Below are 144,179 nucleotides of genomic sequence, written 5' to 3'. Positions count from 1 at the left end.
TTTCATCTTGTTGTTTTGATAAACTTCATTTTTAAGTTGTACTCTGTCGAATATTTTCTTAAGACGATCAGATATAGATCTGGACTATTACACTCGAAAGGTATCGCGGTAATTTACGCATTTAATTTTTACTTTATCACAAATACTGCATCTGCACATATCTTAAAGTGCGAAAACCTTGTTGTTCATCTGCCAAACTTCTCATCGCCAAATTATCTGCTTTATTTAGTCTTAAAAAAATTTAGTTCCAAGTTTTAGAGTCGTATATATCCTGAATAAAAAAAATCCTGAATAAATCTCCTGAATAAAATCTCCACTTGTATACTTGTAATGACTTATAACCACATGAGTGTTTGGAATCACCACACCGTGGTGAAAACTCTCATGTAGTCAGACGGAACGTGGTCCCAGAAACTGACGTATGATGCAAGAAAACCAGTCGATTTTCAGAATCGTATAATCATAAACCAATTATAGTGAGAAGAATGTAGAAGAAATTTGAAACATCCAAAAAGTAAACCCTTTTACTTATATGAAGAACGGACGAAATGTGATCATAATAAAAACCCCTTCTATAATGGGTTTCCCCAAACACGAGATGACTGTTTTCACCAACAACTCATCCAAGACAAAATCTCGTTCTTAGTCCTTTATTTCAGTGAAATCTGGATTATCAACAGATATAAAACAATGGAATAAAGCATGTTGAATATCTGGAAGCGGAGTATGTTAACCTCTGAGGGAGTTAAAGGGGGAAACAAATATTGAAAGAGATGAACAAATCAGATCTTTGGATCGAGAAGAGAATATTAGGTTTGTAAGGTTACTAGGACAGTCCAATAAGTACTTAGCCTATGAAAGAAAAACGAAAATTCTGGAAAAGTGGCCATTTATTTCTCAACATAATCTACTTTTAGCCAAATACACTTGACCCAACGATGCTCTAACTTCTTCAGCCTGTCTGAAAAATACGTTTTCTCGAGGTCTGCAATATAGGCTTCCGTGGCGGCGATTACCTTCTGTGTCGACTTAAATATCTGCCCGGCGATTGTCTGTTTTAAGTTTGGAAACGAAAAGAAGTAACACAGGACCAAATATAGAGAATATGATGGATGGGACAACAGTTCATAGCAAAATTCGTCCATTATCTGGTGAAAGATCTCTTTTTTCTTCGCTAAATGGGGTCGTTTTTTCTGCAATTCAGCGTCAAATCAGACCAATAATTCCAGACCAATAACATAGTAGAGCTCTGTGAACGTTATGCCATTCTTCAGGTAGGCTACGTAGATTACCCCTGGTGAATCCCAGAAAATGGTGGCCGTCACCTTTCTGACCGATAGGACAGTCGGGTTTCGGCTGTTTCATGGTCCCTGGTGTGTACCAATGGATTCATGTTTCGTTAATGGTTACGAAGCGATGTAGACACTTCTTCGAATCACGCTTAAATAGCGTCAAAGACTGCTCTTGAAGTAGTCTCATGGTTAAGCTTGATGTTCGGACTTAGCAAACGCGGAAATCGTTGCGCCGACAGGTTTCTCATACCCAAAATTTGACGCAGGATATGACATACTCGGTTTTTTGAGATGCTATCTAAGCTATCTCGCGTATCTTCAGTCGGTGGTCTGCTAACATGAGATCGTGGATTTTTGTCTCGTTATCCTCCGTGGTAGCCGATTACGATTAACAAGGCCCCTCACAATGGAGCTGATAGACTTGATAGAGTTGACGGAATGGCTTTTTTTTGTTCGACCGATACTGAACCACCATATTTTATGCCCTTTTTTACTCCTTGTTTTAGATAACAAAATCACCATAAAATAGGTTAAGTAAAGCTGTCAATTATTTTTCTTTTTTTATTATTAAAGTTTGGGTTGTTCGAATTTGCAGTGTTGCCGGTGCAAATTCTTCTCGTATACGTATAAAATTTCGAAGGACGTTCAAAAATACAGATTCAGATTCGTATAAGAAATTTTTCTTTCGATTTAATTCCTATAAGAAAAAATTCGATTGAATTCGAAAATACGACCCCAGGCCGTGGCTATTAAAAACTGACGTACCACATTGAAACTCGTTAAACCAATTTTTGACGGTTGCCATCGAAAGGGAAGAGTCACCATATATAGCATAGAAGCGCTCTTTGGTTTCGTTATGCGATTTCCCTTGCAAAACAAGAATCGAGTCACCGACCGATATTACTCTTTTTCGATTTTTCTACAATCCGCGGACTCGTCCGCTTTCACACGTGGTCGAAAAAAAACTGCGTGTTCGATTCGGCTTAAATTTTAACATTAACTCTCTTCGAGAATGTATTACACGATAGTAAATTTCTCTTTAAATAGTGATGCCATCGTGCGGTGAGGCTAAGTACTTATCGGACTACCTACGTATTTGGCGAGATTTCAGACATAATGTAAGTTAAGGATTTCTTGGTATAATAATATTCTGGTAGAAGAACATTAATCTTATACTTTTTTCGGTTTTTTAATGAGAAAACTTATTTTTTTATTATTTATAAATTAGTCGTTTAAACAACTTAAAATAACCATATTATTAAAATAACCGACATTTACTACCCTTTTAATAAGAACACTTTTTAATATTTTCACGTAAAATCAAATTGTTAACCACCCCGTTAATTGAATAATTATTTTCTTTCATCTTTAAGATCGCACAGTTGAACTCACTTAAGAGAGGACTGTAGGGACAGACGGTATCTCAAAAGACTTCGCTGCTTTACCCATTGTACCAACATTCTGGTCCAGCGATTAGTTTCAAACAAACTGATAATTTAACTAGGCCTCGGATATTAATCAGATATCCTCTAAACTTGAAGAGATATAAGTTAACAGTTCAATTAGTGACCAGCAGTATTTTGATCCCTAATATTCCCCTCTTATCAAAATGCTGCAACCATCTTAGACTACGATGTATACAAGTGTGTACAAAAAGTAACGTAACTCGCTAATATTTTGATTTTTAATAAGTTTACGGTGAAATTTTTGATAAATGGCTTTCTGATAAATCAAGCTATTTTAATAAGTTAATCAGAAAAAACCATTACTCCAAGTAAATGGTGCATCTGGGATATTTTCCAATTCTTATTTAGTATACTTCTACTAACTCTATCAGAGGAGGGTTCTCGGTTAAAGTATGAAGAATAAAAGAAAGAATATCAGCTACTTTATCCTTTTATTTAAAATGTTTTGTTTATAAATTCATAAACATCATCAGTTCATCTACAAAGTAGTTAAATAAGCAAACATCCATAGAGCCAAACGATTGCATTTGGTTTACCTTACAAAAGATATGCAGCTAAGCAAGCAATTTTTTTCTATTTAGTTCTTCGAAAATTAATTTATATAATTATTTTATATTAAATATAATTTTAATTTTAATTGTTATCATGAGTTTTGTCTATTAAAAAATCTCTTGAATTTGTGACAAATCTAAATATTTTTTCTTTCCAAATTTCTTATTACAATAATAGACCAATAACATCGATACTGGTTATACCTAATGAAGCATTCACTTCTAAATAAGTAAATATCATTACGTTTACGCATCCATCTAGAATTAGTATCACTTCACTATCGGCAGTGCAGTAGCAATTAACATTCAGTTTTTAAAATAAACATCTTCATCAGAAAATATTTACTCCAGTCGTCAGAGACGAAAATACCACTTGAACCTCTAAAAATCATGCGAACACGCTGAATTTTGACAAACATGTCAATTTTATAACGCTAAAAAGATGCAAAAAGCTTACTTTTTTTGTCTAATAAATGTACTAGTGATGCCATGTCTTCTGTGTTATATGAGGTATATCTATCACTAAATAGTAACCTCTCCTCCGCCACCGTTTTCTGCGACTATTCCAAAGCCTTTGACTGCGTAAATCACGACATTCTAATAAAAAAATTAACTTTCTATGGAATTCGGGGTGTGTCTTTGAATTGGTTCAAAACTTACTTGGTAGGTAGGAAACAATTGGTTAGAATAAAAGACACCGACTCTAGTTGTAAAGACATTGAGTGTGGAGTACCGCAAGGTTCAGTATTAGGTCCCATTCTTTTTTTACTTTTCATTAATGACATCACTTACTTGAAAATTAAAGGGAAAATTTTTCTATTTGCTGATAATACCAGTATTACTTGGAGCAGCTCTAATATTTCAACGCTTCATTCAATTATAACCGCTGCGCTGATTTGCTTATAATCAAGGCTTGGTCAGACTCCAACTTACTTAGCTTTAACGTGGATGACAGTAGCATTATCTTATAAAGGAGTTATTTAACCCTTGCTTTTGAATGAGAGCCAAATCAGTATCGTTAATTCCGTGAAATTTCTAGGTATTCTTATCAACAGCGATCTTAAATGGTCCTTGCATACTGACTCCTTAAGGAAGAAACTAGCTGAAAGTAGTAGAAAAAGTAGTAGAAAACTGCACTTTTTTAATTGAACTAATACGTTTTTCAAAAGTACTTAACTTCTACTATAAATTACACCCAAACCGTCTTCTTGGAGGCATTTCCCGTGACGTGCGATCATTTGTAATGCAAAAGTTTAAATTATGCGTTTTCAGTCATATTGTAAATGCCTCATATTTATTGCCAAAAATCCATGTTATAGGCTATAAAATTTTCATGTTATATGTTTTGAAGACTGGTCTCCAATAATGGAAATTTGACTACGACCGATCAATAAAAGTAATAAATTTTATTGACCTCAAGAGAATCGTAAAAAATGGCAAAAAAAAGTTTATATATTGAACAGCTTTATAAAAACTGACTTTATTTGCGGCAAAATACAAAAATTGCATACGAAAGCAGCACTCTTCACCTAAAACTCATTTTGACTTTTGTCGATAGGACACTCTGATCAAAAGATATCGATTTTTTACCGTCGAGTTGATACAAATTTTATTTAACATTGATTTTGCGAGCGGAACTGATTTCAAAATCTCCGGTCACTTCAAGCGTTGTTTCTGAGAGAACGGTTCATTCTACTCAAAAAGTGCTAATAAACATTTTTGTTTAAAATTATCTCATCTACATTTTTTATTTGAAACATTTTTTTCTACGGCGTACGTATTTTTGGTAATTTTTTGCGTTTTTACCCCCTTAAGAGGGGGCTTTTAGGGGGAAGCCAGGTGTAAAAGTGGTTAACTTTTTTGTTTTTTGTTGAGGTCCCAAAATTGATATTCTTGGCAAAATTCAGCTTGTTCGTATGATTTTTAGAGGTCAAATCTCTTCTTATCAACGCGAGCTTATAACTCGCGCTTACTGGGAATTTCTCGTTCATGGGAAACAATTGCAAGCCCCAATCCCTAGCACGAAGGAGGTTCAGCGGGTTACCTAGGCTGCTCGGCTAGGGAGGACACGCTAATTCCTTTAGTGTAGCGCGCGTGCGGCCCAGAACATCTAAGGGCATCACAGACCTGTTATTGCTCAATCTCGTGCGACTAGAAGCCGCCTGTCCCTCTAAGAAGAATTGTGTGTACGCCGACAGTAAAAACCGAGTTCAGCAAGAGCAGGAAACTCCGCCGACGGATCTTTGGGATGTCGAAATATGCCTAGTTAGCCGGCTAGAGTCTCGTTCGATATCGGAATTAACCAGACAAATCGCTCCACCAACTAAGAACGGCCATTCACCACCAACCACCGAATCAAGAAAGAGCTCCCAATCTGTCAATCCTTCCGGTGTCCGGGCCTGGTGAGGTTTCCCGTGAGCACTTATTATCTTATTTGTAAGCTAAAGGTCTTTATTTACTATATGTAAATTTGTATGTTGGAAAATTTCATGTTTTGGGAAAGACATCATCAGATATTTTGCATCAGCATTAATTTATTTGGATGAAAATAACTTTTTTTAAGAATGTTATGAACAAAACTTAGACTAACATGTTACACTCTTTGGTTGTTTTTTGAATTTTTAATTGGGTCCTTCTTCTTAAGTTGCCTTATTCATTTACTGAACATTGGCGACAATTCTGTTATACTCGTTTCGACCTTGTGCGGCTTTGAAAAGTACATTGACTTTGAGATTTGTCTATTCTCTTATATTCTTCATAACGAGCATTTCTTTCTCCCTATTAGTTTAAAAAATCAGTCTCATTAAGAAAGGGCTCCGCAATCGGTTTGTATTAAGGCTAATAAATGTATATTTGCTTAAGTTGGGGCTTCAACTCAGCTGGAATGGTGTATACTTCTTGGTAGGTCTTCCTTAGGTAGGTCTTAACAAGAGGTCTCCATTTTTTCTCCAAGATATTTTCTGAATCTTCTGACGAATAACAGACGTTCCACAGAATTTTGTACAAGCGCAACCTGATTGTGATTGTACGAATACTGATTTGCAGGTGGTAAAGGTTGTGTCCATAGGAATTGTCCTCGGTAGGTTAAGTCTGATTGGAGAATATGGGGTGATGTATTTTGTTGCATTCGAGGTACTTCGCAGGATCACATCGGTAGGATGAACGCTGTTGCTTTGTTCTTGCCTCTTTCTGAGTTTGTTTATTATAACTGCTAATAGTACGATAACACAGGTCTGCGACATAAAAATTGTTTAAAATTGAATAAGTGATTTTTATAGTATTTTCAACGCTAATTTTGGGAAAAATAGTGAAAACATTCCATCACGTACAGTTATTCCACAAACTGCTTGTCTATTTTTAGCTTTTTTTCGATATTTTTATACATAGTTCCGTACTCTAGTGAGTTTGAATTTTTGTTTTTTAAATCTTTATGAACTGTTTATTAAGCCCATAGTACTTTTTAATAAGTATAAAAAATACTTTAAGGTATTTTCAGTTAGTTAGCTGTTTTTTTACTATACAAGTTGTATGTAAAATAAAGAGTTGATTAGGAGAAACCAGCATTATTTTCATGTCGGTACTTGTCCATTGCCTCCCCTCCCTCGCCATCCACTTACTGACTCACTGACCATCTTTTATGTCAGTGCCTGTCTGCCACAGTGCCCATCCCCCTCTCCATCACCAAGCAGTGAGCTTCTGCTACCTGTTCTTCAGTTCACAGTATCTCTTCACTCTGTGCTGTTTACGTGCTGTGGTTACTAGTGATTTGTAGTAGTGATTGTGAGAGTAGTATTAAATGATATCTCGTGACACACGGATAGTTGGCAATAAAGTGTGAATCAAATAACTTTCAGTGATTTTTTATCGAACTACAAAGAACATAAATTCAAGGCATCAGCCTAAACAGATTGTTTTCTTGTGGTGTGAAGTTGTTTTATGAAAAATGACTACCAGAGGATGTATCAACTCACCAGATTGCTTTTGCTACATTTGTGGTAACTATACAGTTAAAAAGCAACAAAGAAACATTTCCGATTTTGTTGAAAAGGTATATTTTGCCTATTTTAGTATAAAGTTGGGCGATCAAGACAAGTCTTGGGCCCCACACAAAGTTTGTTCAGTGTGTGTTGAAGAACTGAGACAATGGTTTCAAGGTAAAAAGCAGTCATTTCGTTTTGGAATACCAATGGTTTGGAGGGAGCCCAAAAACCATAGTGATGACTGCTATTTTTGTTCTTGCAATGTTCAAGGTTTCAATTTGAAAAACAAAAAGGATATTTCTTACCCTAACATCAAATCAGCCATTCGCCCTGTTCCTCATGGACCTGAAGTACCAATACCCTCTCCTCCAGTATCTTTGGATGGTATTTTAGATGACCACGAGCCATTGGCTCAGCTAGGTGAAAGTGAAGAAGACAGTGATGGATACGATCCTGGCACAACCGACCCCGTTCCATTCTCACAATCTGAACTGAATAATTTAGTTAGAGACCTAGGTCTTCCTAGAGACTCGGCAGAACTTTTAGGGTCTAGATTAAAAGATAAAAATATGTTGGCTCCGGGTACGTCCTTTTCTTGGTATCGTTCCAGGGAAAAAAAAGTTTGTATCTTTTTTCTCTCAAGAAGGTGACTTGGTGTTTTGCAGTTATGTTCCTGGACTTATGGCACGTTTCAAAATAGAATATGCTCCTGATGAGTGGAGACTTTTTATAGATTCTTCAAAAAGAAGCCTTAAAGCAGTGCTTCTACACAATGGCAATAAGTATGCTTCTATGCCAGTTGGACATTCTGTTCACTTGAAAGAATGTTATGAAAACCTCGAACTGGTTTTAAACAAACTCTGCTATTCAGACCATAAATGGACACTATGTGGTGATTTGAAAGTGATCTCAATGCTGCTTGGTCAACAAAGTGGTTATACAAAGTTCCCTTGCTTTCTCTGTGAATGGGACAGTAGAGACAGAAAGCAACACTACATTAAAAAAGTTTGGCCCTTGAGAAAAACCTTACAGGTGGGGGTTAAAAATGTTGAGAGGAAAAGCCTTGTGGATCCCAAAAAGGTATTACTACCACCACTCCACATTAAGTTGGGGTTAATGAAACAATTTGTAAAGGCGTTGCCAAAAGAAGGGGAGTGTTTCAAGTATCTTTGTGGACAGTTTCCTGGTTTATCTGAGGCAAAACTAAAGGAGTCTTTGTCGGACCAGATATTAGAAAACTGATGAGAGATCCCAATTTTATGGACAAAATGGAAACAAACGAAAAAGCAGCATGGACATCTTTTAAACTAGTTGTTACCGGTTTCCTAGGAAACAAAAAAGATCCTAACTACAAGACAATCGTCGCAGACATGCTCGACAACTTTAAGAAGCTGGGATGTAAGATGAGCATTAAAGTTCATTTCCTCCATTAACATCTAGACTACTTCCCTGCAAACCTTGGTGATGTAAGTGAAGAGCAGGGTGAAAGATTCCACCAAGATATCAAGGAAATGGAAAGAAGGTATCAAGGAAGATGGAACGTCAACATGATAGCGGACTACTGCTGGATGCTAAAACGAGATGACCCTCAACTAGTACACAGCCGGAAAAGCAATAAAAGAAGCTTCGACGGAAAGCAAAAGCGTTACTATAAGGACTTATGGGCTTAAAGAGAAATGTAAGTGTACTAGATATGTAGTTTATAACATGTATTATACATGAAATAAAATCCTTTAACTTAAGAAAAAAATTGAAAAATTGCTAAAATTTTGTTATTATACCTAAAAGTACCTTTTTTGTGAGAAAACCTTACGTGATAGAAAAAAAATGGATTGCATTTTTGCAATCAGCGCTGAAAAATACATAAAAATCAGTTATGAAATTCCAAACAATTTTAAAAAATATTTTTTTTGTAAACCTGTGTAATTAATCCTACCATAAACACAACACACATACTCCAAAGAATCATATACAGGCTCGCTTAGGGCATCTGTATTTCGCACTTGATCTGATGCATAACGCTCTGATTTTATTTTTTATAGGGTCATAATTCTGCATGTCCTTGAAGTCAATGAACTTTGCATGTTTTGGAACCAGCCTGTTTGTGAGATGTGATAAATCCGATAATTTAGAATCCGTTTCGTTAAGAAAGTTTTTTTATGGAGTTACTACTACTAAACCCATCCGTTTCGGTTGAAATAGCGTATGAATATGGTGTATTAATTGTAGCCAGCTGAGTAAAATATTGGCTGAGCCCTTTGATGAAAAGAAAACCGACGCCGGCGAGCCGAGGCGCAAACGGACGGTATGCCTCTCCGATAAGCTGAAGATGTTTACAGTCCAATGTCTCATTTCCATCTGATGTTTGTTAGCATTGTTAAGGATAAAAATCCGCACCTAAATAAATTTTTTTGAACATAAATACAGATTACCATCTGTTAGCCAGTTTCACAATGAGAGTTTACTGAATAAAAGAAAATAATATACTGTAATCTTTTAGACTAAATTAGTAATTAAAATATATAATTAAACAAGATGATATTATAATACTTTATTTTCCTTTAATCTTCCGTTAAGTATATATTCAATTATAAAAATTGGTAATTGGAATTCCCAAATATGTGACCAAGTTAGGCTGCTTTCCTTCGGTTTACTATTTCCAGCAGTGCTTTTCTTCTTTCTCCTCGACGTAATATTTCAATGTTGGTTATTTGATCCAATCAGGGAATTTCAAGTATTCTCCTGAATATCCACATTTCGAATGCCTTATGGCGATTTATAATATTAGCTTTTATTATCCAAGTCTCCACCCCATACAGCAGAACTCTTAATGCTAAGCAGAGTTCTCTTATGCATAAATGTTGCTCTTGACTGTTTAATTCTGCTAAATATCTCTGTGTCTGTGTCAACGCCCTCAGTTACCCAGCTTCCGAGATATCTGAACTTGGAAACTTGACAAATTTATTACTGTTCACATTTATACTTAAATGTATATTCGGTGTTCTGATAACCACCATTACTTTCGTTGTATCTGTGTTAATATTTAAACCACATTGTTCTCTCCTACATTTAATCTATCGATAAGACGTTGTAGTGCTTCCTGCTTGCCGGCTATTATGACTGCGTTATTGGCATAGCGAAGGTTATTAACGACCTGCCAATTAATCTTTACGCCATACTGAGTATCTCTTAAGACTCTTTTGAAAATTGCTTCAAAGTGAAGAATAAATAGTAGGGGAAACAAGACACAACCCTTTCTTAGGTCTTTCTGCATTGAATGAAGCACAGGAAAACGTCTTTGCGCTGGTCTCTTCTATTTTTGAACTAATACAGTTAAACTAAACAGTGCTTTACGTGTACCAAAGCCTTGCTTGAATCAGATTCAAACTGAGTAGGACCAATATCTATTTCATATCTGTTATATTGTTGTAAATTCTTGTATCCACTGAATTGAAGAAGTTTTAGGACCTAACCTAATATACTGATCATTCGGATTACAATTGCTTGCGTAATGTTTCTTCGGAATATGAATATTTTTTTTTTATCTTAAATTTTAAATTTTAATTCTTCTGCTAATACTTACATATGTATATTACTTTAGCCAATATGGTTAAGTTAATTTTAAGTTTACATTATTATATCTTTTATTGTATTTTTTATACGGATTTCAAACTTTATGTAAAGTGGTCAATAAACGTTCTATCTATCTATCTATGTATAAAGGTGGAGTGGAGCGAGTCCTGCGGTATTTCGTCCATATCATAGATCTTATTGAATATTTCTACTAGTGTATCCACATTCTCGTCATTTGGCAGTTTTATTATTTCTATGTATATTTTATCTGGTCTTGGTGTCTTTTCTTGATTACTTTGTTTTATTGTCTTAAGCATTAATTTCTTATTTAAGTATTTTTGAAGAAAGTTCGTGTTTATATTTGTCTGCTACATTTCGCTGGTTATTCTCTTAATTAGCTCTACATCTTCAAAATGTTTTTTAGTCCTTCAAACTGCAGTTTTATTAATTAGATTACGAGATTAACTACTTCATTAACCTCACATTATCAAAATCTTTATTTATTATTTTTCAGAAACATATTAAAACGTAGTAGAATAATTACTGGAATACCAAATTTTACATCTAAAATAATCCATCAGTCAACAAAAATTTTCACCCAAAGTAAACAATTTTTATAACTGGAACTTAACCATGTTTTTTAAGACATGTTTTCGGACTTATTGTTGCACAGTGATCACGAATCCGTTGTCAAAATTAGTGTGTCTATCGTCATTCGCGAGTTATACCGTTTTTATTCATTTTCTTTAAACCGCAAGTGAGTATTCCCGTTTTGATCATTTTGCCGTAATAATTTTAAGTGCTGAATCGCAATCCGTCGTCAATTTTTCTCTACTTACAGATTTTTCAATCTAACACTGGATAGATGGACGGACAGATTATAATCCGGATAGGAAGAACATCGAATCCTGCAATTTGGTATATAGTTCTTTTATGACATATATACATGTTATGTCAAATTTGGGGACAAAAGTATAAACTCGGTAAAAAAACACGTCCGCTATCTTCATATTGCATCTGATTTATACATCTATAAACAATTGCTTATCTTCTGTAGGTTAAAAAACACTGTTTCACTGACGGATCCTTCGCAACTTCGTTATATCGGTTTATTTTAGAGTATCGGTAGGTACACCCAGTATATTTTCCGTTGACTTGATTTATATAAAAAACTTGTATTAAAAACTTTTTTGTAAATCTTTCAGAAATCAGTATATTGGCGAATTACCATCCTTTTTTTATACATCACTATAAATACATTTATATCTTGTTAATGAAAACGAGTTAATGACAATAGAATATACATTAATCAAACCTTTCCCGCATGATCATCATCAAACCCACCGCGAGGAGTTTGTTGTAAAAGCGACATTGTGTCCTTGGAGAAACGCAACCAATACCTATTTTCATCTATCATATAAATATAATGTCCTGACCCAAATAATACATCACACGAAATTAACATTTATGCTGTCACACAAAACCCCTTGTTGCGGTAGTTTAAAACATATTTATTACATCAGCAGGGTCGTTTCATATCACTATCTTGATTGGTTAAAAAGTTTATCTACTCTAGTGAACAGTATAAAGTACTTCTGATTATAGATCTGATAAATATATATATATATATATATATATATATATATATATATATATATATATATATATATATATATATATATATATATATATATATATATATATAAGAAAAAGTAGTCCAAAGTTTTTTGACTAGTTTGGAAAAAATATATGTAAATACTTTTTTCTTTTTGGGTGTGGTAGTCAATAAAAAATAGAGCTTTGCTAAGGCGTACTATTTATTCTGAATCCAAGCTTTCGGTAGTTTTTTGCCACCTTTATAAAGGTCTACAAAGAAAATTACTATGTTGTAACAATTTGAATGGTGCCAAAAAAAGGCTATAAAAAACTATTTTATTTAAAGGCTAGTCTCTAGAGTGGTTATAGTAAATTCATTTAACAGAAAAGTAGCGGTCAACAAATCCATGCACATAACACGCGAAACCCGATGTTTATATAATTGTACAGGGTTGTATTAAGATTCTAGCAGCCTATACCATCTGAATTTGAAATGAATTAATTTATAATTTTTAGGATTACTGTTAAAATAATAGTAATCAATGATTAATCTTTCAAAGAAGTATACTTAAATAATATTTTTGTAAACTGTCATTCACACATCATTAGTTAATTGTGGTATTAATCAAAAGGCAAAAAATAGAAAGTTGTTTTTATACATTTTACGCTTTAAATCCAATATTTGGAAATAAGTAATAATATTATCATTAATGATATAAAAAGAGACCTCTTCTTGTGTAAAAGTTCGGGAAAATACTTATACATAATTATAGGGTAGATAGACTTATACATTTAACATTACATTAACATTAATAAATAAAATTTATTAAGTCGACGTTTCGATATCGATTTAACATTTATTTGTGTCAGCAGAAACGAATCTATATTTAGAAGAATTGTGACATCACTATTTTTGACTTGCCGGTTATGTCGAAGATGGTTCGAGATATCAAAATGCCGCTGTCAGATTTTGATTCAGGAGACAAAACTATATATGAATCCATCGATAGATCGTCCCCAAAGTATTGCATAGGCGACAACGCACAAACGAACATACTTTGCGGATGTAAAACGAAAGTTTTTCTTTGAAAATGATGAAAAAAACTTTTTACTATTACATATAAGTAATATCGAATTACGAAAAATAAGTACTGGAAAAGTAGATAGGTACAATGAGTAAAATGGGTTACAGTTTTTCATTTTTAAAATATTCCATTTTGTTTATGTAATTTCGAATTATTTCGTATCTTTTATTTATCATTGCTACTCATTTCCACATCAAAAGCTAGATCCACCTTCAACCGGATGGGGGCCTTCTTCAAGAGCCACAACCTCTCTCTTGGTATGTCTTTTCTGTTCTTTTTATGGTGTTGAATCGTGGACCTTGAACGAAGATATGTGCAGAAAATTGGAAGCATTTGAGATGTGGCTATATCGGAGAATACTTAAAATCCCGTGGACTGACCGAGTCACCAATGAGGAGGTCCTCAGAAGAATGAAGAGGAACCAAGAGGTACTGACCACCATCAAATCTCGAAAGTTACAGTACTTTGGACACATTATGCGAAATGAATCCACATCCGGACTGTATATAGTTTAAAAACTTGTGGAAGATGGAAAATCACATATTATGCAGTAGGATGTCCTTTTTTTGTTTTTTGTTGTTTTTGTCACAGGTTCTTACAAGGTTAAGACCTAAAGGTCTTTATTTTGTAAGACCTTTTATTTACATACATATATAATGATCAACATATCACCTCACTACAATGATAGTGTCAAAAGAAAAAGATGAAGACAGACAGTACCCTGGATGTAAGCGGAAAACTTCTTATTGGCGATATCTATATTATTGTTTTTTAACAAAACAAACTCTTTGCTGGGCCTGAGGATAAGGCAAATATTGTAAGCCTCGAAACCGATCGCTTCTGTAAAACTTTGAAAGTAAATATTAGATTGTGAGTATTGACCTTTTTAATATATTTGTTCAATTATGGACTCACACTTGCAACCCTTTTATCATCATAATAATTATTATAATACAGTCAAAATAATATTAAATTTACTTACTTCAGTTGAGAGAAAACAGCAAACACCTTAAAAATGTTCACAGTTCTAAGTTTATTTAAATAACACTATAATTATAAACCAACACTATAAATATACCAACACACATATATAGAGCTATTAAAAGTAAAAATTATATTTATATAATTCAACAGACATAAATATGATTCGTAAGGATTACTGAATCCATATCTGTTAAAACTGCAAATTATGCGTCTTTGTTTCGAGGTGTAGATTGTCGTTACTTGTGAGTTTCTACTTGTTACTTTTGATACGCTTTTGTATATAATCAGTTACAGTATAAGTGATTTTGTAACAAGTAGATACCTCTTCAGCATCTCTAGATACTTGGAATGAATATATCACGCGTTCCTAGTTTGTTTATTCTACTTTTCTGTTAGGCGAATATGGTATAGGAGTTGTTTTATTTTGCTATACAGCTGACGTATGGTTTTGATGTTCTTGTTAGCTATTTTGATATTCTTAAAGTCTTTAAAATCTTAGTGAGTTCAACGGTTAGTTTCGGAATATATGGAAGGGCATAAAAATACACACTTGTTGGAGCAGAATTATTTCGTGCTGAGGGCACTGATTGTGACATAGTAAGTATGTTGTTTCTATTAACAAAGGGAACATTAAAAATTAATTTATTAATCAGTCTTAGAGGATATGAATTTTCAACAAAAATATTACGTAAGAGGTTGAGATCATGTTGGAGATAATCTCCAAACTAACCGTTGAACTCACTAAGATTTTTAAAGACTTTAAGAATATCAAAATAGCTAACAAGAACATCAAAACCATACGTCAGCTGTATAGCAAAATAAAACAACCCCTAACCACTCTAGAGACTACAGATGTTGTTCATTGCATTCAATGTACTGAATGTCCATCCACGTACATTGGTAAAACTGGAAGGAATCTGTCTAGTCGTATCATTTCTCATAAGAGTGATTGTAGATTAAACAAACCTACTTGTTCTTTGGCAGAGCATACTATCGATCTAGACCATAAGATAGATTTCAACAATATAAAAATATTAGCCAGAGAGAAAAATAAATTTAAGAGAACTTTCTTAGAGATGGTACATATCAGCAAGAGTGATAATAACAATCTTAATAAGAGATCTGAGATCCAGAATCTTAGCAAAATTTACAATTTTATATTTACTTTTGACTGAGCTATTTTGCATCTCAGAGTTTTCTTTGTTTCTTTTCTTTTTTTAAAATTTCATTATTAATTGAATATTTGTGATCAAACTTCAGTTACTAATTCAGTTTTGTTTTGTTTGAGTTATTATTTTTTCTAAACCTATTTACTAAATACTATTTTCTTTCGATTGCTTATGTTATAAAGAACATTTTTAATTTCCCGCTTAATTTCAAGTTGGTAATACAGTTGGTAGTACTCAAAATTCATAAACAGTATTTTGTGAGACGTTATTTTCAAAGTTGTTTTTTGTATTTTCTCCAAACTATTTAAACAATAATTGTCCACCCACTTTCTCTTTCTGCTCGTGAAATGTGACTGAAATCAAGCTTTCAACGACGACTGTTTTAACATGTTGTCCTTCATTTTGTTTTTAACTTTTAACGTATTTATTAATTTTTAAAGTGTGTTTTTAACAGTAACATTTTTAAGTTTAGTTGCAACTTCAGTATTATCATGTTATTTGACGTTGTTGTTTATGCCACGAATCTTACATTAGGGTAAGTTTTTTATAGCCTTTTTTTGGCACCATTCAAATTGTTACAACATAGTAATTTTCTTTGTAGACCTTGATAAAGGTGGCAAAAAACCGCCGAAAGCTTGGATTCAGAATAAATAGTACGCCTTAGCAAAGCTCTATTTTTTATTGACTACCACACCCAAAAAGAAAAAAGTATTTACATATATATATATATATATATATATATATATATATATATATATTTTCATATATATATATATATATATATATATATATATATATATATGTATCCATCATATATCTCAATTATATATGAAAGTAGACCATTGCATTTCCTTTCAACTCCACCATTATTCTACACGTGTTTCGAGTTATTTAACTCTGATCAGAAAAACTTGTTGACAAACGTTCAAACTAAAATTAGTTAGGAGACTTGTCTTCGATATCGAATAAGGTGAACCGCAAATCCAAAACTTAGTGGAAGCTACTGGACAATATTGGGAATAACCTTTTATTCCGGTAATATATCTACAGTTCATCCTTGAAAATACTACCTTTTGCACCCTTTACGTAGAGAGAAGACGTTAAAATAAAAGTAGATGATTGCATTTCCTTTTAACTAGAACTTTATCATCTCTACCATTAAATCTCGATAATTCTAGTCTTCTTTAGTACTTCCTCCTGTATTTGTATTACTTCGGACCGATTGTAGTCAACAGGGTGCATCAGTTCCATGAGATGGAGCTAATCTCTCGATAGAACCTACCTTGCGTTTAATTCTAGCTAAAAACTGGATATGGTAGGTCGTTTATTTTCTGCAGGACGGTGTACGGGGCTTTCCAGTTTCATTTAAGTTTCGAGAAAGTCCTTTTTAACGTATGGGATTGTATAACCATACTGGATCATCTTTACAAATATGTACGTTAGACATAAGGGTTCTTCTTCGCAGAAAGGCAATTTTCTAAAGATAATATCTTGAGAAAGCTTTATTTCTCTTCCGGTGATAATCATCGATATAGAATAACCGGTTGCTTTATGTTGGGAACTTCTATAGGCTAACAGGAATAGAGAAATTTAAATATCCCAATTTTTTTGATTTTCAGCGACAAACATTGAAAGGTATTGACAAACAGTTCTATTATGTCTTTCGACAATCCGACTGTTTGCTTATGAAGAGACGTAGTGTGAGTTTTCTTAATATCCAAGACTTTCATTAATTCTTGCCATAATTCTGATTCAATTAGGAAGGGGTGCAATTTCAGGCCATTTTGAAAAATAATCCATTGCGACTAATAACACTTATTTCCAAGAGAATATCCACTGAAAATCGTTTAAGCTCTCTGAATATTGTGCTATTTTAGCACGACTTCTTGTTCTAGGGCCTTTTCTAACGTTACATAAATCTCATTTCTTACACCAATCTTCTACATCTCGTCAACAATTGATCCAGTAAAACCTCTTTTGAACGCGGGCCAGTGTTCTTTTGACACCAAAATGTCCTCCAGAAAAGCTGCTATGAATTTCTTATAACATACTTTTAATGTGTGATTTTGGCAGTACCACTTGTTTAACTCTACGTACTCCATCGGGACTTTCCCACTTCCAATTTAATAGACCATTGGAAATATACAGACATTCCCATTGAGCCCAGTACGCATTTATTTTTACTGTATTTGGTTATTTCCTGCCAAATAGGTCATACTTCATTTTTAAGCCATTCTTGTGTAACTTTCAAGTCATTATCTTTCTTTTAACTCTTTTTAAGGTTTTCCAGGGAAGTCTGATTACTATCTACTTCCTTTTTAAGTGTGGTTACCTGGAGACTTACTTCATCGGTTACAGTTTCTTTTTCTTTCAATGACACTGGCTTTGAACCCGTAATTCGTTCAAAGCATCTTGGAATTCTTGTAATTGTTCATTTAACATATTCTGCGAAATTGACACCTGTTCTCTTAACTTTTCTATTTCATTTTCACTAATCGCTAGTTGTTACTTTAAATAAGCAATACACCTGGGCGGAGATTCAGCTTACAGTGCCCTATTACAAGACCTACTATGGCTTTGACTGTTTTCCTGTCTTTGCTTATTAGGTCTGTCGTAAATTTTGGCGAATGATCTTTATTGAACTTTTTCGCCTGTCTTTGTCCTGGGGAATTCCTCCACCATTCCCGAGATTTATGAGCTACCGACTTCCTTGTTCTTGTTACTGTCTTACGAAGGGTTCCAGTTCAATGGATGGCATTGATAAGCCTTGTTTAGCCATTTCATCTGCTTTTTCATTGCCCTTATGACCTTCGTGAGCCGGTACCCAGGCTGCCGTAACCTTGCTACGGTCTCCTAGTTTATTTAGGGCACACACTCAACCCCATACTAGCTTAGAATTGACCACTACAGAATTGAGTGTCTCAAGCGCTGTTTGACTATCTGTGAAAATGGCAACTGAACGGAACGTTCTTTTCTGCTTTTCTATTTCTTCCACGCAGTGAGGGATTGCCGTTATTTCCGCCTGGAAAACTGTCACATCCTTAAAAAATATCATAGTGGAGTACCATTTCTTTCTTTAAATAATTTGAGATCATTAGTTATATGTGCGCTAATGATGGATATATAATTCTTAACTTATAACAAACTTTTTACATAAGAAAAAAGTGCCGAGCAACTTTAGATTGCAAAATTATTACGCAAAATCTATTAAATGGTATTTAATTAAATTTGCTGGACTGTTTTATTTTATTACTTATAAAGATGTGCAAGTGCAGTATGTGCAATGTTCACAAACTGCACTTGCACATTACTTGCAATGTGTGAAAAACATTAAATATGAACAGGCTTGTTTTCTTTCCCTGTTTTGTATTTATTGCTATTTTGAAGCAAGGTTAATAAATTAAAACATTTTCAATCAGTCGTATCTTTTAGAAAATTCAATTAACGCTATTTAATTTTATTACGACGAAAAAAAAAACAATAATTTTCACCATTTTTAAATATTTAAATTTTTTTGTTAAGATTACCGACCTATTTGAGGAATAGGATAAGATTATTATTATTAAAGTTATAACACATTTTTTTCCGCAAAAATCAGAATTCCACTTTTTACATCCACTTCAAAACATATCGGCCATGGTCTTTATGTTCAAATAAAAATACAAATAAAGAGATTATTATATAGGGGAGGAATAAGATGATGAAATTCAAATAAAACAAAAAAAGATAAAGCGATGAATAAGATGCACAAAACTTTGTAGAAATACGGAAAAAGTAAAAAAAAGTAAATATATTCTTATACAGAATTTTTTGGCGATTCTAGTCCTGTAATAAATACCACGAGCTCAACGCCTAAACGGTACACGGTGCAGGTTTTCTTGGCCGATGATGCCAATTTGGCACGTCTCGCGATGATACATTTTCGCCTTTTCCGATTTTCTTGCGAGAAGACACGACTTCTCTGAAAACTTCGGTGAATTCTTGCAATAATCTTTCTTGAGTCGTCGTTTCTTAGAGCTGGTCGCATGTCTTATTGGTTTCATTATCCAAATCAAGCTGACGGCTCTTTTAAGACAAGCAATACGTCGAAAGATGGACTTTTATTTTAGGGTTGTTGAAGATTTTCGTCGGATTTGAAGCGAAAGGGGTTTTTAATGTGCCGTAGTTGACAGTTGTAATCTGTGCTATATTTAAAATTGAGTTTCTATTTTATTAAAAAATAAGTAATCTTAATGTAAACTGATTAATATGCATTGATGTCAATGCATATCTTTTATTGATAATTATATTATACGAAACTTTGGATTATATAAACTAGACATTAATCGTGTATCGAATATATACAGGGTGTCCAAAAACTCTCCTGACAAACAAAGACTGGAGATTCCTCAAATAATTTTAAGAAAATTTAACCCAATTCGCCTAGTCCGAAAATGCTTCCTAAAGGAGCTAGAGCTCTTTGAAGATGGCGGCTGGTAATAAGTTTTGCTTAAATACCCCCAGATCGCTTCTATTTAAAAAAAAACAAAAACTGGTACGATTATTTATCCTCCAGAGTTAAACGGATTTCATAAATTGGTAGTTTCTAGTATCGTACTGAAAGGTACTCCTACTCTAAGTCGATAAGATACACCGTTGTCCACAAAAATCGATTTGAAATTTTTTTTAGACATGAAAGTTAAATTAATATTTTTTGCACTAGTTGGCTTTGATCTGTCAACAGAAGTATAACCTACGTTTTTCATTGTCAATTGTGGTCATCGAGAACATGCAAAATGAGGAAATCCGAGAAAATTACAAACAAGAAATTAAACAGCATCTAGATGCAGTGGATCAGAGCAATGATGTCGAAAGGTTGTGGCAACAAATGGATAAATCAATTACGGAGTCAGCAAAACTAATAATAGGAAAAAACAGGAAGAGAACAAGGAAATGGTTTGATAAAGAATGTCAAGAAAAACTACACGACAGACAGATAAAGCGGAACATTATGCTTCAACAAAAAACAGCAGAAAGTAAAGAAAACTATGCAACCTCACACCGAGAAACAAGAAAATTAATTAGAGAGAAAAAAAGAAAGTACGAACAACAGAAATATGAAGAAATGGAAAGGAATAGGCAACAGTCAAATAGTCGAGCATTTTACAAATCAGTGTCAAACGAAAAGAAAGGCTTTAGACCTAGATGCGTGTCTGTACTCAGAAAAAATGATGAATTAATAATAAATGAAAAAGAATTGCTCCAAACATGGCAAGAATATTTCAAGACTTTACTAAACATACATCAAGAGGAAGAACATGAAGAAAATATATATTTTGGGGTGAACCTACCGGTAGAGGACCCCAAAATAGACGAAACATTGCAAGCAATTAACAAATTGAAGAACGGGAAAGCTCCAGGCTCTGACAATATACTTGCTGAATTTCGTAAGTACGGAGGAGAAACTCTACATAGACAAATACACAAACTAATAACACTTATATGGAACGAAGGGAAAATACCAACATAATGGCATGAAAGTGTAATAATCCCCATCCATAAAAAGGGAATCAAAATTAAGTGCTCTAATTATAGAGGCATCTCCCTACTTAATATGGCATATAAAATCTTATCAAACATCCTATTAAGTAGGCTGACACCGTTTGTAGAAAATTTTATGGGGGAATACCAAGCCGGTTTCAGAAAACATAGATCGACCATAGATCAGATCTTTACTCTAAGACAGCTGTTTGAAAAAGGATAGAAATTCAATAGAACTATCCATAATCTCTTCATAGATTTCCGGCAAGCATACGACAGCAATAAAAGGGATCAGATGTGGAATGCAATGGCAGAACTTTCAGTTCCAAAAAAACTTATCCAGCTTGTTAAATTATGTGTGAATAGCTGTAGATCCAGAGTACGGATAGGTAACAAACTCTCAGAATCTTTCGAAATAAGCAATGGCCCGAAACAAGGAGATGCGCTCTCACCTCTGCTCTTTAATATCATCCTGGAGAAAGTAGTAAGAGCAGCACACCTTAAAACAGAATTACTGACAGTAAATGGACCAAAATTACTACTAGCATACGCAGATGACATTGACATTGTGGGAAACACTGTCACCAATGTGAACGAGACTTTTAATAAATTGGAGGTAGAGGCAAAGAAAACTGGTTTAAGGGTAAACGAAGAGAAAACTAAATACATGTGCATCAACAGATAAAAGGGACGAGATAGAATAGGGAAAAATTAGACAATAGACCCATATAACTTTGAAAGAGTGGAGAGTTTTAAATATCTCTGAGCAACAATCACTGCAGATAACGATATCGCGGAAGAAATTTAAGGAAGAATTTATGCAGCAAACAGATGTATTTACAGCCTCCACAATACTATTAAATCTAAAAGCCTAACACGAACATCAAAGACATTATCACGACATTAATAGCAACCAATACCGAATGAGAACAAATACTGAGGTCAAGCAGATGTATAGAGCGAGCGATATAGTCCAAGAGATTAAATCCCAACGTTTTAGATGAGCTGGCCATGTCCATAGACTCCCTAATAACCGCCCTGCCAAATTAATATGGGAGGAAGCCCACACAGGAAGAAGACCCTTAGAACGTCCACGAATGCGATGGAGAGACAATATATGGTCAGATCTAAGAACAATGGGGCTGCCCACTGACCCAACTATTATGGACGACCGTTCAAGATGGAAGCAAGTTGTGCAGTCAGCAAAAACCTACCCCGGGTTGTAGTGCTACGAGAAGAAGAAGAAGAAGAAGAAATTGTGGTCAGTTCGCGAAGTTTATCTTTTAGTTTTTTACTTTGTGGCATTCAAATATATCAATTTCAATTAGAAAAATGGTTTTTACTTGTAACGAAAATATATTGCCTACCTCAGGGTAAGAATATGGGGTAGAAAATTGGGGACTGAAACTATGGGGGCGAAGATAGGGCAAGCAAAATAAACGGTACTATGCGAACGGCACTCAGGGGGTTGCTGGAGAGCTGGGGTCGTGGATAAGTTGAAATAAATGGGTCGGATTGGGGTATCTACACAATGAATGAAATAAAAAGGTTACTTACATAAATCTCCTGGACAAATGGGCAAAAAAAGACAAGAAGAAATACCTCTAGCTATTTAAAAGGGACGCCGCTTCGAGAAAACTTCCTGCTGGAGGAAAGAAAGTTTCTTCTTTCCTAAAAAGTAAACATACAAAAAAGTTAGGAGATTTTCTAAAATAAAAACAAAAATGGATCAGAGAAATAAATCAAAACGTTTATTTTTGTCTCATACAAACAGTTATTAACACATAAATGGCATAAAAAATATACTATATAAATAGTTGCCATATACAGAATAAAAAAACTTACATGTGTCCGTTTACAAACTCCGTTTACAAAGGGGTTGGAGATACTACAAAAACTTACAAATATTACCGCATGGAGAATAACCTTTTTTTAAAACAAACAAAACAAATAAATATCGAAACAAATGAAGCTAGCTGTCATATTTTAGCATTAAATTAAAAAAACAATTAAAATGACAACTAAGTTAAACCATAAAATTTACAATTTATTAATTATTACAAAATCCTTTTAAATTTTAACGAAAGCAATTATTAATAATTATCAAAAATAATGTCTGTCTTTACTTTAAAATTAATATTTTAAATGTTACCTTGATTTCACTGTTTAGCACTTAACTTTCACAAAAACTTGTTAACATCTATGGGACTCTATCTGGACATATTCTCCAACAGGGACAAAACAAACCATTTCCATACTCAGGGACGAACAATCAAGAGATGTAGAATTATTTTCTGTGGAGGAAGCAAGCTGACAACGGGGACATCCTATATAATAATTTTCCAAATTTCTTCAGTGCTGGTTTACAAATCTTATGGTGATTACTATGTTCTAAACTGCCATATTGCAGAGGGTATTATCACCTTAACCGGTCTTAAGACATAACACAAAAAAAATCTTTCTACTCTGGCATCTCTTGCTTCACTCCATTGTAGCACGTCTGCTCTGCTTGGAGCTTAAAAGTCGACTCCTCGATGCCTTACATTTTACAAATTTCAACGCAAAATAAATTTCCCTTTACGTCTCACAGCTAGTTTTTGCCTACAAACTTAAAACAAACAATCTACCCTTTTTTGACCTCGTTCTTAGCAACGAACCGACAAAAAAACATCTTGATTATTTACTTTTAAATTGGTTAACTGGAAATTTTTACCTCACAATACATACAGAGAATAGGGGAATATTAATGTAAACAAAGACAAAAAAAAAATATTCTCAGCTAATACGTCTTAGAAAACCCGTATACCTGACTTGCAATATTATATTAGGGGACTCGAAACAACTTTTTAAATATTCCAGTTTATTGCGTTTTAACGACGAAAGACAAAAACAGCTGAATACCAAAACTTGATATTTAGAATCTCAACTTAAAATGCCATAATATATTGATCGTTTTAAAATTCATTTGCAAACAGAAAAACGAAAATATTCCACCAAATTTAAAACGCTACATACTAACGAAGGATACGCTGATATGCTTTAGTTTATGGCGAAATGAGGTGTAACGCTCGAGCAGCACAACATAGATACTCTAAAACATTTGGAACAAAAAATAATGAAAAAGGGCGACATGATTATGTAACAGCAAACATGAAGATGTTGTTTTAACGGAAGTTGAGGAAAATCCAGAAATTAGCGTTCGAAGACTACATATCTGCCATGTATCCCACAATTTTAAAATCTTCCGTATGAACTATCTTACACAACGAAAATTTATATCCTTTTCAATTTACAAAGGTACAGGTACTGCTACAAGAAGATTTTCCAGTTCGTGAAGAATTCGCTAGATGCTTACAAAATCAAAAAATCAAAATGATTATTTTTTTTTTCGGGTACATTTTGTTTTCGACTTTATTTACAACTTTATTTACAAAAAATGGAATTTTTAATGTGCATAACGCTCAATATAATTTGTATGTTGCTGACAATCCCCCACGTTGTTCAAGAATTTAAGCATCAGTATAGGTTTAGCATAAACATCTGAATAGGAGTAATTAACGATTATCTACAAGAATTTAAGCATCAGTATAGGTTTAGCATAAACATCTGAATAGGAGTAGTTAAAGATTATCTACGTCAGCCTGTGGAATTGCTTGCTCGTTTAAATGGTGCTGATTACTTAAATTTCCTACAAAACGTTTTAACTGATTCATTAGATGATGTGCCTTTAAATATTTGGCAAAACTTATGGTTTCTTCATGACGGCTATCCGGCCCACTTTAGCAGGAATGCTAAATTCTTTACAACAACTACGAAGACCACTGGATTGGAAGAGGCGGTCCAGTCGCTTGGCCAGCAAGGTCGCCGGATTTTATTCTTTGCGATTATTGTGTTTATGGATACATAAAAATATTTGTTTATTCCGTTCCGATACATAATCGTGCACAACTCTGGCTAAAGATACAAGATGCTTGCAACGAATTTAGAAATAACTTTGGAATTTTTGCAAGAATTCGGAGTTCTTTAAGCAGAAGGGCAAATTAATACGTAGAGACTAATGGTCATCACATCGAGCATCTTTTGTAACTATCTACTTTTGATACTTGTTCTTTTGTGTTAGTTTCGTTCCATCGCAATAAATATTTTGTTTTTAAACCCTTTAAATAAAATTTTGTTGCAATTTGATTTTTTGCTTCTTTTCCCAAACTTTTTTTATGAATTGTGTGCTGTATTTATTGAAACAAAAGATAATTTATAAAACATAATGACGGTATTAGATTTTTGTTTTGATACAGGGCAGCGACAAGCCGCTTATACGTATTTCGACCTCTTTAGGTCTCCTCAGAACGGTATAGCTACTGCTCTGAACCAAAACAAAAATCTTTCCCGTCCTAGACAATAGTTATCAAAGTAACACTGTGCTTCTCTAAAACTTGTAAAGCAAACAGCTTGATAAATTACTTGGCAAGGGAATCTAAAATTGCATTCCACATGCTGTTCATCATGGTCAAAATTCGTAGTGAATTTAGTTTGTGTTACTCCAAACTGAGTAAAGTAATAAAACATAATGACGGTATTAGATTTTTTTTCGATACAGGGCAGCGACAAGCCGCTTATACGTATTTCGACCTCAGTTTGACGTTTGCTGCATCAAAGTCTTCATCCGAGAACGAATTTCTATTAAAAGGATATATTCCAGTTTTTTGAAGCATGCTTTTATGTACATTTTTTGATTGTAAAAGGGTTCTCAAAAGCCTAATCCGCACATTCAACAACATTATGAATGGTAATGGTCTTACCGGGATGTGAGACCATCCAATCATTTTGGATCATGGAACCTTACCCGAGAGAAAATAAAAACTAGTGGTACAGTATTGCCCGATGCGCTAACAATTCCTACCATCAGCTGGTCCCACTGACTTTATTCCTTTTTGTGAGATTATGTTCGGAACTTGAACAACCGCCATTACACCAGTTTTGTCGAGATTGAAAATCCTATTTGTAGCAAAAGGGTATTTCTGAAGAGCTCGACTATAGTTATCATACATAACATTTTAATACATAAGTTTTATTGAAACTGGTAGCTCTTGAAAAGACTTGTATTCTATGGCTTGTGTTTTGAAAAAACTTGAGAAAAGAACTCATAGTTCATTTGTGAGCATTTTAAAATATATACATTTAGAAGTTCTGTTTGTTCACATCTAAAAAGTGTGTTTGGAAAAGAAGTTTTCTTGGGAATTTGTAAGAGTATCACGATCGCTCAGTTTTTTCAATCGAATAAAAAGTACAGTTTGAGTTAAACTTCGGCAGCTTTTATTAGTGATAGGTCTTTTCTTTGTACGCATTCAATTGCTTTTAACATGTCTTCGTCGTTATATTCTGGTTTGGTTCGTTTTTTTACGTAATTTATAACCAGTTTAAAAGTCTGAAATTGTTTGGCAACGATAAATAAAATATTTTCTGGAATTGGGGCACCATTGACCACTGTTAATGTGTGCCAAATATGGCCTGTTAAATTGTGCCCCAACTATAAAAAATTGACATCATATTTAAAAGATATTTATATAACTTACGTTGCAAAAACACCTAAGCTACACGACTCTGATACAAAGTCGCGCTGAGAAACACAACCGGTACACAAATCCGTGTTTTTAAGTTGTGTAAAGGAAAAATTATCCACGTTCTTCCATATAACCTAACACGACAAAAAAACTCAAGCTAATGCCCGACCGACTGATTTCAGATTTAGTTTGGATGGGTTTAATAAATGTTCGACAATGTTGCCAAGTCACATTATTCGGTATTCAGCCATAAATACTCTTCAAATGTACCCCGTTCAAAGGTGCTTCCTCCTTCCTATATTTAGCATAGTCAATAAGGAAATGGTCTATATTGTTTTCATCACAGATTGAACACTTTCGAGCTTCGTTGTTTGAGAATAAGTGTGCGCGTGTATACCTACTTTGGCCCAGTCTGAGACGTGTTAGGATTACTTGGGATCATCTGCTGGCTGCTGCTGGTTGCCACGAAGGAATGCTACTTTTAATCCGTTTTAGTTCCTAAACCGAATTTTGCCACTTCCGGTTCCACGCAATTAACACTTTATTTTTGAAAAAAGCTTTTAAATGACTTGTCACACTCCCATATTCGACCTGTGATTCGTCGTTACCGGTAGCAGGCACTTACATCTGCTAATTCATTGCCTCTATATACTCATGTGGGAAGGTATCCACAAGAAGTGTTTAGTACTGTTTGGAGGTTCTCTTGGGCTTTCCGAAGTTCCAGTTTTATCACATTCTCTATGGGTTGTTTCAGTTAGAGATTTTGCATGGCTTTAATTGCACTAATGCAGTCGGAAAGAATGACACTAATAATAATTAGGCCGACGTAATCTTTTGTGTATTGTTGAATGACACTAAGGGATTAACAGAAATGGTAATATTAGTTAGAAGCATATCCAGTTGGTTGTATTCAGAAAGATAGAGAATAATTTTCAAGAAAACGTTTTTGCGGGTTCTAGTAGGGATGTAGGGCTAATACTACTTTTCGTTAAAAAAGTTTTAGTTTTCTTGTTTTTGGACAAATTTTAGGCTCATGGAACGCCATTCATTGTGCTGAAGAAGACTCAATTTCAGGTGAAATTATATCATCAACGGTGAGTTTTTGAGAATTAGATTTTTGAGCAATATTTGTTATTGTAGTTTTTGTGTTTGAATATTGGAATGTTAACATTGGTTCTTCTGATAGTAGATGTATTTGTTGGAAAACTACATTGTTTAAAACATGGAAAGTTAACATTTGTTTGTTTGTTTGTTGTGAAACTGCAATATCTAGGGTGGGTAAAGAGTTTTCATTATTTGAGTGTTGATATTCTAGAACTGTCGACGGAATACTGAGATACGTTCTGGCAGTTATAGCATACCAAACTATCTTGAGATATAAAAATCCTATAGGACGTATTGTCAAACTCAAGTAGAAATGACTCCAGAAATGTTAAGCTATGGGAACTGATATATATTTGCCTCCTGACGCTGAGAATATGGTTGTAGTAGTATCAGGTGGCACCAATTTTAAGAAATGTCATAGATAAAACCGGTACTAAACCAATATTTTGTAATTCATTGAATAATATTTCATGAGGTGTGGTAGGGCATATGTTGGAGAAAACAATCCTCTCTGCTGGTGTTATTAACTTCCGAGCTCGAAGAATTTCACATTGAACTTCAATGTATCTATTGCTGTTCATGAAATCATCTACCATTTGTTGACTGTATAGGTACACTCTAAAGCGATTGTTGGACAATGGAGAGCAAAAATAATATTTTTGGATTGAATTATAAGAATTTTCCAAGAGTATAGGGTAATCTTGGTGTAAGGAATTTTGTTGCTTTCGGATATTAGATTACTTTGTAGTGACATTATTTTCCATGGTTAGTTAATTTTAATAAACACTCTTTGTCGACAGAAATTGTCCGAACCTGACCATCTGCAAGAATAGGTTGTGGGTCTTCGACTAGAGGTGTAATTAACGTGAAACCAATGATAAGGAAAAATTGTTTATGAGTGAAATACCAAAATATCCCAATATATTAAATTTAAAAAGCTTTTAGAAAAAAATTAATTAAATCTTGTACACTTACAGTGATTGAACATAATTAGGCACTTATTTACCATTTATAACTTTGTTTTTTCTCTTAAAAATACAATTTTACAGAGATAGTATTAGAAACAACATTAGTTTTCTCAATGCAGGGTCGTCCTCCGCACAACGCGGTTGTTTTGTCGATGAGTCAAAGTGAAGGCTGTGAAGAGCCCTAATGCAAAGAAAATCATAGATAGAAGGAGCCTCAACCAGGAGAGCAATATACAAAAACAAAACAATTAAAATAAACGATAAGTTAAGAAAAGCCAAACAAGATATACGAAAACTCTAATTGTTGATCGTAAGTGGAAAACGACGTTTTTTTATTAATGGTGTAATTGATATAGTAATTTTTGTAAGTTACAGCTACAAAACTAAACTGAGATTGGGAGTAGCAACCTCTTCGTGTACTCATTATATGACATCCTAGCAATATGTCCATCTCATCTTAGTCTCTGCATTTTAATCTTCTTCTTATTGCGCCGTCTCCTTTCGAAGGTTGGCGATCCAAATGGCAATTGTAGCTTTGGAAACTGCTGCATGAAAGATTTCTGTGGATAAGCGGTCAAACCATCTGCTCGGGTCTTTCAGCCACGGATTCTGGCGTATCCATCTCATATTTTGCCCTGCACTCTACCTTTCATTTTTTTTTTAATACTAATAGTATTAAAATTTTTTTTAGTAATTTTTATAATACTTTAGTAAATTTAACTAAATAAAACTTTAATAAATTTATTAATAAATAATAATAAAACATTTTCAACAATATAGAGAATTCTTTAATTTACAATTATGAAATATCGTCCCGGTTTGATTACTCATAATCGTTTCTTATTTTATAGGCATGCTAATCCAACACCGAGAGTATCACAACTGAAGCATATCTTCCAGAAATGGCCGCGCCAGAACCTGATGAAGGCCAAAACTGCACAGAGAACTCTCACAAGCCGCCCAAAACCCCCAACGACGGCGCCAAAAAGTCTCCCAATGAAGGAGGCAGAAAGTCGCCCAGCAAAAGCAAAGACAATAAAAACTCGAAGGCGAACAAAGAGAATGTGACCAGAGTAGTGGTGGTGGCGTTGACGCCGGAAAGAAGAAGAGAGACGTGGAATAAGAAGGTTGAGTTCTTGTTGGCTGTGGTTGGATTCGCTGTGGATCTGGGAAATGTCTGGAGGTTTCCGTATATATGTTATCAGAATGGTGGAGGTAAGTACATCGTATCATTTCTACAAGAAAGTGACCAAATAGTTTAGTATAATAATTTGTACGCCTATCTATAGGAATTATTGTGTACTGGCAGGAGAATGTACTTTAGTCCCTCTTTTATTTTCTTTTAGTTAGTTTTTAAGATCGTGTTTACATTACATCAATATGCCAACACTCTTGTCCTGCTCTATCTGTTCTCGTTCGTAAGGACGTAGTGGTGCCATATAATTCGTTTGACTATTTCTCTTCAATTATGTCTCTCTCCTATGCTATCGTGCTGGAGATCTTCCTTTAGATCTTTTGCCCGCTATTTGCATTCAACTATCATTCGTTCCACGCCTTCTTTTTTCTAGTTATATGTCTAAAATATCTTAATATATTTTGGTTGATAGTTATGGTGATATGGTTTTCCATGGTCCCCATAGCAAACGAAGTTCTAAAACCAGAAAAAGACCCAATAAATAAAAAGGATTGGATGACCGATAAAATACTAGACCTTATTAAAAAAAAAAGCGAGTGAAAAAATAAAGACGAGACTCGATATGGAGAAATATATCTACAAATAAGATACAAAGGGCCAAAGAGGCCTGGATGGAATGAAGATGTCGTGAAATAAAAAAACAACAAAGAAAACATTACGATTTTAATATACACAAAAAATCTGAGTAAAATTCACTCAAGGGAAAAATAATTCCCAACTTCAACGAAAAGAAGGAAGAATGGATTAATGAGCTTTCCAGGTTACGAGGCCATCACTTAATACCGCAAAGTATAGGAATACTGGTCCTAGTATTTTAACAGAGGAAGTAGAGAAAGCCCTCAAATAAAGTAATCATCATCATCATTCTGGCTGTAAAATTCTACGTGGGTCCTAGCCTCCTCAAGAATTTCTCTCTAGTCGTCCCTATCCATTGCCTTTCTCCGCCAAGCACGTATTCCCATATTTCTCATGTCTTCCTTCAAACAAAGTAAAGATGGGAAATCTTCAGACCCTGACCAAAAACCATCAGACTGGCTAAAACTTCTAGATAACTACAATGTCTCAGAACTAACAAACATTTATAACTACATATACAAAACTGGAATAATGCCACAAATATGGTTGGAGTCTACATTTACCCCACTATCAAAAACCTTATACATCATCATGTAAAGACTTTAGACTAATAAGTATTATAAGTCACTCTCTCAAACTACTTTTTAAGATAATTCTTAATAGATTTAAGCAGAAATGTGAAGAAATAATGGGAAACAAACAATTAGGTTTGAGAGGAAGAATTGAGAACAAGGAAAGCTTTGTTTTCAATGCTAACATTACGTCACAGATCATGAGAAGTACAGACACCAATTTACGTCTGCTATATAGATTTTTAGAAGGCGTTTGATAGGGTCCAGCATGATAGGCTGTTTAAGTATCTAGAAATGATTGGAATAGATGATAGAGATACAGACGTTTACAATAGCTATATTGGAATCAAGAAACTTCTGTTCTGATAGACGTCAAAGAAACAGACAAAATTTTCATTTATAGAGGTGTCAGCCAACTTTGTTTAATATGTACTGGGAAATAATATTTCACAAAACCTTGGGGAGGCAATGTGAAGTTCGAATTAGAGTAGAATCTATTAATAACATTAGATATGTAGATGACACAGCAATCATGGCTGAAAGTATCCAAGATCTTTATTTCCTTATAGATTGAGTCACAAGAGAATGCTCCAAATATCGGACTTAAATCATACATAAATAGATCAAGAAAACGTTACTTGTGGTTAGTAAATAAGACGTTGGCCCTATGCAACTAATTTACAACAATGAGCCGATTACAAAAGAAAGCCATTGTAAATACCCAGAATGTTGGGTAAATGAGACACTAAATCTGCATAGAGAAATTAAAACTTGTATAAAAATTGCAAGAGGAGCATTTATTTTCAGCTCCGAATCTGTCAACTTGGCTGCGAAAGAACCACATCTCTATCGCATATATGACTTTATACATCCATCTCGCCCTATATATGGCTTCAGTATAATTGAAACTAATCCATCCCTTTTGAACTCCACCCAGAAAAATCTGTATTAGAATTATTTGTAGTCATCTCTGGGTAAACTCCTTGCAAATGTTGTATGACGAAATCCATCAACAGCAGGATCTGTGGAAGCCAGTTCAAAAGTACTTTTTGTATATGATTGCCCAGCTGTCTTTTCTGAAAAGACTTATTTAGAGGCCAGATAATGTACTACTCATTACCTTATCAAACACAGATCCAAATATGAGTTCCAAAATGTGGTGGCGGCAGGCTAAAAAAGCAAGACCTTTCCCAACGTATGCTTAAGAATGGTACATATTCTAGACTTCTGCCCTATGTTGCAAGTAAAAGGGCAGCAACAGTTCGGTGTATTTTCCCATGTTAAATCCCATAAGAAATCGCTAAGGTCCATTCTGCTCGTTTTTGGCTCTTTTTGTGGTGGAGGCACGACGGCTTATCGGATCGTGACGTACGAGGGCTCGTTGGAACGGGGAGGAGGTAACTAATACGTTGAAGTAAAAAACAAAGATGGCTATATTGCCAAAAGGACACTAAGCTTGTAACGTCTAAACGGCTCAACGTACAACAACGTGCAAAGTATTGATGGAAAGGGGAGGGGCCATCAAATACGTAGACACAAAAACAAAGACAAAGACATTGCCAGAAGGACACTAAGCTTGTAATCTAAACGGCTCAACGTTCAACAATGTGCAAGGTATCAATGGAAAGGGGAGGTGGTAATGAATATGTAAGGATAAAAAACAAACGCAACAACAATGCCAAAACGGCACTATATCTTGGCGTTTCTGTGTTGTTATTAGTCAGATTACTACGTGTAACACGTTAAATGAAAGGGGAGGGGATATTGAATACGTTAACACAAAAAACAGACGGAAAGACATTGCCATTTCGACGTATGAGACGTCAAATGAACGAGGATGGGATATCGAATATGATAACAATAAAATCAAACATAACAACATTGCCAAAACGGCACTATATCGTATCTTCGTTCATTAGACGTCTCATATGTCGAAATCGAACCAATAACAATATGGATACAATATAGTGCCGTTTTGGCTATGTCTTTCCGTCTTTTTTTTGTGTTAACGTATTCAGTATCCCCTCCTCTTTTATTTAACGTGTTACACGTAGTAATCTGACTAATAACAACAGAGAAACGCCGAGATATAGTGCCGTTTTGGCATTGTCGTTGCGTTTGTTTTTTATCCTTACATATTCATTACAATCTTAGTGTCCTTCTGGCAATGTCTTTGTCTTTGTTTTTGTGTCTACGTATTTGATGACCCCTCCCCTTTCCATCGATACTTTCCATGTTGTTATGCGTTGAGCCGTTTAGACGTTACAAGCTTAGTGTCCTTTTGGCAATGCCGCCATCTTTGTTTTTTGCTTCAACCTATTCGTTACCTCTTCCCGGTTGCAACGAGCCCTCGTACGTCACGATCCGATAAGCCGGCGCGTCCACCACAAAAAGAGCCAAAAACGAGCAGAATGGACCTTAGCGATTTCTTATGGGATTTAACATGGGAAAATACTCTGAACTGTTACTGCTCTTTTACTGTTGCAGTATCGAAACATAAAGCAGGTACTTGATGAACAACACCCCATTTCTGCAAAAATTCATTCCAAAATGGCATTTGCCTGGGCAATTCCTGTTCCACTGTGTAATTTTGGAACAGCTAGCAGCTGTTCATATTCACCATTGACATTTGACAGAAGAACAGGAAGGCGATACACATGTTTCTTGGAAGTTAAGTCCTCTAATAACTTACCATCCCAGAAAACAATAACAGGGGCAGAAATTAAAAAGTTTTTTTTAAGTTTCCCTTTCAGAGGTCACAGCTGCACTAACTTTAGCATTATCATTGTTGTCCAAGTCTATTACAGATTCACTTGACGATGATTATGTAGATATTAGCTGAACTTGGGATGACATCATATCCATGTCGTGTTGTGATCGCATTCGACGAAGGTTATCACTTTAAACATGTTTCTCAGTTCGACGTTTTCGTTGAATTTTAACCACGTTCAAATTTGCAATGTATCCTGCACGGCCTTTTTACCTCTGCGAGAGTAAAAATTCTTTGCCTTCTGCAATCGTAATTATATCCAAAGCATTTGCATGGCCTATATCGAAAAGATCCTCAAGGCGTTTAACAAACTTTGCTTCCTTCTGTTCATGAGCCTCAGTTTTACGATTTTTGTGCTTTTAGAGAAAAAGATAATTCTGTACTAATGGAGAATACTGTTTATTATATTACAATTAATGTATAACCCATTAACTTTATTAATAAATTTTAATTTCATTGATTTAATTTTAATAATGTTTATTCGTGAGCTTAATTGTAACTGATGAGCGATTAATTATTAATACCTTTTTTATAGTATTTCAATTACGACTAATTTGAATTGCATAGGGCCAAGCTAAAATTTCGTGGGCCTGGGGCCACTTTTAAATATTTTCGGATTTTATTAAAAATTTGCGTTTTTAAGTTTTCCTATAAATGGAACAATTTTAAGGGGTGAGAGGTGAAAATTTTAAAATTTCATTTTTACGGACCCTTCTGCTCTATATATTAATGGGGAATATTATACATTCATGCCAAATTTTAGATTTCAATTTAAAGTTTTTCGAAGCCATGTTATATACTCTTACATTAGAGGAATTATTTATATACAGTTCTTGTAATAGACTAGATGTTATGGAATATCCATTTCCCTAAGTATATGCCAAGTTTAACCCATTTTATGTTTTTGAAGGCATTGCATGAAGGGAAATAGACTATCGCTACACTAACATAATCAAATATATCTACCAAAATGCCCCAGCTAGTTCAATATTATCTGAACAAGGAATAAATAAATTTTGTAAATTGGATAATTTTGTTAAACATAAACGAAAAGAAGCTTAGTCATTTGAGATTTGTAGATGATATCGTCCTCATAGCTGATTATACGAATGATGCAATATTGCATGATGTATGTTGGAAAAATTATATCACGCCTCCTTGGAGGTCGTACCTACTAAAGATCGTCCATGAACAAGACGCAAATAATGACTAATCTAGTGCTAAATCGAAATATTGCTGTTGATGGAAGGAATATTGTGCAGATTGTATAGCGTAAGTACTTAGGACATCCAATTTGGCACGCAGATATATCCAGACATGTGAGTTTCCCCTTCGCATAGAAATAGCCTAGGTAGCGTTAAATTAAAAATTTAAATTTTTGACCAGTGTGTGTTACCTGTAGTCACTTATAGAGCAGAACATTTAAAAAAAGGTAGAAAATAAGATGCGCGTGACTCAGACCTATGTTCATAAGATCCATATTTAACAGTGGATGCGTAAATGTTCATGACGATGATGCGAATGACGATGTAACTACAGTTAAAGTTTGTTACATTCTATCTATAAATGTGTCATTAAATTTGTATTAGGTTACTGTCCAGGTCATTATGTTCACTAAGAAATAATGTCTGTCGTTGCTGAATTTAGCTATCACCTATCTATGATCAGACTCCATAAGAGACTGTGCTGATCTGTGCTGACACTGTATCCTTAAGTAATTTTGCTTATATCATATGGATCTCTAGCATTTATTTCTTTCTGCAGCTTGACTTATCTATTTATTTTTGACAAATCGTCCTTGTAATTGCTTCGAAGAAGATGTTCCATCTCGAGAAATGTACTTAGCCTCTTTATTTTTCAGAACATACTCTACCCGCTATACAAGATGGTATGGTGCCATAGTGTAAAAAACCGTGTTCTATATGCATACTGTTCCTAACGTATTTGACTTTCAGCTAAAAAACCATCCCTAACGTTTATCTCGACCATCGGCAATGGCTCGAACCACAACAACTTAATTATAATATGGAAAGACCTAAAATGGTGCACACCTAAAGTATTTCGAGTAGTAAACGTAAACGTAGAAGTCGAAGATCGAGAGGAAAATCTCCAACGTGATAGGTAGACCAAGTGAAGACTCTGGTGGAAAAATCCCTCTGGTGGAGTTCCATCTGGACAGAATCGTAGCTAATGGAGACAGCAAGCAAATAATTTAGAGTGTCACTATGCTCTGACAAAGTTCAAGGAATAAGAAGGAGAAGAACGTGACTTTCGAGCAGTTTTTCTATAATCAATAATACAAATGACATCAGATTTATCGAGCTTAGGGAAATTATTATATTTTTTTTTTATGTAGAAGGTAATTTTTTGTAGAAGTATTGGATAAATTCCGTCCGGACTCAGTTCTTTATATGATTCAAAGTAGTTCATTACTTATTTGAGTTGGTCCTGATCTACCACTTCATTTGCCACGAGTAAGTTTTCCCTATAACCATAAGCTATGGTCTCCACTATAGTCTACTGCCAAGTGTCTAATGATATAAGTTTTGGTTTAGACTTTGAAAGGATTAACCTGAAAAGTTCTTTCAGAGTCGCTTTACCATACTAAATCTATTCATATCATTTTAAACTCTTTTTGGATACATATATATTTTATGTATTTGTATTTTTGTATGTCTGCACCATCCGTTGATGATCGACCTTTCCTAGAATGTTTTATTTTCTATTCTACCTGTTCTCGCATTAATATGTTCTGTCATATTACATTTAGAATACTTATTTATGCTTAATTGTTTTATAATTTTTTTAATGCGGGGCTGTCGCCAGTAACCATACCTAGATAATGATATTTCGCACTCGATACATATTTTTTTAAATTTTAATTTTTCTTTTGTTGATTGGCATGTTTGATGTTTTAATAATATTTTTGACTTTAGTATGGACCTATTAGAGACAAAAATTGCAATAAAAAAGAACAAATAAGCTAATACATATTTATTCTATTTTAATTTATCAAAAAGGTCTTTTGTAACACATTTATCAACAGCTTTTAATAAATCAAATAACTCTTCTACACAGGTTTCTGCAGTTTGAGGCCTTGAGTTAACCCTTTCATTACACGCTTCATATATATGAACTAAACGTTGACAATACTCAGTTTCGCGACATTGTCTTCTTAAAATGTCTTGAGGATCTTCACCTTTGTCTTCTTCTACAACATTTTCTTCTTCAAATTTGTTTTCTTTAAATGTTTCTTCTTCAAGTTTATCTTCTTTAATTTTTTCTTCTTCAATTTTTTCTTCTTTAACTGTTTCAGCAGACTTTTTTTCTGGTAAAACCGATTCTTTCTTTTTATTACATTTTTTATTACCATCTTCAATAGTTTCTTGAATCGTTTCGACTGGCTTTTCTTCCTCTACTACAGGCTGATCGTTTTCTTGTTGTTTAAGATTGTCTTCAACTATTGCTGCTGCCATATTTTTACGGTTACATTTTTGATTGATTTTGTTATCTTCTGCTTTCAACGAAGGGAAAGATAACTTAGTTCTTATAAAGGATACCTTATTTTTGAAATTTTGGTGTATGTTTCCCAATTCATTGTTCTTGTGTGTTTCTATATGTGTCTCTTCCTCTTTGGTTGAGAGAAAACCGATATTCTTCATACAATTTTCTTGTCCAGTAGATAAACTTTCATGCTTTTCATGTTGTTTAACTGAATCAGCGTTAGTAAACCATTTAAAGAACATTTTTTTAAATCTTCAAATAATATTCTTGATTGTTTTTATTTTATTTTTTTTTTGGAAAATATCTGACAGTATATATACAAGTGTCACATTAGTGTCAAACGAATAAGATTTATGATAAGTCCTAACTAAACCGTTATCCGCTAGCCATCACTAGTCATCTGCCATTTTTTATGGATTTACAAAATGCTTTGCCCTTTCCAGTATTACCAGTTTCAGATGCCTACTAAAAACGAAACCTTTGTTGCTACAAACTTCGAGTACATGTTTTTGAGAAAGATTCTGCATATTTTTATGTGTGAAATTAAACCAAAGCCGGAAGAGACTCACAAGATATTTTTCATGTCCAACAAAGCACTTAAAACTTAATGGAAAAAATAAAATGCATGTAACTATTTACATTAAAAGTGACAAAAAACTTTTAGAAAACTAAAAATAAATTTAATTTATTCAACGTGCTAATAATGTAACACATAGTCAAGTAATAATAATATTAATAATATAATAATTATTTGAAGAAATTCATGAGTTTTGGGGAAACCAACTTTCGACGCCAGCTACTCATAATAACAATGCTGGATGGATTGAACAAACGACGAACAACTGTCAACACTACAGTAATATTCCTTATGAACCTTTCACCACTGAAGAAGTCTCGAACATTATCAAAGAGCTTCATAACTGGAAATCTCCTGGACCAGACGGAGTTCAAAACTTCTGGCTAAAGAAGTTTTGGAGTGTTCATGAGCTTTTAACAGTATTTATTAATAACATTATTTCTAATTCACAGGAAATACCATCATTTCTTACTCAGGGAACCACTTATCTAATACCGAAGGATCAAAGTAATACCCAAGATCCAGCAAAGTACCGCCCAATTACTTGTCTTCCAACTTTGTACAAATTGGTCACATCCTGTGTGGCCCGGCGTATCTACCAACATTGTGCTCTGAACAATATCATAGAGCCTCAACAGAAAGGATGCGCTAAGGGCTCCATGGGCTGCAAAGAACAACTTATTATCGACTCAGTCATTTCTAACCAGGCATACACCAAAAAAAGAAACCTGTTTACTGCCTTCATTGACTACAAGAAGGCTTTTGATTCAGTGCCGCATGAATGGCTGGTAGATATATTAAGAATATATAAAGTCGATGATAATCTCGTGACCTTTTTGAAGAATATAATGGCAGAGTGGAAGACTAAAATTCACCTTCAAATACCGGGTGAAATTAATATCGAAACTGAAAATATCCCTATTAACCGGGGGCTTTTCCAGGGGGACTCGTTGAGCCCACTTTGGTTCTGCCTAGCAATGAACCCACTATCTCAGCTGCTGAACTCTACTGACTCAGGTTTTAGCATCAAAAATAACAACACTGTTGTAGCGAAGCTTAATCATCTGTTGTATATGGATGATTTAAAATTAATGGCTTCCACTCGAAACCACCTAGATGAGATGCTAAAAACTGTAGAAAATTTCTCAAATGATATCAGTATGAATTTTGGACTAGACAAGTGCCGTATACTAAATATAGTCAGAGGAAAGATTCAGCCCGGAGGTTTCGATATGCAAGATGGCCAAAACATCGAGGCAATGGGTGAAAATGATATGTACAAATATCTCGGAGTAAAACAAGCGCGGAAAATTGACCATAAACAAATGAAAACTGAACTAACTTCGGAGTTCGTACGAAGAGTAAGACAACTAAATCGGTCATATCTTAATAGTAAAAATTTGTTTAAGGCATTAAATACGTACGCCTGTTCCGCGCTGAGCTACTCATTTGGTATTATAAAGTGGTCAAAAACAGATATAGAGGATCTTCAGCGGAAAGTAAGAACACTTCTCACAAAGGCGCAAAAACATCACCCACGCAGTGCAGTAGAGAGAACAACATTACCGCGGTATCAAGGGGGAAGAGGACTTATGGATATAGGTGAGCAATTGGATAAACAAATTGCTAATTTAAGAACTTATTTTCAGGTACAGGCTGAGACATCTACTTTACATCGAGCAATTTGCGCAGTAGATGATACGACGCCGCTTAAACTGAGGGAACAAGAAATGCGCATAAACCACCTGACTAAACAAGACAAAATGCGCACCTGGATGAGTAAACCTCTGCATGGGCGACATCTCAATGAGATCAGCCAAGAATATGTCGACAATACAGCGTCGAACTATTGGTTGACATCAGGAAAGATGTTTCCCGAGACTGAGGGTTTCCTACTTGCCATTCAGGATCAGGTTATTCCAACTAAAAATTACCTGAAATATATTGTTAAAGATCCCCAAGTCCAAAATGACAAATGCCGATATGGATGCCAAGCCCAAGAAACCATCCAACATCTTACCGGTGGCTGCCAGGCATTTGTCGGTACTGATTATAAAGAACGCCATGACTCAGTAGGAAAGATTATCCACCAATAACTAGCTGACAAACTGGGACTTCTCCAAACCGACCATCTTCCTTATTATCAATACGTCCCTGATAGAATGCTTGAAAATGACAACTACAAGCTATACTGGGACCGCACTGTGCTTACAGACCAACCAGTGGCCCATAATAGACCCGATCTCATACTAGTTAATAAAATTACTAGGCAAACAACACTTATTGATGTGACGATACCCAACACCAATAATTTACGTGTTAAATACAACGAAAAGATCGCCAAGTACAGAGATCTAGAAATACAAATCAGGAGACAATGGAGAATGGAAAGTACCCAGACGATACCCATTATTCTTTCTACCACTGGAGTCATCCCGAAGAGCCTCCTAGAAAACATAAAAAAGCTGGGTCTAAACGAACATCTATATAAGATTATGCAGAAAGCTGTGTTACTTTCGACGTCCAGATGCGTACGAAAATTTTTGGGAGATACACCGACATACCAAGTCACCTAGGACTCGATAACATGGAAAGAGTCCCACCAGAGCTCAATCCTTTTGATACCGTAGGTATCTGGGATGAGTGAATTTTCCCCTTAGAGGGAGTGTGAGCCGTATGGCTAAATCTGGATAATAATAATAATTTTGACTCAGTAGGGAAGATCCTCCATTAAGAGATAGCTTTTAAACTGGGACTTCTACAAACAAACCATCTCCCATATTATCAATACGTTCCTGAGAGTTGAGAATGACAACTACAAGCTATACTGGGATCGCACTATGCTCACAGACCAAACTGTAGCACATAATAGACCAGATCTCGTGCTAGTTAATAAACAAGACAAACAACACTAATCGATGTGGCGATACCTAACAACAATAATCTGCGTGTTAAGTATAACGAAAAGATCGCCAAGTACAGAGATCTGGAAATACAAATAAGGAGAAAATGAAGAATGGAAAGTACCCAGTCAATACCTATTATTCTTTCTACCACTGGAGTCATCCCGAAGAACCTCCTAGAAAACTAAAAAAGCTGGGTCTAAATGAATCTATATAAGATCATGCAGAAAGCTGTGACTTTCGACGTCAAGATGCGTGCGAAAATTTTTGGGAGATACACCGACGTACCAAGTCACCTAGGACTCGATAACAGGGGCTCAATCCTTTTGATACCATAGGTATCTGGGATGAGCGAATGTTCCCCTTATAGGGAGTGTGAGCCGTATGGTTAAATCTGGATAATAATAATTTATTCATCCTGAAAGATCATTTACATCATATAGGATACATCATATAAGTCGAGTAAAAAATGTAAATATTTGTAAAACATGACAATTTTGGAATTAAAAGATAAAATGTACATAGGACTAATTATTTACATTACCCAGATATACACTTACAGTGTAGAAATAATTTTGCAATAGAAAAGATTTTAATTTACCTCGAACTTGATTGAAATTAGTTTCAGATGTAATACTGTTAGGAAGATGATTGAAAAGTCTTATACCCATATAATACTGGGATTTTTCAAATCGTGATGTATTATGTTTTGGTACTCTGATAAAGTCATTTTGAATAGTCGAATACTGGCAATAATCAGTTTAAATGAAAAGTAGTTATATGGGCTTTTACATGTAGTATACATTTAAAAATATATATAGAAGTTACTGTTAAAATGTTGAATTTTTTTAAAAATATTATTACCCCCTTTATATACAGCTCACTTCCATGGCAATGAGCACGGAATTCAGCAGGGAAGTTGGTAGCTTGAGTATGTAAATAGGGCGCTCGCGCTGCTATTACTTATGCCACTGCCGCTGTCGTACTCTCTCTTCGTTGGCGGTTTGTTTAACGGAAGTCAAAGGACTTGCAGTGCGAGTGACAGTGACTGTTTACATGATGCTCGCTGTCTTGTGGGACGGACTTATTTGTTTATTGTTTGGTCAATTTTTACTTATGCAGCACTTTCGTAGTTGTATGTAAACAGTCAGTGGGCAACGCGAGTAGCAGCAGCAATGACTGTATGGTAAATTAAAAATTAACCGAATTATCCTTTTCTGAGAGACAAACTGTCTGGTAACATTCACATCACTACCCCAAAGATTTATATTGGCCCCAAAGGCCAAGTGAGAATAAACAATTGCATAATAAACATTCAATAACTGTTCCATTTTAAGAAAACTTTTTAATTGCAATATTGCGTAATAACTACTATTTATTCTTTTGCAAACATGATTAATTTGAGATTCCCAGCTTATGTTACTATCAAGATACAAACCTAAAAGTTTAGTGAAAGTTGTAGAATGAACCAGGCTATCATTTACTTTTATAGAGAACTGGTAACTTAATTTTGATATATAGTAGAATTGCATGCTTGTGGTTTTTTAGCATTTACAATCAAAGCATTTTTTTACACCACTCTAACCCACCACCACCATAATCTAATCTTGAGTCACTAAGTTTAACGAGGATCTTCCTAGAATGTAAATAATATGACGGTCATAATGAAAACTGATCCCTAAAACCAAGATTTTTTAACTTCTCTATAGCAACTCTTACGTTTATGGTATCAAATACTTTTGGGAGATCAAAGAAAAATGCCCAGAAAATCTCCCCGAACCAGTGCGATGTGAATGAAACTAAGTAATTCAGTGCACCCTCTGTTGATTCTTCAGGCTGAAATCCGTATTGGTTGGAACATAATATATATTGTATTTACTAAAGAAACTATACATTCTTTTGTATACACATTTTTCATAAATTTTGCCCAAAATAGTAGGGACCGTAATTGGTCTGTAATTATCTAAAACTGAATTATCTTCTACCTTCAAGCTATGTGGAAAAACACCCTGTTCCACTGATATATTTATTAAGTCTGCAAGGGGTTGCACTATATATTCACTAATACACTTTATTAATTTAGTTGATATGCAATCAATACCTACTTTTTTCAAGGAGCCAATAACCTCTCTAACATCATACTCATCTACAGGAAAAAAAATAAAAGGATTTATCTACATGTTGTGTGGTATAATGATCAAAATTGGTATTTTCTAAAATATTTATGATTTTATTTTTAGGGTAACTAGTAAAATGCTCTACAACAGCGTTTGCCATCTCATATTTATTATTAATAATTTTATCAGCAAGTTCGATTTTATCGCAATTATTACGTTTTACCGTCTTACCTATTATTTGTTAACCGTATGCCATCTAAACTTCTGCTTTTGATGTATAGTTTATTCTTACATTCTAAACTATTTTGAAAAAAACTCTTTTTTGTTTCGTCGATTAGTTTGACATATTGTATCTTTTTTTCTTTACATTTTAAATGAATGTCTATATATTTAAAATTATTTGATAGCCGAAAAAGACTTCTCAAATTATTTCCCTCGTCTACTATATCATTTGTTACACAACTATTTTTAGATTTATTGCAAATTCTTTTGTAGTCATTGGACAAGATATATCAAAAATTTATGAAGGTACGTAAGTACCTTCATAAATGTTTCAAAGACCAAATTCATCGAGATATTCGTAAACCTGTTCAAAATATTCTGTGAAAAATATGTTTTGTAGATTTAATAAATTCGATTGAGAAAGATTTCTGAATGTTAAAAACTCAAAACAAAAATGATCTCCCAAAATAAGGTCTGGTAGTTTCTTCATATTGATGTGACCAGTTTGTAAGAAAATAATCTAATTTAGTTTTATAAGTTTTTCCATTTTTGTCTGTAAAGATTCGTGTAGGTTCTTTATTTTGTCACTTTAAATTAAAACTTTGTATAAAATCAGTAAGTAAAACTTAAGAGTCTTCATGACATCTTTTGTTGTGAAAGACGCTACTTGGTTATACTTTTAAAAACAGAATAAAGCCTTATTTAGATTACTACATCATGTTTCAGAGACGCATAGAACATCAGGATCTTCCTAGCTCAATATTACCTCAATTGTGTTACTTTTATTAGTTATCGATTAAGAGTTAACACTTTTGATTTTAAAATTGTCAAAAGAATCTGATTATTATTATTCTGTGTACTTACATCAACGTCGTTCGTTATGTCGAATTTGTCAGGTGCGTTCTCTGTAGGTATAAGAAACGCTGGACATATGCTCAATGGGGCCATTTATCAGACTCCATAGCATTTTGGAAATTAGACTCATAAATGCTTACCTTATATGATGAATATATATCTGGATGTTTCGAACTAAGAGACTCACAGGTTACTTCTGGAAAGTGTGATTGTAGCATATTTAGTAAGTCATTTGCATTCACCTGTGGATTCACTCGGTACCTATACGTGAAGATTTGCCATTTTTGGAACTCCATTAAATTTCTTGACGTTTATTTTAATGGATTTTTTTTACCTACTATAAGTTGCCTTCTTTGTTTGTTTCTTTTCACTTCTTTCCATTCATTGTTGTTACGAAGTGAAGTATCCTTACCTAAACTTATAATTTCCCTACATTTTTCTTTTGTTACATCATTCAGTATAGGACACGAAACATCATTTCTTGACAACACTTCTGATTTTATCGAAGAGCTGGCAACAGGTTCAGTTAGCTTCTTATTTTTATCAGTATGGGTATTAAGCTTGTCAGCTTTTGTCTCATTTTTATTTTTATCACATTTTAATACGGTAATAAGATCATTTAAAATATTTATTTTGTCTTTTATTTCAATAATTAATAAATTTTTTGTCTAAGAATATATGAAAATACCTGTGTCAACTAGCTCACTTCCTTGAGTTTCCATAGCATTGTAAAACGCCTGGTCTAGGTCGGTAGTTACCGCTGTCGGAGAACAACATGTAATTACATCGTCAGCAATAAACGTAATTACACTAGGATTTCTTGCACAGCCAGTATGGAAACAGCTCTCACAAATACTGCACTTTACACCATTTAAAAAGATCTTTTTACACTTTTTACACGGTTTTGTCTTTGAAACACTTTCCAACATGCTTATACCATTCGGTGATTATGTTATGATTAAATTTTAGAGTCTATATGTCTATATGACATATATTTTTAAGAAAAGAGATAGAAAATAATGCGAAAACTACAGAGGAATAAGCGTAATATCATCAATAAAAAGATTATATGGGAAGATACTGCGAGAAAAGATAGAGCAAGCGATAAAAGGCAAAATCGGGGAGGATCAGGCATCGTTGGAAAAGAAAAAAGCAAAAAATAGAGATATACATTTGGCATTTGTGGACCTGAGAAAGGCGTATGTCTCTGTACCAAAGTCAGAACTATGGGAGGCAATGTACAAATTAGAAATACAGAACTCACAGAAGCTACAAAAGTTCTGTATAAAGAAAATAAAGTGTCCATTAAAATGGGAACAAGAATCATAAGAGACTTCACCACAACAAAAACGGCTCCTGCAGGGTTGTTCCACGTCTCCAACCCTACACAAAATATACTTAGAGAAAGCAGCCTTGACTACATAGAAAAGAAAATGCGAAGTCATGGGGGTACCGGTACGAAACAAATACCTATATATGTTAAGCTTTGCAGACGATCAAGTAGTGATTGTACAAAACGAAGAAGACCTTAGTTATATGAAACTACGAGAAGAATATACCAAGGTTGGCCTAGGTATTAACCTCGTGAAAACAGAATACCTATCTAAAAGTGAAGAAGACATGGAAGATCTACAGATTGAGGACAACGTAACAATCAAAGGAAAGTATAAATTCAAATACGTGGGGTTTATAATCACGAAAAACGCAACAACAAGATGAACAAATTAAGCAAAGATTAGGACAAACAAGAACAGTAATCCGACAACTTAACTCAGTATGGTACGATAGACACCTAAATATGAAGACAAAAACACAGATTTATAAAACATGAGTGCAAAGTATTATGACATATGGGGCTGAAAATTGGATCATAAACAAGAAAAACAGCAGTAAGATAGTAGCAACAGAGATGGAATGCCTGCGAAGATGCTGCAGAGTAACAAGAATAGATAGGAGAAGTAATGACGAAATAAAGCAAAGAACATCAATAGAAACAGACATACTCACATATATAGAACAAAAAAGACTAAAGTGGTATGGACATGTAAGAAGAACTAGCAACAGCACATGGATAAAGGAATAACTGAATGAAGTCCCATAGGAAGTAGGAAAAGAAGACGACCCGAAGATCCTGGAGGAACAAAGTAGAGGACGCCATGTGTAAGAGAGGCCTAAACGATGGAGAATGTGACAACAGAGAGAGATGGAAACGGTTGAGCGAGGGAAGGCAGTGGATACTGTAGAATCCCTTATAATATATATATATATATATATATATATATATATATATATATATATATATATATATATATATATATATATATATATATTGTTATGATGTATTATTTGTGACTGATGAGCAATGAGTGTTTTTAAAAATATCATATATAGGGTTTTTATCGCGGTTCTCAAAGAATTAGTTTGTAAGTACTTTTTTAAATTATCTTAATTATATCTATTATGAAACACACATATATATCTAACCTAGCCAATGTAAATTTAAAATAAACTATCTTTAAATTGAAATTCTTATGAAACTAATTAAATTCTATAGACAATGTAAAATTTAAACAAACTATCTTCAAAATTAAAATTGCTATGACACTAACTAAATTATATTAACAAAATTTTGTACCTTTCTGTCACTGAATGCCTAAATGAACTGTTTTCCGCTATATAGATTATAATCACCAGTCAATGTCTTCTTCTCAGCTTCGGTTATCCTTGTTTTTGTGAAATTACTTTTTCCAATTATCAGCTTCCACCAATTTAAGATATTTTTCTTCACCAGCATTTATAAACCACCAAGCAAACCAGCAAACAGCATTTATATTTATTCTTCTTTTCAATATACCAATATCCAATCACCAAATATATTATATAAATTTAATTTTCAATTAATACTTCTAGCATTATCCAATCACCATTTATACATAACATAATTTTTAATCTTCAATAATATTTTCTTTATACTGTTTCTTAATCTTCATTTAACTCACTATATTGAACAATTGGACCTTCTGACTATCTTGAACTTACTGATTGACTGCTCTAACTAACTTTCATACTAAAACTGGACATCTTGAAACCAAATCACCGAGTATTTATATCTTTTTTCATGTTCCAGAATCATCTAGCAAGAAATCATGTTCGATTTGTTCCATCTCTTACATGTCTGAATTTTCTGGAACAATCCATTTGGCAAACAAGGCCATCTCCGGTGATCTAGAGAATTCCTTACTTTTCTATCGAGAAATTTGTTGACATTTAGGCTTTTCAGATCAGAATATACACTTAAATTAGTAACTTAACATTCTAATTTAATAAACTACACATTTTAAACAACATATTATTATAACCCCACTTTATATTCGCAACCATTCCTTAAACGTCACTTTATAGAGTATTTTTGGTTGCCTAATCACATGGCTCACTTAAATATATCTACATTATAATTACTAAAATACAACTTTTTACAATTATTATATGCTAATTTCTTAAAAATGCCCTCACATAAATATATTTTTATAAAATTCTCTAGTATATAACTTATTAAAATAACCAAATACTTTTTATATCTAATATTATCTAGTAGTGTAACTTATAAATTATTTTCTATAAACACCAATCATATCAATATATATATATATATATATATATATATATATATATATATATATATATATATATATATATATATATATATATATATATATATATATATATGTTTAGAGTAAAAGTTTCTTCAGTTAGTACAGCTAAATTTTTTGTATTGTATATGATGAAAGATGTAGAATTCATTTTTATAGATTAATTGTAATATCGTTATATTTGATTTTTTTCAAACGATTTTAACAAACCACTGTATATCTCAGACATGCCTTAAATTATATATACTACTACTACTAAGGATTTCCACAGTTTTCACTGTCTTCCTTCACTCAGCCGTTTTCTTCAATTTTCCCTGTCATTCCAGTCTCCATCTCGCAGGGTTCTTTTCTCCATAGCCTCGTCGATTTCATCTCTGAATGACCTTCGGGGTCTTCCTCTCTTTCTTCTTCCAATCGGGCTCCATTCTGTGATTTTGTTTATCCAGCGTCCTCTGTCCGCTCTTCTGACGTGGCCGTACCGGGATAGTCTCTTCTCCTCTATATAGTCGATTATGTCTGCTTGCACTCCCATTCTCCGCTTAATCTCTGCGTTTTCAATTCTGTCTCTTTTTGTAAGTCTACAGCTTCTCCTCAGAAACACCATTTCTACTGCTCTTATTCTACCTCTATTTCTCTTGTTTATTGTCCAGTTTTCGGACCCATATGTCAGGATACTTCTTGTCAGGGTATTATATATTCTCTTTTTTGTCTTTATCGTAATGTTCTTATCCCACAACACTGAGTTTAGTTGTCTTATAGAGTTTCTTGTTTGTCTCAGTCTGTTGTTTATATCTTCTTCTGTTGTTCCCTGGTTCGATATTATGGTTCCTAAATACTTGAATTTATAAATAATAATAGTCTCCCGTTTTATACCGCTCGCGGCTTTGGGAGTATAGCAGGGTAGTCTGCTATATCTAGGGCCTACGGTATACAAGGAAGGTAACATGGCCAGTGCTACGCTTCAACCGCCTATTATTACCCCTGGTTTTACCCAAGGTACTCATTTTATTCAGGCTGAGTCGACCTGGAACCTATAGACATTTTTAAAAATGTTTAGTTGTTCTTGCCGGCGGTAGGATTCGAACTCCGGACCACCAGCATGCGAGGAAAGCATCCTACCGCTTGCGCTACGCAGGCCCATACTTGAATTTATCTGTTCCATTTATTTGTCTTCCCTCGTCTATCTCTAGGTTTCTCATATTCTTGTTTTCTGTTGTTAGGTATTCGGTTTTCTCTAAGTTTATTTCCATTCCGTTGTTTTTATATTCTTCTTCTAGTTTTCTGAGCATAAAGCTGAGATCTTCTTCATCTTGTGCGATGACTACTTGATCGTCGGCAAAACTTAAGGTGTATAGGTATTCGTCTCTTACTGGTATGCCCATTCCTTCGCACTTTCTCCTCCATGGTTTGAGTGTCTTTTCCAAGAATATTTTAAACAGAGTAGAGGACGTAGCACAGCCTTGTAGAAGTCCTTTTGTCGTCTTAAAGGGATTGTAGGCTTTATTTCCACATTTAATAGCTACTTTGTTTTCTTTGTATAGTGCTTTAACTGCTTTTATTAGTGTTTGTCGGATTCCGAGATCATTCATTGCTTCCCATAATTTGACTCTAGGTATTGAGTCATATGCTTTCTTTAGATCAACAAAGGCCAGATGGACCGGTCTACCTTTTGCCATTTTCTTCTCTATCAGTGTTCTAATGTGTACGTATGATCTAGGCATGATTTTCCTACTGTGAACCCTGCTTGGTCTTCTCCAATTTTTCCTATTATTTCAGTTTCTAGTTTTTCCTTAATAATTTTCCCGTGAAGTCTACCTACCGACGATATTATGCTAATTCCTCTATAGTTATCACATTTTTTCCTATTTCCTTTCTTATGTATGGATGTGATGTATGCTTGTGTCCATTCCGCAGGTATTTCTTCTCCATTTAGTCCTCTTTCGAACATTCTATGTAGCATGCGGAATAACTTTTCCGTTCCGTTTTTAATTAGTTCGTTTGGTATTCCTCCGGGTCCTTTGGCTTTTTTGTTCTTCAATGTCTTGATTGCTCTCTTAACTTCTGCCAGGCTTATTTCTATCTGGTCGTATGCCCCATTTCCTGCATGTTCTATATTCTCTTCCTGAAATTGGGGACGGTTTTCTGTAAGTAGTTCTACGTAGTATTCTTGCCACTCGTTTTCACTACTTTTGCCGATCTGGGTTTTATCTGTCTTATTTCGTTGAAGTGCTTTTAATATTCGCCATGATTCTGAATTTCTCGTTCCTCCGATATGTCGTTCTATCTCTGTGCATGCTTGTTCCCATCGTTCGTTCTTTTCATTTGTTACTTTTTTCTTTACCTCTCTGTTTTTCGCTCTATATAGGTCTAAGTCTTCCTGTTTTTTGGTGTTTAGGTATTTTATGTGTAGTTTTTTCTTTTCTTTTATGCATTTCAATGTGTCTTCCCTTAATTTGATATTCTGATGGATGTTCCTTTGGTCGTCTTCTCCAAGAGCTTCTAAGGCCGCTGAAATCAGGCAGGTTTTTATGTGTTCATGCATTTCATCTAACGTGTCATATCTGAATTCTTCTAGTTTTTGGTCTAGTCTTCTTTTGTATAAATCTTTTATTGATTCTTCCTGCAATAGATGTAATTTGAGCCTCTTTTCGTTTATTGTCGTTCCCGTTGTAACAATCGATGTATGTTTTTGTTTTATCCAGATATAGGGAAATTCCATCCATGCCACCACAAGTTTGTGATCTGTTCCACACTCTGCCCCTCTTTTCACTCTAAATAAATTATATATATATATATATATATATATATATATATACATATATATATATATATATATATATATATATATATATATATATATGTAGATACGTTTATTCATATTTTTAACGTCAGTGTTCCCTTTCTACCTTCAAAAATAAATCTAGAGAGATTCTCATTAAGTCCCAAAACGTTATTCGAGAAGAAGAAAGAAAACCAGATGATATTCTTTAAGTTGATTACGTTAAACAAAAGACACGGACGAAATTTGCCGTTTATATAATAAAGGATACACGCCGGAAACGTAACTCAATAAGACGAAGATACAGGGAGTTGAATGGAAAGCTAATGACTCCCTTTTGGTACACAATTTATACAAACTTTAAAAGCGAATTAAGGCTGCTCCATATTCTGTGATCTCTGTTATTCAGTCTAACAGAGTTAGAGATTGAACGAGTTTATATTTATACGCGTTTGAGAGATATGTGTGATTGATTCTGAAATGGATATTAATAATTAGGTTATGGAAGACTCAACACCCGAAATAAACATACTCCTAAGATTCAATAGAGTATGTATATATATAGTAGTTGAAAATTATATTTACCTTATTGGAAATACATGAAAAGTTGAATATTTTTTGAAATAACACAATTTTACATCATTAATTCGTGATTTTTAAAATAGTTATCGACATATTTGTGTATCTAGTAACTAATGCAACAAATATTTGTACTAATGGCCGGATTCTACCGTATGTATAGGATGTTATTATATTTTATTGATAATTCTCTGCCTCATAGTAGTTTCGTTAATTTATAAATTTTAATAAAAGGGCATGAAAACTTTGAAATTAAAATTAACATTGGAAAACACATGTTTTGTCCCATCTATTATTTTCACTATTTCTTCTGTATTTTAATGAGTAGAATTCAAATATACAATTAAAAATAGTCTACCATATAAGGTTTTCTATTAAAAATTTTACTTTATTTTTTAGTTTTACGTATTTTTTGAAATTTCAATATGAAAAATAACTTACTTATAGTACTTAAGTTTTAATAAATTTCCTGCACAAATAGTGTATTTAACCATCGTGGAACATTTAGATGAATACATGTATCTGTTTGAAAATGTAAAAATAAATAAATAAAACCAGACAATGAAAATAATTAGAAGAGTAAGAATAGCATGGCCTTTGGAAAGCTGTCTTATTTACTGCGTAATAAAAAAATACCTCACAAACTTCAAACCCAAGCATTTATTGCTTGTATCCTTCCTGTCCTAACATATGGAGTTTAGACATTGGCATTTAAACAAGCAAGTCTGGAAAAGTTGAGAAAAACTCAAAGAGCCATGGAACAACAAATGCTGGGCATTTCACTTCGAGAACATTAAACTATTTTATCAATTAGAGAGAAAACCCATGTAAAAGACATTATTGAACAAGCAGCTTCATTGAAATGGATGTGGACTGGACACAGCGAACGCCTCGAGGATTGTAGATGAAACAAAAATTCGGTGTTGAAGACCTTATAGAGCAAAGATATCACGAGGAAGGGCTCAAATGCGGAGGAGCGATGACACTAAAAGTGTTACAGAAGCAACCTGGAAACTTCTGGCACGGATCAGAGAAGCAAGAAAGGAAATGGGAGAGGCCTATATTCAAACTATCGAATAGAAAAAAAGGTTTTAAAACAATTTACATTAAATCGTATAGAAAACAGTACATAGCTTAAGCTAAATTGTATCAACTATATAAAACTCGTTGATGTGAAACGCTGTCAGTTAAATATGGCAGTAAATATGACAATACCCATTATATATAAACCCATTATAAAATCACTATTTGGATATGACTAAAAATGTATTTTAACGGTTAATTTCTTAGAAATATTTTTGTTATAGGTGCCTTCTTAATCCCATACACGATCATGTTGATCTTTGGAGGACTTCCACTCTTCTATATGGAGTTGGCATTAGGACAGTTCCACAGAAGTGGTTGTCTCACTATCTGGAAACGAATATGTCCAGCTTTGAAAGGTAAGATACTGATATATATATATATATATATATATATATATATATATATATATATATATATATATATATATATATATATATATATATAATGAGTAAGCTCCAAAAGAACTAAATCTGTTGGTCACGAGGATATCGGTCAAAGGAGAAATAATAAAAGGAAAATCACAGTTCCATTCCTATATTTGAAGACGTTTTGCTATTGTATTTACAAGCTTCATCAGTTCAATCTAAAAGAATACAATGGTGGTAGGCAAGAATATAAAACATGGAAAAAGAACTTACGAATGGTGAGTGAAGAATGATAAGGTGATAACAACGAGAAAAAATTTTACTTTAAAAGTGAAAGAAATGAATAAAAACTACTACGAAGCACTATAAAAACCCGTCACATTGCACGTAAAAAAACTTTTAACAGTAAGGTGTAGAGATAAAAACAAAAAATTGACTAAACACACCGGCACGGAGCTGTTGTTATAACAAAGTTAACATTTAAAAAAGATTTTATACTTCACTTTAGGGCGCATCTCAAAATTAAAGAGTTCTAACCGGAAAACAAATGTCAAGTTACCGAATTCTGTAACAAAATGAGTTTTAGAAGGCTAAGAGAATCCCTTCGGTGAGAAGGATGTGTCAACCTATGAACCCTAAAACTGAAAGCTTGTACGAGGTTGTATTTGTATCTCATCGCATGGCATGAGTGGTAATTAAGAAATGGCTAGTAACCGTTTTCTTAATTATCACAGAATTCTCATCCATTATATGTAATTAATAAATTTCTTTTCTCTACCAGCTACACCCTGTCCAGGCACAGTTTGAATGACAATAGTCAAGTACAGGGCCAACCTGACATCTCAGTAGGCACACTAGATAACGACTCCCATAACGTTCCTTCTTCCCTTATACGTTACTACTCTCTCCCTTATTTCCCTCATTTGACTAAGAAACACGTAAAACTTCAAGCACCAGTGAAAGTTGGAGTTAAAAATGTCAGATCAGTTGGTAAACTGTTCTCTAAAACCAAAACTCCTCTAAACTCGTTGGAAAAGATTAATGTGGTTTATAATATCCCCTGTATGGATTGTAACCTATGTTACATTGGCCAGACTCGTAGATCCCTTAAAGGTCGACTAACTTCTCACAAGAGTAATATTAGATGCCAAAAACATTTCAGTGCCTTAGCACAACACATTCTTACGTCTGACCACCGATCAGATTATGAACAGGTCAAAATTCTTTGTACAGAAAGCAACCATTTCAAGAAAAGCTTCCTAGAAATGTGCCACATTTTCCTCAATCCTTCCACCATAAATAAACGTACTGACATCGACAACCTCAGTTTATTATACCATTCTCTTCTTTCCAACATCAAATGAGAAAATGTTTTCGACGTTCTTTTGCCTCTAAACTGTTTCATCTCCTTCTCCTTTGATCATTTATCATCACATCCCAGCTACCTATCAACCCTCTTTTTATTCCCCCTTGATACTTCCTTATACCTTATACTACCCTTATACTACCCAACTTTTATACATTTATACTGATTCATTTCTAATTCATATTTAAACCTTTACTTATTTTACAATCTATATTCTCCTTCCTTGACTAAATCGCCATAATAAATTTCAGACTTCAACCTTTCTTCACTACATATTGGTTTTGTAGACATTTCCACTCAAAATTTTATTTCCTTCAGCGTCCTTTGCGTTGTTGGTTTGCGCTCTTGTGTATTGCGCCTACTCGTCTCACACTCCAATAAGTTGTCTCAACACACAACCATGAAAGACACACAACGACTTCAACGTAAATGGCGGTAACTTGACATTCGTTTTCCGGTTAGAACTCTTTAATTTGAGATGCGCCCTAAAGTGAAGTATAAAATCTTTTTTAAATGTTAACTTTGTAATAACAACAGCTCCGTGCCGGTGTTTTGTCAATTTTTTGTTTTTATCTCTACACCTTACTGTTAAAAGTTTCACTACTACTGCTTCGTAGTAGTTTTTATTCATTTCTTTCACTTTTAAAGTAACATTTTTTCTCGTTGTTATACATGAATGCTACTACATATGAACATTTAGCTACTATTTTAACGACACCATTTTAATATTTTGACCACGGTTACCAAGAGAATGGTGTGTTTGTTTTACACCTTATCATTCTTCACTCACCATTCGTAAGTTCTTTTTCCATGTTTTATATTCTTGCCTACCACCATTGTATTCTTTTAGATTGAACTGATGAAGCTTGTGAATACAATAAGCGAAACGTCTTCAAATATAGGAATGGAACTGTGATTTCCTTTTATTATTTCTCTTTTGACCGATATCCTCGTGACCAAAAGATTTAGTTCTTTTGGATTTTGGAACTTACTCATTGAATAATTGTTTGACGGTCGTACTACAGTTTTACAAACATAACCCAACTTAACAACTTGTTGGTTATATTCTTCGCACAATGTTTTAAATATATATTTTTTTAATATTTTCCGGAGTGGAAATCAAAACGTCAAACGTTATTAACAATGTATTTTTCATTTCAGTCAATTGTGGCTTAACCCCATATAAACATAATATTTAATGTTCTCGAATATTCCTTCATTCATCATTTATACTTGCTTTCGTTGAATTTTATTCCAGATATTGTTTTAAGAGTTTTGTTTAAAGATTTCTTACAATTTCTTATATTTTACATTAATTTTTATATTATACATATATACGTATTTTATATAATACACACGACTTTAAGATTGATAAAATATTTTTGTAAAATTGATAAATAATATCTTATTCGTATGGGATCACCATTATTTCACATTTTAACCTTTTTTTAAAGAAAAGTATTAGTTTTAGTATAACTGTTTTAGTTTTAACTATTGTGTAATAAAATTTTGTTTTACAGTTGCTTAAGACACATAAAAATCAGGTAAATCCACATTAATTCTCTATCTCTACTCAATAAAACTGAGTAGTTTTTATTGATACATACAATGAACCATTCTTTCTCAAACTTGGCAATCGTACGACAATCACAAAACTAAATTCCAACTTAGCGACAATGAACAACGACCTCATTGAACCCAACAATGTCATCGAAGGGAAAATAATGGCCTCGAGATTCCGAAAAGGTTTCTACAAGTGGATCCATTGTTTGCAAACGTTATCACAATTTGTTAGGAATCCTTTTCTGATAATTAAACGTTGAAAAATCTATTCAATCGACGCTGGACTAAAACTTGTTTACAATCAAGTTCCAGGTTATTGAATTGAACAAGGGCGGGGATGGTTGTTAATTAGCCAGTTTATAAAAAATTACATTTTATAACTTCTGAAAAAGTATCCATTTTTGCAAGATAGTTAAAATACTATATGTAGCTTATGCAAATTATTTCTTTTATGTATCTATAAAAACTATAAAAAAATAATTTATATTTTGTTTGCAGAAAAAAACTATTAATGTTCAAAACAATTTTAAAGCGATCTAGATTCATTATAATATATAAATCAGTACACAAATCAATATATTATAATTGAGAAAATGAATACCTATAAATACTTTATTAACAATAACTATTGCAGTTCGTCTTAATACATGATACTATAACCACAATATATTGCTTAAAAAAATTCTGTTACTGCAATATACTGTGCTATAACTAACAAGATAAGTCAACGCGCATGTTCTTGCATCTCTCTCGCACACCCGTGACGTAAGCACGAGAGAACTTTAATTATGCCAAGTTAAATGCTCTAACTGTTGCTATCCTGTGTGCTTTAAAACGTAGTGAATGATATTTTTATTTATTCATTGATGTAGTAAAGATTTTGTATATTATATTGTTATATAAATTTGTGGTGAAATAAAATGTGACGAAAACATTCAGTTTACTGTATTAATATCACCTTATTTATTTATCGTACTCAACTTCCTCTCGACTACCTGTAGCTACTTTATAAATAAGACTAATTATTTGGTTGCCATAATGTATTGTGCAGTGGTGGGTTATTTAAACAATTATAATGAAAAAGTAAAACTTTTTCGAAGTGTCGTTTTTTTGTGTTTCCTAGAGATAAACAAATACGTAAAGTATGGACCTTCAAGTGTTTTAGCCAGAGAAATTTAAAGTACAAACCGCGAGAATATGATCAAAACATTTTACAGAAGCTGACTATTGTTTAAAAGAAAAACTATTGAGATTGCCTGACAAACAATGGAATATTGCTACTAATTGCTGGAATAATAGTATAATTAATTATGAAATTCTCACTGAAGAGATCTTACCTTCCTAGTGGTGATACAGAAATTAACCCTGAAGATTTAATTGACAGTCATCAATATTTTATTAATTCGAATATAAAAGACCTGGAATGGGATGCATTGGACAATTTAGCCGGTTTCATTGCATTTAAGTTAGAAAAAAAAGAAATACTTGGATATATTCCGGACGCTAACGATAAATCATTTACTTTGGTAAACCACGTTTCTGAGGGTGGTTTACTCAAACCAACACTGGAATTTGTAACTAAATGTAGTGAACTGGAACATATTCTTCGTAGTTACAATGGCAACACATTAAAAATAACAAAAAAAATATTTAAAAAATGTAAATGTTAGCGAAGATGTAAAATTACTTTTGAAGTTATACTTCTATACGCGCGCTCCACGTTGGAAATTTGTACGGGAGTGAATCGGTGAAATCATTACATATGTAAGATAATGAGTAAGAGAGAGACAGAAGATATATTTTCCCTCTCTTCCTCTCTCGAGAATAAAAATGTTCCTTTTGTATGTATATTTAATATTATATATATATATATATATATATATATATATATATATATATATATATATAATATTTATTAATATTATTATTTATGTGATATGTTTTGTATTATTTATTAAATGTTCATAATTATTTTAGTCTTTTGTATTTCAAAATAATAATCTCAATAAATCATTGTATGACTGAGAACTGTTAATTTTGAAATACGTTTGTGTCATGTCTAATTGGCAAATATTTCACGCGTTTGGTTCATATGCTGGAGTATGTGAGTTCTAATCCCAATATGAATTTCCTTTTTTATTTTTGAAACATTTAAAAACCCTACGTTAATTTTATTAAATATATGTAATATACGCAAAAATGCTAAATTTTAAAATAAAATGAAAATTTACAACATAATCCGAAATGTTGGTTTTTGAAGTTATACTTCTATACGCGTGTTCAACTTTGGACATTTGCACGGGAGTGAATCGAAAATTTGCACGGGAGTAACAAGCCTCGTTAGGCATGTTAAATTGTAAATTAAAACTTGTAAATATCTCAAGAAAGTTCAAATGTGTACTTATATACACAACAAACAACAAATTTATTTGGGGTGTGTGTAGTTGTGCTTCCTGGGTGTATGTGATTCCTGGCTGAATGTTGGGTGTTCTATTGTTATTTGGATGGCAGTTTTTCTGTCTTAGTTTTGAATAGATTTTTTCTTGCAGCTACTTATGGACTATGCAGCCTCTGTAATTCGTTGGATTATTTTCGTTACAGTTGACACATCTAACATTGGTATCTTAAGTTTTTCTAAAGCTATCTTTTGTAAAATAACTATCTGTGCATTTTACACAGTTTTTGGGCTTACAAGGCTTTTTGTGACAAAAATTGTTTGTGTGTCCATATCTTTGACATCGCAAGCACTGTGGTATCTCTCTGTTGGAGCATAGTGCTTCAAAAACTACATTTGAGTGCAGTAAGTGTTTAGTTGTATAAATGTTTTTATTATTTTCATTTTGTTTTAGATCTTTAAGAAACATAGGTAGTGATTTTTAGTAAATCTTTGTTTTATATTCCAGATGTTTGTGGTCTTGTGTCCTATGTCAGTTAAGGTTTTTTCTATGTCTTAATGTTTGTTGATAAGTGGATGTTTTTAGTACCATTTCAAATGTTTTAATTTGTTTAGTTTTATATGTAGGATATTGCGTGTTTTTCTCATTTAGGGCTGTTATGATTTTAGAGTAATGTTGTTAATCTTTAATCTCTATTTTTACTTCCTTAGTACTGATTTTAATACTGTATTTACCTAAAATTTCTTCTATATAACAGTGCCATGAGAAGATTTATATTTTCTACTCCAGTGACAAATATTGGTGATGGTTTGGGTTCTTTCGTGATGCCTTGCAACGATAATATTTTACCAACCACACGAGGTATTACTATTAAGGGTAGAAAATTGGAAACAGAAACCACTGGGGGTAAAGATAGGGCAAGCAAAATAATCGTTACTTGTGCGAACGGCACTCAGGGTTTGTTAGGAGAGCTGGGGTCGTCGGTAAATCGAAATAATTATTAGAAATGCAAAACATATCTTTTTCAAATGAAACTCAAAAAAGGGTTAGTTAAAAAAAATAAACCAAATACGGATACGATCTTTAAATGTACCTTTTAAGTACAGTGTTTTTATTCTACTAAGCTATAATTATTTTGCTTTAAGATCCCTGTTGTTCCAGCCTCTTCTCTATCTCTTTCAGTCTTTTTTACTAACACCACATCATAAGTATACATTAAACTCCAATGAACATTACATTATATTTTTCCTAATGGCTGGTACAATACTAATAAAAACAAAAGTACTGAGCTCTGATGGAACCTTACTTTGACATGTAATTTCCCGGTCTCTTCCGTACCTGTCTCTCACAATAGCTACATATTCACCACGAACTCCTTTCTTAGAAGATCAATGAGCGTTTGTATTTTTATTCTTATATTTTCAATTCTTTATATTATATATCAGCTAGGTAAAAATAAAAAATTTAACTGTGTGGATCTTTTTTGACTAAAGGTAAATTGATTTAGTTAATAAGTATTGCGTCTGTTAACTCTAATACACTATTGTTTAAAGCATTATATTATTTTTTTTAATAAAACAATTTTTTTCATACACCTTAAAAATTCATTTTTTTAGTAGCAATTATTGATTCTATGAAAAAAATGGAGGAGAATTAGAGTTTAATGTAAGCAGAATATAATGGGAAACAAGGTGTATCTCATTATATTCTTAACTGAATTTAATATTATTTCCATGATATAACCTCTCCTCCACCGCCATTACTTAAAATTTATAAAGTACGTGCACCATTTTTTGGAACTTTACTAAATATAAATATGAGAAAAAGTCTATGTGAACAAACAAAGTAAATATGGAATAGCGAAAATTTAACAGATATTATTATAAAACTGATAAACTAATAAATATATATAAAACTAATAAAACGAAACAGAAAAAAAGATAAAAGTATAAATAAGCAATACAACAGAGTTCCATCTCCTCGATTAAAATGATTAAGAAAAGAAAGACCAGTTCTTTTTTTATTTGAGAAAAAAAGTCGCATTCAGCTATAGATTATTAGCGACGAAACAATACATAATTTAAAATATTGTGGTACAATATAAGTATAAGGTTACATACATTATCTACAAAAACATATTAGATTTTATTGAATACATCAATTGTTTCTAAAAAGTCAATTAAATTTTTTTATTGCTTATTATTGTCAAGCAGGACTGATATATTTGTAAAATCAATACGTTCTTGTGTAAATTTTTTGCATTCAATAAGAATATGTCTGATAGTTAGTTTTTTTTTACAAGACTCACTAACAGATGGTTCATTTCTTGTGAACAAATATGACTAAGTAAGCCTGGTATGGCCTAGTCGTAGGTAGTTGAATACTGTTTGTTCATAACAACTTTTGTAAACGGTTTTGTTTTTTTTTACTGTATCTTTAATTTGCCTGAGTTTTTGAATTTGAATTTTGCCATTCATCAAGCCAGTTATTGAACACCATTTAATATAGTTTCTGAATCCTCACTAGTCACTGCACTACGCGCACTTAAGTCTACATCTTTATTTCTGCTAATGCCCACGTGGAAAGGAATCCAAATAAGTTTGACTATTCTACCATTTGTTGAGATAAGTAAAGCTCCAACTTGATTATGTTTTCAACCAAATAATTCAAATATATCCTTTGTACCAATGTTATCAAACTAAACGAATTAGAAAGAATCACTACTATAGTAATGTTATTGTCGTTAGAAATCTTAAGTGCTCTGTAGAGAGCGAATAATTCGGCTGTATATATACTATAATGTGGGAAAAGTGGAAATAGGTGCTTATTTAAATTAATAACGAAAGCCGCACCAACTCATTCATTGGTCTTCGAAGCGTCTGTAAATATATGATAGAAGTTTTGGTAGGGTTCCAATATATTTGACAAATTTGTTTTAATGAGAGAGTAAGGTATTTCTTTATTATTATAGCAGCTTAGGCTAATATTACATAATGAAATATTGATGAACCAAGAAGCTGAAGTCAAAAAACTCCGTAAAGTCAAAATTAAGTTCACGCAAGTATGTTCTGACTCTTCGTAATATGGTTTTCTCAAATTTGGTTTGGCATTTAACAGATTGCAATATTTATAATTGAAGGTATTACAAAAGTTTTTACAGTAGATAAATGAGGATAAATGCGAAAAAGCTAGTTTTCATTTGTCTGCAATAAAGAGAGATGGTTTGCCCAGTTCTGCGTAAATACTTTCTGTAGGTGTGCTCCTACATGTTCGCAATACCATTCTCAGACATTTCGTATAAATTACATCTAGAGTTTTTAAAAGAGTGTTTCTATCATATGTATAAGCAATACAACCATAGTCTAGTTTAGATCGAATTAAAGATTTGTATACTGATAATAACTGTCTTGGTCGGAAAACCACTTCTTATTTGACAGATTTCTTAAAAGTTTTAGTCTTGAGTGGTAAGTTAAATTTAACTGTTTTATATGTTCTTTTCATGACAGTTTGTTTTGCAAATGCATTCCCAAAAATTTTAAATTAGAACAGAAGGCTATTGATTTTCCATACAAAGTAATATTTGTGTTGAAATTTGTATTTGTTTTTAAGAAAATAATGCCTTTGGTTTTAGAAGTAGAAAATTCAAAGCCAGTGTTCAAAGACCAAGTATCTAATTTATTTATAAAGCATTGTAAAATTAACATCAAAGTTAAACTATCATATTAACAATAAGGTTTCAGCTTTGGAAGATTTTATAATAATGCAGTTTTTGTCGTCAGATAAATTGTAAAAAATTTTCCATTGGAATATAAAATCCAGGCCTTCTGTCACTTTATAGATCGACAAAGGTCGTTTGATCGTATAAAACTTGACGACGTAACTCACCTTCTATATAAGCAAATGATATTGTCAGATCTTATTAAAACAATCTAAAAATATATACAGCATAAACAAAATCCAGGTCCGAATTCAAATAAGTTGGTCGAGAGAAGCATACGTCATTCGTGGGCCCTTAACTACTTTGCTCCATTTAAATCTCTAGGTGAGGATAAAATATTTCCTGCCCTATTACAAACAGGATTGGACATTTTATTGCTCACCCTAATAAAACTCAGAGCAAGCATAGCACTAGATTCTATAGCAAAGACTTGGAGAACTGCAAATGTAATGTACATACACAAAAAAGGACGACAATACAACGCTCTACATAAAACTTACAGGCCCATCAGTCTTACATGATTCTATTAAAGAAAAAATTGAGGGTCTATTGAGCGATCATAAACTCAGTGGCAACCAGCGTGCTCATTAAGAAGAAAAATCAACAGAAACAGCAAAATTACCAATGGGCGAAATAGTTCAGAAAATCAATCACTCCATTAATAATGAAGAAATTACGTTAACTGCCTTTCTAGATATAGATGGCGCATTTAGTAATACACTACTAAATTCTCTTTATGATGCAGCAGCATCTAAATGAATATCCACTACCGCATGCAATTGTTTCAAAATAATGCTGATTCTAACAGACCTGCAAAGAGAGTAAATTGTAGCCAAAACTGATAAGGAGTGTCCACAGGGGGAGTGCTTTCTATCCTTCTGTAGTCACTTCTGGTGGATGACCTGATGTCGGTGCTTGACGCACAGGGGGTAAAAGTTCAGGCATATGTGGATGATCTAGTAATTATAGTAAGAAGAAAATAAGATAATGTTCTATCCAGCATACTCCAACCAACATTAAATATCCCTACTAGTTAGTTCAAGCGGAAAGAACCCTCTGTTAATCCTAGCAAAACAGTAGTAGTCAGTTTCACAAGAAAACGGAAACTAGATAACATCTAACTGTCCGCTCTATATGGAAAAAATGTCAAAGGGACGAATGAGATCAAATATCTAGGAGTAATACGAGATAAGTAGCTGACATGGAACGCCCATTTACAAACAATATCCAACAAAGCAAAGCTTTCACTTTGGACATGTCAACAAAAGACTAGCACAGAGAAGCTGGATAAACGTCAACGACAAGCATGCCTAATTATAACAGGAGCGAAGTCGACCACACCAACCGCCTCCATGGAGATCATATTTATATATGGATGAAGAAGGCGGATAAGATGGAAGAAAACAGGATAAAAGAATATCGGAATCAAATCTGGAAAGATAATTAAAATAATCCAGAGTTGGAAATGGTACCATATGCAATGCAAACTAAGTAAAACTTTAAAAAACAGTTTACCATTGTCTTTCCAGGAAGGGGCAAATGTGGGTATAATAAAACCAATCTCTTATTGGCAGATCAATGCTGGTATACAGACAACTTTAAAACTGATGATGGAGTTGAAGTTAAATTATACAGAGGGAAACCAAAACCAACCCTTTGTAATCACTTCACTATCTTCCATGTTTCTTTTTTGCTATAGAGATATTTTTGCAACACTATAAACAGTAGATACAGGTCTATAAAAATTGTATCAAATAACTAGTCGAAATTAAAGGCACTAGAATTAAATCAAATTGACTTAAGTTAGTTTGGAACTGTTAAGTTAGTTTGCAACTTAGAATTTGATTTGGATCGGAAAACGTCACAAAAAAACTTTACTCTGACTGCTTGAATATACTGATATTGAATGGAACAAAAATGTATACCTAATTGCCAGGGAAAAGGCAAAAGAAACATTAAGAGATCCAGTATCGTTGGAATAGCAACAAGAATATTGAAAAGAACCGTATCGGACTGTGTGGAACGGATGAAACGTAACCACGTGTTTGTTAAAAAGGTTCGGCTAAAAGGACAACTTTAACCGAAGGATAAGCCACAATAGACCGCTTAGGTCAGGTGGAAGGGTGGTTAAGCGCCAACTTATATTGATCCTAATCTAACAGTTTAACCATTGTCCTGTTTCAAATTCAAATAAACTAACCGAGCCGATTCTGGTCGAGATACTCAATAAACTCTCTTTTGTTTCACATCATTATGGACGAAATTATTTATAATGTTATTTATACATTTATGAAAATCTTCAAAAATTGTATGAGATGAAAACTTGAAGATGGCAAAATATTTAAGTAAGAAAAAATTTTAAACAAATTTGAGGAATACTGATGATATGTACTTACAGAAACAGATAATGACAAGGCAACAGAATAGAAGGATGTATTATTTTCACAATCTGACGCAAAAAATATCTAACGGCATATACTTTTAATAAGCATGGCAGTGGTGTTAGTTGTGTCTGATATAGAAAAGTCAAGACCATAAAACAAGCGATTAACAGAAATGTGTGAAATGAACATAGTCAGAAATATTACAAGAAAAACATTAGGAAATACAATGTAATAAAGATCTCAGGCAAAATTCTGATGGAACACATAGAACATAAACAATTGGATAATATATACAAATTGGATAATTGGTACAAATAGCACGACATAAATCACAAAACGATTTTAAAAATATGAAGTTCAAGAAAAATATAAAGTAATAACATGGTTATTTAATAAGAATGCTATTAAATCCGAATTTCTAAGACTATCAAAGATAAAAAAAAGAAAATTTGTCTCCAACCGTTTCCTTAAAGAAATATCAATCAATTTTGTTATAACCCGCCACTGGTATAGGTAAACACGTTCTCATAAATTGCCCCTGTGACGCATTTTTGATTGTTCAAATGATGAAAAGGTCGGAAACGTAAACCGAAAAAACCGGAAAAATAGCTGGACACTGAAACATACTTCACTTCTCTTCCTCCATCGATTTGACGCCAAAATCGGAGATGTAAACTTGATGATTTGATGGGTGTTATATTTAGAGCGAACACTTTTCGCGCGAAAGGTTTTTTATGATCTCGTAAATTTTAGGAATGTGGAAATCAATATTGGTAGGACAATACTTCTTGGTAGGATCTTATATTAACAGTACGTGAGTATAAAAGAACTATGGAAAGGTTATTAATTCATATATATATATATATATATATATATATATATATATATATATATATATATATATATATATATATATTAAAAAAATATATGCAGTAGTTTTCATTAAAACAGGTAAATAATTAAACTATAATTATATTGTAATGGCATGTCTGGCTAACAGTACTGTTTGCGAGACATGCCTCGTCCGCCCGTCTTATATTTTACATAGAGAATATTTGGTTAAAAGTAATAATATTTGACCTTTGCTGATTGAATAAAAAGGATTAGTTTAATATTTTATCATTATACTATTTTTATCTGGGGGAAGGAAAAAATATAAAAGATTAAAGAGGTAGGATGATTTTAATATCTGGAAGCGAAATTCACAATGAGACTTGATATGTAAGAAGTAATCTAAAAGAAAACTATTGCTGGCAATTGTTTTATCTTTCCTTTAAACAAACTATCAAGAAGTAAAAGTGTATACCATAGAGCTAAAGTGATTAAAAATCAGTGATAAGACAGTTATGGTCCAAGTGCCAGTTTTTCCACAGAAGTCTACGGAGTTTTCTTTTCGTTGTATTTAATACGTAAGTTATTGGTGTTTGGTATCGCCACATCAATCAGTGTTGTTTGACCAGTAAGTTTATTAACTAGTATGAGATCCTGTCTATTATGCGCCACTATTTGGTCTTTCCTTTAAACAAACTATCAAGAAGTAAAAGTGTATACAATAGAGCTAAAGTGATTAAAAATCAGTGATAAGACAGTTATGGTCCAAGTGCCAGTTTTTCCACAGAAGTCCACGGAGTTTTCTTTTCGTTGTATTTAATACGTAAGTTATTGGTGTTTGGTATCGCCACATCAATAAGTGTTGTTTGACTAGTAAGTTTATTAACTAGTATGAGATCCTGTCTATTATGCGCCACTATTTGGTCTTTCCTTTAAACAAACTATCAAGAAGTAAAAGTGTATACAATAGAGCTAAAGTGATTAAAAATCAGTGATAAGACAGTTATGGTCCAAGTGCCAGTTTTTCCACAGAAGTCCACGGAGTTTTCTTTTCGTTGTATTTAATACGTAAGTTATTGGTGTTTGGTATCGCCACATCAATAAGTGTTGTTTGACTAGTAAGTTTATTAACTAGTATGAGATTTTGTCTATTATGCGCCACTATTTGGTCTGTGAGCACAGTGCGGTCCCAGTATAGCTTGTAGTTGTCATTTTCAAGCAAGCTGTCAGGGACGTATTGATAATAAGGAAGATGGTCGGTTTGGAGAAGTCCCAAGTAAAGTGTATTATTATTATCCAGATTTAGCCATACGGCTCACACTCCCTCTAAGGGGAAAAATCACTCATCCCAGATACCTACGGTATCAAAAGGATTGAGCTCTGGTGGGATTCTTTCCGTGTTATCGAGCCCTAGGTGACTTGGTATGCTCGAGTATCTCCCAAAAATTTTCGTTCACATCTGGACGTTGAGAGCAGTACAGCTTTCTGCATGGTCTTGTAGAGATGTTCATTCAGACCTAGCTTTTTTATGTTTTCTAGGAGGTTCTTCGGAATGACTCCAGTAGTAGAAAGAATAATAGGTATTGTCTGGGTACTTTCCATTCTCCACTATCTTCGTATTTGAATTTCCAAATCCCTGTACTTCGCGATCTTTTCGTTCTATTTAACACAAAGATTATTGTTGTTGGGTATCGCCACATCAATTAGTGTTGTTTGTCTCTTTAGTTTATTAACTAGTATGAGATCTGGTCTATTATGTGCCACTGTTTGGTTTGTGAGCACCGTGTGGTCCCAGTATAGCTTGTAGTTATCATTCTCAAGTATACTTTCAGGAACGTATTGATAATATGGTTTGATGAGATGGTTTGTTTGGAGAAGTCCCAGTTTAATGGCTATCTCTTGATGAAGGATCTTTCTTACTAAGTCGTGCCGTTCCTTATATTCAGTTGCAGCAAATGCCTGGCAGCCCCCTGGTAAGATGTTGGATGGTTTCTTGAGCTTGACATCCATATCGGCATTTGTCATTTTGGACCTGAGGGTCTTTGACGATAAATTTCAGGTAATTTTTGGTTAGTATAACCTGCTCCTTAATGGCGAGTAATGAACCTTCTGTTTTAGGGAACCACTTTCCTGATGTCAGCCAATAGTTCGATGCTTTACTGTCGACATGGTGTTGACTGACCTCATTAGGATGTCGCCCGTGAAGAGGTTTACCCATCCAGGTGCGCATTTTTTCGTCCTTACTAAGATGGTTTATGCGCATTTCTGGTTCTCTCAGTTTGATCGGTGTTGTATTATCTACTATACAAATCGCGCGATGTAGAGTAGATGTCTCAGCCTGCACCTGAAAATAAGTTCTTAAATTAGTAATGTGTTTTTCTAGTTTCTCACTTATATCCATAAGTCCTCGATCTCTTAAATACCGCGGTAATGTCGTTTTTTCTACTGCACTTCGAGGATGGTGTTTCTGTGCTTTTGTGAGGTGTGTTCGTACTTTTCGCTGAAGATTTTCTATATCAGTTTGTGTCCACTTAACAATACCAAATAGTAGCTAAGCGCGGAACATGCATAGGTGTTTAGTGCCTTAAATAAATTTTTACTAATAAGGTGTGAACAAAACAGCCGTTTTATGCTTCGTATAAACCCAGTAGTTATCTTAGTTTTTATTTGCTTATGGTCAATCTTCCGCGCTTGCTTTATTCCGAGGTATTTATGCATATCATTTTCACCCATGGCCTCGATGTTCTGGCTGTTTTGCATATCGAATATACCGAGCTAAACCTTGGACTTGGATCCTTTTTTACTTTTTTTTGTAATTACATAATATCAGAGGTTTTTTGTTAAACAAAAATGTTTTGAATAACATTTGCTTTATTTTTTACAAAACGTTAATAAATTATCTATCTAAAACAAATAGAATATTGTTCTGAAGCTATTTTCTTGTAGCATTTTAAATTAATTACTATTTAAATGGGAATAAGCCACAATTAAAGGTTAAAGTAAGTATATTGACGTTTTAATTTTCACTTCGGAAATCGTTCTTAACATACAAACATTAGTAAATTACTTTAACCTTTAATTGTGGCTCATACCCATTTAAATATTAATAGAATATTTTGTTTTCTCAATATGCAATAATAGGACACTTTTAAACTTTAAAATTCATTTATCTTCAAACTTGTTGAATGTGACTTTTTTCTGTGAAAAGATCGTTTTTCCCTTGTGCTTTTCACATAATATTGGCATAACTGTTATAAATTTTATACCAGCACCCTTATACCAGTCGTCTGTGATAAAATAAATTAATTGTTAGTAAGTTTCTTTTTTTTACCTAAATTTAAATGGACTCACATATGCAACATATTCAAAAAATTTTTTAATTGGGCTGTAAGAACTGGCGTCTCCTACAATCTTTCTCCATGCTTTTCTGTGTCTGCGTATGATTCTCCAGGCTCTGAGTAAAACATCTCCAATGTTTTCAATTATCTGTCAAGGAACACACGAGGCACAAATCAACTCTGAGGATATGTATGAAATTTACAGTAAAAAATTATGAACTCTACTCTCTCCTACATTAATTCATCTATAAGATCCTTCTGGCTGATGCTACAATAAATTTTCAAATTGTATGTACAAGGTTGTTGTTTTTTAGTTACTTTCATTCTTGTATACCTTAAGTATTAATTTAGTAGGTATTCAAGCGTTTAACAAGTATGAGTTGGCCATGATTGATTGACAGTTTTATATTATTGTTTATTAATTCAGTATTGTGATACACCCTAAATTAGCAACCATTATTGTTTAATACTTCTGAAATCAATTCGCCCTAAATTAGCACTAATGAATTTTACTGCTGATCAGATAGTAGATTATGATATGGATATTAGAGGAATGCAATAAAAATGCATTATTATCATAAATTTATCAAGAACGGTTTCCTGGTAGGCGGAAATCTAGATAAGATATCTTTTAAAAATTAAGAGATTGATATAACCGCAGTGGCTATAAAAAATATAAACGAACAAAAACTAGTCTGATTGAGGAAAACGAAATAAAAATAGAGTGATACTACTTCATACTTATATTTTTTCCTCATATTTATGTAATTTTATGTTTGCTCTTAAGGTAAGTGAGTGAGTGAGGTGGGTGAGTGAGGTGAGTGAGGTGAGTGAGGTGAGTGAGGTGAGTGAGGTGAGTGAGGTGAGTGAGGTGAGTGAGGTGAGTGAGGTGAGTGAGGTGAGTGAGGTGAGTGAGGTGAGTGAGGTGAGTGAGGTGAGTGAGGTGAGTGAGGTGAGTGAGGTGAGTGAGGTGAGTGAGGTGAGTGAGGTGAGTGAGGTGAGTGAGGTGAGTGAGGTGAGTGAGGTGAGTGAGGTGAGTGAGGTAAGTGAGGTGAGTGAGGTGAGTGAGGTGAGTGAGGTGAGTGAGGTGAGTGAGGTGAGTGAGGTGAGTGAGGTGAGTGAGGTGAGTGAGGTGAGTGAGTGAGGTGAGTGAGTGAGGTGAGTGAGTGAGGTGAGTGAGTGAGGTGAGTGAGTGAGGTGAGTGAGCCTGATCAGTGAGTGAAATCATTAAATAAGGTAAGTGAGCACTCACATAGAAATTAGAATAGGTAAAGTGTCGAGCTCTCAAAATTATTATGCACTCATGGCAGATAACCATCGAATTACTAGAATGGATAAAATGGCTGCAGATGCAACAAAAAAAAAGCAAAGTTTATCGAAAGTACGAGCAAAAAGATACTCTAGATATTTTAGCAGAAAGCACGTCGCTATATGGGCCTGGAATAGACGATTCTGTGTGAGTATCGAAAAAAATAATTTTTTTTTAACTTGTTTTTAGTGTCAGTGTTCATTGAAGCTCAATAACTACTTAACCAATCCTTCTCAAATTTTGCAGACTTATTTTATAGATAAATTACTAGGTCGTAACGTCGAGATATTGTCCATTTTGTTGTTACAATTAATTTTATAACATTAAGTTAGTCAAATTTTAACAAAAATTTTTACTTCTAAAATTTTAAAAAACAATAAAATAAACAATATCCCGACGTTGCGACCTAGGGAAACTGATAAACTAACGAAATATATTTGATTTTTGCCGACAAATGATCCAGTTATAAGTTACGATAAACACCGCACAGTAACTTATTTTTTCATCTTGGCAAATTAGCCGCCATTTTCTTAATTTTTTATATTTTTGTACCAAAATTTCAGATAATATTCTTGAAATATTGTACTATATTGTACTGTTATAATTAAATAACAATTTTTCTAAAAAAAAATAGAAATATGTTTAAAATATAGCGTTTATAGATGGAGCCACGAGTGGCATCGGTGTATCGTTCACTTTACCTATTCTATCTTATTCCTCCCTGGACCAAACACCTTTCATTTAACACACCTCTTGTACTATTTGTAACAAATATGACATCCCTCTAGTACTTATAAAGGATACATTTCTGAATACGTTACACAAAATAACATATGATCTAGTCCATTACACTCTCCCTGACGTATCGAAAAATTGGTATAGTGTAAGATGTGCAGTTACAATTCGAAGAAAATAACAAAATGTTTCATTTTTAATGTCATTTTGCAAAAAGTGGAAATTTTATTTGTCGATGATTTTTTGCATTAGTGCGAATGTAATTTACATTGAATTATGACTGAATTATGTAGTAAATCGGTATGAGTTGTAGAATTTGAGAATTTGAGAATTTGAGAATTTGAGAATTTGAGAATTTGAGAATTTGAGAATTTGAGAATTTGAGAATTTGAGAATTTGAGAATTTGAGAATTTGAGAATTTGAGAATTTAAGAATTTGAGAATCAGTGTAACATTAAATTGTTATTTCGCTAAATTTTTACTCTATAATAAAATTTTTACTTTAAATTTTTAGTCTGTGTGTTACATTTTTACTCTCTGATTCGGAGTTAGTACCACATTGCAAAAATTAATATATTCTATGTTAAAGAAAGATATTTAAGTGCTTGTTTAGTTTCTCCCCTGATTTGTGGAAATGATCGATAGTGGAACCATTAGAGAACCATTTTTTGCAGCAGTACGGCTCATCCACCAATGTTTCTTATCGCTGAGACTCAAAACCATTTAAGGATTATTTAAGCTTCTTCTGTCATTTATAATGTCTCTGAAGAATACATAGACTACTGTGGGGGAAACTATGATTAGTATTTAACCTACATGCACGTTGTTTATTGTTTTTGTGTGAAAATTGAGTTTGTTCACATTTTTTGTTTGCGTTTATAGTTTCAGTTCCATAACGTTTGTAGATATTGTAAAGTAACGGATCAGAAGAATCAATATGAAAAACTTATTTTTTTTTAAGTAAAAGTTTTTTATCCAAGAAAAAGGCAAATATGTTTTGACAGATAAGTTGTTTTATAACAAATAATCATTTAATGAAGATATTGTTAGCTATTTTAATTCATAATAGGATATATGAAAGGAGTTCTTTTATAATGCTTAACTTTGGACTATTCTGTTCCTGAAATGCGGTATTTAAAAACATTGCTGCATTCCATGAAGAGCTCGGTAGTATAAGTTGCTTTAATTTGTTAGTATTCAGAAGAAGTATATACCATATTTAGTAAATTCAAGACAATCACATTTGACACCACAAAAATGCTCATTTGAATTCAATTTTTTATCATAAGATAAAGAGGGTAAAATTTTAATTCACAGTATTAAAGGCAATATTCCAGGCAATAACAAAACAAGCTTTAGCCACATAATTAGTTAGCTCTATTGCTAAAAGTCATTAAAATTGACTGTAGTTTATTTAAATGTAATTTAAAGAATTAAGTTTATCTGATCTTAATTTAGAATTTAGTTAATACTGATTAGGAAACTGAGGATGATCAGTTTTATAATATTGACTTAAATTGTTAGCTTTATAATTTTTGAATGTAGAATTACAAATCACACCTAATAAAAAATTGTTCCAATCAATAAAAAAACAATATTTGGAAAAAGACAGTTGAGATTTGATTTCACGTACAGTGCGTCTGTGTATCCGCTTATACGTATTTCACCCTAATAAGGATCATCAGAGACGGCTATTCACAGTCGCTCTGAAAGTGAAAAAAAATATTTTCTGTCTTAGGAAGCAACTCTAACATAGTTTCGTATAGACGCAAATAGCGACATCTGATATTAAAATCCGTAAATTAATTTTCGAAACCAAAATCAGATTTTTGCTTTAATCTGTGCCTTTTAAGAATTGCAAGGCAAACCAGACGTTGATAAAGATGTTAATAACATAGAGATATTAATCCGACAATGAACAATCAGAATCAACAAAAGCATTAGAAAAAAGTGCAGGGAGGCGAAAGAAAACTGGATATCAACAAAATGCCTAGAATTCGAACAACTTCAGGAAAAATACGACACCTTTAATATTCACAAAAAGAGACAAGCAACAATATTAAACAATGATAAAAACGAAATAATTATGGGTACAGAAGACAAACTAGAGAGATGGAAAGAATACATACAAACTCTTTTTGACGACGATAGACCTTGTTCTCCACCATCCACAGATAATCGAATAAATGAAAAAGGTCCAGAAATAACCAAAGAAGAAGTGATTCATGCAGTAAAATCTCAGAAAGCTGAAAAAGCTACCGGTCCGGACAATATCAATGTCGAAATACTTAAACTAATTGCAGATAACGAAAGTAAAAGCCTAGATTTAATAACAGCACTATTCAATAAGATATATGACACAGGTAAAATACCAACAGACTGGCTAAAATCAACATTCGTAGCATTACCAAACAAATCGAATGCCTCACAATGCGATTATTATCGAATATTAAGCTTGATGTATCATGTCCTTAAAACTTTTCTCAGAATTATCCATACACGAATTTACAAGAAGTGCAAGTTCCAGATGTGTGACACTAAATTCGGATTTCGAAACGGATTGGGAACACGAAAGGCTCTTTTTGCTTTAAATGTGTTAACGCAACGATACAAAGACATGAATGTAGATGTATATGCATGTTTTATTGACTATCGAAAAGCATTTGACTGCGTTAACCATCAAAAGATGATCGAAATTCTGAGAACAACTGGAGTTGACGAACAAGACTTGCGAATTATCTCAGAACTATACTGGCACCAAACGGCAACAATTGAAATAGAGCACACAACATCCGAAGACATACAAATCTGACGAGGAGTGAGACAGGGTTGCATCTTGTCACCGCTACTCTTTAATTTGTATTCGGAATCTATATTCAGAGAAGCATTAGACGAGGTCCAAGGCGGGATTAAGATTAACGGAATCAGCATAGACAACATCAGATATGCTGATGATACCGTCTTAATAGCAAGCAACGCACAAGAACTACAAAATATAATAAATGCGGTAGTTCACCACAGCGAAATGTTCGGTTTACATCTAAACGTTTCCAAAACTAAAACTTTAGTATTTTCAAAGACACCAATAAACGTACGTACGTATGCCAAGGGTCAAATAATAGAACAGGTAAATTCCATAAAATATTTGGGAACAAATATCAATAGTCAGTGTAATCCAAAAAAAAGAAATCCTATCAAGAATCGAACAAGCAAGGAAAACATTCATGAGCAGGAAAACATTTTTTACAAGATCAGACCTTAGTCTACAGCTTAGAATCCGAATGATCAGATGTTACGTTTTTTCTGTCTTACTGTATGGCTGTGAAAGTTGGACAATGGACTCTAAAATAGAAGAAAGAAAAGATGCCTTTGAGATGTATATATATACAGACGAATGTTGAGGATTCCATGGGTACAAAGAGTTACTAATGTTGAGGTACTTCGTCGCATGTGTAAACAAAAAGAATTACTAAGAATAATCAAAGAGAGGAAAATCCAATACTTGGGTCATGTGTTGAGAGGCGAAAGATATGAATTACTTCAAGTTATACTGGAAGGAAAAGTACGGGACAAAAGATCAGTAGGAAGACGCCAGAACTCGTGGCTGAAAGACCTGAGGAGATGGTTCGACCGCTCATCCGCAGAGATCTTTCGCGCAGCAGTTTCCAAAACTACAATTGCCATTTGGATCGCCAACCTTCGAAAGGAGACGGCGCAATGAGAAGAAGAAGAACAAGCAGAACTGCTTATAAAGACGAAGAAGAAAAAGAAGAAGTCTCTAAACCAGCCTTTAACTGGAATAGCTTGTTGAATATTTTAATATAACCATTTTGTTTTGGAATTGATATAGGATTTATTTTAGTTTTTAATTTTCTTACATATCGTGTATGAGAATATTTTGAGAAATATGGTACAGTATAAAAGTAAATGATATTTTTGAAACTTTTATATCAAACATCCTTTAGATAAATAATTTGGCACGTTGTATCTGTTTTTATTTAATATTAAATACTTTATATTATTGTGATAAAATAGTTATTTTTATCCATATATATTTTTATAGGACTTCGTTTACCTCCCTTGAAATAAAAATGACTCAAACCCAACTTGAACCTATGCAAATTTTTCTTGGGAAAAATGAGCAAAAAATTATTTTAACGAACTCAAATACAAGTAGTAGTAAGTTAGTTCATGAATATTAATATCAGACGTGGATTATCACAATCCTTTCTACGATGAACTCTAAGAAATTTTCAAGTCCACTTGATTTTTAAGTATGTGTGCGTCAAATGGAAAAATGTCGGGATTACTTGAAACAAGTTTAGTTTGGGAAGTTTATGAATAATATATCATGAAAGCAATCTAAAATTTCAACTACGCAGTAGCGGAGGCTAGTTGATTTGACTGTCAGTTCTGTATAATCCATTTTCAACGTTTTCAACATTTTGAACATGTACAGAATTTTATTTAGACATTCAAATAGCATAATTTTTCTTTTTCTTCTGATATTAGATATTGGACCCGTTTTTGTCCGATCTTAAAATTGTACTTGTATTTGTGACGTTGACTGCCAGCTATCTGGACATTTTTTAAGGGTTTTCCTGGTGACCTCGTGCCTGCTGATCTTAAATCTCTTGCTGTTCTGATTAATGTCTTAATATTTATTCATAAATGCTGCTTCAATTCTCGTCTTAGAGATCCATTTCAAGCACCAAAATGTGACATTAAAAAATTATATTACTTTTCTAAGAAACCAAGTGGCTAATTACTCAAGCGACGGAAGAGCAAGTTTCGTAAGGGATGACATGGAATCCACTGAAATATAACTAAAAACAAACCTCAAAATAGTTGCAGTGTCAGTCACCCACAAAATGAAAATCAATATTCGTAATGTATACTTACCTTATTCTACTGATTCAGACATATCTGAACTAAGCAATGTTTTAAACCAAATTTCACGCCATATCGTCATATAGTGAAAATATATATTTAAATAAAAAATTGTTCTATCTATAATGAGCAATTACAAAGAGGCAATAGCTCTATATACAGATGTGTCTAAATCTCCAGATGGAACCGAATGCGCTTTTTTATACCAACAGGACACATAGAAAAGAAATTCAAACTAAACTTGGAAACTTCGATTTATACAGCAGAGGATATTGAAAGCTTTATATGAAGCTTGATTATATGTAGCTGAAGTTAATTTTGCCCATATTATAATTTTATCCGACTCCTTAGCAGTGTTAAAATCCATTGGTAAATATGGACCAATAAACTTACAAGACTGGCCATACATTTATAGAATTAAACATATTATTCAAACTCTTTTAACCAAAGGAATCAATGTACATTTTCTCTGGATTAAAGCACATGCAGGATTTGAACATAATGAATATGTCGACGTATTAGCCAAAGAAAGCATTTCAACCGATACTGGTGTTCTACATAAAGTAACGCTTTCTGATAGTATTGTTTCTTGCAAGTCAACATTGCTTCAAGAGTGGAGCTACCAGTGGAAGAAATACTCTTTTGTGAACCAAAATAGATACTCGGTAATTCAGCCAGATATTCCCAAATTTCCTTGGTACAAGTCTTTTAGAGCTTCCAGGAGGCACATAACTTCCATTATTAGAATACGTTTCGGGCACGCATGTTATCCAAAACACTTATTTAAAATACAGGTTTTGAATTGAAGACAAATGTGAGCATTGTGGAGAGGAAAGTGATTTAGATCATATATTTTTGGGTTGTTCTAACAACACAGTCTACTCATCCAAACTTATAAATGATTTATTAAAATATAAAATAGCAGCTCCTTGGAACATACTATATTTATTATCACTTGGCTCTGTAAATATTTACAACTCTTTAATTAAATTTTTAAAAGACAGCAAATTATCATTATAATTCTCTAAAAATTATTTAGTTAATCTTGTTACCTTTGTTTTAAACCGTTTGTATAACTTCCTCCTCTCCATGACCTAGTGTTGTTGTGTCTTATATAAATCAATGCCTTGATAGGTCCCTACGCGAGAAGAGAGGAGAACAGGGTTCTCCTAATATCGATGTAGTCTTTTAGTTTGATAGGGCATTTAGGTAAATTATAATGACGGATACTGTCTTATTCCTTTTGTGTCTAGCTGTATGACGATAGGTCTAAGCCAAAAAAAAATTCACGCTAAAAAAAACATTATGCGAACTGTCACAACAGTACTTAGGGAAATAATGTCACCAATGTTATACTTCTTTGTAATCACTTTGTTCAAATAGCAATAAAATTGCAATACTTGTTATATAACTTCAACTGATTGACAGTTACGCAAAAACTGAATTACTAATCTTATTCGAATCGAACTGTTATAGTAATAATCTTAGCTTTAGGTCTAATTGTACTAACCACGGAAATCTTTTGGAACGTTTTATTCACCTCTAATTTTACCAGCTCACTAAATTATACAGCAATCTGCTGCTACTTAAATAATCGTCTCCTTCTTTGTGTTTTAACATTCCTTAAATCCTACCAAGACCATAAAGTCATTCCCAAATTTCTAAAACTCAAACGCCATACTACTTCTACTTCTTCTATCTCCCAAATACCAAAACCTACAACACTGAAACCCACTACAGTGGTTCACAACTTTTCTGACACTCCTCTTTCGACCATTGCCATTCAAGTTTTAGCAAAAGGTTTCAATTACGCTGTTACCCAAAGTCACATTCCAATTAAGGCATTTATCTGTCAAACTGGCAAAAGACAAAGCTTCCTACTCCGAATATTAGCCAATCTGAGAAAAAAGCCCTGAAAGAACTTCAGTCAAATTCAAATCTAGTTATTTATCCTGAAAATAAAAGAAATGCCATCTTCATCCTAAACACTTCTCCTTACATTAATAAACTCTCAAATCTCATTAATACCCCAGACTCCAGACCAATTTCTAATAATCCAACAACCTATCTAAAGAAACCAACAAAATCGATTATCAATAAAACCTCTCTAAAACCTGGTGACATAACACAATTTTTAATTCGTCGTGATAAGTCTTCCAGAACACCTCCAACATAAGACCTACCCAAAATTCGCAAACCCGATATTCCTCTACGGCCCATTGTCAGTGCATACAATTGCCCTACACAACCATTGACCAAGTACTTAGCCAAAACTTTACAACCTCTCGCCGAAAATGCTTCATCCTTCGTCAAAAATTCTTTTCATTTTATCGAATTTCTTAAAAAATACCCTACCTCACCGTCAGATATTCTAGTAAGTTTCGATATCGTTTCACTCTTTACAGACATTCCTATAAACGAAACTCTAAACATTCTGAAAACTAAATACAGTATTCAGCAAGACCACTTATCTCTTATTAAACATTATATATCCAACACTTATTTCATCTTCCAAAATCAATTATACAAATAAATGGTACTCCAATGGACCCCCTACTATCTTCCGTAATTGCCCATATCTTTATGGAAGACTTCCAGACTATCCAACCTGAGCACTATCCACAATAATGCTCAAGCCGACATGTTGATTTTTACTATAGACTTACTATGTGATTTTTACTATAGACATGTCATTAGAATGCATAAACACTCTTCCAGGAATGTTTTCTGGGACATCCATCTGAGATAGTGTGGTATAATTCAAAAACAACTCAATATGTTTCTGCAAAAATGTTCTGTTCGTTCATAAAGAAACGAACGAGATTTTATCATAAGGAAATATTAAATTATTCTAATGAAAAATAAAATATTTTTGACTTATATTTATATTTTATCGATAAAACAAGTTCTAATGAACGCTTCCTTATAATTAACTTCAAACTCGAAATTTTGGAGTTGTTTCCATATGGAACTGATATATCGATATATACATAAATGTATGAAGAGTATTAACTTGAAAATAATTTTTATCCGTAATATTTTTTATCCATATTTTAATGTATCCTTCCATTTAATTAAATATTTTCATAATTTTGTAATTGTATAAACTTCCGAGTCTTATTATGAAATAAAATCAAATCTACGTATTTTGGTAAGGTTGAGTTCTAGTAGAAACAATGTTCTTGCCAAAACGAAATGTAAACTCTTATATTTCTGTACATCTATTATTTATTTATTTATATATCAAATGCCTCACTTATCAAAAGCTTTTTAATAATCATCTAACGGAAGTCCCAAGGCACACAACACACTCTTGAGTTCTCGATTTTTTTTTGTTTTTAAATCCTGGAAAACGCAGTGATCCTTGTTTAAAGACATCTTTCATTTCCACTCTTTGTGTTTAACATACAATGAGAAATGTGTGTGTAAAGGAAGCCACGAAACATTACTGAAATTGCTAGTGATTTATGTTTTACCGATATTAACCAATGGATAATACAAGGGTAGCCTGAAAAACCAGAAGTCAATAATAAGCATAGCTAGAAATATAATTACTGATTTACTATTATAAACTTGCTGCGAAAATAAATACATCACGTATCTTAATTTTGTATCATATTTTACTATCTCAAATGTATCTGTTGGGTTTTTAAAACAATTTCGGTTGTTTGTAATAAATACTTATATGAAAATTCACAAAAAGAACTCAGCATTCACTGATTAATACTATTACAAGAATTAATATTAAACTCAACAGTCTTTCGGGTTGAACCGTGTCGAATATCATTGCGCCGAACTTTCGACATCCTCTTTGATGTCTTCTTCAGGGCTTCCAAGAGTGGGTTTTCGTTAAACAGAGTTATGAAAACAGTAGAATTGGTTTTTCTTTATGATAACGTCGAGAAACGGCAGGGATTAATCAGTATCCACATTCATCGTGAACTGGATACTAGAATATATACCGTTCAGACGGTCTTGAAAACAAAATAAAGTATCCCTACCATGGGGTCAAATGACGAATGTAACGTCAACATATCGTAGCCAACATGTGGGTTTCAGCGTGGATAGTGCTCGAATCTCGAAGTCTTCCATAAATATATTTGCAATTACTGGAGATAGTGGGGAGCCCATTGGGACACCATTTATTTGTCTGTAGGCATTCTTTACAAACATTTGTATAGACGAAACTCTAAATATTCTGAAAACTAAATACAGTATCCAGCAAGGCCACTTATCTCTCATTACACATTGTATGTCCAACACTTATTTTATCTTCCAAAATCAATTCTACAGACATGGTACCCCAATGGGCTACTCACTATCTCCAGTAATTGCCAATATCTTTATGGAACACTTCGAGACCCGAGCACCATCCACATCAATGCTCAAACCCACATGTTGGCTATGATATGTTGACGATGCTTTGGTGTCTTTTTAAGACCAACTGAATGGTATACATTCGTCCCTCATAAAACAAAAGATTTTCTTCCTTACATCAAAGGTGTTGACCGATACTTAAACTCCATCACATTTTTAAAGCAATACTATTAACTCTCGTCGTTTGTGGTAGTCTTAGTTGTGTGTCTTTATATGTGGTCTGCCCCATTTCCATATACTTTGTTATTTGCTCATTAGTAATTAGTTTACAGTATTTAGTCCAGGACCTGGCTTCTGTTGTCAAAAATCATACCCCTTCCCTTTAATCCCCTTCCTACTTCTAATTTTCCTATTAGGCGTCCTTCAATCCTTACTCTATTATTCGTCTCCATTAAGGTCACTTTTACTAGTCTGATTATTTTTTCCGGACTTCCAAGTATTCTTAGGGCATGGTACAGATGACTTCTTATCAAAGAATCGTAAGCTTGTTTGAAATCTATAAAGGGGAGGTTTAGCTTTAACTGTTGCTCATATGTACTGCTCTAAATTAACTTTAACACGAATATTTGATTTATGCTGAATCTGCTCCTTTTGAATCCTTCCTGGTATTTATCAACCTGATCATTTAAGTGCATTTCCAGTGTACTTCTTATGACTCTGGCGAGTACCTTATATGTTACATACACAAGAGAGATACTCCTGTTGTTTTCGCACACTGCTTTATCTCCCCTCTTATGAATGGGACATACCTCTCTTCATACTTTTAGCATTTCCTCTCACTTCCAGATTTTCGTCACCAGGCTACATATCCGCGTTATAAGTGCTTCTCCCCCATGCTTAATTAGTTCTTTAAGAATACCATTACTGACTGTACTTTTATTGTTTGTCAAGCTATATATGATTTCTCTTATTTCTTCTTCTGAGAGTCTTCATTATTTCCGCGGGTCGTTAACTTCTCCTACCATTTCCACTTGCTTCTCATCATTTCCTTCTAGTTCTCCATTAAGCAGCCCTCTGAAAATTTTCTGCCATCACTGTAGCGTCCCCTGCTTATCTCCTATTAGCTGTCCTTCTATGCTCTTGTAGTAATTCTGTTTTCTTGCGCCTTGGTCACTGCTTCTTTTCGTCTCGTGCTAAAACTAACTCGCATTTTTAATAATATAATATTCTTCAATCTTTTGGAGTTTTTTTATCCATATGCTACCTTTCCTTTATCCTACACACTTTTTTTGCTTGTCTTTTCTCTGCTTTACATTCATTTAGATTTTGGTCACTTGTTTTGTCCATATATTTTAGTTTTGCCTCGTTTAGTTTGTTAAGCTTTTCTTGCAATCAGTATCAAACCATTCTTTATCTTTTCTATTCTTTACTTGACCTAACCGCTTTTGAGCTGCTTTCTTTATAGTTTCTTCTATTATTCCCCACTCCATTTTGCTGTCACCTTGATTTTCGCTTTGAAGTAGTTTTGCTGCCACATCTGCCTGGAAGTTGTCGGCGGTGTCATTGTTCCTTAATTTGGCGACGTCATATTTTTATACGATATTCTTTGTTCTCTGACCTTTGCGATAATTTCTCTTAATTTCGTGATCATTAGTATGTGATTGGGATCCACGTCTGTCCTTATATAACCTCTTATATCTGTTATTAATTTCGCGTGCTTGCTTTCCACTAGGACGTGATTTGGTTGCGTATTTTATCGTTTTGAGTGATCAATGTTTCTTTGTGATCGAAGTAAATGCTCATAATTCTTAAGTTGTTCTCTTGCGCAAAGCCTACCAACAACTTTCTATTCTCGTTGCTTTCGTTATGTTTGCTTTTATCTCCCATAATTTTTAGGTACATCTCTTAATTCCCCACCTTGGCATTTAAATCATCTATTACAATTTTAATATCATTTTTTAGAATTTGATTTTATACAGTGTGTCCGTAAAGTATGGAATAAATTCGATATTTCCTAAATGAAAAGCCTTTTTAAAAAAATCTAAAACAAGTCGATTTTTAAATTTAATGTTCTACATTTTACAATAAAATTTCATTATACAAGGTGATACACATTACAGTGATGACGTCATCGGCTCTTTTTTTAAATATAACACCTTGTATTTTAGGACATTTTTGGATTGATAAAAATGAGCTGATTCCAAAAAAGTATAATACTGGAAGTCTAACGGATATAATTTCAAAGATATACGCTTAGAAAATGAATTTTTATTGATTTATAATATTAATAAATTATAAATAAATTACAATAAATAACTTGAAAGTAATCCAGTAATTAATACATGACTTAATCTTAAATGTTCGGATTGTAGCCCTTGTTGTATTTGACATTAACCCAAACGTTGTACAAATTCTTGTAGAACCTTGTTTATGCTTTCTTGAGAAATATTGTTTATTTCTTTACGAATTCTTGTTTTTAAGTCTCCAATATTTGCAGGTTTCGTTTTATAAACAACATTCTTTAAATGACCCCACATAAAATAATCCAAAGGATTGAGGTCAGGCGACCTCGCTGGCCATTCAATATGTCCACGTCTTCCAATCCACCTGTTCTGAAAAATTTCGTTGAGATACCTTCAAACATCTAAAGCATAATGCGGAGGCGCACCATCCTGTTGACACCATAAACTTTTATCAAAACCTCCAAGAATAATTGTACTGGGGAATAAATTAACTAAAGTAGGTACGAAATACCCACTTAAAAACTGAAGATATGCTGGCCCGTTTAAATTACCTTCGAAATAGTAGGGTCCAATGATTTTATATGTGCTATAGTTCCATTATCCTTTGATCCATCCCTGCTGATAGGCTCTAGTTTGCTCGTGGATCTAGCTCCTTTTTGTTCTGTTTCCATACTCATACTCTGCCATCTATTGTAACCTTCCGGAACAATGTTTTTACCGTTTTACCTTCTCTTCGGGCCTTTTGTACTTTTTTATATTTCTTCCTTCATTATTTTCTTAGTTATTGTTAAGTTATGGTTTATGTAATTTTTTTTCTTCTTTGAAGTCTTTTAACTTTCTGTTATTTCTCATTAGCTTCTTATTTTTTCTTAGTATTCTAGCTGCAGCAGACATGTACTCTCTCTTATCCTAAAAGCTAATTTATTCTCTACCTGTATATGTGAAGTGTCCTCTATTATTTTTCCCATGGCCGATTTCAGTATCTTCGGCTCATCAGCGTCTATAACCAAACCTGTTACGATCACGTTATTATTTTTCTTCTATTTCTCTATATATTTAAGTCTAGTAATTAATTCTTAATTTTTGTCTACTCACTTTCCTTTCTAAGAGCTTCATTTTCTTTCTTTAGCTTCTGATGATTTTTTGCTCTTAATTCTTTTAACTCTTCTGCATAAACTCTTTGCTCTCTTTTAATATTCTTCACATCCAAGGCCAATTGTTTTAGTATCTCTATTGGCGTTCTTTCTACGTTTCTACTTTTCCTAAAAATCTCCTTCTCACCCTCTTCATCTTCTCTTCGCATTCCCTTCCCCTCGTGCGTCATTTTGTCGGACAAAATTTTTACTTTTGCTCCGCTCTCCCCCGGTATTCAATCGTTTCTCGAAGAGTTTCTTCTGCTTTAACTGCTTCAAGAAAAACCTCTGATCTACCTTATCGTTTAATTAGCTAACTTATTGTGTATATTGTTTTTAAATTAATACAAAAAATTCTGTTTCACTAATCACGAACTTTACGTTCGACGGAAGGTCATGAACATTACCAAAATCCCCGTAAACGAACGAAGATGGAGACCAACCGGGAGTTTACTTACGATGAATCTGTAAAGAGCTAATTGAGAAAATAAGATCACTCGATCACTTCAAATGAAATTTTTCAAGTTCACGGTCAAATATATCGATCGTAATAACACAAAATTTTTAACTTGGATGAAATTAGAGTAAATATAATATGTAAATAAGTAGATCTAAACAGAGAAGTCCGATATTAGGCATAATACATGTTTAAACTGATAAAGGATTGTTTAACAAATTCTAAATGTGTATTTCTGGCACAAAAAGATTCAGGCAATTACCATGAGGAAATGAAACAACGGCTTTCAAGGATTGGTTTGAAAATAAACTGATTACAAATCTCTTAAATTGTAAGTTAAATATGGTAGTAATGCACAATGCTCAAAACATACCTCCATAAAAAAACATTTCCAAGTTTCTGGGACAAACCATAAAGTCAAGAATGGTTATAATAAAAGGAATTATTTTATAAAGATTATTAAATTTATAATTATATCCATTTTATGAAAAAATTTTCACCAATTTAAATTTTTCCACATGCAGACGACCTTATTGTATACTGTCAAGAAAAATCTATAGCTTCCAATCCTAACTCATGTTTATTACAAAATTCTGTCGAGTCCCTTACTACATGGTCCGAGAGAACTCGCTTCAGGTTCTCTCTCAATAAATCTAAAATAAGTAAATTCACCAGGAAATACAACAGCTCAGAAATACCCAAAATAACACTAAATAGAGTAAACTTTACATTGACAATGACTAATACCGATAATCTGAGGCAATGAAAAGTGACTTCATGACCTTCTTAAGCTACAATTTTGTGGATGTCTCTATTCGCTCCGTGCGTGACTGACGCGATACCTACCGCCTTCATCTGACAGTTTTGGACCTACCAATTTTCAGGTTAAACATATGACATTATGTTTGACATTGTTAAATACATGCGAAATTGACAATAATTAATAATTAACTTTTTAATTATATTTTTTTAGTTTATGTACAAAATAAATGTAGTATGAAAAACTGGGTTTCTCAAAATTCATCATAATATATCTTTTCAACCACAAACGGAAAAAAAGGGAAAAATCTAGTACTGGCAAATCAAGTTTTTCACGTGAAAGAGCATATATTTAATAATTTAAAAACAGTAATAGTAAAAGTTATAATATAAAAGCTAAAGTCATCAGGCACTCTGCAGTTAGCTTGAAGCCTTATAAAATATCTTTGATCAGATAAAGGCATATATCGAGCACAGTTTAATTAAATCTTGCCCAAGTACTTTCGATCCCTAGATCATCTTCAGGGGCATCTGAAATAAGCCAAGAAACGTTTTTTTATAACCAAAGAAATTTATTAACTTCGATAAAAACTCGAAGTTTATGGTTGAAAAAAGGTTTTTATGTGATTAACGTTTATAGACTTACTTCGTCAATTGTGGCCTATCCGGCAAGAACAAGATGTCATAAACATATAAATGTACATTACACTACACTACAAATGGACAAACAAACACTTTAAAATTATTTAAGAAAGGCTACATTACTTGAAGAAGCCGGAGACAGAATGGCTCCTGATCTAAAGGAAATGTTGGGGTGACATGTGACAAATGACAACTTGGATGAGCAGTCACAATCATAGATATGTGATCTGCACCTTTTACAATTCTATGAAACTAAGTATTGACCAAAAGTCCAACTGACACTACTATAGGAGGTCACTGATGAAATATAAAATTATATAGCATATTTTTTAAGTAGATTGATTAATCCAGATCTCACACTCAAACATGTCTGTAATAATTAAGGTGTTAGTTTGAGAGCAACTGAAATCGACGAAAAGTAAGAATGCAAGAAGCGGACTAAACAATATATTAGACAGTGGGTGGTTGACTACAATAAAATGGTCTACCAAGCACTATCTGTAATGTAGAAAGGAAGAGATCTGACTATGTAATTAAAATACTAATAATTGAAAATCAAAATGGAAAGCAAAGTATATAAATGGGGTGTAATCCAAGTAGTTCAGTTGAACCCACAGTCAATGGTATAACTATAAAATTACTATGGATGTGCTCAGTGCAGGAAGTCTAAACAGTCGAGCTGGGTCCCCTACGAGGTGAAGCTGTAATAAAGTTTTTAAAAATAGGTTTAAATTTAGTACAATTTAAATTAATTTGAGTATTAAGACAGTGAGAGTTTTCATTTGTTTCCCTTGTAATTTCCAAATCTTCCAATAAATCCAACTCCATATAGTTTTTCTTTCTACTAATGTCATGTAAGATAGATGAACCAGTGTTGATGTTAAAATTGTGTTTACTGGATAATAAGTGTTGACCAAAACTTGAAGAGTTTGGTCTTTTCAAATGTTCTGAAACTCTAGTGGATAACTTTCTAATGGTTCTACCTACATAAGAGGCATCACAATCATCACATTTTAGTTTGTAAATACCACTTTTGTCAAGTGTGTTCATCCTATCTTTGGTGTTGATTAAGAAGGAACCTAAGGTGTTGTGTGACTTGAAGGAAATCTGATCTTATCTGATCAAAGTTCATTTATTCGAGCATTCAACCTTATATTTATTTATAAAATATCATTTAAGGTAAATTATTTAAATTTTTCCTATTTCAATTGCATAAAAATGAAGTTATGTGATATTTACTTTTTCATATTAATAGCACGGATCCATCTTTTTCTTTTCTCTAATTTATATGTAATCTTTGGGAACCTATAAAAACTACACTTACTATTTTTGCTATTATTAGCACAATTAAATACACAATATGTATTTGCACACATTTTTGATAAAATTTATGCGTAAAAAGGTAGGGCCAATTTTGTCATATTTCGCCGCTACGCACGCTGGCATCGTTTCAAAGTACCCCTACCATGGTCACGCACGGAGCAATATAATCTAGCAAAAAATGATATTTGTGACTTTTTGTTTATATTAAGTTTTAGATGTCATGAAATAGTGTTTGAAATTTTAAAAAACTAGATTTTATAATTAAAGATAGATCTCACTTCATGAGAGACAGAACGATCTTGTCTTTTTTACATGCAGTTCAATTGCCTGTGGAACTATTAGACGGCAATCTAGTCTACCAAAGTCTGACACTGACTATTTCACGTATGAAGTTCTCCATATAACAGTATTGTCGCCTGACGTAATACTAGTATGATGCATTCACGAAATATTAGAGCATATACAAAAATACTATGGAAATGAACAAATAAACATAAAAAAAAATTTTAAAAGTTTCAGCAAAAAACGTGTTAATCTAATTTGTGTCACAACAAAACTGTGATTTTCAATCGTGATGATTCAATAAAGTCTATGCCTCCGTGTTTTTCGCATTATAAATATCCCTCAGCCAAATATCGATAGCGTTGAAGCAAATTTGATCTAAATGTTCGCTCGTGTGAAATCAGGGTGAAGTTCAAAACTATAAAGACCCCAATTCGACCAGTAGTTTATGTTTTTTCACACTCAACAGCACACAAATCTGGTTAGATATCGGCAAAGCTTGGTTAAATAATTATTAAATTAAAAACTAATGCTGTGTTTGATAAAATGTCCGTCCGTCTCAAAAGACTAGTAAATTAATTCATACTTTTGTATTTTTCTTTTCTATACTTTCTGTAAATTTGTTTCAATACCTAATTATTCTCTTCACTTTACTATATATAATTCCTCCTTGTTTTTGTAAATTCTTATGTAACAGTTGCTTTTAATTTTTGAAATATTTTTGAGTACAAAATTGTTCTTCCTCATTTCTGAGCTGTGAGGCAGAAAAGGTATTTCGATCCCAGATTTTCTCTCTGTGTTTGAAGAAGCTTTAAATATTTATCTACGTTTTATTATGTTGCGAAGTTAATTTAGAGAATATAAAATCTCTATTATTTGAAACATTCCTTTAATTTTAATTAAAATGGCCTTAAAAATTAATCAAAAAACAAAATGTTATAATTTGATTATAATTCAAGAATAAATACATTTAAAGACGAGACCATTGAAAAGTGCTCAAAATTTTTAATTGATATTTTGATGTATTTTTATTCACTGTTGTTTTTGGTATTTGGTTTATAACAAATAAAAAACGTCTAAATAAAATAAAATTTTAACCTACATTTTGGTAGGCCACAAATTGACACAGGCAATGTCCGTGAGGAGCTTAATTTAAAAATTAAAAGCCCTAGTCTTGGTGAAGCAGCAAAAAAGTAGCGGTTGTCGAAAAAATTGTACACAGCCGCCAAAGTAAAAAATTTTACACTGCCCTACATGATCAAGTTGAGGAATGCATTCAAAGAGATGATGTAGAAGCAATCACCTTCGATTTTATGCAGAACCTTCAACTTCCCGCAATTTTTGTGCAAGACCTATTTTATCTGTCGCAGCTTACCGCACATGTTTTTTGCATCGCCAATATTAAGTCACAAAAATCCGTTCTTTATATTTACCACGAAGCAGAACAACGAAAAAGCATGAATAAGTCTGCAGCTTTCTATTAGAATATATTGAAAAATATATTGGAACAGATGTAAAAGAACAACGTCTGTTTTCTGACAACTGCCCAGGTCAAAACAGAAACCACTGCGTTACAAGAATGTGTTTGGCTTTATCCGATAACGGCAGATTTCAAAAAATTTAACAATTTTTCCCACTTCAAGATCACTCATTTCTTCCCGTTGACCGTGTTTTTGGGGTTATTAAAAGAAACTTCAGAAAATTTGAACGAGTTTATGACATCTATAAGTACATGGAGATCATTGTTATCGCAAGTGTCTAAAAGCTATTTATGGTCTGTGAAATTAAAAGGGAAAATATTATAAATTTTAAACACTGGTGTCCTAGGTATTTAAAGTCTGCACGTGCGTCGACCGAGACAGATAAGTTAACAAGGGACCAACGAATTTTGTTTTCAATTTTCAAATTGCAATATTTTGTCTACAGCGTTGATGCGCCCGGCAGTATTCGAGCTAGTGAATACACTAATGGTGCTATATGGAGTACCTTTAATGTTTCCATTCCAAAAAACAAACAATATCACAGTTAAAATGCCAACTCAAAAGGCGTATAAAGACCCAATTCCAATATTAGAGGCCAAAAAAGAAAATTTAACCACACTGATTCAATGGATGGAGGAACCGTTCAAACCATTTTCCGAAAATATTATTCAAACATCAGCAACTAAGAAAAAATCCAAGAAAGTCACAAAATAAACTGTATTATATTAAAATTGGTTAGTAATAAATACTTTTCTTTTTAAACCTGACATTTCACTACTGAAACAACCTAAATCAATTTTAAAAATATTTATGTTTATTTAAAGAGTTTAGTAACGATTTAGAATGCTTTTAGAACAATGGGCTGAGCGAGTTTCCTTGGCGGATTCCTCCTTTTAGTTCTATGCATTCTGTTTCCCCTGTTGGCAATAAAACTCTGGTCTTGTTGTTCTTGTTAATGTCATTAATTATTCTTATTATCTGATGATCTATTTGTTCAGCTTGTAATAAATTAAAGATGTCATTTCGCTTCACCCTGTCAAAAGCACTTTTTAAATCTACAAAGCACATGTATGCTGTTTTTCCATATTCAATAGACTTCTCTATTATTTGTCTGATAATAAAAATTGCGTCTATTGTGCTGCGATTCTTCCGGAAGCCTTGTTGTTCATCTGCCATGTTCGCTTTTTCATCGATTTTTTTTTTATGACTGCCGTTAACAATTTTAATGTACTATTCATTAGACTATTGCCTCTATAATTTTCAGGATTTCTCGAGTCTCCCTTTTTAAGTATCGGTAGCAGGAGACTTTCCTTCCATTCCGCTGGTACTACTTCGTTATTTATTATATCGATGAATAATTTTAGGAACCATTTGCGTTGTTCCTCCATATTTTAGCTGTTCATTATTTATCTTATCAGGACCAGGTGCTTTTCTGTTTTTTAATTTTTTTATTCGTTCTTGTAGCTCTTCTTCTGATATTAGTACTCTATTGTGAGTTTCGTTAATGATTCTTTCTCTGTTCTCTTCTTCTCCTTCTCCATATAATTTCGTGAAATGCTCAGTCCATTGTTCCTTCGTAATGTTATCTATGCGTACAAATTCATTCATTTCTGTTTTTTGTCTCCTTATCATCTTCCACACCTTTTTCTGGGATCCATAGAGGTCGTATTCCATGTCTTTTCTTAAATTTCTCCCAGTGTTCTTTTTTTATGTTATTTATTTCTTGGTTTGCTCTATTCCTGATTCTCGCGTAGTCTTCTCGTGCCTCCGGTGTCTTCACTCCTTTGTATGGTAGGAAAGCTTGTTTCTTTTTATTTGCTAGTGCTTTCTCGGCGACCGTTTAGGTCGCCGATAATTATTGTTTTACTACCGGCTATTGTGATGTCCAGTAGATCTTGGAGCTGTCCATAAAAAGCATCTTTGTCTTCCTTGTTTTTGCTGTTATCCGGTGAATATACGGGGATAATATTAAGTATCGTCTGGTGAAGTTTAAGGCAAACCAGCATCATGTGTTCGTTGATGTATCTTATTTCTTGAATATTGTTACTATATCTTTTGTGCATTAAGAGGCCTACTCCTGCCTGAGCTCGTTTGTTTTTATCTACTCCGCTCTACAGGAATATAAATTTGTTGTTATTGGCACTTCCTTTCCCTTTCTTTTTTGTTTCGTTCAGGGCACATATATCAATTTTATGGAGCTCCAATTCCTGCACAACTTCCTGTTCCCGTTTGTTCCACGATGCGATGTTCCAAGTGCCAATTCGTAAATTATTTGGTATCTTTGTCCTTTTTCTTGCGTGGTTCGTCATCTGTGTATCCGTCCAATTCCGAGGCTTCTGTTAGGTTCTCTAAGCATTGATTTTTTTGACAGTAGGTAGGCTGCTAACCTAGCTCACCAACCACCTTTTAGGAGGACCATTTCTCCCTTCCTCGTCAGTACTGACCCTGCCTTCCATTGAGGTTGGTTACCCAATCTCCAGCAAGGTTGCTCAGGTTTTCCAGCGTTCACTTGTGCAGCCCAACATATAGCCCCGTACATATGAAATGCTATGATAGATAGAGACCTCAGAGAAAGTGACTGAGGGAATAGAGTGCTGTGGAGGATGAAAATGGCGAACTCGTAATGGGAAAAAGCCGAAGAAGAATATAACGAAAGTAAAATATTTCAAAAACTGATAATATTTGCAAGAATAGGTCAACAAAGACTTTAATGTTACATAAAAAAATGTTTAAAAATGAACGAGAGGAAAGTATAAATCACATGGTATATAATAGGAAGAAATTTTAAAAGTCCACTAAGATATTTTAAATATTTTCAAAATTTATTTTAATTTCTGATTTTTCTGTAGATACATTTCATCTAAAATAGATTCACCTGAAAATAATATTAACCGTCGCTAAAAACCACAATCCATTACATCATTTTTAATCGATTCATCATCAGATATTTTAAGAGTTAAAATGCGACACACCTTTTTACATTACAACCGTCTCCCGTTACATGCAACTATTTAAATTAGAATCAGGAATATCCATTTTGGCCACTCTTTTCTACCTAATGTATGTTATTATTTCCGCGTAGACCACGAAACTGTCGCGTTATTGATATGACATTGACAGTGTTATATGAGCTAAATAATCAGCTGGAAATAATAATAATAATTCACTTGTAGCATTTAGGTTTCCGTGGATGTCACGATGATGGAAACTAGTGCAAGGTTATTGGTTCGAATAATAGGAGTACGGTTTTTTTTTAATAAAATGTTAATTTTTAATAAATAATGAATTGAGATTTTCAAGTTATTTAAAAATTCATTTTTTAAATATGTTGGATTGCTATTTACTTTAAAAATTTAAGAGTTCTATTATGATTGAAGGTCGGATTATAAGCGTGACAGAAAGTCCTAAATAAGCTCTCGTGTAAGCACAATTTTGCAAAACTAAGAAAACTATTTTTGAAATAAACAAGCTTTAAAAAACACATTGCTATAAATTATAAGTTATAGAGTAAACATCTATATAAATCTGAATAAAATACATAAACAAACGTTAATTTATTAACATAAAACATATATAAAAAATATACAAATCGTCTCAGAATTTATATACCTTGGATATAGGTTGTATGGCAGTTAAGTATATATCCTGTTTTTTCTGGTCTCAATGAACAGTTACTAGTAACACATTTATTAGAGATGCAGTCCAGTTTTTATGGTCTTACTCCATTAGATGTTAGAACCTACCAAAATATTGGCAAAGAAGGGACAAAAGCAAGTATGAAGAATAGTTAGCAGCTAAAGAGGTTCCAAGATAACAATGGCATGTGCATTTTCACTGACTGGAAACTACATGCCTCGATTTTATGTTTCCTCGAAAGAGATTAGCTCCATCATTATTAAGAGATGCGCCTCCAGCAGCTGTCGATTTTGCTAATGGATCTAGACGGATGGATATTGAGAATTTTTTCATAATATTTTTCATAATCATTTTATAAAGCATTCGAAGTCCAGCTAGAAAAAGCCAGTTTTACTAATCTTGGACTAGCACATTAGCCATAAGCAGTTTGATGGTGCGTTAAAAGCAAGAGAAAGTCATATAGTAATACTGACTATCCTACACTGCAGTCACCGAATGCAACCACTTGATATAACTTTTTTGGGCCATTCAAGGATCAGCATGCTCGTGAATGCGATTTCTACATGATAAGTCGTAAAGGAGACCTGATCACAATATACGAGGTGGTGCAATTAAGCGACAGAGCATTTCAGAAAGTGGCTACAGTAGATAAAGCTGCCAAAGTTTTTTAAAAAAAGTGGCATTTTTCCATTTAACCCATTTATTTTCGAAGAATCTGATTTCCTGCCTTCGACTGTTAATGAAAATGTAGAAAACTTATATATAAATCACGAAACGATTACATTATCACAAACTTTAACCATAAATGTTATTACACCAAATGAACCGGGACCAAGTTTATCAGAATTTAGTGCAGGACTGGGTTTTTCGAAAGCAAAATTTGCCCAGTCTTCATCATGCGTAGAAGTTTTACAAATCGTATCGCTAGTTGAAGTTTCAGACAATTAAAAGAAGAAGAGGCAAAGTAGGAGAAAAAAAAAATTCAAAATCCTTACTAGCCCACCTATTAAGGATGCTTTAGAAGAAAAACAAGAAAGAACAAAGGACACATTTAAACTAGCAAAATTAAAAAAAAAGTAAAAAACCGATTTAAAATACCAAAGCGTCTTCTTTAACTCCAAAAAAGAAAAAAACTTAGCAAATATTTCTAAAAAGCCACTTTAAGCAAAAATAAGATAATAAGGAAGAAGAAAAATGTAAAAATGATTGAGAAAAGTTATCTAAGCAGCAATAGTGAAAGCAAGAATAAAGTCGATTTCCTGTACATTTTTTTTAGAAGAATGTGCGGGGTTAAAAGAGGACGATAATGATCTTCATTACCTTCTTACTTATTTTTAATATGGTGAACCACTTGCCATAACATATGGGGCATGGAGGACCACATGACACATGGAACAATTTTATTTTTTTTTTCTTCATCATCATGATCAACTAGCCTCTAACGTCTGGCATGCTTTTCCATTTAGTCCGATTTTGCTCCATCTGAATCCAATTTGTAGTCACTCTTTTTATGTCATTTGTCCATCTCGTTGGGGGTCGACCTCTATTTCTGTTAGATTGTATTCAGGGTCTCCATTACAAAATTCTTTTTGTCCACCGGTCATCAACTGATCTTGCTACATGACCTGCCCAGTTCCACTTTAGTGTTGTTATCCTTTCAATACCGTCTGCTACTCCTGATCTTTTGCGTATAGTAGCATTGGGTATTCTATCACGTAGAGAAATCCCTAACAATATTCTCTCCATTGCCCTTTCCGCAACTTGTAGTTTACTCACTGTTGTTTTTGTGAGTGTTAGGGTTTCTGCACCGTAGGTCATCACTGGCAAAATACACTGATTAAATACTTTTCTTTTCAGACACATTGGAATCTTAGACCTAAAAATATCCTTCATCTTTCCAAATATGTATAGCCCAAGCGAGGTTTATTCTTCTTTTCAGCTCGATTGTTTAGTTGTCTCGACTTATTCTGATCTCATGGCCCAAGTATTTATAGGAGTTAACTGACTCAATATCTTGGTCTTCTACTGAGATGTTTTTGTTGTAGACTAAATTTGTCATAAATTGTGTTTTTGAAAAATTTATTTTAAGACCAACCCTTTTTTGGCGATATGGAGTTTTTGGAGCATTATCTGTGCCTGATCAAAGCTGTCTGCAATAAGAACGATATAATCTGCAAATTTAAGGTTATTTAAAAATTTTTCCATCTACATTGATGCCCTTTTCGTTCCAATCTATTGTTTTACAAGCGTATTCTAGTAAAGCTGTAAATAATTTAGGAGACATGTTCTCTCCTTGCCGAACGCCTCTTTCAATACGAAAGGTCCCATTATCTTCATTAAGTCTTACACAGGCTGTAGCATGCTGATAGATGTATCTGATGAGGGATATGTATCGGTGATCTATTCTACATTGTATTAGAGCTTGGAGCATTTTTTTTTGATTGACCGTATCAAATGGTCAATCAAATACCGTATGGACCGTATCAAAAACCATATCAATGATACTTTTTTAAAATCGACAATGACAAGTATCGGGGGTTTATTATACTCAATGGTTTTTTCAATCAACGACTTAATGGTTTGCAAATGATCATTTGTTCCGTTTCCAGCTCTAAATCCTGCTTGCTCGCAAGATTGATAGAAGTCTAGTTTTGAGTTCAACCTATTAGTTATTATCTTCATAAACAACTTATAAAGGTGAGATAACAAGCTAATAGATCTATAGTTCTTTAGCTCTGTTATATCTCCCTTTTTGTGCATGACTACTATAACAGCTTTATTCCACTGAGATGGTGTAACCTCTTTTGAAAGGCATAAGTTATATAATTGTGGCAATGCTTTCAATACTGTCTTTCCTCCTGCTTTAACTTCCTCAATAACGATTTGGTCATCACCAGCTGCTTTATTGTTTTTCATTCGATTTAATGACATTGAGACTTCTTCGATTGTTATTTCTGGGATATCCTCTGAACCCACATTCTGGACTTTTCTCAACTTGGTGCCGTCTTTCTTACCCCTTTCTCTATATAAGTCTGTGTAAAATTCTTCAACTACCTTAATTATCTTATCTTTATCTGTTACCACTTTTCCATTTCGATCTGCGAGCTTAACAATATTCTTCTTACCTAGAGCTTGACATCTCTTCTGCGCCTTTAAACTTTTATTATCCTCAAAAACCGTTGTAATCTTTTTTGTGTTATATTGTCGTACGTCCTTTCCCACTGCTTTATTAATATCTTTATTAAGTTGTTGTAGTACGCGTGCATTCGTATCGTTTTTGTTCTTAAGTTCTCTTCGTGTCTCCATAAGTCTTTTTGTCTCTTGACTGATTTTTTCCTTCTTATCTCTCCTAGGATTTTTTATTACAGTTTTTCTCTGCGTTCTTAATAACTTTTATTAAATTATCATTTAAGGTGTCGACATCCATAACGTCTATATTTGTTGTCTCTAGACATCTCAGAATTTCCTCTTCGAAGGACATGGTGTTTTCGATTGGATTCCATCTTATTGGGTGTGTTTTTGTTATCATTTTGTATCTTTGTTTTTGGAGATTTAGCACGATCTTCGCTCTTACCATTCTATGATCACTTCCCACTGAACAGCTATTAAGAACTGTTACATCATGGACCATGTCTTTGTTGTTGGTTGAGACAAAATCAATTTCATTTTTGGTTTTTTTTTCTTACAAGTGTTAAAATTTATTTTCTATTTTGTAACAGAATAACATATTTATACCATAGAGTTTCACAGTGTTTTTTTATAATTATACCACAGTTAACAGAAATAATATAAAGATATTTTGCTTAGCTGGTCATCGCTGCTCCGGTCTCCCATACATAAATTTATTACTGAACTACGTCGACAAAAAAATATTATAAATTAAAACTGACCAAAACAATGACGAGGAATTCAATTTAAAAAATTCTTCTATAGCAGCAAGCAATTTGATTATTATATACTACAATAAAATAAATTGGGTATACTGTATGTCTCTAGTAATAAATCCCCACCACAAATTGGACGATTTTGATTTATCGAAATGGGGCCGTCCCTTGAAACAAGGAACAGAGACAAAACTCAGAGAAATATATAAAAATATGAAAAAATGAGCATCAACCTGGAACCAACAAGGTGGATCTTTTTCTGAGTCCTCTCTAGATTAATTAAAAATCAGATGTAAAAATCAAATATGGTAGACCTAAAAAATAATTATGAAAGCCCAATTCCACTCCAGCAGTGCTATATGCTCTATAACATCTGTAACGCCCATCCTTCTTCTTATTTCCTCGTTTCTAACCCTGTCTTTGAGAGTCAGTCCAAATAACGACCATTTTATTTTTCTTTGGGTTACTTTGAGTTTGGTTGCTGTGGTGTAGATTAAAGAACATCTTCTTTTTAAAATAATTTGGCATATTTCTCTTAAAGGTGTCTGATAGAGCTCCATATTATGAGGCCCATGCTAAGGTTATTATTCTTAGCAGTTGAGTGGTTTGGTTGTCCTAAGCAATTTGGATTTCATGAGCTAAATACTTCTTTGTATGAGCTAATGCTATTATGCTATTTCGTTGCAGCCGACTTTTGGATTTTCACTTGGTTCCAGATGCTCTACGTATTACGTTTCAAAATGTAGTATGTTCAAACCAACTTCCTTACAGGCAGTAGCTAACTCAGTAAGCATAGTTTCAATCTCTTTTAAGTTATCTAGTATCACAACTATGTCGTCTGTAAATCGCAGGTGAGAGAGCAATTCACCGTCGACATTGATTCTTTTGGCGTTCTACTCCAACTGTTTGAAAGCATAGTCCAGGACTGCTGTACAGAGTTTGGGAGATAACGAGTCTCCTTGACCAATTTCCCTTTTGATTTTTATATTTTTGGTACATTTGTATTTCTAAAAACAATTGCAAATATCAGATTACAGTGATATAGGCTTATATGAGTTGAAATTTGCAAATAGTGTTCTTTGTATGTATTAGAAACATGATCAGGGTAATTTGTTACTTAATGATTATTAAAGAGTCGTCTCTTCGACCTAGTAACTTATATATATTCTTCCCGTAAATACAATTTTCAGTAGTTGATTTTAAAAGGTGTGCCAACACCATCTCCTTTTCAAAATAAGAGTATTTGAAATCCAATTAGTAGACTTTCTAAAAGGTTTAGATCTTGACTAATTTATAATGACAAGCTTCTTAATAACATGGTAATGCAGGTTTCATACTTAAAATTGACGTCAGTCATGTCTGAGTTTTTCCGATACATGTCTGAGTTTTTTCGCATAGGAAAAGCTAGATCCACCTTTAATCGGATTGAGGCCTTCTTCAAGAGTCGCAACCTCTCTCTTGATACAAAAGTAAGAATGCTGCGATGCTACGTCTTCTCTGTTCTTTTTTATGGTGTTGAATCGTGGACCTTGAACGAAGATATGAGCAGAAAACTGGAAGAATTTGAGATGTGGCTATATCGGAGAATACTTAAGATCCCGTGGACTGACCGAGTCACAAATGAGGATCCTCAGAAGAATGAATAAGGTCCGAGAGGTACTTCTTCTTCTTTGGGTGCCGTGTCCGTATTCAGACGTTGGCCGTTATCATGTTTACAATTTCCTGAAACCTTTCTCTGTCAGCTGCTGCGCGAAATAATTCTTCTACTATGGAACCACACCATTGTCTAATATTACGCAGCCATGAACGTTTCTTTCGACCAATCCATCTCTTTCCTTCCACTTTTCCTTGTATTATAAGGCGAAGTAGATGGTATTTAGGTCCTCTAATTATATGGCCGAAGTATTCTGTTTTTCTCCTCTTTATGGTGTTTATGAGCAGACGTTCTGAATTGATCATTTAAAGAACATCTTCATTGGAAGTGTGCGAAACCTACGATATCTTTAGGATTCGTCTATAGCACCACAATTCGAATGCTTCCAACTTGTTTAGCATTATGGTTTTTAACGTCCATGTCTCACAACCATACAATAGGATGGACCACACATAACATTTCAGGACCTTCTTACGAATATTCATTGACAGGTTTCCGTTGCATAAAACTGGTTTTCAGGTCATAAAAGCCTTACGTGATATTTCGATCCTGGTTATTATCTCTTCATCAGAGTCACAATTTACATTTAACCAGCTGCCAAGGTATTTGAAATGATTTACCCTTTCGACCTCCTCTCCATTAAGAGAAATCAGACCTTGATCTATATTGATCTTTCCAACTGCCATCCACTTTGTCTTTGAAATGTTGATTTTAAGGCCTCTCCGATAACTTGCTTCACTGACTAGATTTAGTAATGTTTGGAGATCTTAAAAATTTTCTGCAAGAATGGCTGTATCGTCAGCGTATCTAATATGAACTGACTGATGGGAGGTACTCACCACCATCAAATCTCGAAAGTTACAGTTCTTCGTACATATTATGCGAAATGAATTATCCTTCAAGCCATTCTGCAAGTAAAAATATTTGGAAAACGAGGTCCAGGAAGAAGAAGAACATCTTGGTTAAAGAACCTCAGAATCTGGTTCAATACAACATCTGTGCAGCTTTTCCGCGCTGCTACAGATAAGATAAAGATTGCCATGATGGTCGCCAACATTGGTAACGGATAGGCACATCAAGAAGAAGAAGAATGTCTGAGTTGGACTTTGACCGTCTGACAGTATCAACACAATAACTGCTATATATATTTCTATATAAATTTTGTAAAGCTTGTTAAATTTCATCTGCCATAAAGTAATCAAGAAATATTTTCTTTTATAAACTAATCAAATATTCTTTATAATATCAAAAACTTTTAAATTTTGAGAGCTTTCGATATGCCGCTGGATAAATATCTGACGCTAATAAAATGTCATCATTTATTTCGTATAATACAATAATGTAAACGTTAAGAACGCTGAAATAGACTAAAAATATTTTCATAACTAATGCTAAAATCTAAAATCTTTTTTTAACCGAGTATAAAAACCCTCATTCTCTTTCTTTACGAAAACTTGAAACTTGAAAGTGGTAAAGTCGAACAACAGAAACCTTTTAGTCCGGATTGGAAACCGTAATTTTGCTCATGTTCAATTCATTAACTGTTTATCTTCAACACTCTTTCTATATATTAAATGAAGGTGTAGCCATCAAATAGTGAGGAGATAGCCTGGTGGCAGCTGGCTCTTTAATATTTATGGAAAAATTTCAATTTCAAATGTTTGTTCTCTGCGAGATTGGAGATCGTTTGTTTAATCTCGACCACCAAACCTATAATGTATACTTATTCCTTCTCCATTCTGATGGCTATCATTTGATCGGCCTCAGTTAGGTAGGGTGAATATTCTTTCACTTTTAATTAATAAAATTAACTTGTGTTGAAATAGTCTGTCAATACTGAATGAAAATTTATTTTATAAGTGAATATTGGAAACTATTTGATTCTAAATTTTCAGTTATTAACGAACCTATGACGCATGTTTAAGTATTAACAAATATTTCTTAAATTAGATAGACAGAATATGTTTCTGAAGCTATTTTCTTGTGGTAGTTTAATATTATTTACTATTTTTATTGGAAATTAGCCAGAATTTTAGATTAAAATACGTTTATTTATACTTTTATGTTTATATGGGATTACGCCAGAATTAATTGTAATAAAAATTACATTTTAACTACGGTTTGACTTTTCGATTTACACTCCGGAAATCGTTTTCAAAAAAGATTATTTAGAGATTATTTATTAAAGAGGGCTTACATTGAGGTTAACCTTCAAACAAAACAATTCAAATTTGTGGTTATGTACCAAATGTCCGAAAGGGATAATATAAACTGTCATATGTCAAAATGAAATATTAAACCTTTTTGAAAAATTAATTTTAATTATAAAAGTTCACTTTATTTAAAAGAAAACTAATATGGCAATTAACTAATTAATAAAACTTATAATTTTATTTACCACAATTTTTTAGTTTGTCATGAAAGCAAATTTTTTATTAATGAAGAATTGTTTATTTTTACTTTGAAAAATTTTAACAAAAAAGTACCTGGTATGACTGGCTGATGTATTTTCTTTACGAAAGTTTTTAGATCGGAACTGGATTAAAGCACTGCAAACAAAACACAACTGCATCCAACAAGCTCCAAATTGGTCTAAAGTGACTAGGAAACAGAAATAGACAACTCCTTGGAAGTTGGACACTGGATTCGGGCCTCGGATTATCCTGGAAAACAAAAAACTGCAATCTTCAAAACTCGGCCACTCAATTTCTTCTTAAAACCATGTCGACCTCTCAAATGGTTGGAAACGTCATCTTACAAATCTCTCAGATAAGCACAACACAACCATTCTATGATTAACTCTGCCACATGGCAATTTGAGTAAAAATTCACCTTTCAAATTAAAAAAACTTGCCGGCTTTGAAGACTACAAGCGTAAGCTATTTCTTCCGAATTTCAATCTCTATCCCAACTTGACTGTACTTTGTCCGATGACAAAAACGAATCACGAAAAACAATAACGAATTAGAAGAAAATCACTAAACAATGAAACCGACTGACTTTGGCAGCGATGCCACCAAGACTAAATCACTATACACTATATTTCCATGACAGAAACGAATAACAAACAACAATAACGAATTTTTAAAAGAAAAATCCGGACTAAACAATGAACTGACCACTTTAACGATTCATCGTAGAGTGACATCATTCTTAAAAATCGTTCGCCTCCCGGCATAACTTTCTCACCAACCTAAGTGGATATTTATTCGACGTGCAATATTAAGCGGCATCACGATCAAAGCAATGCAATTAAAATTATTATATACAAACCAGACATGTTTATATTATCAATCCCAACGACGCAAAAGGATTAGGAAAATATTTAGGTGTTTTAACATATACAAGGTGATTCGAAATACTACAAACTGACAGGTGTCAGTTTATTATGTACTCTGTATAATTGTAGATAATGTGTCTCCAACTTTTTATTAATTCGCTAATGTTGGTATATTTTCGTTGCTGACTTCTTCTTTTAGCATTCGCAACCAGAGCCTGCTATATTCTACTAAGTAGGATGAGAGCTGCTTCTTTGATTTTTATTTTTTTCATGTCGTTTTCTTTCGTAATTATTGATCCGTTTTTTTATTGTACTCTGTGCTTATTGTCTCAGGCATGTTTGTATATATGTGATTTGTCGAAATCTCTGTGTTATGTATGTTTCATGCTGATTTATCCTGATACTTGGTGGTCTTTTTCTAACAAAGAAGTAGCTCTCATTCTACGTGTAGTAATAATAATTAGCGCATCGAGTGTAATAGGCCCATAGCTTGATTGACCATTCTCCTCCATCCCTTCTTATCCAGTGCTTTCATCCTACAATTTGTAACGCTGTGTCTTTTTAGATTATCTTCATCCATTTTTCACCTTGTTCTGGATCGACCTTCTCTATGACGTCCTCCTATTGTACTTGACAGTAGGATTTTCGGTAGTCTACCCTCTGGCATCGTCTCTATGTATTCTAGCCTTTTTAGTCGTTGGATTTTTATTACCCCTAGTATGCTGGGCTACCCATATAAGTATCTCAGATCTTCATTAGTCCTTCTAATCCAAACGCTGTTCTTCATTTTTTCTCTAAATATTTTTCTTAGTATTTTCATTCCCATACCTGCACCATTTCTTGTTGGTTTTTATTTGGACTAGTATCCACGTCTCTAGTGTCCATCAGAGACATAGACTAATGTTGCTATGCATTAACTCTTGCTATGTATTCATTTATTAGTAACCTATTTAATGCATAAACACACTTTTTCAATTTCATTAGTCTATTTTGGATTTCTTCTCCCATATTTGGTTTTCGTGAGATATTCGAACCTCTCAACTTTCTTAAATCTATGTGTACTATTATTTGTTTGTACTGTTGAATAATTTCCCCTTACATATTCTTGGTCTATGCGTTTCATGTATTTTGTTTTAATTTCATTAATATATAGTCCTTTTTTATGGCTTTTTCTTCTAATTCTTTAGTTATCCATATCAATTCTTGTTTGTTTCTCGTTACTATTGCTATGTCATCAAAAAACGCCAAGCATTGATGTTTTTTATGATATATAATTCCTTTTCTATTTATATTGGATTCCCGCAGCACGTTTTCCAGGAGTAAACTAAAGAGAATAGATAAAAGTGGGTCGGTCACCTTGCCTCACTCATTCATTTACTAGGAAAGTGTAGAACGTTATAACGAAGTCAGTATAAAACTCCACCGAAATATTTTAAAGATGAGTAAGGACATCTTCTTCTTCTTCACGTGCCATCTCCTCTAAGAAAGTTGGCAACCATCATGGCAATTCGCACTTTCGATACCGCTGATCTAAAGAAGTCAGCAGAAGTGCAGTTAAACCAAGCTCTCAAATTGTTTAACCAGGAGATGCGTCTTCTTCCGCGACTCGTTCTATCCTGTATTCTTCCTTGCATTATTAATTGCAACAAGTTATAACGCTCGACCCTCATGACATGTTTCAGATATTGCAGTTTTCTGACTTTAATTGTATTTATGAAGTAAGGACATGTAATAGGAGAAATAGTTGAAAAACTGGGCAGATGGGCCAGATATTTTGAAAGTGTATTAAACACTGATAAAGAGCAATATCTTCAAATACAGCAGCCACTAGAAGAAACAATAATTCCAACAAAATGAGAAATATACCTAATAAGAGGCAGTTTAAAAAATAATAAAACATTCAGTGTAAATGGCATTATAGCAGAGTTCCTAAAGGAAGGTGGCCAAAGCCTACAGGAATAAATCACAGAGTTGTTACATGAAGTATGGACCACAGAGCAAATACCAAAATAGCAGAGAAAAGTCCTGTTTGCCCAATAAACAAAAAATGAAATGTTACGGACTATAAAAACTACAGGGGTATAGCATTACAAGATATAATGTATAAAGTTCTAGCTATATCGATCAGAAATAAAATTAATGCCAACATTGAAGAAAACCTAGGTGAATATCAAGCTAGTTTTAAAGCAAACAGATCAATAATAAACCAAATTTTTACAATTAAATAGATCCTGGCTAGTTCATATAAATTCAATCTGTCACTAAATATGCCGTTGGTTGATTTTCGACAAGCATATGACACAATAATCAGATATAAATTGATCGACACAATAAAATATTTTGACTTTTCGGATAGAACAATACGATTAACTAAATCCCTTCTGAATGAAACCAAAAGTTAAGTTATCATAGAAAGTCATGTCACTGACGGCTTTATCATCACTAAAGGCCTACGACAAAGTGACTCCCTGTCTACTGTATTTTTAATCCAATTCTGGAAAGAATTTTAAAGCAAAGCAAAATACACACTAAAGGCTCAATCTACCACCACAGACATCAATGCTTAGCAGAAGCGGACGACCTTGCCTTAACAACAAGAAGACCAACGGAATTAAGAATAATTTTTAAAAGACTCAGGAGAAAAGCCAGGAGGTATAGGCTGATAGTAAACAAAGAGAAAACAAAGTATATGAAGATGAGGTGAAACAATGAACATTTAGGACAGTTTTGGAAAGCGTCTGCTCCAGACAAGGAATATCACTATGAGATAGTTAGAGAGTTTAATTATTTTGGAGTAACGTTAACAAATAGAATAGTCTAAGTGCCAGCTGACATACTGCATCACTCATACATAACAGGCTACAATTTTCAGGATAGCTTCATAAGACCTAGACCCCCAAATATCTCTTGGGATACTTTCTGTACCGGGTGCTTTTTCTCTCCAGCTTATCCAAAAGCGATCATTTTGAAGTGATATATCAAATTTATTAATAACGTATTGCTGTTTAATGAATACAAAAGTGGAGTTCGTGAAATATCCGAAAAAAATCTTGTCCGACAAAAATTTTGGGTCCATAAGGGAGTCCACCAAACTAAACATGCCAAAAAAAAAACTTCAAAAAATTTAATAATAACAAGCTGATTTTCTCTGTATCGTTCAAAAATAACTATTAAAAATACTATTTTCACATTGTCCGACAAAATGTTCTTGTCGATTTTTCCGTCCGACAATGAAAATCGCCTTTTTCATGAGTCTGTGGAAATTTATTAATAACTGTCGGACAAAAAAAATTAGGTTTGTGAAAGATTTACATACTAAATGGAATATGTGTCCGACAAATATAATGTACCCAAATTGCAGTCCGACAAAAAATGGCAATTTTTTTATTTATTTAATCTATATAAATTTCAGATGTAACGCAAAGCTTAAATTTTATTAATAACCGTCTGACTAACTACAAAGATCATTTTTTAGATAATTATTTAATGTTCATTACTATTGGCGAACAAATCAAATGGTACGAGAGAGCCCCATGAAAAAATCAGTTATTTTTCGCGTGAAATTCAAAAATTCGCATTTATTAAATCGCGTTATTGAGAATTCTGCGTATAACAAAGATTACTGGTATTTAAGTAAGTATTTGATATTCTATATTATATTTTGTATGATTATTAAAAAAATTTGTATATATATATATATATATATATATATATATATATATATATATATATATAATTATATATAAACATACTATGTACCTATACAATAAAAAATAATTAAATAATTAAACTTTCTTTTGCTATTCTTCATCAGAACTGTTATTTAACTCTTCATCACTTGAACTAATAATGTCCTCATCGTTCTCTTCATTTTGACTTTTCGCATCTGAAATAATAATAGATTATGATTTTTTATAAGTACTACATTTCAAATATAAATAACAAGCATAAAATAATATTACCTGATATATTTGAAGATATATCATCAAATGTAGGACACTGAGGGACATCAAACCAATGGTGGTCTTATTTTTCTTCTATCAGTGCCCATCCACAATTTTCAGGTTTTAAATTTGTTGGTGATCTTAAATGTGCATTGCACTACACACTGCATATATAAATTGTTCTTATTTGTTGCAATAGCTCTTCTTTAGATGGATGCATACTTGATGCATCGAGACCTCTTAACTGAGCTTTTATTACCATTTCATCGTGATTTTTGTTTCCAAAAGCCTTCTCGAAGAGCTCAACTCGCCCCATGTTGACGTCTTTGCTTTTTAAGGAATAAACTTTAGAAATAAATTCTTCAATGACTTTAAATGTTGCGTTTTGGTATCTCTCGTTTTTCTTCAAAATATCAAATGGTCTCTTCTTTCCTTTAGTATAAAATGCAGTGTTATAATCATTGCCAGTAAATACATGACATACTGTTAGAGCTCGTGTCATTTGCTCTCCATAATTTTGATAAATATCATTTGATAAAATATCCCTTTTTTTTTGTTGGTTGACATATCTATAATTACTTCCACATCTTCCACATCTTCATTCGTTCATCTGGCAAATATGGTGTACAATCTTTGTATCTGCTTCTTCATGTGTACAAGATGATTTATAATCAACAGATCTCTTCATTCGATTGTTGAAAACTTCATTTGATTGTAGGTAACTTCATAACTTCAAAACTTCGTAACAATTATTATAATTCAATTTTAATATTTTTCCTTCACAAATCTCAGCAAATTCGTCGTTGAACCAGTCTTCAATAAGAAATTCCACAAACTTTTCTTTAAAATTTCTATTTTTTAATAATTTGCCAAAATCTGTTAAGCGCCTATTTTCTCTTCTGACATCATACTGAATATTACTCTTTTTTCCTCTCAACTGATGTTCGTGGTCTTTAATAGTTGATGAATTGTATTTGTTAAATATGATATAAACTTCTTTTCTTTCAAAAGAGTAGAAATTTAAAAATGTGTTTAGAAATTGCTGCATACTTTTGAGGTAATCTTGTTAAGTATGTAGCAAGTAAAATCCATCATAAATAGTAATGTCAAAGATATTAATAAATAAAAACGCAAGTTTTACGATTAAAAAAAAATTATATGCACAATTTCAGTGAAGAGTACGACGAAACGTGTCCGAATGAAAAATCGGAAAAAGATTCTTGTCCGTCAATTCTACATTTGTATACTACGAGATTTTATAAAACAGCTTTGAAAAAATCAGCTTGTTATTTATAAATAGGATATAATCTACAAAAAAGTAATCTCGACTGTATATTTTTTTAATTTAAAAAAAAAACTCTATTTTTTGTCGGAGAATTAATTCATTAAGTTGTACTCTTCATTTAAAAACTAAAAATCATAGAAAAACGTTTTTAATAAATTTCCAAAGTCCCGATTTTCACTGTCGGGCGGAAAAATCGGCGAGTACATTTTGTCGGACAATGTAAAAATAGTATTTTTCACGTTATTTTTGAACAATACAGAGAAAATCAGCTTGTTATTACTACATTTTTTGAAGTTGTTTTTTTGGCATGTTTAGTTTGGTGGACTCCCTTATGGAACCAAAATTTGGACAAGATTTTTTTCGGATATTTCACGAAGTCGACTTCTGTATTCATTAAACAGTAATTCGTTATTAATAAATTTGATACATCACTTCAAAATGACCACTTTTGGATAAGCTGGAGAGAAAAAGCACCCGGTACCGAAAGTATCTCAAGAGATATTTGGGGGTGGAGGTCTTACGAAGCTATCCTGAAAATTGTAGCCTATTATTTATAAGTGATACAGTATGTCGCCTGGCACCTAGACTAGAAACGAAGAGTCTCAAGAAATCGAAAAAAGAATGGCTAAAGGTATTAAAAGTGCTAGAACTCTAAATAAAATGCTGAGATCAAAGAAAATATCCCAAGGAGTAAAAAAATAATATATACAACGATTATCTGACCAACGGTGCTTTATGCTAGCGATACCTAAATCTTAAGCAAAACTATGGAACTGAAGCTAGGTAAATTAAAGCGAAAGGTACTTAGAACAATATAAGGAGGTTTTAAAGATGGGCATATATGGATAAGAACAAATAATGAAATAATACAAATATATGAACAACGAAAACTTCAAACATTGCAAAACAAGTAACTACAATGCAGGAAGGAAGACTCCTCAAATAATTAATAAATACTGAAGCTGGCACAAAAAGGAAAAGAGGACGATCACGAAAAAAATGGATGGAATCGATAAAAGAAGACTTGCGATTGTTAGGAGTACAACCAACCACCCACAGATTTTTTAACTACAAGCATGCTGTTGCCTACAAGATAGAGGCCAAGTAAGTCAACTATTAATTCTAAAAAACATAACCTACAAATAACAACTTGTTGGTTATACAGTTTCACAAAATTTTTAAAATAATCTTTTTTGAAAACGATTTCCGGAGTAGAAATCGAAACGTCAAATATTAGTTAGTTAAAAATGTAATTTTCATTGCAATTCATTGTGGCTTAACCCCATATAAACATAATATTTCCATACTTTTTCTTTATATAGGTACATACGTAATTTAAAACTTATCACAAAAATCAAATGATGGATATTAAAATTAAAAAATTGAAATTATGAAGTGCTATTTCACATAAATTATATAAAATAAAAAAACTATTTTCGATTTCCTTCTTTCAAAGAATTAAATCTTCTTCTAACAACGCAATCGAAAAAATAACTATTTCAATATATTTCCTTGTCGAGCTTAACAGAAACGGACTTGTGGACGTCGCACAAGCCTCCAACGTAAACAAAAATGTCGAATTTCAAAAATAGAACATCACAAAAGCTACTTTTAAGTCTATATCTGAAATAGCATCATCCTGGTGAGCCCAAATATGTGCTCATTCATGTATATCAGCTTTATATCGATATATTCATCCGGCGTGGTGGTGAATAGAGGTTAATATCGCCTTTTACTACCACGTAAATTGAATAGAGCAGTAGGAAGAGGGTCAATTTGTTGCAATGGTCGGTTAACAGCCACATTTGCCAGTTTTATTAACTCATATTTTGTTTATGATAGAAACATGACTATACAGGTATGTACGTACGTCTTTTGTAACTAAAAAACATTATTACACGCTTTGTGATATTCCTTTGTATAAGAGCTCAATAATCATAGCTTTTAAATAATTTGAATAATAAAAAAATGCATACATGGTAAGTAAATTAAAATGTTGATAAGCAGTGTTTTTACATAAAGTTTCATGGTTATTTATTTGTTTGGCGCATTGTATTTCGAGACATTTAAAAACACAAAATAATATCTATTTAAATACTCAATAAAAAAACAACATTTTAGTTAAATGCAAAGTGCATGTACAGGGTATTCCAGTGATTTCCGAAATTTCAGTAAAAACAGTACAAACTTTTAGTAATGTTCAGTAAACCATCAGCCAATACCCGTAAGCTGACGAAATGCAAGACCCGCTGAACACATCACCCCCTTTCCGGTGTGCAGGTGAATCCGAGGCAGTCGATTTCACGTCGCTTAAAGGCATTATACAGTCCACAATTGAAAGGGCTCTAGAACAGTTGGAAACTGACCCTAATTTTCATCGAAAAATTATATTAAGCGATGAGGCTCGCGGTTTGTGTGTATTTCCACAAAAAGAATTTTCTAATTTCGGACGATACTAATCCAAGAGCGTCCAATGGATCCCGAAAACTTTACTCTTTAATATTTCTTTAAAAACTACGTTGACCAAGCTTTCGCCGTCAAGGGAGTTTATTGAACTGTCTACCGATATTGTGTGATTTGACCCCTTATACTCTTTTTTGTGAGGTTTTCTTAATTTGTAAGTCCATGCCAATTAGCCACAAACCACAATGGCCCTCAAATTTAACATAATCAATGCCATTGGTTAAATTCAGTCTTATTTATACGTCAGAGTCATGGAAAATTAAACATTTTGGATGCTCGCTACCCAGTAAAGCCAAGGCCGGCATTTAAACAATGTTTTATATATAATGGTATCGCGACTTAATCGTGCATACGTAAACCACGACACAAATATACTATATTATCACATTGTAGAATCAGTAAAGGGAGCTGTATATGAAACCTTGCGAAAAGAGGATCGAACCTACCGACAACAAATAAGAGCATATTATGAAGTGATGAACAAGAACAATAAAAACAGATAAAGCAACAAGCGTATCACAAATCGCTTACCACCCAAGTAATAGATAAAGTAAAATAAAAACAATACCGCAATCAACAAATAATTTTTAAAAGAAAGGTTGTAAAACATAAAATCCAAACATGGGAACGAGAGCAAGTGAATTCATGCCTAGATGAAAACAAGTCTTCAGAGGCTTGGAAATTCATACGAAACCTAAGAAGGGAGGACATAAATACAACAAACATACAAATCATCAACATCAATGTATTTATAAAAGTCACTGCGCAAAAGAACTACAAGAGTCCAGACCTGAACATCTCCAACAAACATCAGAAGATACCAAATCCATGGACCAGAAATAATCATCGGGGCAACCTTAATGCGAAACTTATGAAAAACCATGAAAAATAAAATAGCCTATGGATCAGAAGGAATCCCCTCTGAACTTTTAGAAAATGCAACACCAACGCTTGAACATTGTTAAACTGGTTTAAGACACCAACTTATTTACAATAAAAAGGAAAAGACAGTTTAGATTTGATTTCACATACAGGGCGTTTGTGCATCCGCTTATACGTATTTCGGCCCAATAGGCCTCATCAGAACGGCTTTCGCAATCGCTCTGAACGTGAAATAAATCTTTTCTGTCTTAGGAAGCAACTTTAACATGGCTTCGTATAGATGCAATGTAGCGACATCTGATAATAAAATCGTAGACTACATCAACTGCAGACTACTACAATCACAGCACAGGACCAAAAAGATCTGCAAATTATGACGAATCGATTAATATAGGAATACGAGCGAAGGGGACTAAATGTTATCTCAACAAAAACGAAATACATATGCATAGAAAGAGCTGAAAATGATGAACTAAATTTAGAAGATGAAAATGTAATGGTCAAAAACTGTCTCTAAATAGAAAAAGATATAGATATATAACAAAATTTTTAGAAGCGTTGTACTTTATGGATGCGAAATCTGGCAACACACTAAGGAGCGGAACAGAATCTTCTTCTTCTTCTGGCAATGGATTTTGGGTGCAGATCAGCAGGTATACCCGGAATGATGCTATTAAATAAAATAATAAGACAAATCATGCACAGAACAACACAGCTTGATGGAGTCTAAAAGGCAATGTCAGAGACAAATCTACGACTAGAAGTTTGGGTCGATAGACGTGAACGGACACTGGGAACCGGAAGGTGCAGGACACTATAAACCGAACAGCATACATATATATACAGTATATATATATATATATACATATATATATACATATACATATATACATATATACATATATATATATATATATATAGTAAACTCTTAAATATTGGGGAAATCTGCAAGAAATACTCTAATGTGTATCAATTGTTTCGCCGAACGTTTTCGCCAAAGAGAATTAATTTGGCTTCTTCAGGGCTGAAAGAGAATAAATTATAATTAGCTACCATATATTATCTATTAAAACATTATTGATCTTACCGTAACTTAGAATTGTAGAGTTAGAATATTAAAAAACTTTGCTAGTAACATAGTGGTGTTTTTTGTTACTATGTGCAAAAAAAGTTTTTTATAAGAATTGAAATGTATGGTAGCTTCGAACTTGACACGTAAAGGCTTACCCAAGGTTAATCGAAAAACCCAATGCAACTACATTTAAAAGGAGGTAATTCTTTGAAATGTCGGCAATAACTAAATTTTGATTTTAAATAGTTAAAAGTGAGGTTCTGTTTAAGCCAGAACGCAAGCGCCGACAACTTCATTATAATTGGTATGAATCTTTATGTCGTTAAGGTTCATTGGTAAAAAACGAATAAATTTAAATCCCAGTAAAGGGAAATATTATTTTGATTTTCTTTATTTAATTATATTATATTGTTCATGTATTATTGAATCTTATTGAGATAATTAATTATATTATTAATATAATATAATTAAATAAAGAAAATCAAAATAATATTTCCCTTTACTGGGATTTAAATTTATTCGTTTTTTACCAATGAACCTTAACGACATAAAGATTCATACCAATTATAATGAAGTTGTCGGCGCTTGCGTTCTGGCTTAAACAGAACCTCACTTTTAACTATTTAAAATCAAAATTTAGTTATTGCCGACATTTCAAAGAATTACCTCCTTTTAAATGTAGTTGCATTGGGTTTTTCGATTAACCTTGGGTAAGCCTTTACGTGTCAAGTTCGAAGCTACCATACATTTCAATTCTTATAAAAAACTTTTTTTGCACATAGTAACAAAAAACACCACTATGTTACTAGCAAAGTTTTTTAATATTCTAACTCTACAATTCTAAGTTACGGTAAGATCAATAATGTTTTAATAGATAATATATGGTAGCTAATTATAATTTATTCTCTTTCAGCCCTGAAGAAGCCAAATTAATTCTCTTTGGCGAAAACGTTCGGCGAAACAATTGATACACATTAGAGTATTTCTTGCAGATTTCCCCAATATTTAAGAGTTTACTATTTAACTAATCTGCAAAGATTAAATTTCTTTTCTATATATATATATATATATATATATATATATATATATATATATATATATATATATATATATATATCGTAGGCAATCGGTGTAAACCGTCATTCCGTGAAAAGCCTAGTCATTACAGGTATTGCCGGCAAACGCTGTATTACAATCATTATTACTTTGTTTGACTAAAATTATGCGCCATTTCACGGACTGCCGTCTACGCTTTGCCGTCCGAATGATTTAAGGTTATGTTTAAGTTGTTTTTAACTCATTTTTTTTATCATAATTCCACGGCTTTTTGGCGTCTTTCTTCACTTGATAATATTGGTTTACTTTTTCATAAAATACACTCTTATGGATATCCATATTTTATATAGTAATAAACACTTGCAACAAGATATGTGGTAAAATCTTAATTCGACGACTGAATTCACTAAACATACAACCGTCAAAAGCTGTAACGTTCAATCATTCGGCCGGTACCACCGTTTGCCGTCTGCCAGGGACGGCAGTCCCTGAAATGGCGCATAATTTCAGTTAAACAAAGTAATAATAAAAGTAATACAGCGTTTGCCGGCAATATGTGTAATGACTAGGTTTTTCACGGACTGACGTGTTACACCTTTTGCCTGTGCCATATATATGTCATAATGACATCAAGAGACCTTTTAAACAATTAAAAAATTTCGATATGTCACACACACACTTTGTTTTATTTAAATTTTTAGATAGGGTGATTGGATTAGTCTTTCACTAGTTCGATAACAAATTTTCTGTAACTACTTCATATATGGCTATTTTATAGGAGTTGGCTACGCCATTTGCCTCATAGATATCTACATGGGCATGTATTACAATACCATCATAGGCTGGGCACTATACTACCTCATCGCCTCGTTCCAGTCGGAGCTGCCATGGACATCGTGCCGAAACGAATGGAACACACCCATGTGTAGACCAGTCACTGAACTACTACCCAACATCTCAGCTTCTAGTCCAGCAAGAGAGTTCTTCGAGTAAGTCTATAAAAATATTAATTGATCGTAGATAAAATGTAATGTAAAACATGATTTGTAGGAGAGAAGTCTTAGAGCAGTATAAATCAGACGGCCTGAACCGAATGGGTCCTATCAAACCCGCATTGGCCTTGTGTGTGTTTGCTGTGTTTACTTTAGTTTATTTTTCGCTTTGGAAAGGTGTCAGGAGTACCGGCAAGGTAAATGTATACATCGCACCCTGAGATGACAAGTGTCGTATCTTCCAAAACCAAGTTTCGAGACATTTGCATTTTAAAGAGATTGCCACAGTTCCAGTAATTTTAATAGTGTGTATAAGGTTACCATACATTTTTCAAATACTTATTGTAACAATTTTGTACCTCAAAAACAATTCTTTTAAGTAAATGAATTACTTCTTGAGCTGTAAATAATTAAATAAAATTTTGGGATGGAATGTACAACAGTTTCTTCTTCTTATGGTACCCCATCCAATTAAAGGATGTTGGCGACAATTCTGGCATACTTATCTCGGTCTTGCATGGCTCTAAAGAGTGCATGGGCATCGAGGTTTGTCCAATCCCTTGTTTTTAAGCCATGAGTATTTCTTTCTTCCGATGCCCCGTTTCCTTCTATCTTTCCTTCCATAATAAGCTTTAGGAACTGGTAATTGGAATTTCGAAATATATGACCCAGATAAGCAGTTTTTCTTCTTTTATTATTGGCAGCAATTCTCGTTCTCTGCCCATTCGATTTGATACTTCGACATTTGTTGTGTGATCTGTCCAGGGAATTTTAAGTAGTCTTCTAAATACCCACATTTCAAAGGCCTCCAATCGGTTCATCACATTGGCCTTTATGGTCCAGGTTTCTACACCATATAGCAGTATGGAGTAAATGTAACATTTTACAAAGCGATATCGAAACGTTGAGTTAAGGCTGCTGTTGCTTAGCAAGGTTCTCATATTAGTAAATGCTTTTTTGGCTTGCTTAATCCTGCTACTTTATGTCTGGATCTAGATCGTCAGTTATCCAACTACCGAGATATCTGAACTTGGGGAACTTTTGGATGTTCTGATTGTTTACTCTTATATTTAATTGCATATGTTGTGTTCTGCTAACCACCATTACCTTCGTCTGGTCTTTATTAATCTTTAAGCTCAGTCGTTCTCCTTCAGTGTTTATTCTATCTTTTAGTCGTTGTAGCGCTTCTTGGCTATAAGCTATTATGACTGTACCGTCAGCATAGGGAAGATTACTAATAGTCTGTCCGTTGATTTTAATGCCATCTTCAAAGTCAATTAAGGCTCTATCGAAAATCGTTTCAGAGTAAAGATTAAAAAGGGGGGTGACAGAACACAACCCTGTCGTACACTTTTTTCGATTGAGAAGTATGATGTAGATTCCAGATACAACAGTTTAACATTAGAAAATAAATGCACCACAGTATAAAATTGTTTAATAATCATCAAAAATTGAACAAAAATTATGATAATTTGTAAATGAACGACAAAAACACATACCGTATCAAAGAATATTTACACTGGATTAAACAAAACTTCCTCTTCTTCTTCTTGTAGATCAATAACAAAATTATTCTGCTTATGATTGCTTACCAATGATTCATAGAAGTGTGCTTGGGACTTAGGTATATGATTTTGTTTAAGCAACCACATTAAATCATTCTTTTCAATCTAAATTCCAGGTGGGGTTGCGTACATATTCGATCCAATCTTGAAGTACTCACTCGTTTTCTTCCTCGGATAGTAACTGTCTTCATCTGTATTTTACTCTGTGTTAAGAGAAACGTTAAATTCTCCAGCTAATTTCTTAAAATTATAGAAATCAGTGAAGTGTAATTCCTTCACAACATAAGGATTTCCAGTTTTTTTGGCTGCACTGACTATACCAGTAAATTGCGAAAGTGTGTAAATAGGTAAATTCTTGAGACTTCTCTTACACTGACGTTCAATGCAGGAATGCATGGAATCACCTGAATCCTGTGTGTGCCAACTGTCAGATATTTGTGAGTCTCCAGAGATTTACTGTTTTGTAGAACATAATTGTACATTGTGGCAAGAAATTTATTTTTATTTTGAGCTGAGCAGTTATCCGAAAAAAATATTTAGTATTTTACCTATTTATCAACATGCTCCTGGATATAACTATAAACGCAACTTGCTATCTCTATCGGTCCTTTTTTCCGTCCTATATGTAACAGAGTCCTGCTTTTGAAACATTCTCAAAAATTGTAAAGTTGTAGGTATTTAAACAGCGTTTGTAGAAAAAGCTGGAAACATCACCTGATGGTAATGGAATTATAGCCTGTAAATCATACTCACATACTTTGATTTCTTCTGCCAGTTTGGCACGCTTAACATCCTCGGATCTTTCTTCTCTCGATAACTTTACGTTTTCTCGATGACGTTGATACTCTACATCTCTATTCTTCTTTTCAAGTTCAGTACAATTAATATACTGATGGCAGGTTGCACACTGGTCCTTGCGAGGCACGAAAAATCCAATATTAAACTGGATTGTTAAATATGTGTCTATATTTACTCTTTTTCAAAATAGTATATTTACTAGCGGACCAACTCGACATCGAGTTTTGATGTAAGTTTTGCTGATATTTAAGAGGGGCGGAGTCTACCGATCCATCGGTTCCGTCGCCTGGTGTAAATGTTCCAAAAATCCTAAAAATAAACTGTATCGACGCCAATTTTTTTAAATTGAAAATCGATACAGTAGTTTTTTTGGATTCTCAGGAAGATTTACATTAGGAAACGGAAACAATATGATTGTTAGACTCCGCCCCTCTTAAATAAAAAACGGAAGTAAAACCGGAAGTAACTTTTTTTTTGCATATTTTAGATTGTAAAATGCCACGTTTAAGAAAAAGAAGTCGGTTTGAGAACTCTAACTAACTAACTAACTAAATTTATATTTAAATATTATTTAAATTTAAAAAATACAGAAAACAGTATGATGCTCCGCGCTAGTCTACACTACCGCCTACTGTTCCACTTTTTTGAAATTACGCCACAATTTTACTTTATAATAAGTTTATTTTTTATTTTTTATTTAAAATAAACCTAATTTAAAGTAAAATTGTGGCTTATTCCCAACAAAATTAATAATATATTTCTAACTAATAAATTAAAAACAAAGTAATGCTTACCTCATTATTTAATTCTTCAAGTATTAAACTCAAAACGTAGTCTAAATCTCTAAATATCAATCACAACACCTCACACACGCTGCACTTGTTGGAAACAGAATACTTTCTAACTAAACATAAAAATAAAAAAATACCAACTCATCAGATAGTGTAAAACAGACCCCATAAATTAAAATCGGAGACAGGAGGATCCCGAATTTTGAGTGGTCACTATCGTTATTTCTTAAGTGGAAACACTTGTTGGTGCATTCCAGCATTCGAGAATTGACGCGTTGGTGCATTGTGTATAATATTGAATTCCTATACTTTACTATAGGAAAAATTCATTTTATGGCCGTCATTTAAATTTTAAACCTTAGGGGGATCTACTGGACAATCTGTTTAATTATTCGAAAAAATTATTCTCCTATCTATCACCGTTTAGAAGGAGTATTGCGCACAAAAAAAGGGCTTAGCCTTTTAGTATATAAGATGGTCATTCTGACATTTCTTCAGATACAGACGATACATTTCAGCAAGTGTTAACTGTCCATTGATGTACTTCCTTCGCGTTTGAGCACGAAGATAGTGAGACTCCACTACTGAAAAGAAATCAATATGCTGTCTGGCATACTCTACAGCATCTGGAGGTAAAGCGCCACGGCTGTTATGTTTTCCACATTCATCATCACAAATAATGCCAGATTCATCAACTTTGTTCCATAGGGTATGGACATACCTTTTACTGATCCCAAACTTATTAAGAAAAATGTTTTGCACACTTCTACATCATTATCATTTATCAGCAGCACATACTTATAATTATTGCACCTAATCTGTTTGCTGTGGTGAGATGGAGATATCTTCGATGTCTTCTGAACCAGAAAAGTTTGCTGCATTCTTAAATCACCAAGGGTCCAGAACTTCCGATTAATTTCGTGACGTTCCTCCTCCCCCTCAGTCTTAATCCCTTTTGGGATGTGGTGACACCATCAGACCTTTACATTTTTTTTACGATTTCTCTTTATCCTTCTCTGTCGTGGGCTAGTTGTTCGGCTTCATGTAACCCTTGGTTAATCATTATTTTTGTTTGATCTACCCAGCGGCTTGGAGATCTTCCCCTAGGTCTCTTTCCTTCAACTCTACCCTCGACTATCAGTTTTTCCATTGTACCTGTTCTTCTAGCAATGTGCCCAAAATACTGCAAATATCTCTGTTGTATTTGTTTAAGCAATATATCCTTTACTTTAAGTTGTTCTAATATTGATACGTTAGTGCGATGATCAATCCAGGATATTCTGAACATGCGGCGGTATACGCACATTTCAAAAGCGTCCAGTTTATTTTTATCCGCTTTCTTTAAGGTCCACGTTTCGGATGCATATGTCGCTATGGGAAAAATGAGCGCCCTTACCAGCCTTAGTTTTGTGTGTATTGTTAAGCTAGAATTTTTCCAAATTGCTACCAGTTTCATCATAGCTGTTCTAGCAATAGTCAGCACACTCTCTGTCACACCCTCCGTCATTTTTTATTAGGGACCCCAGATATATGAAACTATTTACTTTCAAAGCCCCCAACTTCTTTAATGTGTTGAAGATTATTCCGAGCTCTGTCTACTATCATGATCTTTGTCTTACTCCTATTTAGCTGTAGTCCATATGTTTTGCTTTTTTCCTCCAGACGTCTCATTGTGTCTTCCATTTCTTCTTGATTTGCCGCTATTATTAAAGTGTCATCTGCATATCTCAAGTTATTGATTTTTTGACCTCCTACTGATATTCCGCCCTTCCATCCGTCTAGTACCTTTCGCATTATGTGTTCGCTGTAGATATTAAACAGAGTTGGCGAGATTATGCATCCCTGCCTGACACCTGCCTCTGTTCTGAAATGATCGGAATGGGTGTTGTTTATTTTTACTGTGAACTTATTATTTTCATATAGACTTCTGATTAGTTGAATTAAGTGGTGGGGTGTTCCCATTTCCGCTAGTATGAACCATAGCTGCTGCCATTTGACTTTATCGAAGGCCTTTGTGTAATCCACAAAGTACATAAGCATGGGAGTATTGAATTCACGAGTTTTTTCGATTAGCTGTCTGACATTAAGGTGACGTTAGTCATCATTAAATTTTGCCGAACACTACAGTCTACAGCCAGCGTTCTGTTCATGTAGGTTTCACTTGACGCTGTTCAACAATAACTTTTTTTCGTGTGACATAAGCTTTACCTGAATTGCGATTCTTTTTTCTAGTGTTGACTGCCCACTTGGATTCATTTCTTTTTTTTTTCTAACTATATGAACTGAAATTAAAAAAATTCCTTTAGTAGGTAAATTTACTGAAAACAATAACAATTCTTCTTCTTAAAGTGACCTGTCCGTTGCGAACGTTGGCTATTAACATGGCAATTCTGATCCTGTTTGCGGCGCTTCTGAATAGTTCGACCGATGTGAGCCCGAACCACTTCCTCAGATTTTGGAGCCACGAGTGTCTTCTCCTGCCTGGCCCTCGCTTACTGTCTATTTTGCCCTGGACAATCAATTGCAGTAGACGGTACTTATCGTGTCTCAATATGTGGCCTAGATATTCAAGCTTTCTTTGTTTAATTGTATTCACGATTTCTTTCTCCTTTCCGATTCTTTGGATTACCTCTATGTTGGTGACATGTTCGGTCCAGGATATATGAAGAATGCGTCGGTACACCCACATTTCGAATGCTTCTAGTTTTCTCGTGAGCGTCTACGTCAGCGTCCAGGCCTCCACACCATACAGTAAGATCGGAACAATGTAGCATTTAACTATAGTTTATTTTTATGAACGAGAGAGTAATTAGCATAATTTTAACTGGTAGCTCCGACCACTTCATGGGCGTGCTCAAGATTAATTGAAAAATTACTTTGAATAATTGTAAAAAATAAATGAATTATTTCAGTGTTATAAAGTGTTATGTGTATGTAAACAAAAGTGACCTCTTTTATCACACACTATATTAGAACTGACTGGCCTACATTAAAGAGGGTTTTAAAAAATTCACATTTTTTTTAATTTTTAAAAATTACAAAAGAGAAAAAGAGTTTTTAAAACCGTCTAAGGTATGTTAAATAGATGAATAAAAATATTAATATAAAACTTACAGCTACTTGTTACAAATCCAAATCAGATTCAGAAGATGAACTTTCAGAACCAAGATTTATAATAACTGGCTCGATCATTTTATCAGTAATATTGTCCAGCTTCCACATTTTTTCCTTTTCTTTAATAGTGTGATTTACTGCCTTTTCCCAGTTTTCAGGTTTTACATTATTTACGGCCTCCAAAAACAACTGTTTAACATCATGAATTTTAAAAGTGGCATTTTTTCTTGAAACTTCACTCTTTATCTGTGCCCATACCAGTTCAATCGGGTTTAATTCACAATGATATGGTGGGGATCTAAGTACTGTCATTCCACGATTTTTGGCAATTTCATCAATTTCGTATTTTTTAAATTTTTCTTTATGAAGGGCACACAACGAATAAAGTTCCTTTCTTATAGATCCGGGATGGTACGTAATATTTTTTGAACTCAGCCAATTCTGCAAGTCTTTTTTTAACCACTTGGTTGTGGGCAGTCCTTCTATAAGTCTGGAGTGATAACTTACATTATCCATTACTATTACACAGTTCTTAGGAAGAAGATCTATCATTTGTTCGAACCATTCTTGAAAGACATCAGCGTTCATGTCTTCATGGTAGTCACCGGTACGAGTTGATTCAAAAGTTAATAAACCACCTTCAACAAAACCGTCTGAACTGCCAATGTGTACTATTATCAGCCTGCGTCCCTTTCCTGATGGTGGGTTTAAACTAGTAGATAAGTTATTTACAAAAGCGTGCCTTTGACTTGTAACAGTTTCATCCTGCCAAAATTTATTTGGTGTATGACCCTCGTTGATCCATGTTTCATCAAGATAAAATATTTTTCTTTTTTGGTTTCTCATTTCCTTTATGGTTCTTAGAAAATGTCTTCTCCATATGACAATATCGCTTCTTTCTAATAAAATAGTCTTTCTGGGATTCTTTTTCCAGCGGAAGCCTATTTCTTTTAAAAGTTTCCATAACGTACTTCGACTCATTTCTGGGTAATCCTTATCATCTCGAACTGAGACAAGAACTTTATCCAATGTTGAAAATTCTTGTCTAAAGAAGAATTCATGCACTTTTCGTCGAAGTTCTTCTTTAAAATGATATTCTATTTGAAATTTTGGTTTCCCTGGAGCATTACGTGGCATTTGAAAACTGCGACATTTCTCTTCTTTAATAACTCTGTAAATCGTAGATTTCCCAACACCAAGTGTACTGCTAACTAACTCAACGGTCTCATCAACACTTTCACATAAACGTTTGTCTGTAAATGATTTAAAACAATTAAATATTAATGTTTTTTCATTAACTGTTAGAGGACCAATTTTTCGGCGTTTACACGGCACTTCCAAATTTTCCATAACACTAGTATACACAATAAACTGCACCTTGCAACTGAAGTACCTACTTTTAGTGAACTGTTAAGAATTTTGAATACGCCACTTGGACCTTCCTATATACAAAATGGAAAAACCCACTATCACATTTTCTGTGGAATAAGTTTAGAAGGTAATTATCTAGTCAATTACTGTCGTAGATTCCTGGAATTAAAGAATTAAACGTTTGATTGTTGAAACCCTTAATCGTGGAATGCACTCATTTCAGATAAAATAAAACGTTTTATTTTATCCAAAGAATTAAACTTTATTTTGCAAATAGGTACTTATTAAACTTTTATTGGTTATATATAACCAATAAAATAAACATCTTACATTTCTTGCAAATTCATTAGTACCTGTTAACCTCTATCACTCCGACACTGGCAACCTTATTTAGGGATTAGTAACTCTCACAACTATTGTATTCTATTCTGCTCCAACCTTTATACCTGGTGGTCATACTCAATTTAAAATTGTTTTCCTATATACTTCTGTAAACTTGTTGACAAATATCTGTTTTTCATTGAGTCACCCGTATCAACAGTTTAGGGATTTGCATACATAATTTATTGTTTTATTACTCTCTCATACATAAAAATACACTATAGACGTAGTTTTAGGGGAAGAGACAAATCCCTGCTTATGAGGAGCTTTTTCATAATGCTAAATGCTGCTCTCGCTCGTTCTATTCTCGCCTTAATTTCTGTGGCCTGTTCCTATTTTGCATTTACGTTGGTGCCAAGGTACACATAAGATTCTACATGGTCAATTAGTATGTTACTTATCCGTAACTGTCGAGCAGGCTGTTGCTTCCTGCTTATCAGCATCCACTTTGTCTTCTTGAAGTTGAGGCTCAGGCCGTATTCCTCACTAACTGAATAAACTCTTTCCATTACCTGCTGTAATTCGTCTATGGTACTGGCAAGGATCACCGTGTCGTCGGCATATCTTATATGTTCGTTGCATTTTCCATACATTTGTTAAATATTTCTTCGGAATAAATATTGAATAGGAGTGGGATAATATACAACCCTGACGGACACCTCTTTTGATCTGCACACTTTTAGTGAGTTCGTTGCCAATTTTTGCTCTTGCTGTTTGACCCCAGTATAGGTTTGCCACAATTCGAATGTCCTTGTCGTCAATACCTGTCTTTCGCAGAATATCTATCAATAACAATTATAAATGAATATTTAAAAGCCATCTTACTTTCATCTTCATCTGACTTTTCGCACTGTCTGCTTCAGCTTTGGCTATGTAACCGTTCTCAATAGGACTAACTTTTTTATTTTCAACATTTGCATCTGCTACTAAATTTTCAGTTAAGTCTTCAGGAATGATACCACAAAGAAAATAATTTTGATTACTGTCAAAAGTAATAAATATCAAGTTGCCTTCGTCATCTACAGTAGCCTCCAAGACAGGTGTATCCTACATCAAAACATAATGACAGAATGTATAATCGACCAAAGATATTTAGTGTCAAAACTTTGGATTTGGAAAAAATAATTTTTAAAACTTCTCACCTCTGTAGTGATTTTTTCAGTGAAAATACTGCTGTCGTTTTCAAACTCTACAGTAACTGGATTATCATCTGCTCCAAGTAAGGTCTCCTGTAAAATTAAAAACACAGTTACCATAAACGGTCTTAAAATTTTCAGGAAATTGATAAATAAAATTCGTGCTATCTATTACGGTTCTATTTCCAACACACAACAGTAATAAAAATATTTAATGTATCAAATAACGGACAGGATACAATTACAGGAACAAAATGTATTCTAGTATAATAAATTATTAAATTACCGTTTTATCCTTAGAGCAATTGATGAAATCTTTTCCACAACTACTATTACAACTCATTCTAAATAATTTGAATACTAGGCCGCTGTTAACTGTTAAACACAGACCAAGAACAACTAACTAAACTAAAATAAGGTTAGAAAAAGCGGTCTCATTGCGCAGTAACTTTCAAATCCTAGAGTCAAACTGTTGTACGTTACATGCCACATTCGATTCCACTAGAAGTATTTAAGTGAATACTGTAATAAGTTAGATACGACGGGTATTTCCTTAAATGAAACTGTGGTGTGTAACATTCAACAGTCTTCTATTCAGAGGCTGGGCATCTTTTTGAACTAAAGCAACTGTTGTTGGCTAAATAGCATTTAAATGATGAGAGCTGGATATTGCGACAGTGTTTCATTGACAAGAGCTCTTTAAATCACATCCGAATCAAACATAACCTGAAAATGGTTATTTTGAAACTTACAACAGTTGTCATCTCAGGGTCCGATATTTGGATATATAAGTAATTATTTTGTGTCATAAAAACTATTTTTTAAATGGGAAATATTTAATAATCAGCTGAGACTAAATTCGACATATGCTTAAATACGTACAATGTTTTTTAATTATAATTGTGACGAAAATATGACAAGAAGGCATATTATATTAAAACCTTTTTATTATATTCAAGTTTACAATTTTTATATGTCTACAGGACGAAAGAACTTATATTAAATATAAGCCGATAAAAGCCAGGTATACGATTCCATAAAATTATTTTTTTACGACAAATAAAGAATATTAGGGAAAAACCTTACAACTTTTTTAGTGTTGCAGAAGTAATTTGATAGAGGATTCAAATAACGACCAGTAGACAATGGCCTGAGAATTCCTTTTATTACGCTGACACCAAATAGTTTAAATTTTTGGAAAAATAATTTCTTTCTCAAGTAAAAAATAATATATTGATTAAAAATAGATAAAATCAAGGAAAAGTCATAATATAAAAAACTGTATCTTATTTTCTAGCGATTCAAAATATTGTTACGACTGACAACCGAGTGACAGCTGTTGGCATTTGGTATCACCCTTAAACCAGAAGTGTCATAGGATAACATTTTTATAGAATGTACTCGTACACGAGAACAGTTGAGGGTCGTGGTGGTTTGTCAATTTTAATTAATTTTTACCTGGTAGTGAGATAATTCGGGTTTTTGTACATGTTTAATAAAAGTTTTGAGTTCACCAACAGTTTAACTGGAATAAATAGTGCCAAAAAGTGTCGTACGATCGGAGCATCCACAGAGGTATTTTCTGTGTGTGGATGTGATTTAACCGTCGCTCGTGAGGCGGAGCGAAGGTTCTTGGCCTCTATACTCGATCTCGTGGTTATCTGTGTGTACTCGCACCACACTCCACAAGAAGCTCACCGGTGGCTCTAAAGTCACCAAAAGCCTGCCGGCAATTCAGAATATCTTATCAGTTCGAAGGATTCCATCTTGACAGTGAATTTTCTCTTACATGAATTAATTATGGGTATTATGATTACGGTATACGCCTTGGATCTCACAGAGATGCCGGCCGTTCACGTTTCGACGTGTGGTCGAGCGCACACTCCACGAGGTGTATAGAAACACCGTCGGAGTGCTTACTACACGTTGGTGCTACGCTTCGCACGCTACCTCCCGCGGAAACAACCTTATATCTTGTAAAGACGACGTTGATAGTTTCTGTCAAAAAGGTTTCTAATGGCGAAGAGCAACTTCAGCTCAGCCACCGAGTGAGGAGTGATTCTAAGTCCACCTGGGACTTTTGTTTACTCCTGACTGTCGATGATCCAGTGGAACACTATGCCAGTTCGGCACGATCGGAAATAGATATAAGACCCACTGTTTTCCCCATCTTGAAGTTCGATGAATACCCGGGCAGGGAATGTTCACTCCAAGCTGATAGTTTCTTTCGTGAGGTTTCTTTTAAACTTGTCTTCACCTTGACGAAAAAATGACGACTAGTTACTACTCCGGTTCCTATACCTTCCTGCGAATACTTAGCCGATAAAGCTTCGTACGTATTCACTACGAAGGCCTTCGGACTCTTCTTCAAACGAAGTCTTCTCACAAGGATTCACTTTTGGGTAATATTAATTAACGTTGAATTTTCAAGAGGCACTTGGCCAACAAGGTCTAGTAAGGTCTAGTGGTGTAAGACAAGTAGATCCCGGTCGGAAGATGCGCTGCCTTTTTATACACTTTGTGTTTGCAATTCAACAGCGATCTTCCGTCGGAAGGCCAATAACAAAGCAGTTAATAAAACCGTTTGTTATTGGCTGACCAGAGTGGCAATCTGCGTCCTGATTGGTCACTTCTCGCGACAAAAGCTTTTGCAATATTGTCATCCCCATATTCAAAGACAAGTTTCATAGTCGCTACTGAAAAATACACTCCGACCAAGGTCGAAATTTTACATCAAAAATGTGTCAAATGCTGAGAGTTTTGAAGACCAGAAACACATTTTTGCGACCTCAGTCGGATGAAATGGTGAAGACATTCAACCGAACTTTACTTTAACATCTTAGATTTGTTGTCAATGAACATCAAGATATCTGGGATAACTATATCCAACTCTTCCTTCTTTCATATCAAAGTTACGTCCATGAGTCGATAAGCGAAACACCAACGAAAGTTTTATTTGTAAAGGAGTTGCGGCTTCCTGCTGATCTATTATTTGAAACTCTTGAACCTAATGAAGAATATAACGAGAGCGACACAAAACTTATCTGAAGGAATTAACGATGTTCGTGTGAACATTTGAGAATAGAGAGCGATAAGATGAAAGCTCGATATGACAGACGAGCCAACTCTACCGGGTTCAAAGAACGAGATTTGGTGTGGTTATATAATCCAGTACGTTAAAAGGGGCGATTTCCAAAGCTAGAGAAGTCATGGGAAGGGAGACAGTGGACTGGTATAGTTGTCAATCTAAAGGACGAGTCAATATTACGACTGATAACCTAGTGACAACTGTTGGTATTTCACCCTTAACCATAAGTGTCACGTGATGGCATTTTTATAAAATGTAGGCGAGGACAGTTGAGGGTCGTGGTGGTTTGTCAAATTTAATTAATTTTTACTTATTAGTGAGATAGCTCGGATTTGTACATTTTTAATAATAAAAGTATTGAGCTCGTGATAAAAGTGATTAACGAAAACTCACGGTACAGTATTGTTTAGATCAAACCGTTAATAAACAAAATAACGCCTCTGGAGTCCAGAAAATCTACAATGATTTCAAGAAGGTTATACACAAGTGCCACAAAAAGTTAATGTTTGGGCTGAAATTGTTGGAAATTGGATAGTGAGCTTATATTTTTTTGATAGCGATTTAAACGCAGATGTATACTTGGACTTTTCACGTTTTGACCGTATCCCAGCCTTAACAGTCATGTTCCTCAATGACGACGTTCTGGATGTACCGTCTGATAACATCTGGTTTCAACAAGACGGTACCGTGCCCCATTATAAGAATATTGTGCGGAATTATCTTAAGAAATATTTTCAAATCGATGGTTAGGTAGAAGAGGATTTATTGAATGGCCACCTCATTTTCCGGATTAAACTCCCTTAGACTTCTGGTTGTGCGGTTACCTATAAAGCAAAGTCTGTGTAAATGGACCAGACAACATCAAAGAATTAAAACAATGCATTAGAAAAGAAATTTTTAACATCATTTAGAATATCACCGATGGATTCGAGCATCGAATTGTCTAGTATCAGGTAGTTAATGGTGGTCACTTTAAACATTTAATTTAATAAAATATCGAGTTTATATCATTTCTTTAATTTTTTGCCATTGTCTTTCTAGTGTATTATAGGATTTCCTCGAATATTTCATAAAGTACTTAGAGAATAGCTAAACTCTCCATCGTTGAATGTAGTGAACTCTGAAAGGACTATTCATTTCTTCAATTAAATGTAGGTTGTCCTATAAAAAAAAATGGATGACGTAATTGCTTATATCATAACGGTAAATATTAATTTCCAAATTCAAGCCATACGGCTCTTACTAGCTCTAAGAAGAAAATTCACTTATCCTAGATACCTACAGAATCAAAAATATTGAGCTGTGTTACGGAGCCTAGGTGGTCTGGTACGCCGAAGTATCTCCAACAATATGCGTAAGAACAAAAATGTTCTTACGCATCTGGATGTGGAGAGCAATATCGCTCTCTATATGGTTTTATAGAGATTTTCACTAGGACTCAGCTATTTTATGTTCTCTATGAGGTTTTTCCGAATGACTCCAATACTAGAGAGAATAATGAATATCGTCTAGGTACTTTGCATTCTATATTGTCTCTCTTTATTTGTATCTCAAGATCACATGTTAATCTTCTCGTTGTATTTAACATGCAGATTATCGTTGTTAGGTATGGCCATATCAATTAGTGTTGTTTTTAAGCATTCTGTTTGGTATTGATAAAAAGTAATATGGTTGGTTGAATAGAACAGTTGTTTGGCTAGTTTTTTGTAAATAATCTTTCCTTCTGAGTTGCGGTATTATTTATAATCAGTTTATTATATCAGAAAGTATCCGACAGGGCAGAATGGAAGAACATTGTTAAGCAGGCCAAGACTCACAAAGGGTTGTGAGTCTCCATTAGAAGAAGAAGAAGAAGAAGTTTATGCAAACGCCTTGCAGTCCCCAGTAAGATGTTGGATGGATTTTTGAGTTTTACGTCTATATCGGCATTTTGTAATTTTGGAGCCCTTTTTGATGCGAGCCAGCTAAAAAAGCGTGTTATTGGAGATTATTAATATTAACGTAATCCAAAATAAGTGTGTAACGATGAGTCCAAGCCATCACCGTTAAACCAGCGTGCGCGCGAACCAACGTGGACGTGTTGAGTTTACAAGTTGTTCCGTCCCATACCGCCGTTACCCGAAGAGCGTGTTGAGCTCTTCACTACCCGTACTCTGAAGCAGTCGTGTTGAGACTGTCGAGGAGTGTCCTATTAACCCGAATCACTTAAGGGACGTGTTGAGTTCCTTTCCTTTCTTTGTACCTATCGTCCGCTGTTATTGAATCGATACAACGTTCCCGTAAAATTTCAAATACACACTCGCTTGCCGATAAGACTAATTTCATATGACAAGGTCAAACTTAATTTGAATAAATAGGCCAGGTACTGAGAAGACTAAACCAAATTGTAAATATGTACATAAGATTTTTGTCAATTTAATTTAAGGAAGACAATAAAGTTTTATTTTTATTTTGAACTCTGTCTCTGACTGTCTAAAAGCTACCCGGATAGTGACTCCCACGAGGGGACATCACAAGTGAAAATGTAGTTAGGAAAGCCGACAAAGAAGAAACGGGGGCAAAATAACGTTATAATAATGATGAATCTACAGATTGTCCAAAAATGGCTTTTAAATTAAAAACTATTGCAAAAGCATTTCTTGTCACATATTTTTTTATTCTAGTAAAATAAGTTATTGATTTGTAGGCTGTGTGGATAACAGCTTTAGCACCGTACGTGGTACTCATTATTCTTTTAGTTCGAGGAGTATCACTTCCAGGAGCAGCTGAGGGAATTCGTTACTACCTCACCCCAGAATGGGATAAGCTATATAATACAAAGGTAATGTATCAAAAACAAAGCTTTACATATTTTTTTAGATTGCTTAACATGCTCACCATATACCTAATACACAAGTTTCTTATTATTTTTATAAAATCAATTATATTTTTAGGTATGGATAGATGCAGCCTCCCAAATCTTTTTCTCTTTGGGCCCTGGTTTCGGAACGCTGTTAGCTCTATCTAGTTATAACAAATTCAACAACAACTGCTACAGGGACGCTATACTGACTAGCAGCATTAACTGTCTGACGAGTTTTCTGGCTGGATTTGTTATTTTTTCTGTATTGGGGTACATGGCGCACGTTCAACATACTAGTATAGAGCAAGTAGGTTTAGAAGGTAAGATGTGGTTGATTTTGTGTTGTGCAATGTGTAAAGATAAGAAACATTTTATTATGTTAGTTACTTTTCCGTTCATTTGGTCTTAATGAAGAAGGTTTTTTCTTATAATCGGTTGCAAAAAAAACAGAAATGCTATAAACAAATCACTATTTCATCAAATAATCTGATGCCAAATTGAAGGCAGAGATAGCCAAAGAAAAAAAACAATTAAAAAATTAATTTACATTAATAGTATAACGTTATCATCAGATTGCTATTCCAAACAACAATAGAACATGTAAATTATCTAGGAGGATTCAACACTTGAAGAAGGATCTGTTACGTTACAAATTAGACTACATCATCATCATCATACAGCCTCTGTTTGTGTTCAGAGTTGGACATAGATCTCCTCAAAGTTTTTCCATTTGTTTATATCTTGTGCTGTTACATCCAAATTGCGAGATTCTCTTGATGTCATCTGATCATTGGGTGGCACGTCTGCCTTAGCTGCGTTTATCGCTCCTTGGCCTTCATTTCGAAATCTTCCTTATCTATCTCCTGTCTCGCAATTGTGCTACATGTCCCGGCAATTTCCATTTAAGCCTTATAATTCATTCAAGAAAGTCATCCACCTTTGACTTTCTACATATCTCCTCGTTTCTTAGTCTCTCATTGTTGGGCCAAGCATTGAGCGTTTCATTTTTCTCTGAGTTATTTCTTACTGAAATATCTTCTGTTGAGAAAAATTTTCGGGACATAGTGTCACATTGTTTTACTTCTCTTCTTCTGTCTACTTTGTTGGTGGTCTCGAGGAGAGTAATAGTAGCTGCTGCATTTTTATATATATTTCTGATGATGTTGGAGTAGCTTTAATATATTCTGCATTGCTTTAATGACTTTTAAATAGCGCCAATACCCACTGTGTCGAAAACATTATGAAATGCTATGAAAATCAGTACCAAGGGTTTGTTATATTCGATGGTTTTTTCAATTAAGGTCTTAAGACTCTGCAGGGGATAATTTGTAATATGTCAAATTGATACGTTAACTTCGCATCCTGTTGGTGAGTATGCATGTATATAATTTATAAAGAATATTTAAAAGACTACTTTGTTGGTAGTTCTCAAGATCAGTTGGGTCTCCCTTTTTGTGAGGGTGATCATCATGACGTTTTTCCATTTTTCAGGTATTCTTTGTTTATGTAGAGAGCTTAAATAGTTTCTGTATGTTAATTATTATTTATTTACCTCTATTCTTTATTTCTTCTATAGTCACTCGATCTTCTTCTGTTGATTTACCATTTTTAATCTTTCTAAAAACGTGATATATTCCGTCTATTGTAATATCAAGAATTTCTTCTGAGACTTCCTTTATTATTTTTGACGATGCATGGTTCTAGTAGTTTTTTGTTATTTAATGCTGGTTGCTACACAAGCTGAGACCGTGCCGGTGTCAACTTGTGTAGAGGAGGGACGCTGAACTGAGTAGGGGTCCATCAGTACTTTGTGCAAGACAGACTGGGCGGGAAAGTCCTCAACCCCGACACGGCTCGTCCCAATGGCTGATAGGGAACGTCCTGTAGATATGCAGGACAAGTATGAATAAGGCTTCGTAAAATAAGTACCCATGGATCAACTGAGGACATGACACAGGTCAGCAGCTGTGTCATTAGTGGCCCGTGGCTGCCGAATACAATTCCTGACAGGTACGGTACCACAAAGTCGCAGGCGAAAATCAAATACTGATTTAACCGGCTGTGATACTGCGAACACACACCAACATGTCCGGCAAGCGTGGTGTTTTAATACCAATATACCCCTCAAAACACAACATGTTGAACTTGAAACAAAATAGGACGATACCCCAGGTGGGTAGAGCTAGCAGCCCAGAATCCCACACCAGAAAACCGGTCAGCCTCACGGATTCTGGGGAGGCACAAGCTCAATAAAACGCGCCAAAATAGATAAGAACAAGCAAAAACAATTACTACTAGCCACATACAACATTCAACCGATAGCTACAGATGAAAAGGTCTACGAATTAGAAGAAGAACTATCCAAGATAAAGTGGGATATTGTAGGACTGTCAGAAGTGAAAAGAAGAGACGAACAATGCATGCATCTAAACTCTAAAAATCGCCTATAATGTACAGGGAAAATAGACGAAACATATGGTTGAGTCGGATTTCTTGTCAAAAAGTATCTCACACCATGTATTTCTACATATAAAAGCGTTTCTGATAGAATAGCTTATATTAAAATAGACCTACAAGAAAACCAAGATCAAGGTTATACAAGTGGTTGCTCCCACAAAAACACATCAGGAAGAGATAGTTGAAATGTTCTATGAAGATTTGATAACAGCATTAGAAGAAAATGATACAAAGTATACCATCATTATGCTCTAGTGGACTATTATGTTGATCATAAAATGGACGTAGTGCGCGATACGTATTTCGAATAGAACCATAATTTTCAAAAAAAAATTGCTCAATTTGGAAGCGTTGTTCAGGCATCAAGTCTTCTTCTTAAGGTGCCGTACATTTCTGCGTAGGCGTCCACCGTACATCGCCTTAGTCAGGATTAAATAATTTAAAATAATGTTTTTAACAACATTGCGAAGCATTCCATAGCTGTAGATTCCTGTCCATTGTCGAATATTGCGCAGCCATGACGAAAGTATATGAAAGTATATATTTCTCCTCGTAATATGTGTCCCAAGTATGCAGTCTTCTTACTTTTTACATAACTAAAAAGTTCCCTATCCTGTAAGCCCGCTCTTCTGAGTACTTCCTCATTTCTGACCCTGTCCGTCCATGATATTCTAAGCATTCGATGCAGGCACCACATTTCAAACACTTCAAGTTTGTTAATGGAACTGGCTTTTAACGTCTATGCTTCCATTCCGTACAAGAGAACACGTTCAACACGTAACACTTAAGCATCTTGTATCGGAGGTTGAAGTCCAATTTGCGATCAGTCAGAAACTTACGAAGCCTCAAAAAAAAAGCAGGCGTCATGTTTATTCATACTGAAATGCCAAACCAAACTTAACATAAATCACTTGATAGCTGTCAAAATAACCGACAGTTAAAAAACTGTTGCCAACTTACATTTCTATACCTCTAAAAAAAACACCCGTTGCATTACAGAAATTTCTCTAAAACGAATGTTTATATACAAGGTAAACTTGAACAATTTAGTAACCTTCTAACACTCATAACTAAAGGAACTATGCAGGGATGCTTATAGTTAAATTAGGGAAGACGTGGATGCTGCTTAACCAAAACTTGCGTATTGTTCTTAAACTACTTTCGTGTGTATTTAATATTATTTATTAGTAGTATCTGAGAATGATTTCCGATGTAGAAGTCAAAGGTTGGAAATCAAAGTTGATCAACTATAGCATTTGAAGATACAGTAAGACCTGTCACTAACGTCCAGTAAAAATGAAAGAACTATTGGCAGTTATATAAATGTGGCCGCTATTGTCAGGTTTTGCAGTCCACAAATACATAAAATATATTTGGAACTTTGTTTATTTTAGTAATTAAAGCATAGTAATTACATAAACAAACATAAAACTACATACTATATTAGGAAAAATACAGATATTTAACTTTTTTAAAGTATGCGTCAATTTTTGTTTGTTTTACATTCTTTAGCTTTGCTTTAAGAACCTCAGCTTCACATTTAAGTAAAATTCAAAACACATAAATAAAAATTTCACCATTATTTTGCATAATAAATAATTTTCTACGTCCCTCAATTTTGTATACACTTCGCTTATATTAAATAAACTGGATTTTGGAGTTTCCATTCGCCCACATCACTATTGTCAGAATTGTCTTTTTCATCATTATCGCGTAGTTCTTCAACAATGTCCGTAATACTAAGATTAGGGCTATCTTTAGGTATATTACTCAATGGAAGCAAATTCATCCAAATCAAAAATTTTGTTACGCACTGTAGGAAAAAGATGAGCAAGGGGTATATTGTACTCTACATCAAAATATGGATCTTCTTGGATAACATCAGAAAATCCGGCTTTAGAAAAACATTTCTTAACTGCAGCAGGAGATTTTTTTCAAGCATCTATAATCCATATAAGTACATTGAATAAATTCATGTTTAAACGGTAGAAGTCTTTTAATAAAAAAAATTTGATAAATCAATTTGAAATCCTAAATTATTCCTTGATCTAAGAGCTGACAATGTGGAGCGGTTTTAGATGGTAGAAAGACTATTTTAAAATTTTCTAATGGAACTTTATAATGTGACGTGGCATTATCCAGTAAAAGAAACACTTTTTTATTTTGATTTTTCATTTTGTTGTCGAATTTGTACAGTCTTCTTCTCATAATTACTGTTGTTATCCAAGCCTTTTTGTTAGAAACCCAATCTAATAGTAATTTGTCAATATGACTACCCTTAAAACAGCGGGGATTTTTACTTTTCTAATTATCATTGGATTTTTTCTTTCTGAACGTTTCATACGTTTCATGTTGTTTTGCTGCGTTCTTCTCTGCACATTTTTCATTTTTTAATGACAATTTCTTGTTATTCGTGGCTTGGTAATAAAGCACTATTTTGTCTGCGTTGTATACATCTCGTAGGGAAAAATTCCTTAATATCAATGATAGCTTTCCTTTCTCTTTTTTATCATATCGTTAATTTGAGCTTTTCCAACCCCATATTTTTCGGTCGGGGTAAGGAGTAGTACTCTTTTACAGCTCCCAAAAAGGATAGACTACTTCCTAGGAGAAAGCAGATCCAAATCCTCTTCTCCATCTAACCCCCATATATCCTTTCCTTCCCATACCTTGACCGGGACGTCCTTAAATATTTCTGACTGTGTGTTGTGATACTGCGATGCAATAGGGCAGGGAAATACATTGGTTTATCATTCCCAAGAAAGTTATGCGTGATGTGGGTACATGGAACGTACAAGGGCTAAAGGCAATCACATGTAAGCTGTCAATTATTGAAAGAGAGCTGGCAAGGTAAGCATTAAAAATCTCTGGACTAATTGAAACGCAATGGCAATCATGTTTTTTTCTCTGGAAGTGAAACCCAGAACTACACAGGTGTTGCCATTATGAAACTGACCGTTAACATAGGTAGCTGTTTTTGACGAATGGCCATTGACATAGGTTTTACTGTATTTGTATTATTTGTTATATTGGTAATGTTAAAAATAAGAACCAAATTAGAAGTTATCACATTGCAATATCAACCTCAATATTCAGATAATGTTTATTTTCAATAAACGATGTAGGGCGTGTAAACAACGATAGAATTGTATTCGAATTATTAAAGATGTTCAGTATTTATCTACTCGTTCCGATAGTAACAGTATATTATTAAGATCACTTTATCAATTTTTTTCTTTGCTCAATTATTAGTTTTTATTGCATAGTGTATAAATTATTGTAATCACTGAATACATAGATAAAATAATCATATTAATTAAAATAATGAATAATTTAAACGATTATGCAAGTATCGATTGTCCGAGAATACTCAAAAACTATACGAAATAAACATCTCTATTTTGCTGGAAAATTGCTACTCGACGTCGTCGGAATCTGATACAGGTTCGGACCAAAATTACTATTTTGGTATTGAAATGTATTTTGAATGTATTTATTAGTAAAATGTTTTTGACGTTTTGATGGTTAAAGGACAATTTATGTTTATGCTGTTAATATTGAACTAGTAATAATTATTTATTATTCGTTTTAAAACTAATTAAGTATTTAGTTTTATCTGTATAACGACTTTAAACTGTATACGTGATTACTGTTGTTGAAAACAAAAATGTCGTCCACTGATTCTGCTGATAAATTAGTTGAAAATACATGAAGTCCTTCTCGAAAACGAATTACAAGAAGTTTTCTTAGCGCTAAAGTAAAAGAAATAATTTGAAATGTATTTAAAGAAGAAACAATAGAAAATTCCAGGTTGGAGTTAGGAGATATTGTAAAAAAAGTGGCGAGTATGGTTGGAGTTTGTGACAAAAGTGTATTTACGGTGATTAAGAAAATTTTTTATGAGAAGCAAAATACCCACCGTAGATGAGGTTTTAAAGGAGCTGAACGATGATCCTGATTTGTCAAATTTAACGAAAATCACATTTTATAGAATATTAAAAAAAAATTGTTTTCAATATCAACGCAGGAGAAGAAACGCCCTTTTATTACACAAAGACGACATTGTGGTGTGGCAACGAGAATATATTCAACATATAAGGACTTATAGAGAAGAGAAGCGCAAAATTTATTATCTGGCTGAGACATGGTTGAACGCTGGGCATACAAAATCTAAAATATGGGTAGACACCACAGTAAAATCTCCTAAACAAGCTTTTTTGGATATTTTGGATAGATTAACAACGGGATTAAAAAATCCTTTAAGTAATTTATTACATTCTACATATTTCAAATCTCAAAACTAACAAATACTTTAAATTTTTAGGAAAAGGTAAAAGACTTATTGTTTAAAAGATTATTTATTGCATTAGCAGCGAGAATGGGTTTGTCCCAAATTCCTTCTGGGCATTTGAGTCGAATAAGTCTGGTGATTACCATGAAGAGATGATCAGATCCAGAGAAAGATCAATATTTTAAGAATTAGTGAAAATTTTCAATGGCTTACCAATATTAGAAGACAAATATATAATTGTTCTTGACAACGCATCGTACCATTCTCGTAAAAAGGAGAAAATACCAAAAAAAAATCCAAAACAGATGGTACATCTAAAAAATCAAAATCCATCATTGGCTCCGTTCCAAAAATATAAAATTTAATCAACATATGCTTAAAGTACAGCTTCTTTCAATCGTAAAAAAACATGCCATACCAGAATAAACTGGTATTGAGACTTCCTCTGTATCACTGTGGGTTAAACCCCATAGAACTCATCTGGACAAATATTCAAAATGATGTGCAGGAAACAACACCACCTTCAAATTTTCAGATGCCATAAATATATTTTATAATTCAATTTCATCAATTATATATATGGTCAAGAAATAGTTAAAAAGGAAATGTGGCGGTTGGAAAAATAATTAAAACACGTTTTAAACCACTTGTTATAAACATTGATGATAGTGACATATTATCCAGTTCATCAGTATAATGTTTAAAAGTAGCCTAGATCTCGATCTCTGCCATATATTTACACCGAACTCGAACGAATTATGAATTACTTTGTATTTTTATCCCAAAAAACTAACCGTTTTGCAATATCTAAAATTTTGGAATCGTACAAACAACTATAAAAAAATTATAAATAATTTGGCCGTTTTTGACATAAAAATATTTCTTGGTTTTTTTCGTACTGTATAAATGGTTCCTATTGTCGGATATCAACTAAAAACAATCAGGTTCTTTGTTTCGCATTTAAAATATAAATTTCGTATTTTACATGATAATACTTCTGGCCAAACGAAAACATAATCGTAAAGTCCTGTTAGAAGCCTACACGTGCTAATGTTTACCTCCACTGCATCGCTTATTGAAATTTAGTATAATTCTATTTTTCAGGTCCCGGTCTAGTCTTCATAGTTTACCCAGAAGCGATAGCCACCATGAGTGGCTCAGTATTCTGGTCGATTATATTTTTTCTTATGTTGATCACCCTCGGTCTCGATAGCACTTTTGGCGGCCTGGAAGCCATGATCACGGCATTGTGTGACGAGTACCCGAAAGTGCTCGGCAGACATCGAGAGACCTTCGTTGCCATTCTGCTGTTTTGTATCTACATTTGTGCCTTGCCCACAACTACTTATGTGAGTACATGCGAATTAGTTAATATTTTGATTCAAACAAAAAATGTATTGTTTAGGGTGGCGTATATTTAGTTAACATGCTAAACGTCTATGGACCTGGTTTAGCTATTTTGTTTGTGGTGTTCGTGGAAGCTGCTGGAGTTTGTTGGATATATGGTACCGATAACTTTGCTAGAGACATCGAAAAAATGATTGGGCATCGGCCTGGAATTTTTTGGAGGATATGCTGGAAGTATATCAGCCCTGTTTTTATATTGGTAAGAAAATAACTTCCGAATTTCATGTAATAAGTGACAATTATTTATTTTTCTTTTAGATTATTTTCATATTTTCCCTTCTAAGTCATGAAGAAATGTTAGGTACCGAGTACCACTATCCAGATTGGAGTCTACAAGTTGGATACGCCCTAACAGCATCTTCCATCCTATGTATACCTTGTTACATTATCTATAAATTCGCCATCACTCCAGGAAGTCTCATACAGGTAACTTAGATGTAAACATAAAACACCCTTTTATGTTCTAACTTAACAGTTTATTGAATGTCACATTGCAGAAAAGAAGATGGGCATAATAATTAATATATCCAAAGCAAAATATATGTCAATAGGTAAAACACAGAGTAAAAGTTTCCTTTAAAAATGCACCGTATAGAGAAATTAGATGAATTTATCTATCTAGGCTCACTAGTAAACGTAGATAACTATAATGCGCCTAAAATAAATATAAAAAGATTAGCATCGAATATATGCTAATATTACACTTCTTTAAAATATCTTTTAAAGTTTCTAACTGTGTTTGAAAGTTTTAAACTTCCAAATCTCAATTACAACTGTACTTTAAACTGTCAACAACAAATGTTTATAGGGTAGAGTGAGTTTAACTGAACAGGCAGGTTAACTGAACACTTTAACGTACCTGCCATCTGTTAGAGAGAATCAGAGCCGTGCACATGTAGTTTAAAGCAAACTCTTAACAGCCACTACTTGTGGCCACTAGATTTCTATATAACCTACAGGGAATTGTCAATGAAGTCAACATGGTTTTTATTGGATGCAAGTAAATTTTTCGCTCTGTGAAAATTCTTATTTTTAAGCAGATTAAAATATAATTTAGCCAGTTATTTTGTACACAGTTTTTGAGGTAAGTATGAGCCATCTATTCCACTATTTGAAGTTAGTATATTTGGCGTTGTTCTTAGAATTATTATTATTTATAATTTTTATTACCTAGTGGGGTAATTGAACACTCACTGTGTGAGGTTAGATGAACATATGTCCAGTTAACCTACTATAAGGCGGTACGCAGATAAACTGCTTTTTGAATTGGTTTATGGGTCACCTGCAATAATACATTTACTTGTAAATCATTCATGTAGGTTTCGCGTCTAAATGTATTGGTTCCAAGTCAACAATAAATAAATTGGCTCAGCAAAAATCATTTAAGCGCCTTGTCTTAATATTTTTACTGGTTTCTATTTATTATTACTTTATAATTTTTTTTTGTTTCAGAAAATGCCAAGGAAAAGAATACGAACGACGAACAATAGGTCCTACAGTTCAGAAACATTAAAACAGGCTTGCAAAGAAGTCTTAGAAAATAGTCGTTCAGTAAGAAACGTAGCTATCCAGTTTGGTCTTCCGAGAATTACACTAAAACGTTATGTAGACAAGTGCCGCGACCATGATTTGAGGACGGTTAATTTTCGCCCAAGTAATGAACACCTAATGGTATTTTCTCAAGACGAAGAACTGCTTCTTAAAAAATATTTACAAGAAGCTTGCAACATTCATTATGTATTGTCAGCCAAACAAGGTCGGAGGTTGGCATATGAATTTGCTGTAGCTAACAACAAAACTATAAAAGAGAGTTGGGTTCGAGATGGAATGGCAGGAAGGAAGTGGATGTTTAATTTTATAGGAAGACACAGATTATCATTAAGAACCCCTGAACAAACTAGCCTTAGTAGGGCGACCAGCTTTAATAAAGAAAATGTACAAGTATTTTTGAAAAATCTGAGAGAGCTTAAAAATAGATATAATTTACATGCCACTGATGTCTATAATCTAGATGAGACAGGTGTAACGACGGTGCACAAACCACCAGAAGTATTGGCCGCAACAGGCAAAAGAAGCGTGGGGCAGATGACTTCTGCCGAAAGAGGGGTCCTTGTTACTTTGGTGGCAATTATTGGCGCCACTGGAAGGTATGTGCCACCCTACTTTATATTTCCATGCGTGCATTTTAAGGATAACATGCTTCACGGAGCACCTACTGGAAGCAAAGGTGCCGCAACACCATCTGGGTGGATGAGAAGTGAACTCTTTTTGCCTGTTTTGCAACATTTTGCTCAACATGAAAGATCGTCAAAGGAACACCCAAAACTAATAATTATCGACAATCATAACAGACACTTAAGCATAACGGCACTAGATTTTTCATAGGAAAATGGAATAATCCTTTTAACGTTACCTCCTCACTGCAGTCACAAGCTGCAGCCGCTAGATGTGGCTGTGTTTGCTTCGTTAAAAAAATTTTATGGTGCCGCTTGTGACAGGGGGATGGTGAATAATTCGGGAAAGACTATCACCATTTATGATGTTTCAAATCTAGCAGGAGAAGCTTTCCTTCAAGATTTCACACCAAAAAATATATGCAGTGGATTTAGAGCTACTGGCATAGAGCCGTTTAATGATCAAATATTTTCTGATGATGACTATTTGTCATCATATGTAACAGATAGGCCAAATCCAGAGAACGGACAACAGACTTCGTCCAACAGTGGTCAAATAGGAACATCAGAAGAAAACTCTCAAACATTACAAACTCAAATATCTCCAATAATTATTCACATCAGTCACAGTCGGGATTAACATTAAAGAGGCCACTTTGTCAAACCCCAATGTCAACAATTATACCTCCCGAACAGATTCGCCCTCACCCAAAAGCCAAGCAACACAAATCTAACGTTAGACGTAAAAAACGTAAAAACGTAAAAAATCTTTAATACTAACGGACACACCTGTCAAAGAAAATTTAGAAAAAGAAGCTAAGATTCGAGAAGAAAGGGTCAATAAAAAAATAAAAATAAATCAAACTAAGAGACAAGTTGTAAAAAAACGTGTATTTAGAGAAAGCACATCTTCCAGTAACGAAAGTGTCAGTTACCAAGAAAGTTTCGATTCACCAGAAGATTTTGACGATGTAGAATCCAATCCACCCAAAGTTTCAAAAGGGGACTATGCTATTGCAAAAGTTTATGGCAAGACTAATGCAACCTGTAGGCATTATGTGGTTCACATTGATGACAATTTGTTAAACGGCTATGATGTTAGTTTTATGAAACGCCATAACCAAACACGATATTTCTTAGAAGGCGACCCCGCTTCTGTTCCTATTGATGATATTATTTACAAACTGCCTCTGCCAATAAAAAGTAGCAGTGCCAGGTTTGCTAACATGATTTCTTTTAACATAGACTTTGATGAATTTAACTTTACTTTATATTAGTTCAATAAAGAGTTGTTAAGAAAATTTCCTATTTTCTTTACCCATTTTTTTAGTATGTCATACTGTCCAATTAGCCCACTTTCATGTTCCAGTTAACTTACGAGGTAGGTTAACTGGAACATTTGGAACAATTGCATATTATTACGAAAATCATCCCCCTATTCCTATAGATATTTATTAAACTTCAAAAACCGTATTAAATGGTTAGTCAAATCATAACGAAACACAGGATAAATATTGGCTTATTTTGAACCAGACACTAAGTAAGTATAATTTTTTTTTTCAAAAGATGTCCAGTTAACCTCACTCTACCCTATACATTTTCTGACGTTCCAAACATCACTAGACATTTCAGAATTTTTCGATGTCATCTTGAATATTCTAGAATTTTAATACTTCTTCTTTTTCGTCAAGGGACAAATAGAAAACATAAAATATATAAAACTCTGATGTACCCAGTTCTAATATATGGAGCAAAATATGGATAATGTAGAAAAGTAGGGATGTAGAAGTATTCGGATGCTTTGAAATAAAATTATTACGATATTGGAATAAATAACTTTATAGCAAACTTTAAATTGTATCAAATATATAAAGGAACTAACACTGTACAGTATATCAAACTAAGCTGCCTTAGATGGCTGGACCATGTAAATATAATTGAAGAAGCGGCTCCAACAAAAAGTGATGTTGTTGCGAAAGAGAGTGGGAACAAAGAGAAAAGAAAAACCAAAAAAATAATATCTAGATGACATCGAAGAAAAAGAATTCCAAAATATAGGATTCTTAAAAGACAAGAATAAAAGTTCTTGAGAAAGCTAGAGTCAACAATAAGTCGTAGATTCAGAAAAAAATAAGATTTTCACGTTGTATATCTTTAAGCTAGTATAATCAGAAAAAAATAATTCTACAGGCCAATTTCAGGCATATCAAATTAAACGTTAAAGTTACTAAATTATATTATCAATTACCAATTATTTTGTATTTTTAGGCAAAAATCTTTATAGCACCCCTTGTATTTTATTAAGAAATCAAGGTAAATAATCAAACATAAGACCTTCGTTCGAAGTAAAGAAGTATGCGGTAGTTTGTAGAGAATTTAGTTTCCGATTCAACGAAAACTCTGTTTGGATATCTTCTTTAAATAGAAGGAAACTGTAACTATCTATTCGATCAAAAAATACGGATGAGTAAATCGTTATATATTATGTTACCTAGACAAGCATGTACGAGAGAGACACCATAATTGTCTTAAAAGAAATTTGCTTGTAAAAGATTCTTCTTAAAAACGAGTAGACGAAAAATTATAAATTTTCTTTAATTAAAAAATATCGATAACGACAAAATTTTCTCTTGTAGAGGTGGAAAATGATCTGGCAAGCAGAACACTCTTCTGAAAATAGCACGCTCACCTATTGTGGTGGTACCGAGGTGTGACCTGACGAAATATCCAATTCATACACAATCGAATGGTTAGTATAAGCCTAGAGTCATATATGTAGATACATTATTTTGTAGACAGTTGTGTTTTAAGAAAAGTACAAGATGATTTCGTTATTAATTATTTTTACCAGCAGAAATTGTTTTCTATTAAACTATGCTGTACAAAAATAATTTTATTATAACACAAACATAAACATATAACATTTTTTGCTAGCTCCTTTATCTCTTCTTCTTAAGTGATTTTTTACCTGATCTTTTCCTTGAGTTATTTTCATTTGAGTTGTCATTCCTTTGCTTTTGCTGTTATATATATATATATATATATATATATATATATATATATATATATATACATATATATATATAACAGCAAAAAAAAATAATAATATAAGTGTCTCCAGTCTACCACAAGGTACTTTACTTTACCCACTAGATTTCGATTTGTACCATTTAGGTTTAAAGGACCTAATCCTTCTAAATTCCTCCTGGAAAATCTCATGATTTTGGACGTCTGGAAGCTTATGTTAATTCCTACATTTCAAGTACATATCTGCTCTATGAGAATCTTGCTCTATTGTTCCTGATGTATCGGACTTTTATTCAATATACCATTCCTGATCTGAACTTGGTTTTCTTTAGATTTATTTTTATTACATAACACAGGCCAACAAAAAACGATTTATAAACTTCTTTTACAAATTTATGTGAATCCTATGTATTTTTTGGCGCTAAATAAAGAATCTAACTTTAGATTTTAAATATTACCCACAGTTTTCCAACAATATGACACTGGTTTATCCTACGTTATAATAATTTATAAAATACAATATATCGAAATATATTAGAATGATACATTACTATTATTAGAGTAATACCTTATATCTAATTCTTATCTTGTAATAGTGTAGGTCTGTACAATCATTTCAGGAGTCAATGCTTTTGTATTGTCTTTCTCTTTTTTCTGTACAACTTCTGAAGTAGCTTTTTCTCCTATGCAAGGCACTCTGTTTTTCCCGATGAAGTGAGCAACAGTAATTACCCATCATGTTAATGTTCCAACATCACTGGTATCGTTTCTCCATCACCTTGTATTCTGGTGGAATCGTTCGCCTTCTTCTTCACTGACATTACCCAGATTTTCAGGAAAAAAGTCAAGATGGTTATGCAAAAAGTGGATTGGCTTATTAGACATCCCAAATCTTTAAATTTCTTCTTCTTCTTCCTCTTTATAAGCAATTCTGCTTGTTCATTGGCGGATTAATACCTCTATGGAAGGTTATCACTCCATCTTTTGCGCAGTCGTCCGATACTTTTTCTGCCAATTGGTGACTTATCTCTTGTTATTTTGACGACACAGGTCTCCTTTATTCTGCTTATGTGGTTATTCCATTCTTTTTTTCTATTTTGTGTCCATTCATTTATACACTATACGTTATATTTTCTTCTAATGTCTTCACTTCTCTTTCGATCTCTCAGCGTATTTCTTTTAATTCTTCTCAGTACTCTCATGTCTGACGTTTCCAGTAGTCTTTGCGTCGTGGCTGTGTCGGATCTTGTTTCTGAGGCGTATGTCATTATTGGTCTTACATTGGCTTTATAAATTCTTGACTTCACCTCAGTGTCAATGTATCTGTTTCGCCATATAGTGTTATTAAGGTATCCTGCCAGTCTATTTGCTTTTTGTACTTGATCTCTCACTTCTTTGTCCAGGTCTCCATAGCTAGACAGTGTAATTTCCAGGTATTTTATTTTCATTACTTGTTCAATACTGATGCCATCAGTTTCTATTTTACATCTAGTTGATTCTTTGCTGATTACTATTGTTTAAGTATTCTTTAAACTTATCTAATAAATTAGTTACTATAAGCTCGTAGTTTGGGTCTTTCACATTACCTAAAAACTTGGTTATAACTGTTTTGAATGCAATCTGGGTTTCAAAGATGGAGTCGAACATCATTGTACGAATATCTCGTCCAACAAAAACACCTTCTTTCAATTTGGCTTCTGATAGATGGGGAAACTTTCCACTCAAGTACTTGAAACATTCTCCAACTTTAGGCAGGGTTTTGACAAACTGTTTCATTAAGCCTAACATGATGTTGTGACGAAAATATATTTTATCGTCTAGAGTACGCCTATGTGTTAAACAAAACATGTTTTTGTTCCGTCTCGAATAATATAAAAGTCGAAACTAAAAGACAGCTAACCATTCTCGACGCGTTGAGTTGAGAATATCTGACCTTGGGGACAGGTGAGTTGAACGTGTCCCAAATCCTTTCGAACCCAGTTGATCTGGCGTGTTGAGCGAGATTGACAATCCTTCCTCTTCCTCTGACTGCGTCAATCTGGTGCGTTGAACGATATTGGCGTATTCTTTCTATCTGGTTGAACTAGATAGACATCCTTATCCCTGTCCAAGTACTCGTACTGCGTTGAGGTACGAATACGACTTCATTTCCTCGATCGCCGTATCTTGGTTTACCATATCGAATATCGTCACACCCATCTATCGAAATAAATAAACAGTACGTCTTTGTATTCGAACATTGTATTTAGTAGATACTTAACGATAATTACTTTTTCATTTGTATATGTAAATCCAAAATAAATGCCGATACGATCGAATCCTGTTTTTCTCTGGCTGAATTATACTACCTGACATCATAATGTGTAGGTGTAGAAGAAGGATCAATATCATTACAGTAGATCAAATCCCTTTCCTGACTAAAAAACTGAGCAAACTGTTGATCTCTGTACCTGTACTTGTAAATAGATGTACCAGGGGACAACAAATTCTTTTATTTTATTCTTGAGCCAAGCAATTCTGATTTTTCCTTTGTTAAACCCAAATCTCTTACTAAACCCAAATCACTTTCATCAGATTTTGATTCATTAGTATTTAAAATGTCATCAATACGTAGAGGAGGCTCATGGACTGGCAGTTCAGGTCCATACTCTACCGGACGGATAGCAGAAGGGAGGTTAGGATACACAATCACTTTCTTATTTTTGGAGTTATATCTTTCTTATCTATTTTTGCTCTCCTCATTGTGAGGAGCCCAATCTTTGTTTTGGTCACCAATTTTCACACCAACATATGCAAAATTCAACTTTTTTACAAAGTTAGTAACGTTTCTCTGATTTTTTTTATAACAAAATCACCACATATGTAAAAAAATGTATTTGGACAGTTTTTACAACCGCGACTAGCCATACTTAAAAGCGTATTAGTCAAACACTTAAAAGTGAGGTTATGTTTATTAGAATAAAAGAACTACACAGCTGTTAATAAAACGGAAGAAGAACAAAGAGTGTTGTACAATTCATTAACAGTGCTACCAACCAAGTAACATTAGATTTCTCTGCTCGTTAAACAAAATATAATATAATTATCCAATTTTAAATGTTAAATTGTGAATAAATGGTGGGTGATACAGCATTGTTAATATGATTTTCGGACTCAGCACACTAAAATACATAAGATAGAGGTAATGATATTAAAAAAGTTTGTTCATCGTTGACCTGTGTATTTGTTGCAATGTATATTGAGTTGTTGAGCAAGATGTTGTAGTTCTTCTAGTGTTCACGCCAAAAATAACGGTGTCATCAGCATATCTGATGTTATTGAGTGGCTCACCGTTTATTATTAGGCCCACAATTATTTCGGCCAGCACTAATTCACAGACGGCGTCAGTATATAAATTGGTGACAAAAAATGGTGACAAACTTATATTTCTGAAGATAATTAATTAAAACAGAGATATACAAATGATAAAAAAAATCAGTATCGACGGATTTTACAACATGTATTCATTTACAATATAATTTCTACAAATAAATATGATTTAAATAATAGATTTATTTTAAATATTTGTTGCCGTCACATTCAACTAGAATGATATTTTTTATTTGCATATGCAATTTTACATTTAATTCCTAACAAATTAGGAGAGGTAATTGGGCTTGTAACATCAATATTGCTATTTTAAATATTTACCCGTTATTAATAAAAAAAATTATTGAAAAGCACTGAATTCTATTCAATTCTTCTATTTTCGAAGTTTTCTTTCGGATATTTTATAGCTGTCGCGTGTTATTGAATTTATTCTATATATATATATATATATATA

At 33.6% G+C, this 144,179-nt stretch overlaps 2 protein-coding genes across 2 annotated transcripts; one reads left to right on the top strand and one right to left on the bottom strand.

Moving 5' to 3' along the window:
* The first annotated feature begins 29,707 nt into the window (after positions 1–29,707).
* Positions 29,708–140,102, top strand: SerT (Serotonin transporter). Its single transcript, XM_072541635.1, has 10 exons — positions 29,708–30,064; positions 52,456–52,590; positions 111,701–111,911; positions 111,973–112,111; positions 126,845–126,979; positions 127,092–127,320; positions 134,853–135,097; positions 135,154–135,354; positions 135,414–135,581; positions 139,966–140,102. Exons 1-10 carry the CDS (start codon positions 29,752–29,754, stop codon positions 140,041–140,043), a joined length of 1,854 nt encoding a protein of 617 aa, XP_072397736.1. The 5' UTR covers positions 29,708–29,751; the 3' UTR covers positions 140,044–140,102.
* Positions 36,944–37,799, bottom strand: LOC140448560 (uncharacterized). The gene has a single exon (XM_072541647.1). The coding sequence runs from the start codon at positions 37,706–37,708 to the stop codon at positions 36,962–36,964; it is 747 nt and encodes a 248-aa protein (XP_072397748.1). The 5' UTR covers positions 37,709–37,799; the 3' UTR covers positions 36,944–36,961.
* Positions 140,103–144,179: the final 4,077 nt, after the last annotated feature.

The sequence above is a fragment of the Diabrotica undecimpunctata genome, chromosome 1 (genome assembly GCF_040954645.1).
Source record: "Diabrotica undecimpunctata isolate CICGRU chromosome 1, icDiaUnde3, whole genome shotgun sequence".
Taxonomy (NCBI): Eukaryota; Metazoa; Arthropoda; class Insecta; order Coleoptera; family Chrysomelidae; genus Diabrotica; species Diabrotica undecimpunctata.
Note: the sequence above shows the minus strand (reverse complement) of the source record. Positions and strands in the feature narration are given on the sequence as shown.

Excerpts from the sequence above, each read along its gene's own strand:
- LOC140448560 (XM_072541647.1), bottom strand. The coding sequence starts at position 37,708 with ATGTTCTTTAAATGGTTTACTAACGCTGATTCAGTTAAACAACATGAA.
- SerT (XM_072541635.1), top strand. The coding sequence starts at position 29,752 with ATGGCCGCGCCAGAACCTGATGAAGGCCAAAACTGCACAGAGAACTCT. Across the intron at positions 112,112-126,844 it reads GTGTCAGGAGTACCGGCAAG|GCTGTGTGGATAACAGCTTT; the intron begins GTAAATGTATAC and ends ATTGATTTGTAG. Across the intron at positions 135,355-135,413 it reads TCAGCCCTGTTTTTATATTG|ATTATTTTCATATTTTCCCT; the intron begins GTAAGAAAATAA and ends TTTTTCTTTTAG.